The following is a 144,179-nucleotide window of genomic DNA, read 5'->3' on the forward strand; positions in this document are numbered from 1 at the left end:
CCGCTAAACACAGCCTACATCGTTGTCACCATATTAGCTAACATTAGTAACGTCATAGTCGACATAGCTACTAGAACTAACGCCTTAGTAAACCCGCTACACTCATGCAGTACTGTGTACAATCAGCAAGCAGTTTAGCAGTTACACCGGCGGGCCCCGGTGGCAATAAATAAAACCAAAAGCTTACCTTGACTTGGAAGAGTTCCAGTGTTGGATAGCCATAGCCAGCTAGCAACATAGCATCCATCTCTGAGCCAGATGTTTGAGTAGGCTAAAGTAGCTAGCTGCATTTGCTAGCTAAGTCAAAGTGAAAATAAGAAAATACAACTAAATATAGCTATCTCTCTCTCTTCCTCTCTCTCTTGCTTATCCTTCATTTTTAAAGAAGTTATTTTGCTTTAAAGCTGTTCTTCAACTATTGTATTTCTCTCTTTGCTAGCTAGCTGTAGCTTATGCTTTCAGTACTAAATACATTTTCTTTGATTGGGTGGACAACATGTCATTTCATGCTGCAAGAGCCCTGATAGGTTGGAGAACGTCATCCGGAAGTTGTCATAATTACTGTGTAAGTCTATTGGAAGGGGGTGAGAACCATGAGCCTCCTAGGTTTTGTATTGAAGTCAATGTACCCAGAGGAGGGTGGAAACTAGCTTTCCTCCGGCTACACCCTGGTGCTACCCTACAGTGCTGTTGAGGCTACTGTAGACCTTCATTGCTAAACATTGTGTTTTAATCAATTATTTGGTGACGTGAATATATTTAGTATAGTTTTATTTAAAATTCACTGAAGAGCATGGTCCTCCCCTTCATTTTTTACATTTTTACATTTTAGTCATTTTAGCAGACGCTCTTATCCAGAGCGACTTACAGTAGTGAATGCATACATTTCATTTCATGCATTTTTTATAATTTAAAAAAAAATATATATATATCTATATATTTTTTGAAATAAGGTTAATGAAATCAATAACTTGCTAACGTCAGATAACATTCATATACAGTGCCTTCAGAAAGTATTCACAACCCTTGACTTTTTCCACATTTTAAAATGGATGAATTTAAAATGGATTCAATTTAGATTTTGTCACTGGCCTACACACAATACCCCATAATGTCAAAGTGGAATTATGTTTTTAGAAATGTTTTCTAATTAATTAAAAATGAAAAGCTGAAATGTCTTGAGTCAATAAGTATTCAACACCTTTCTTATGGCAAGCCTAAATGCACTGTACACAAATATGAATGCCACATGTAACAATTTCTAAGATTTGAATGACTTACAGTTCATATACACAACCGGTGAAAAGTTTTAGAACACCTACTCATTCAAGGGTTTTTCTTTATTTTTACTATTTTCTACATTGTAGAATAATAGTGAAGACATCAAAACTACAATATAACACATATGGAATCATGTAGTAACCAAAAAAGTGTTAAAGAAATCAAAATATATTTTATATTTGAGATTCTTCAAATAGCCACCCTTTGCCTTGATGACAGCTTTGCGCACTTTAGGCAGTTCAAACCGGGATTCATCCATGAAGAGTACATTTCTCCAGCGTGCCAGTGACCATCGAAGGTGAGCATTTGCCCACTGAAGTCGGTTACAACTGCAGTCAGGTCAAGACCCTGGTGAGGACGACGAGCACGCAGATGAGCTTCCCTGAGACTGTTTCTGACAGTTTGTGCAGAAATTCTTTGGTGGCTGGTCTCAGACGATTTCGCAGGTGAAGAAGTGGGATATGGAGGTCCTGGGCTGGCATGGTTACACGTGGTCTGCGGTTGTGAGGCCGGTTGGATGCACTACCATATTCTCTAAAACGACATTGCTTATGGTAGAGAAATTGGTAGAGAAATTAACATTCAGTTCTCTGGCAACAGCTCTGGTGGACATTCCTGCAGTCACCATGCCAATTGCACGCTCCCGCAAAACTTGAGACATCTGTGGCATTTTGTTGTGTGACAAAACTGCACATTTTAGACTGGCCTTTTATTGTCCCCAGCACAAGGTGCACCTGTGTAATGATCATGCATATCAAGAAGCTGATTAAACAGCCACACCTGTCAGGTGGATGGATTATCTTTGCAAATGAGAAATGCTCACTAACGGATGTAAACAAATTTGTGCACAACATTTTACAGAAATAAGCTTTTTGTGCATATGGAAAATTATTTATTTCAGCTAATAACACATGGGACCAACACTTTGCATGTTGCATTTATATTTATGTTCAGTATAAGATCAGGAGTAAAAATGTGCTTGTCACGACTTCTGCCGAAGTCGATGCCCCTCCTTGTTCGGGTGGTGCTCGGCGGTCGACGTCACCGGTCTTCTAGCCATCATTGATCCATTTTTCATTTTCCATTGGTTTTGTTTTGTCTTCCTACACACCTGGTTCCTATCCCATTAATTACATGCTGTGTATTTAACCCTCTGTTTGCCCTCATGTCCTTGTCGGAGATTGTTTGTGGTTATGTGTTTGTGAATTTTGTATAGGTGTGCGACGGGTATGTTTACCCATGTTTATTTTTTATGTACTTGGAGTTTGTTTTATAATAATTAAACTACTCCAGTTACACCAAGTTGGTTTCTCCTGCGCCTGACTACCCTGCCACCTACACATGACAATGACAGTGCTTAAAAAGTCACATAATAAGTTGCAAGTTACCTCATCTCTGGACCCCACACATACAATTATCTGTAAGGTACCTCAGTCGAGTAGTAAATTTCAAACACAAATTCAACCACAAAGACCAGGGAGGTTTTCTAATGCCTCGCAAAGAAGGGCACCTATTTGTAGATGGGTAAAAATAAAAAAAGCAGACATTGAATATCCTTTTGAGCATGATGTTATTAGTTACACTTTGGATGGTGTATCAATACACCCAGTGACTACAAAGATACAGGTGTCCTTCCTTACTCAGTTGCCGGAGAGGAAGGAAACCGCTCAGGGATTTCACAATGAGGCCAATGGTGACTTTAAAACAGTTACAGAGTTTAATGACCGTGATAGGAGAAAACTGAGGATGGATCAACAACATTGTAGTTACTCTACAATACTAACGTAAATTACAGAGTGAAAACAAGGAAGCCTGTACAGAATGAAAATATTCCAAAACATACATCCTGTTTGCAATAAGTCACTAAAGTAAAACTGCAAAAAATGTAGCAAAGAAATTAACTTTATGTCCTGAATACAAATGTTGTGTTTGGGGCAAATCCAACACAACACATCACTGTTGCGGTATATGTTCAGAGCCATATCCCTGTAATACTTAGAGATGATCTCATGTCAAGTGTTGAAGTGTTGTAGTTGCAAGTTTACCTGCCTCATCTAAAGCCTATGATTTTAGAGTGTTTTATATAGGCCACCAAGTGCTAACAGTCAGTATCTAGATAATGTGTGTAAAATTCTTGATTGTGTGTGTGATGCTAAGAGTGTGTGATGTTAAGAGGTCTATTTTTTGGGTGACCTGAACATTGACTGGTTAGCAACTAACTGTCCTAACTGTCCTCTCATGTCGCAAGGATCTGTACACAATTCCTGGAAGCTGAGAATGGCACAGTTCTTTCATGGCCTGCATGCTCACCAGACATGTCACCCATTGAGCATTTTGGGATGCTCTGGATCAACATGTACGACAGCGTGTTCCAGTTCCCACCAATATCCAGCAACTTTGCAAAGTCATTGAAGAGGAGTGGGACAACATTCCACAGGCCACAATCAACAGCCTGATCAACTCTTTGCGAACGACATGTCACGTTGCATGAGGCAAGTTGTGGTCACACCAGAAACTGACTGGTTTTCTGATCCACGCCCCTACCTTTTTTTAAGGTATCTGTGACCAGCAGATGCATATACATTTACATTTTAGTCATTTAGCAGACGCTCTTATCCAGAGCGACTTACAGTAGTGAATGCATACATTTCATTTAAAAAAAAATCTGTGCTTTTTCTGTGCATATCTGTATTCCAGTCATGTGAAATACATAGAGTAGGGCCTAATGAATGTATTTAAATTGACTGATTTCCTTATATGAACTTTTACTCAGTAAAATATTTGAAATTGTTGCATGTTGTTTTTATATTTTTGTTCAGTATATAATCCATCCAATTTATAAAGCCCCAAAACTAGACTCCGGGTTTAGCTAAATATAAATTGTAAGAGGAGAGAGCTCTGCTTGTCAATTAAAGTGTCAACTCGAGTGATGGCATTGTAATAGCTAATTTCCTTGAGAACCAAACTGCACCTGTTAATAAACTGGGCATGGAGAAGCGCGGTCCCGAGTGAAATCTGTGGGCGCGCTCTTTATGGCACGTCGCAAAAGAGGGGGAGCAAACTGTCACGAGCCTACCGTCGTTGTCAGGGACGGGGTGCATCTGTGGAAAAAAAGATAGGACATAACAATAGCATCATCCAGTTTCGGTGTACATTGATCCAGGGTGCGTCATAGGAAACGAACACGAACATGGCGCTCCTTTATATAACATAATGTACACGACACATGGAATGGCCAATATATTTTTTTGTTTGCTGGACTACGAAGAAGAGTGTACAATAAAATGGAGTGGTAGGGGGGCAAAGGCGCGCTGTCTCCATCACAGGGAGGCGCGTCCACCTGCTGATACAGGGAGTCCGGGCTTGGGAAAAACATGGTGAGGTCGCACTCGCTGCATTGAGGAGAAGATACAGTTTCCATCTGTCAAATAAATAACTGTAAATGGAATGATGGCGACGGGAAAAGCGCAGCCCGTGTGAAAAGAGAGGTAAGTTAAATGTTGTACAATGACGAATATGGTTCTCAGTTCAGGGCAACACTCTTGCATAAAGAATATGCAACGTAAAATAGCCTACAATTTCTTCGGCTGCATTCGAGAGAAAAGGGGGGAGGGTATTTTATGTATCACGTTAAATCAACATTCATCTGTTGTGTTTGTATATTTAAGAATGTATTTAATTGAATACAGTTACTTCACTTTTAAACTGTGCAGAAAAGCAATTGTCATAAAATGCTTCGAAAGACAACATTCCTTATTTAGAAAAAAGTGATACCCTACATTGGAGCATTAGAGGTACCAGCAAACTGCACCCCATATCCCATCCCCCAAAATACACAGACACACAACACACAGGCAATATGAGAATTGTCAGTCCAGATCCTGGACAACCTTTGCAGTATTTGGCAGTGCTTAGTTCAATAAACAAGGTGCTTAAACTTGAACATTTCACTGAATAATGTGCTCCCCTTGGCATGAAATCGACCATTGCTCTGTGCTCCCAGATTCATTTATTTTCAGCATGGAGTTTCCAGCTTTTCTTCTTTCCCTGTGGTTAGATGCTGTGTTCAATTTCCGTTCATATTTGTATGTGACATAAGGTCAGACCTGTCGAACTCGCATAAATACATTCTTAGTGTTTACAAAAAGGACAAGCAAATAAAAATTGTCTCAACATTATTGTTATTACAGTATTATTATCATTGTAAAATGTAATCTCTATCCTACTTCTCACATGGATGGCAATAACATATATGGAGCTCTCTGCCAAATTGCAGGGATAGCTCAACTAAATGATTCACCCTCTTTCCAGAATAATGCCTGGATAAAGCTATCCTTCACAGGTGGTTGTCCCTAAGAGGCAGAGTTTAACTCAACAACATTCCTTTGTGAAAGGGCTGGGGAATTGTTTATCAGGCTTAATTATGCATAAGTGTTCATTTGAAATTGAAGGTCATTTTTTTGGTTTCATGTTTTTGAAAATACAGTAGATAAGAGGACGAAATACACCCTCTTAATTTAGCCCAGAGTGTCCCCAATAATAGGCACTGAATATCCTTTAATTTGATCAGGTCTGTATATCAACTCAAGCAGGGTTCCTGCTAAGAGCTACCCATCCCAGTGCCAGACCTAGTACTTTTCCTTTACTGTCCCAAGGTGTTGTTTGGTTGCCCAGCCCCAGGTCGCTCCATTGATGTTATAAGGCACTAAAGTAGTTTTGAAGAAATATGCAGTTTTATTCCCATCCCATTATGTTTGAAAGTGAATAGGATTAGGCATGTTCAGGGTGAGACAACAACAATCCACTTAATGTAGTCCTCTGTGCCTCCGTTCTATGGGTTTTGTCTTCCATACTTCAGCAGCCCAAGGTTCTCAGAGAGAACTAGAGAGAGAGCAGGTCCTTGAAGGCTGGGCTGCACACAGCACTGCATTGTGTTTATCTGAAAGTAGTGCCAGAGGGGGAGGAGCGAGGCTGCCTGGGAGGTTGGGTGAAAGGTTGTACCAATACCTGGGCAGACGTCTCACTGATTAACACATTTCAGTCTTCTATATAGGAGCCGGTATGTATGGTATCAACCGGTATTTCCCACCAGTTAAAATGACCATACAGAACATGAAAAGACAAGTTTTCATACGATTTAACCTGTTGAATAGTGGGCAAATGTTATTGTGCCTGGTTGTCAGTCATTCATTAATTCACTCAGAGATAACCCCCTCCCTGCCTCAGTACTGCATTGTTGCGGTGACTGTGGCGCTGCTCGGCATCGGAGGGAGTTGAGGTAGCATGCTGTAATTAACAGAAAGATAACGACCCTGTGAGATGGGTGGCTCAGCCCTTTTTGATTACTTTCATGACTGCAGGGAAAGAGTCTGAACTGAGCTTCATTGTCACGCCCTAACCGTAGAGAGCCCTTGGTTCTCTATGGTGTAGTAGGTCACGGCGTGACTAAGGGGTGATCTAGTATGTCTATTTCTATGTTGGTGCTAATATGGTTCCCAATTAGAGGCAGCTGTTTATCGTTGCCTCTGATTGGGGATCATATTTAGGTAGTTATTTCCCCACCTGTGTTTTGTGGGATATTGATTGATTGTTAGTGTGTTTGGGCACTACATCCTCACGGTATTTGTAAGTTTTGTTATTTTGTTTTGTTAGTTTCAGTTAAATAAATATGTGGAACTATACTCATGCTGCGCCTTGGTCCGCTCATTTCCAAGAACGTGACAGAATATCCCACCAAACCAGGACCAAGCAGCGTGTGTGTTCACCAGGTAAAGGAGTTTTGGACATGGGAAGAAGTGATGGGTGAATGCGAAACCCTTCCTTGGTGGCAGACGGAAGGTAATAATGGAGGACAGCGACGACGCCAGGGTTCGCAGCCACAGAAGCTTTTTTGGGGGCTGGGAGGGGCACAAGGGGTGGCCGGTCGAGCCGAGGAGAGTGCCAGAGCCTGAATGGCAAACTCTGGAGAAGCGTGTCGTCAGACCACGGCCACAGAAACCCCAAGATTTTTTTTTGGGGGGGGGCACATGGAGCTGGCGGCTGAGCCGCGGGAAGAGCCAGAGACTGTCAGCGAGGCAATGGAGAAGTTGGGAGAGAGAGAGATGAGAGAGATGTTGTGCAAGTGTGTTCTGCTCAACATTCGACCAGAAGATCCGGTTAGCAGTCTGGTGAAACCTGTGTCGGCTCCACGCATCTGGCCTCCAGTGCACCTCCCCAGTCCGGTACGTCCTGTGCCTGCCCCTCGCACTCGCCCTGAAGTGCGTGTCCCCAGTCCGGTACGTCCTGTGCCTGCTCCTCGCAATCGCCCTGAAGTGCGTGTCCCCAGTCCGGTGCCACCTGTGCTGGCTCCACGCATCAGGCCTCCAGTGCGCCTCCCCAGTCCGGTACGTCCTGTGCCTGCTCCTCGCACTCGTCCTGAAGTGCGTGTCCCCAGTCCGGTACGTCCTGTGCCTGCTCCTCGCACTCGCCCTGAAGTGCGTGTCACCAGTCCGGTGCCACCTGTACCAGCTTCACGCATCAGGCCTCCAGTGCGCATTCACAGTCCAGAGTTTCCTGCGACGGTCCACAGTCCGGAACTTCCTGCGACGGTCCACGGTCCGGAACCTCCTGCGACGGTCAACGGTCCGGGAACCTCCAGCGACGGTCCACGGTCCGGGAACCTCCAGCGACGTTCCACGTTCCGGAACCTCCAGCGACGGTCCACGGTCCGGAACCTCCAGCGACGGTCAACGGTCCGGAACCTACAGACCGTCAACGGTCCGCAGCTTCCAGGCAAGGCGTCCAGTCCAGCTCCAAGGCCGGAGCCTTCTTCTGCGCCAGTGCCCAGTCCAGGCACGGCGTCCAGTCCAGCTCCAGGGTGGGAGCCTTCCTCTGCGCCGGTGGCCAGGCCAGGCACGGCGTTCAGTCCCGCTCCATGGCGGGAGCCTTCCTCTGTGCCAATGCCCAGTCCAGGCACGGCGTCCAATACTGCTCCATGGCCGGAGCCTTCTTCTGCGCCGGTGCCCAGTCCAGGCACGGCGTCCAACCCAGCTCCATGGCCGGAGCCCTCCTTTGCGCTGGTGCCCAGTCCAGGCACGGCGTCCAACCCAGCTCCATAGCCGGAGTCCTCCTTTGTGCCGATGCCCAGTCCAGGCACGGCGTTCAGCCTGGCGGTGCAGGCTACGACCTGCACCGGAGCCGCCACCGACACTAATCACTCCCCCCCCACCTTCACCATTTGGTTTTCAGGTTTTGCGGCCGAAGTCCGCACCTTTGGGGGGGTACTGTCATGCCCTGACCATAGAAATCCCTTGGCGTGACTAGGGGGTGATCTAGTATGTCTATTTCTATGTTGGTGCTAATATGGTTCCCAATTATCGTTGCCTCTGATTGGGGATCATATTTAGGTAGTTATTTCCCCACCTGTGTTTTGTGGGATATTGATTGATTGTTAGTGTGTTTGGGCACTACGTCCTCACGGTCTTTGTAAGTTTTGTTATTTTGTTTTGTTAGTTTCACTTAAATAAATATGTGGAACTATACTCATGCTGCGCCTTGGTCCGCTCATTTCCAAGAACGTGACATTCCTCTCTAGTGGGACAGACATTAGAGCAGAGCAGAGTGCTGAGATCTTTAGCTGCCCATGCTGGGCCTGTAACATTCACAATGCTTCTAATCTCTATCCTCCTCACTGGCAGGCAGATACAAACACCAACCCCACTGCTGTGGTCCTGGATGACTCTTGTCTGTTTCTCTATGTCAAATTATGAAGGAATCACTTGCTGTATTTCTTTATTGAAAAATATATTCTGTGACTTTTGCATATGGTATTATACACTGAGTATACAAAACATGAAGAGCACCTGCACTTTCCATGACAGATTTGACCAGGTGAATCCAGGTAAAAGCTATGAGCCCTTATTTATGTCACTTGTTAAATCCACTTCAATTAGTGTAGATGAAGGGGATCTAGACGTTCCGCTAGCGGAACACCTGCTCCAATATCCAATGATAGGGCGTGGCGCGAATTACAAATTCCTCAAAAATACAAAAACTTCAATTTTTCAAACATATGACTATTTCACAGCATTTTAAAGATAAGACTCTCCTTTATCTAACCACACTGTCCGATTTCAAAAAGGCTTTACAACGAAAGCAAAACATTAGATTATGTCAGCAGAGTACCAAGCCAGAAATAATCAGACACCCATTTTTCAAGCTAGCATATAATGTCACAAAAACCCAGATGACAGCTAAATGCAGCACGAACCTTTGATGATCTTCATCAGATGACAACCCTAGGACATTATGTTATACAATACATGCATGTTTTGTTCAATCAAGTTCATATTTATATCAAAAACCAGCTTTTTACATTAGCATGTGACGTTCAGAACTAGCATACCCCCGCAAACTTCCGGCGAATTCACTAACAATTTACTAAATTACTCACGATAAACGTTCACAAAAAGCATAACAATTATTTTAAGAATTATAGATACAGAACTCCTCTATGCACTCGATATGTCCGATTTTAAAATAGCTTTTTGGTGAAAGCACATTTTGCAATATTCTAAGTACATAGCCCAGGCATCACGGGCTAGCTATTTAGACACCCGGCAAGTTTAGCACTCACCAATATCAGGTTTACTATTATAAAAGTTTGATTACCTTTTGTTGTCTTCGTCAGAATGCACTCCCAGGACTGCTACTTCAATAACAAATGTTGGTTTGGTCCAAAATAATCCATCGTTATATCCGAATAGCGGCGTTTTGTTCGTGCGTCCCAGACACTATCTGAAATGGTAAATCAGGGTCGTGCGCATGGCGCAATTCGTGACAAAAAAAATCTAAATATTCCATTACCGTACTTCGAAGCATGTCAACCGCTGTTTAAAATCCATTTTTATGCCATTTTTCTCGTAAAAAAGCGATAATATTCCGACCGGGAATCTCCTTTTAGCTAAACAGAGGAATGAAAACAAACCTTTCGGTCGACGCGGGCACGAGCCTGAGTCTCACAGTACTGTAACCAGCCACTACCCAAACGCGCTACTTTTTTTCAGCCAGAGCCTGCAAAGCCACGATTCAGCTTTTTACCGCCTTCTGAGACCCTATGGCAGCCGTAGGAAGTGTCACGGGACAGCTAAGATCCTCACTCTTCAATAAACAGAGACAAGAAGAACGACACCTTGTCAGACAGGCCACTTCCTGCCTGAAACCTTGTCAGGTTTTTGCCTGCCAAATGAGTTCTGTTATACTCACAGACACCATTCAAACAGTTTTAGAAACTTTAGGGTGTTTTCTATCCATATGTAATAAGTATATGCATATTCTAGTTACTGGGTAGGAGTGGTAACCAGATTAAATCGGGTACGTTTTTTATCCAGCCGTGAAAATACTGCCCCCTAGCCATAACAGGTTAAAGAATGATTTTTAAGCCTCGAGACATGGGTTGTGTATATGTGCCATTCAGAGGGTGAATGGGAAAGACAAGATTTAAGTGCCTTTGAACAATGTATGCTAGTAGGTGCCAGGGGCAGCAGTTTGTGTCAAGAACTGCAACGGGTTTTTGTCACAGTTTCCTGTGTGTATCAAGAATGGTCCACCACCCAAAGAACATCCAGCCAACTTGACACAACTGTGGGAAGCATTGGAGTTAACCAATGGCAATTTTAGCACATCAATCTTGGTGGGGCAAACAAATTATAATGTGGGATGCATGCCAGCAAAGCCACTACACAACACAACGCTAAACAATACATTAATTGTACTTTAACGGTGACAAATGGTGCCCACAAACTGTTAGGACCTACCTAAAGCTGTCCCAACAGCAGTCTCAACACCTTACCACTGCAACACCTGGCTATCAGCAGAGCCTTGTCTGGCAGCGAAACAGTTAATTCAGCCTCCATTTACTGCCTTTCAGTCTCATTTACTGCCTTACTTAAACAAATGTGGTTTTTACTGACAATTGAGATGTACAAAATATGGTGTAAGGGCGGATAAGATGCAATCCGTAATTTCGATTAAGACATTAATGAGCAAGCTTGGACGTACGTCGTCAGTATAACTATTTGTTCAGCACTTTTGAAATGTACAGCGACAGAATTCAGAACATGGGCCGTTCTTACAGTGTTCTCCCTGTACACCAAGTCAGAACCGTAGGATAAATAAAGGGGGCATATAAGCAGACAATGAAAGCTCTTACAATATTTGATGATTACATTTCTCAAAAACAGGTTATAGGCTACATGTGCACCACCAAGTCAGAACAGTAGGCGAAATTAAGAGGTGAAAATAGACCAAATTATTAGGGTGAGGCACATGGGCTACTAACAGCTTACTACACAACATACACTTAGTATTACTTTCTTAGCTACAGTATACATATCTCCCTGGCATATTACATCATTTATGCAGCAGCATACAAAACATTTTTGGACTCACCTTGTTGTGCTGTGCTCACTTGAACAGGAAGGTGGCGCAGCGGTCCTTCGTGGGCAAATTTTGTCATCGAACTTTGTCATCAAAGTCTGGCATTCTCTGGATTTATGGTGCTTTCAAGACAACTGGGAACTCAAAAAAAAGTTGAATCATGATGACATCATTGATCTTCAGGTCGTAGCTCTAGAAAGAGGCCCGAGATCCCGATTTACAATTCCGAGTTGGATCAAAGTTCAAAACGTATTTTCCCAGTTGTAGCTCGTTTTTCCCGAGTTCCCAGTTGTCTTGAACTCACTGAAGTCAGATTTTGTAGTTCTGAGTTAACAGTTGTTTTGAGCGGGGCACATGCTTCATTGACAGCATGGCCAATGTTGAATGTATATAATTTTCAACTAGGAAAAGAGACCATTAAACTTAGACTTGGGACCACACGGCCACTCCACTGAATTGCAGGCTAATGATTGCTTTGCAATGCTTGCAGTTATCCACTGATTCCTTCCAAACCACTCATTGTTGAATTTGCGATTTCCAACTTGTTGTGTAATGTTTATGTCCAATGGCCGATGAGCACCGATACGTTTTACCTATAATTATTTATCTTCATATGACAAGGATTAAAAAGGATTTGCCAGTAGATTGTCGAATTGATTCATGATGATGAAGATTTTGAAAGTATGATGTTGATAGTCCAATCAAAGCTACTGTAGATATAACGTGATTTGACTTAATTTTATCTGTGGCCAATGACCTTGAGCCTTCTTGGATGGGCACTTCTAATGTAACTCTATGGCAGCACCCAAGGGGCTTGAATTTTCGAATTCTACCGTTAGACTTGGTGGTGACGTAGTGTTCCCATGAGTGAAAGAACACTGAGCCAATCACGGGGCAACGCTCCGTATTTTCTGCTGGGTTGCCCCACCACCACAGAAAGCACTGAGCTAGGCTGAAACACCTGCATTTTGGAGCTGCCTTATTAGGGTTGCACACTTTGGGGAATATTCAGAGGTGGAAACCTTCTGTGAGAATTAACAGGAATATATTGGAATTAACGGGTATATATGTGAATTAATGGAAATATATGCAAAGTAATATTAATACCATTTAAATGTAGATGTTTTTTGCATTGCATATATTTACCATATCATATGGAGACAGAAACATAGACATAATTGCAAATTATTAAATCCTTCCAATATAAATTTTTAAAACAATTTAGTTTTTACAACTTAAGAATTGAACGTTAATTAAATGAGTTGACTCTTTGCATGGGATGATTTCACTGAACAACAAAGAAAGGGAATATTGAATGATCCCAATGATCCATTGCATCTCCCAAAAACGTTTTCAACAAACATCAGTGAAATGATAGTCTAGAAACTAAAGCTTTGGTTGTCTTCCACTCAGGCTTCCATGTCTTCTCCCTGGACCTCCTCAATGCCCACCTCTTGAACATCAGACTCTGAGGCCTCATCTTCACTGTCACTTTCCAACCTGTTGAGATTGGCTCGTTGTCATCCTCAACAAGTACCCGCAAAACACCAGTCTCAACATCAACAGTGAAGAGGAGACTCCAGGATGCTGACCTTCTAGGCAGAGATGCAAAGAAAAAGCCATATCTCAGACTGGCCAATAAAAATAAAAGATTAAGATGGGCAAAAGAACACAGACACTGGACAGAGGAACTCTGCATAGAAGGCCAGCATCCCAGATTTGCCTGTTCACTGTTGACGTTGAGACTGGTGTTTTGCGGGTACTGTTTAATGAAGCTGCCAGTTGAGGACTTGTGAGGCGTCTGTTTCTCAAACTAGACACTCTAAAGTACTTGTCCTCTTGCTCAGTTGTGCACCGGGGTCTCCCATTCCTTTTTCTATTGTGGTTAGAGCCAGTTTGCTCTGTTCTGTGAAGGGACTAGTACACAGCATTGAACGAGATCTTCAGTTTCTTGGCAATTTCTCGCATGGAATAGCCTTCATTTCTCAGAACAAGAATAGACTGATGAGTTTCAGAAGAAAGTGCTTTGTTTCTGGTCATTTTGAGCCTGTAATCGAACCCACAAATGCTGATGCTCCAGATACTCAACTAGTCTAAAGAAGGCCAGTTTTATTGCTTCTTTAATCAGTACAACAGTTTTCAGCTGTGCTAACATAATTGCAAAAGAGTTTTCTAATGATCAATTAGCCTTTTAAAATGATAAACTTGGATTAGCTAACACAACGTGCCATTGGAATACAGGAGTGATGGTTGCTGATAATGGGCCTCTGTACGCCTATGTAGATATTCCATAAAGAATCTGCCGTTTCCAGCTACAATAGTCATTTACAACATTGACAATGTCTACACTGTATTTCTGATCAATCTTATGTTATTTTAATGGACAGAAAATGTGCTTTTCTTTAAAAAATAGGACATTTCTAAGTGACCCCAAACTTTTGAACAGTAGTGTATATATATTTTTACATTGTTTGCAAACTGATATGTAGCACGTATTAATGCCAAAATAACATGTAAAACAGGCAAGCCCCCCCCCCCAAAAAAAAATAAATAAATGCAGGTCTCAAAACAGGTTGACAGAATGCCAAGAGTGCAAAGCTGTCATCAGGGCAAAGGGTGGCTACTTTGAAGAATCTCAAATATCTCAAAACACTTTTTGGTTGCTACATGATTCCATGTGTTATTTCATAGTTTTGATGTCTTCACTATTATTCTTCAATGTAGAAAATAGTACAAATAAAGAAAAACCCATGAATGAGTGGGCGTGTCCAAACTCTTGACTGGTACTGTACATAAATATATTTTTTCTTTATTATTTACCCCTAACCCTGCCACCTCTCCCCTAATTGAACTAAACGAATGGACAACAACACTTAGGCTTCTACTTCCAGCTTATACATACTATATACATTTTACGGACACAGTATATTTTACATTAGTTATCTTTTGTTTGTTTTTAGTCCTTCAGCTACACTCAACCCCTCCCATCTATCTCTGAAGACCATCCAGTTTCTATTTGCCATATATTTTTCAACTTGCTGCTGGGACTTGCTTCCATTCAGCCACAAGAGTATTAGTGAGGTCGGGCACTGATGTTGGGCGATTAGGACTGGCTCGCAATCGGCTTTCCAATTTATCCCAAAGGTGTTCGATGGGTTTGAGGTCAGGGCTCTGTGCAGGCCAGTCAAGTTCTTCCACACCGATCTCGACAAACCATTTTTGTATGGACCTCACTTTGTGTACATGGGCATTGTCATGCTGAAACAGGAAAGGGCCTTCCCCAAACTGTTGCCACAAAGTTGGAAGCACAGAATAGCCTAGAATGCCATTGTAAGCTGTAGCATTAAGATTTTCCTTCACTGGAACTAAGACCATTTTTCCTCCTCCATCAAACTTTACAGTTGGCACTATGCATTGGGGCAAGTAGTGTTCTCCTGGCATCCGCCAAACCCAGATTCGTCTGTCGGACTGCCAGATGGTGAAGCGTGATTCATCACTCCAGAGAACTCGTTTCCACTGCTCCAGAGTCCAATGGCGGCGAGGTTTACACCACTCCAGCCGACGCTTGGCATTGTGCATGGTGATCTCTTAGGATTGTGTGCGGCTGCTCAGCCATGGAAACCCATTTCATGAAGCTGAAGACGAACAGTTCTTGTGTTGACGTTTCTTCCAGAGGCAGATTGAAACTTGGTAGTGAGTGTTGCAACCGAAGATAGACGATTTTTACACTCGGCAGTCCCACTCTGTCAAATCAAATGTTATTGGTCACATACACGTGTTTAGCAGATGTTATTGCGGGTGTAGCAAAGTGCTTGTGTTTCTAGCTCCAACAGTGCAGTAATATCTAACAAGTAATATATAACAATTTCACAACAATACACATAAATCTAAAGTACAGGAATGGAATTAAGAATATATAAATATTTGGATAAGCAATGTCGGAGCGGCATAGACTAAGATACAGTAGAATAAAATAGAATACAGTATATACATATGAGATGAGTAATGCAAAATATGTAAACATTATTAAAGTGACTAGTGTTCCATTATTAAAGTGGGCAGTGATTTCAAGTCTATGTATATAGGGCAGCAGCTTCTAAGGTGCTAGTGATGGCTATTTAACAGTCTGATGGCCTTGAGATAGATGCTGTTTTTCAGTCTCTCTGTCCCAGCTTTGCACCTGTACTGACCTCGCCTTCTGGATGATAGTGGAGTGAACAGGCAGTAGCTTGGGTGGTTGTTGTCCTTGAATATCTTTTTGGCCTTCCTGTGACATCGGGTGCTGTAGGTGTCCTGGAGGGCAGGCAGTTTGCCCCCGGTGATGCATTGGGCAGACCGCACCACCCTCTGGAGAGCCCTGCAGTTGCGGGCAGTGCAGTTGCCGTGCCAGGCGGTGATACAGCCCGACAGGATGCTCTCAATTGTGCACCTGTAAAAGTTTGTGAGGGTTTTAAGTGCCAAGACAAATTTTTTCAGCCTCCTGATGTTGAATACACTGTCTGCGTGGGTGGACCATTTCAGTTTGTCAGTGATGTGTACGCCGAGGAACTTGAAGCTTTCCACCTTCTCCACTGTGGTCCTGTCGATGTGGACAGGGGGGCGCTCCCTCTGATGTTTCCTGAAGTCCACGATCAGCTCCTTGTTTTGTTGACATTGAGTGAGAGGTTGTTTTCCTGTCACCACACTCCCAGGGCCCTCACTTCCTCCCTGTAGGCTGTTTCGTCGTTGTTTGTAATCTGGCCTACTACTATTGTGGCGTCTGCAAACTTGATGATTGAGTTGGAGGCATGCGTGGCCACGCAGTCATGGGTGAACAGGGAGTATAGGAGGGGGCTGAGCATGCACCCTTGTGGGGTCACTGTGTTGAGGATCATCGAAGTGGAGGTGTTGTTTTCTACCTTCACCACCTGGGGGCGGCCCGTCAGGAAGTCCAGGACCTAGTTGCACAGAGCGGGGTTCAGAACATAGGGCCCTGGGCTTAATGATGAGCTTGGAGGGTACTATGGTGTTAAATGCTGAGCTATAGTCAATGAACAGCATTCTTACATAGGTATTCCTCTTGTCCAGATGGCAGTGTGCAGTATGATGACGATTGCATCGTCTGTGGATCTATTGGGGCGGTAAGCAAATTGACTGTGAGCTTGTGTGGCCTACTACTTCGCGGCAGAGCTGTTGTTGCTCCTAGACGTTTCCACTTCACAATAACAGCACTTACAGTTGACCAGGGCAGAAATTTGACGGACTAACTCATTGGAAAGATGGCATCCTATGACGGTGACACTTTGAAAGTCACTGAGCTCTTCAATAAGGCCATTCTACTGCCAATGTTTGTCTATGGAGATTGCATGGCTGTGCTAGATTTTATACACCTGTCAGCCGTGGGTTTGGCTGAAATTGCCGAATCCACTAATTTGAAGGGGGATCCACATACTTTTGTACATATAGTGGGAACTCTGAAAAAAAACGAGGTCAAATCATGACGTTGGTGTTATTCAGTTTGAAAAGTCTGCCCTCTAGAAAGATGCCTGATTGTCCGACTTGGAATTCCGAGTTGGATGACCGTTCAAATCTATTATTCCCAGTTGGATCTCGTTTTTATTTCCGATTTCCCAGTTGCCTTGAACGCACTGAAGTCGGATATTTAGGAGTTCCCAGTTGTTTTGAACACAGCATTAGTCTCAGTGGAGGGAGGAAGAGAGCAGCAGAGGATCCGTCTCTCACGGTCCCTGTTCTCTCCTTCTTTTCCTCCGGTGAGACTGACCAGTTTTTGCACCTACTGTTGGCCCCTTTATCGTTGGCTTTTCTCCAGAAGTGTTTGGTGGTTGACTAGGAATGGCTGGAAGATCGACCAGTCAATCGACCAGTTGGCGACCACTGACTTAGAAGTTAAATCATGGAGATTTTTTTTACCCGCTGGCAGAACATAGGCTTTCACCAAATCGACTGGAGGTTCATGATTTTTATTTCTGGGGGTGGATTATCCCTTTTAATGTTTTGTATACTCAGTGTATATTAATAAGGCATAAATATGGCACACACACTCTAAAAAGAACTAACATTTTGTAGATTCCCTAAGGCCTCCAGGCATTAGAGAGTTAGAAGCAGTGAAGACAGTTGTTACATCTGTACCTTATATTTTTCTCTCAGCTCCACCCTTATTTGCTAAATAACCTATTACCAATGTCTCTTAGCTGAGGACTCTTGCACGTTTCTATTATTAACAAATATGTGACTATTGGCTTTGATTCACAATGATATTTAGGGAGAAGGTGTTGCTATTGTAGGCTGAGTGCATGTTGGCATTCTGGGCTGTTGCAGAATGTCAGGCTGTCCGTCAGAGGTCTTTCTGTAAAGAGGCCCTAGTGCTGTTGTCGTAGGGGCATGCACTCAGAGAGGATTGGCAGGAGGCTTTTGTGTGTGTGTGTCCCCCCTTGAAAATGGAGCCTCCAGTTTAATGCACTAGAGCTGTGAAGGGGAGGGAGTCGTTCTGCCAGCTATTAATGACTTGCGTCATCAGAAAAGTACCTCCTTGCATTCAGACAAAAAAAACAGCAATGTTTTACGTTTCTATTTTGATAGGGCCCAAGTTTTCAGAGATACGGCTGTTGTTATGTCCTGTCTCTCACAATCAGATACCTCAACATTTTGGTTAACCTCGCAGGTCAACCTCTCAGTAAATGACCATACTCTCCAGTCTCTCAGAGTCAGTGTTTCCTCAATTACATGTTGTATTGATACAGTGCATTCGGAAAGTATTCAGACCCCTTGACTTTTTCCAGATTTTGTTCACATAAGTATTCACACCCCTGAGTCAATACATGTTAGAATCACCTTTGGCAGCGATAACAGCTGTGAGTCTTTCTGGGTAAGTCTCTAAGAGCTTTGCACACCTGGATTGTACAATATTTGCACATTATTATTTTAAAAAATGATTTCAAGCCGATTTAAGTCAAAACTGTAACTAAGCCACTCAGGAACATTCAATGTTGTCTTAGTAAGCAACTCCAGTGTATATTTGGCCTTGTGTTTTAAGTTATTGTCGTGCTGACTGGTGAGTTTGTCTCCCAGTGTCTGTTGGAAAACATACTGCACCAGCTTTTCCTTTAGGTTTTTGCCTGTGCTTAGATCTATTCCATTTCTTTTTATCCTAAAAAACTTCCCATCCTTGCTGATGACAAGTATACCCATAACATGATGCAGCCACCTCCATGCTTGAAAATATCAAGAGTGGTACTCAGTGATGTGTTGTGTTGGATTTGCCTCAAACATAACGCATTGTATAAAGGTAATTTCTTTTATTTTAGTGCCTTATTGCAAAATGTTTATTCTGTCCAGGCTTCCTTCTTTTCACTCTGTCTATTAGGTTAGTATTCTGGAGTAACTACACAATCCATCCTCAGTTTTCTCCTATCACAGCCATTAACCAGTTAAATGTAACAAAATGTAATCGGAAATGTAATCTACTTAATCCCCCAAAGTAATGATTTATTATGAGAGGGCCATAAACAATAACTAGTAATGCTGCATACTCCAAGAAAGGTTAATATCTCACCTTTCTGGTAAAAGTAGTTATAAATTGCTGAGGTGTAGTCAATTTTGAGGACACAAGCTCAAGTATCCAGTACAAAGATGATAAAAATATGAAAATATGAAATCCTATTCTACAAAACTGTATGACTAAGGCTTGAAATGACTTATATGCTTTCTAAATATAGTATAATGAAATTATAAATTGAATAACTATAAGATTTCACCTTCCTTATAACTGTAAAATACATATTTGTATGTCTAGTGTTAGAGAAAATGTGCATATTTTCTAAAGGTCTCTCTTGATCAAAACGCCTGCCCCCATTGCTGTGAACTTTTCACAGAGCTCTAGTGTGGCTTCATGAACTCATTAGGAACTCACCTTTCATCTCATATTAATCGTGGCTCATATTAGATTACTGGCTCTAAATCGATCTCTGAATGTGCTACAGCGACAAAACCGCTCACTCCTGCTGCGCTACGATGTAAGGAGTCAAGGCTTATGCATTGTTTGTGGCTGTGATGTAGGGTTCAGCCAGGAGTTGATGGAAAGTCTGAAGAGCCAATGAAATGGAAGGAGGGACATCACAGATTCTAGTGGTGACAGATTTCACATCCTGCTCCACACAGGCAAAAGAGACTGAGAATCAGGGCTAACGCTCAAAGCAAGCCATTTCGATCTATGGTGTCCACAGATCGATTAATAAGTGAAAATGTTGGTTGGAACCAGTACCAGAACCAAGCAGTTCCCCAAAACAGGGGACATTAAAACATCTTAGTTGTGGACTCTGTAACTGTTTTAAAGTCACCATTGGCCTCATGGTGAAATCCCTGAGTGGTTTCCTTCCTCTCCGACAACTGAGTTAGGAAGGACGTCTGTATCTTTGTAGTGACTGGGTATATTGATACACCATCCAAAGTGTAATTAATAACTTCACCATTCTCAAAGGGATATTCAATGTCTGCTTTTTTTTACCCATCTACCAATAAAGTAGGTGCCCTTCTTTGCGAGGCATTGGAAAACCTCCCTGGTCTTTGTGGTTGAATCTGTATTTGAAATTCACTGCTCAACTCAGGGACCTTACAGATAATTGTATGTGTGGGGTCGAGAGATGAGGTAGTCATTCAAAAATCATGTTAAACACTATTATTGCACACAGAGTGAGTCCATGCAACTTATGTGACTTGTTGAACAAATGTTTACTCCTATTTAGGCTTACCATAACAAATGGATTGAATACGTATTGACTTAAGACATTTCAGCTTTTCATTTTTAATTCATTTGTAAAAATTGATAAAATCATAATTCCACTTTGACATGATGGCATGTTGTGTGTAGGCCAATGACACAAAATATCAATTGAATCCATTAAATTCAGGCTGTAACACAACAAAATATGGAAAAAGTCAAGGGGTTTGAATACTTTCTGAAGGCGCTGTAGGTCAAAGTTCAGTGGTGCATAGGTCAGAGGTTTGATTAACCTTTAAGCGGTGTAGGGATAAAAAGTTGTACTCAATGTTGTTCTGCTACTCCTTTTTTATTTTATTTAACTAGGCAAGTCAAATTCTTATTTACAATGACGGCCTTCCTCGGCCAAATCCTCCCCTAACCCGGATGATGCTTTGCCAGTTGTGTGCTGCCCTTTGGGACTCCTGATCACGGCTGGTTGTGATACAGCCCGGGATCGAACCAGGGTCTGTAGTGACGCCTTTAGCACTGAGATGCCAGCACTGAGATGCAGTGCCTTAGACAGCTGCGCCACTCGGGAGCAAAAGGGCTAGAAACGTATCATCTTTTCAACCCTACATCGAGCATATGATAAACAAAATGCAAATACTACCTCCCACAAAGAAATTGACAGCATAGACATTTACCTTTATGTACTGTAATTCTGTCAGGACCTTTGCATAACGCTTTTATTGAGGATTAACAAATATTCCTAAAATTCCTTTCTCCAGCCTTGTGGACATACAGTACAATCAAACCATGGTACGCAATACATCATTATTCAGATAAATCTTCAAGGCTTGAAAAAGAATAATGACTTTCAGCTGGTTTTCCCTTCTTCCATAACTCCTTGTCTGGGGGGGACTGTCTAGTCCATCTAGTTTCAGTCTTATGGATGGCTCTAATGCTGGATAAATATTAATCAAATTTTTTTTAAAGGAGTTTGCTGAAGGAGCTGCTGTCAGGCCCGTCCATCAGTAGAAGTGGAGGCACCTCCTCGGAGAGAGGACTGGCCCTGGCCCTGCTCAAATCAATGGCTGTTTACTAGGCTTTGTACTGCCCTGCCCTTGGGCTGCCAGCGTTATTTATATTGCCCACTCTTTATTCGGCTCCTTCATTTTTGTTTGGGGCGAAGACGAGAGAAATCAAACAAAGACCTTCCACAAAACTGTGCGGAGGGAATTAGAGGAGCTATAATATTGAACAACAGTTATTGTTGTCCCCAGTCTGAGCCTCAGGTACAGTACTATTATGGGAGTCTTTACCAATCCAATGTACTGATGGTTCTGTAGATGCCAAATGCTTGTCATCTTCTCCTCTCACTATGCTACTGACTAATTATGTCAGCACGTCATCACACCAAATATAAGTTTAAAAAAAAGGTTCTGTAGCATTTTGAGCCTCTTTGTTCATCAGCATTTTGGTCTCTAGCACTGAGCAGTAATAGATTACAGCGCTCCAAGATCTTCTGAGGATAGGTGGTTTGATAGGATATGAAAATGGAACTGAAAAGAAATTCAGTTAGATGGCAAACCTAAAGCTCTAGCTTCACACATTCTGTTCCTTCCTCTCTGCATCCTCGGAGCTTTTGACCCACAGCATCTCTCTTGCTCTCTCTCTCTCTCTCTTTCTCTCTCTCTCTCTCTCTCTCTCTCTCTCTCTCTCTCTCTCTCTCGGGCTCTCTCTCTCTCGTGCACTCTCTCTCGCTCTCTCTCTCTCTCGCTCTCTCTCTCTCTCTCTCTCTCTCTCTCTCTCTCTCTCTCGCTCTCTCTCTCTCGCGCTCTCTCTCACACACACCCTCATACTCATACACACACCAGCTCACTGGCATTTGGGCTGAGTGACAGAGCAGCCCATCGGTACAGTAATTGGTATTCAGAAGGGCAGCTGGGATGCACGCCTCACAGACAGAGGGGGAATTTAGTCAATACACTGCTTCATTAGAGCTGTGAGTCACCACGCCATGCTTCATTTGTTTGTATTTGTCCAGTACTCTATCAGGAGAAATCAACACCTCCTCCCATGCAACATGCCTAACCCCATGCTAACCTCTGATTGGTGGTTAACTGGTCCCCTGCTCATTATTTACCCAGGAAGATATTTACTGTGGTACAGTGATTGAGAGGTGGTGTCAATATGCTCACAGTTACACATCCACACCAGAGCTGTACTGTATGTCCTTTGTACTGTATTGGTCAGAAGGGCAGTTTATCTCAGGATACATCTCATCCTGAGGCAGAGGCCTTAAACCCTTGAGTCTAGGATTTTATTTAATCTCTTACAACAAATATGTTTAATTCATCACAATATTTTCCTATTTTAACATAATCCAGGCTACTGGGTGCTGAATATGTTACAATATGATTATATCAGAAGATAAAGTGGGAGTATTCGGCTCCAGGAAAGAAATTGAAATGTATGAATGAAGGGGGACCTAACCACCTTATTGTAGGTTTTTTTCAGCATACTTATATCTTTGGTTATTCAACAATGATAATCAAACCAAAGTACTGTCAACCAGTAGTGAATTGTTCACAACACTATCTGAAATATTAGTGTTTCATTTACGTTAAGCGTGAGCAAGCCAGATGGCTTATTATGATTTTAGTGCTTTATTTTTTTTCAGTTAAACATAATTATTAAACAAAATTAACAAAGTAAACAGGTTTTAAGATCTATCGAAAAGTACAGTATCACAGAATAATTGTGTATGTGCAATGTAATTTGTGTGTTTGTGTATTAGTGCGTGCGTGCATGTGTATTCCTCCCATTTACTCAAAATATTTCCCTTATGAGTCCTTTGTTTAATTTCTAACCCCCATTTTAACCCCCATAAATGGAGAGGCAACACAATGCAACACGATGTCTCAAGTTTTGAGAGAGCAAGCAATTGGCATGCTGACTGCAGGAATGTCCACCAAAGCTGTTGCCAGATGATTGAATGTTCATTTCTCTACCATAAGCCGCATGCAACGTCATTTTAGAGAGTTTGGCAGTATGTTCAACCGGCCTCACAACCGCAGACCACCTGTATGGCGTCGTGTGGGCGAGCGGTTTGCTGATGTGAACATTGTGAACAGAGTGCCCCATGGTGGTGATGGGTTATGGTATAGGCAGACATGATCTATGGACAACGAACACAATTCCATTTTATCGATGTCAATTTGAATGCACAGAGATACCCTGACAAGATCCTGAGGCCCATTGTTGTGCCATTCATCTGCTTTCATCACCTCATATTTGAGCATGATAATGCACAGCCCTATGTCGCAAGAATCTGTACACAATTCCTGGAAGCTGAAAATGTCCCAGTTCTTCCATGGCCTGCATACTCACCAGACATGTCACAGATTGAGCATGTTTGGGATGCGCTGGACCGACATGTACGACAGCGTGTTCCAGTTCCCGCCAATATCCAGCAACTTCCCACATCCATTGAAGAGGAGTGGGACATTCCACAGGCCACAATCAACAGCCCGATCAACTCTATGCGAAGGAGATGTGCCACGCTGCATGAGGATAATGGTGGTCACACCAGATACTGACTGGTTTTCTGATCCACACCCCTACCTTTTTTTAAGCTATCTGTGACCAACAGATACAGATCTGTATTCCCAGGCATGTGAAATCCATAGATTAGGGCATAATGAGTTTATTTCAATTGACTGATTTCTTAATATGAACTGTAACCCAGTAAAATCTTTGAAATTGTTGCATGTTCTGTTTATATTTTTGTTCAGTATATTAGTCCTTTTCACAATGCCCTCCTGAAAACATGTGTTGAAAACTCTAGATACTAAAGATACACTCTAAACTGGATGAAGTGGCGAGTGCATTTGTGACAGACATGTCTCACTCTGTGGAGTTGTTTTTATTTCCGCCGTTTGTGGCATCAGGCACCCTAGAATGAAGTCTTTGTGCTTTATAATGGAAAAGTTATCACATTTGTGACTGTAAAAGGAAAAACTAATTTCAAAAGCCCTGGGATGAGGGCCGTTTGCATGTTAATGAGCATATTGAGCTTTTGCTCCTTTGTTACAGTCACCATGTTTTTCCTTCTTGTGTCCTCTGGTTTGATCTGAAATAAAATGATAATCATACGCATGATGACAAATAAGTTGTGACAACGGAGCACAAAGGGATATGCAGTCACCAGCAATTCTGTTTTTGCTTGTTTTTTTTCTTGCACTGGAAATGTGGGAAGAATATAATTCATTTCTTCAATGATGTACAAAATGTACACAATACATGAAGGCCTAAATTATATACTCTATTAGATTATACTCTAATAATCTATTGCATACAGTATGTTTCATAAGAGGTTAACCTAATTTGTCTTTTAATTTTGACGGGCTGTCTAATGATTTGGAGTGAAACATAAGAGGAGGCTGATGTATGGGAGAATGAAAGGGCAGGTCAGCCAGCAATGTTGACAGTTGTCTTCAATACAAAATCTAACACCCGAAACTGGTCAGAGTGATAACGAATGGCACTCTTCCACTATGTGTGTATTAGGTTTGTTTGTGTGCTGGAGGTGTTATTGACTGTAATAAGGAAGAGCTCCTCCTGTTTACTGCAGAGGCTCCTCTTATCATGTAGTTGTACTCCTTCCCAGTTCCCACCTGAAGGAAGAGGGAGAAAACATGCTCAGCCATCACATCTCCAGTTCTACCCAGGACATCTCCTATATGGGCTGTATTGTGCAATCGGCATTCAACCCCTCAACTCCTCTGTTCTTTTGCCCCCTTTCTGTCACACACCCCTCCCCCCACTCCCCTTCCTTAGCCCCACTCCACCCACCTCCTTACCAGCCCCACTCTGTTTGAGATGTGGCCTGCCTGTGTAACTGGAGTGGGTTAGTGGAGGGGGTTGTATGGGTACAGAGATGAGAGTCTGAATCTCAATTAGCTTGAGTTTTTGCCTCTCAATACAGCAGCACAAATGGGCCAAAGAGTCTTGAACTAAAAGAGACGTCAGACAGGAAAAACAGGAGCAGAAAATGTCACATATTGTGGATTCGTTGTTTGAACGTATTTGTTATTTAATCTAAAATAAAATCTATTTAGCGTCCTTGAATAACCTTTATTGCTCCATTTGTTTTCTCTCTAAATGAATATCTAAAAGGCAGAAATAATATAGATACGAGAGAAATCCAGAATCATGAGTCATGCCTCAAACTGTAGCCATTCTTATTGCTTATTGAACCAGATGAGAGCCGAGGCTTTTAAAGTCTTGACTTTACAGCACAGTTAACCTGTTGGGGGTAGGGGGCAGTATTGACACGGCCAGATAAAAAACGTACCCGATTTAATCTGGTTACTACTCCTGCCCAGTAACTAGAATATGCATATAATTATTGGCTTTGGATAGAAAACAGCCTAAAGTTTCTAAAACTGTTTGAATGGTGTCTGTGAGTATAACAGAACTCATATGGCAGGCAAAAACCTGAGAAGATTCCTTACAGGAAGTGCCCTCTCTGACAAGATCTTGTTCTTCTTGTCTCTGTTTATTGAAGACTGAGGATCTTTGCTGTAACGTGACACTTCCTACGGCTCCCATAGGCTATCAGAGCCCGGGAAAAAGCTGAATGATATCGAGGCAGCCCCAGGCTGAAACACATTTGCGCTTTTGGCAAGTGGCCGATCAGAGGACAATGGGCTTAGGCGCGTGCACGAGTCGACCCCGTGCTTTATTTTCTTTCGTCTTTTTACCTAAACGCAGATTCCCGGTCGGAATATTATCGCTTTTTTACGAGAAAAATGGCATAAAAATTGATTTTAAACAGTGGTTGACATGCTTCGAAGTACGGTAATGGAATATTTAGAAATGTTTTGTCACGAAATGCGTCGTGCTCGTCACCCTTCTGATATAAATATGAACTTGATTGAACAAAACATGCATGTATTGTATAACATAATGTCCTAGGGTTGTCATCTGATGAAGATCATCAAAGGTTAGTGCTGCATTTAGCTGTCTTCTGGGTTTTTGTGACATTATATGCTAGCTTGAAAAATGGGTGTCTGATTATTTCTGGCTGGGTACTCTGCTGACATAATCTAATGTTTTGCTTTCATTGTAAAGCCTTTTTGAAATCGGACAGTGTGGTTAGATTAAAGAGAGTCTTGTCTTTAAAATGGTGTAAAATAGTCATATGTTTGAGAAATTGAAGTAATAGCATTTCTAAGGTATTTGAATAACGCGCCACAGGATTCCACTGGCTGTTACGTAGGTGGGACGATTTCGTCCCGCCGACCCTAGAGAGGTTAAATATGTCACCTTTGCTTCGTTATGTTTTATGGAGAAAAATGAATGGCTGAAACAAAACTGTTTAATTTACACGATTGTTGCTATAATCTTTGGCCCCTCTTTTGGGTTCTGTCAAGGACTAGGCCTACATCACATTGACACCCTGTTGGCTCTTTTTCTGGTTAAACTTTCCATGCGTTCTTCAGCAGAAATCCTTTCTCAATACTTGAATGAATTATCCCCTTATGGGAGAACACCCTGTATAGAGTCATTTTCAAGATTTATACAAATATGTCCATTCAATAGAACATTCAGTCAGAAAAGCAATAGTACAAACCCTGTGTCTCTACCATATAAGGTTCAAAAGTTACATACGATTTACTCTGGGAATTTAGCATGTTTAGAGTGATTGGAATGTCTTCACAGGCAGGATCAATAAGTGGTCACTGCTCAATAGAACTCTGTGGTGCTGCTCTGCGGCAGAACGTCGCTAACTTTGAACGTCAACTGACAACTGCAGGTTCGTGAGTGAAAACATCAACTTTTTCTAAATGAATGATTTTCTTCTCAAATATCTTACATGAATTAACCTCTCTAGGGCCAGTGGGACGATTTCGTCCCACCTACGTAACAGCCAGTGGAATCCCGTGGCGCGTTATTCAAATACCTTAGAAATGCTATTACTTCAATTTCTCAAACATATGACTATTTTACACCATTTTAAAGACAAGACTCTCGTTAATCTAACCACACTGTCCGATTTCAAAAAGGCTTTACAACGAAAGCAAAACATTAAATTATGTCAGCAGAGTACCCAGCCAGAAATAATCAGACACCCATTTTTCAAGCTAGCATATAATGTCACATAAACCCAAACCACAGCTAAATGCAGCACTAACCTTTGATGATCTTCATCAGATGACAATCTTAGGACATTATGTTATACAATACATGCATGTTTTGTTCAATCAAGTTCATATTTATATCAAAAAACTGCTTTTTACATTAGCATGTGACGTTCAGAACTAGCATACCCCCCGCAAACTTCCGGTGAATTTACTAAATTACTCACGATAAACGTTCACAAAAAACATAACAATTATTTTAAGAATTATAGATACAGAACTCCTCTATGCACTCGCTATGTCCGATTTTAAAATAGCTTTTCGGTGAAAGCACATTTTGCAATATTCTGAGTAGATAGCCCGGCATCACAGGGCTAGCTATTTAGACACCCACCAAGTTTAGCCCTCACCAAAGTCAGATTTACTATAAGAAAAATGTTATTACCTTTGCTGTTCTTCGTCAGAATGCACTCCCAGGACTTCTACTTCAATAACAAATGTTGGTTTGGTTCAAAATAATCCATTGTTATATCCAAATAGCGGCGTTTTGTTCGTGCGTTCAAGACACTATCCGAAAGGGTAAAGAAGGGTGACGCAATCAATTTTTATGCCATTTTTCTCGTAAAAAAGCGATAATATTCCGACCGGGAAACCGTGTTTTAGTACAAAGAGAGAGAAAATAAAAACATGGGGTCGCCTCGTGCACGCGCCTCAGTCTCATTGTCCTCTGATAGACCACTTACCAAAGGCGCTAATGTTTTTCAGCCAGGGGCTGCAAAGACGTCATTCAGCTTTTTCCCGGGTTCTGAGAGCCTATGGGAGCCGTAGGAAGTGTCACGTTACAGCAAAGATCCTAAGTTTTCAATAAAAAGAGTCAAGAAGCCCAAGGAATGGTCAGAGAGGGCACTTCCTGTACAGAATCTTCTCAGGTTTTTGCCTGCCATATGAGTTCTGTTATACTCACAGACACCATTCAAACAGTTTTAGAAACTTTAGGGTGTTTTCTATCCAAAGCCAATAATTCTATGCATAATCTAGTTTCTGGGCAGTAGTAATAATCAGATTAAATCGGGTACGTTTTTTATCCGTCCGTGCAAATACTGCCCCCTACCCTCAACAGGTTAAACATGTTCAATTGCTGTATGTTACACAAGGGTGTACGTTACACCACTGTACGTTACACAAGGGTGTAACGTACAGTGGTTCTTCCTTTAAAAGTTGTGTCGTACTGCAGCACAGCTTGCGGGCAGCCGCAAAATTCTATGGCACGTTATTTAAGTGACACGTTATTTAACCTTTCTAGGGTATGTGGGACGAAATCGTCCCACCTACTCAACAGCCAGTGGAATCCCGTGGCGCGATATTCAAATACCTTAGAAATGCTATTACTTCAATTTCTCAAACATATGACTATTTTACACCATTTTAAAGACAAGACTCTCGTTAATCTAACCACACTGTCCGATTTCAAAAAGGCTTTATAACGAAAGCAAAACATTAGATTATGTCAGCAGAGTACCCAGCCAGAAATAATCAGACACCCATTTTTCAAGCTAGCATATAATGTCACAAAAACCAAAACCACTGTACAACGTGTTCCTATTTCAAGAAACCGAATGTGCATTTGTTACTGTAGCTGTTTTAGCGTAACTTACTTATTGGCATAAAGGCCTACTTTATTACACAGTACATCAAGCAATCACTCATTAATTTGTGCATGTCATCACACATACAAGTCATCCATGTCTTTAAATATAGTCAAGCATTTTAGTTATAAAACTATGGGAGCCTTGATTCATTTTACTATCATGGCTAAAGCGATTTAACTAAAGGTTTCAGTTAGGAAAATATGGCGCTGTACAACGTGACCGGTCAGGAGTAGGCCTAGGCTACAAAGTGACTGCGAGTGAAGAGCAAAATAATCCTTACATTTCCACATAAACATCTGATTGATTTATAAAGACCAGTCCCCATGCTCTGTCCTTTATATCCCAAAAAAGTCAGTTTAGTTGGCGTGCTTGACTCAGTAATCCACCGGTTTCCCTCAATCAAAATGCATACAAATGAATCCCGTAATTTACCAATAAACTTCTTCCAAACAAGTCAAACGTTTCTAATCAATCCTCAGGTACCCTAATATGTAAATAAATGATCAAATTTAAGACGGAGAATAGTATATTCATTACCGGAGATAAATAACGAAGTGCGTGCCCTCAGCAGAACGCACTACAAACACTACAGCCAAAATGGGAGCCACATTCAAAAACTACAAATTCTAGCTCATTTTTCAAAAAACAAGCCTGAAACACTAAAGACTTGACATCTAGTGGAAACTCTAGGAACTGCAATCTGGGAGGTATTCCTTTTATATTCCCATTGCCAGCCATTGTAATCAGTGGTGAGCTGGGGGAAAAAAATTCTGGATGGATTGTCCTCGGATTTTCACCTGCCATATCAGTTCTGTTATACTCAGAGACATTATTTTAATAGTTTTGGAAACTTTAGAGTGTTTTCTAAACAATAGTACCTATATGCATATCCTAGCTTTTGGGCCTGAGTAACGGGCAGTTTACTTTGGGCACCTCATTCAGCCAAACTTCCAAATACTGCCCCCTATCCCAAAGGGACGTTTGCGTCCCACCCTAGTCAACAGCCAGTGAAATTGAGTGGCACGAAATACAAATACCTCAAAAATGCTATAACTTAAATTTCTCAAACATATGACTATTTTACACCATTTTAAAGACAAGACTCTCGTTAATCTAACCACATTGTCCCATTTCAAAAAGGCTTTACAGCGAAAGTAAAACATTAGATTATGTCAGGAGAGTACCCTGCCAAAAATAATCACACAGCCATTTTCAAAGCAAGCATATTGGTCACAAAAACCAAAACCACAGCTAAATGCAGCACTAACCTTTGATGATCTTCATCAGATGACACTCCTAGGACATTATGTTATACAATACATGCATGTTTTGTTCAATCAAGTTCATATTTATATCAAAAAACAGCTTTTTACATTAGCATGTGATGTTCAGAACTAGCATACCCACCGAAAACCTCCGGTGAATTTACTAAATTACTCATGATAAACGTTGACAAAATACATAACAATTATTTTAAGAATTATAGATACAGAACTCCTTTATGCAATCGCGGTGTCAAATTTTAAAATATCTTTTCGGCGAAAGCACATTTTGCAATATTCTGAGTACATAGCTCGGCCATCACGGCTAGCTATTTTGACACCCACCAAGTTTGGGGCTCACTAAACTCAGAATTACTATTAGAAAAATTGGATTACCTTTGCTGTTCTTCGTCAGAATGCACTCCCAGGACTTCTACTTCAACAACAAATGTTGTTTTGGTTCCAAATAATCCATAGTTATATTCAAATAGCTCCGTTTTGTTCGTGCGTTCAGGTCACTATCCGAAGGGTGACGCGCGAGCGCATCTCGTGACAAAGAAATTCAAACTATTCCATTACCGTACTTAGAAGCATGTCAAACGCTGTTTAAAATCAATTTTTATGCTATTTTTCTCGTAAAATACCGATAATATTTCAACCGGGCAACGTTGTATTCATTCAAAGGCTGAAAGAAAAAAATGGAGTAGTCTCGTGAATGCGCGTCTCAGTCTCACTGTCCCCAGGCTGACCACTTACAAATTCTGCTGCTGTTCTTTGCCCAGAGACAGCAGACACCCCATTCCACTTTCTGGCGGCTTTAGAGAGCCAATGGAAGCCTTAGAAAATGTCACGTTACAGCACAGATGCTGTATTTTGAATAGAGATGCAACAGAAGGACAACAAATTGTCAGACAGGGCACTTCCTGTATGGACTTTTCTCAGGTTTTGGCCTGCCATATGAGTTCTGTTATACTCACAGACACCATTCAAACAGTTTTAGAAACGTTAGAGTGTTTTCTATCCAAATCGAGTAGTAACCAGTTTAAATCGGGTACGTTTTTTATCCGGCTGTGCAAATACCGCCCCCTAGCCCCAACAGGTTAAGAAGACATTTCTTCTTAAGAAGGTTTTGTTAATCCGCGCCCTGGGCCCTGGAGGTGAAAATTATGAAGGTATCAAGTTGATTTTGATTGGTCCAACCAGCAGAAACACCTCCAAATGGTACCACCAAATATAGAAGAGATACAACCAAGAGCAGCGCAGTCTAAACTAGCAACTGTCACAGCAAATTAACGTTCTTATTTCATCAACACTGTCAAAGACAAGTTTATTAAGGTTATACTATTGTAGAGAACAATCAAATTATTCATTCTGTGTAATTTATTATGACATAAGGAAAATAAAACTATGTTTCGACATTCATTTTGTAACACCCTCTTGAATTGCCCTGTTTTTCTCTACACTGTACAGCAGTGGCAGTGACTGAACACCCTACTGTATATGAGGTAGAGTCATGTATTTCAGGGCTTGGCCTCTGAATGACTGCAGGGTTTACGTTGACCTTTTTTACAAGAAGCATGTGTTCGCCTAATTTGAAAAATTTAGGCGCACACAAAGAAATGTAGGGAATGCAAATATTGATATAATAACCATCATATCGAAGTAGATCCTCCCACTACGACTCGGGAAATAATGCTGTTTATTAGGCTACAGATGGAATAAGTTATGATGAACTTCACAAGGTGGTGAAAGTGCATGCAGTGATTGAGACATGATGATCGATGCTTAGCTGCCTTTTGACAAATTAAAATGATCTTGCTCTTTTGTCCATAATAATTTCATCATATAGGCTATCCTACTCACACTGCGAGCTGTTGGCTCGAGCGCACGTGCCTAGACCAGAGTGGGCACATTCGAAATATAACAGAAACATTTTTTGTTGACAAAACCATCAATAGAGTTGAAAATGCGATGTAAACCCATTTAACTTGTATTCTTTATTCTGTACATGGAAATTGAACCACAAAAGTTGTATTTATATGCACTAAGTCATCACGCACAGCCTTTTATCCGCAACAGGTCAATTTGATGGAAACACATCTCTGGTGGCAAAATGCGTAAATTGTTTTTATTCGGATTTTAGGATATTTGCCTGAAAATCTGTCACCAATTGGATGGAAACCTAGCTACTGACAGTGTTACATTTAACACTGGTCCAGTGTCTATATGGATCCACACTTTTCAGTATTAAATTAATACACTGCTTAGTGTAAAGGCTTATTTTCAAATTTCCCAGAGTACCTTGCATTTCTGGTGAATTGTAGAGTTACCCCCATGACTGTATTTGTTAGTGACAGAGACATGGTCGTTGCAGTCTCTTTTTTTTGTCCTTTGGCTTTCACCAAGTGAGATCCTAAGCAAAAATGTCATCATTAAAATGTAATTATTCAACACAAAATTATTTAATAAGGCATTATTTTGAGGGCCTGAAACTGATGGTTTTCAGGCCTGCAAGTCACATTATACTGGCTTGCAAAGTGAAGTGTAATTCCTCTTGGAATCCAGCCAGAGTGGGGAAGTCTTAAGATATGAGACTACCTAAACCATCTTAACTGGAACAATTTGTTTAGAAAAATGTATGTTTTTTATATTTGAGTAGCATAAGATTAATGAATCCAGGGTTTCCCAAACTTGGTTCTTGGGCAAGTTTTTCGCGGTAGCACTACACAGCTGATTCAAATAATCGAAGCTTGATGATAAGTTGTTTATTTGAATCAGCTGTGTAGTGCTAAGACAAAAACCAAAACGTGCACCAAAATTAACACCAACACTTGGGTTCTTTTACACCAATGAGTGTTCATTTGACACTTACATAGTTAATTTAACACTTGAATCAACACTACAAATGTTACACTGAAAATTCTAAACTAGGTAACACTGGCCAACTTGCTATGTGGCTTAAATAAAATGATAGTTACAGATTTCAATATTTTAACATGTGTAGGGCCCTATAAAATCTGTTGTATTCTTTGCCTGATTCTGTTTAGTTTTCCCCAAATTCTGTTTCCGTTTTCCCACCAGTTTTTTAAGGTGTTCGCTTTTAAAATCACACTTTTTTAAGAGAAAAACAACTAAATTGGATGTTGTAAGTCCACAACAATGCTTAAACCGCATCAGGAGACCACTTTTGAGGTCTGAGAAAAATATAAGAAATTTGGAATTTGGGTGTAGTTACCCTTTAATGCAAGTGCAAACAATGCACCAATTTGTAAGTCGCTCTGGATAAGAGCGTCTGCTAAATGACTTAAATGTAAATGTAAATGCAAACAAGCAAGAGACCGTTGTTTGGTTTGCAATTTTTCTGTAGCACTCATGTGAATGCAGAGTTTGCAAAACAAATGGCCACTGGATTGCCGCAAATAATCATGATTTCATTCTGCCAGGTACGCATAGGCTACTTTGTAGTTAACATTTAATTTAGACCGTTTTTGGGAAAGCCTTTCCATCTCTACCAGAAGGAGGTTATAATTAGCATCATCGTAGCCATATGTGTGCACCGCACACACAGACAAGGGCATTCCTGTGCCTTTTCAGAAAGTTGCAAGAAAATAAGAATAGCTGATTCATTTTGATTATGTCTTATGACTAACTTGGGAAAATTAATGTATTTTCGAATAAGTTCAATACAATAGTTGATTTCCTACTAAGTTTAACACATTTTCTAATATTGTTAAATTCCGTTTTAATGTCTGGATTCTGTGATTCCGTCCACGTTTTCTGCAATGCGGATTTTATGGGACCCTACATGTCAGCCCTACATTTATCTTATCTTGGCCAATCCATCCAATCATCATTGCACATGCTTCTATGCTTTTAGCCAAACCTATGTTAGCTAGTTCATTTGGCTTGCTTTATCATGCGCAAATGCCTTGTGTTCATTCTCCTAAAGTGAGATGCATGTGAACCACCATCCAAGTGCTTTCTGATATACTGAGATGTTTTTAGATGCGGTCCCTCTCTTTTGTTCTCTCTGACTGTGCTCTGTTCTGGACCAGTCGGCCATGTGGATTTCCCGATCTGTCACTTAGGGTCCCATATGCAGTGAGTCTGCCACAGCAGTCTTTGTCAGACATGAGGAACGTTTTGGATGGATACAGTGCTGTCTGGTCATACAGGGGATGGGTAGTTGAAATAGCCTATGTAGGTGTCGGATCATAATTTGACCCATTTTTTCGCAGGTGTAAAATAATCCTGCAGCAGGAGGATTTTTTAAAATTAAGTAAATATAATTTCTAATGGGAAATTAGTTTTTATAGGCTACACTATAGGCTATAGTTTACGTGTGAAATGTAGTGAGAGAGAAATAACTGCGGGTTTTCAGTTCATTTAAATCACAAGGTTCATTTAAATTTCCTGTTGCGCAGGACAATTCTCTGCGACAACAGAGTGATCAAATTAAGATACAACATCTGTACATGAGGTATTCTTGGATCTAGAATTGAGACTAAAAGTCCAACCGTATTGTGATGAGTATAACTTTGGAGTATAACTTCAGCAAGTGTTTTCCCTGTGCTGTGTTTTCCTTCCAAAAGTCAGTTGGTGAATTGACAGTTGAGGGTGGATGCATTTGACTGCGCTGTTAAGACCTGATTTCTTTTTTTGTGTTGCTTTGTTTATGCAGGGCAGGCAATTGGCAGGCGTTCCAAGTCTAGTACACCATGCTTGGAGGGGGCGGGGGTGTCTATTGGAGCGCCAACTATTTGCTTCCAACAAAAGACACTGGGCAAAATATAGTCTGTCAGGATTTAAATGTGCTTCAATCATCACCAAAACATATCAACTAGCCTACAACCTTTTTTTCTCTGCTTTATTTTCTGACATCTTTCAGGATATTTTATCCAGTATTTATTTGAGGGCTCTAAAATTATTTAATGTCTCAGAATTAGCTCTTCAATTATATGAAGTTTGAATCCAGTGACTCTCTCAGTCAGTCTTATTCAATGACAACATGGTTGGAGTCAGAAGGCTAAGTAGCCAGCGCATTACTAGACTATTTCAGCTTGCCTGCATGTGTAACAGTGTAGGTTCCGTCCCTCTCTTCGCCCCAACCCGGGCTCGAACCAGGGACCCTTGCACACATCAACAACTGACACCCACCGAAGCATCGTTACCCATCGCGCCACAAAAGCCGTGGCCCTTGCAACGCAAGGGGAAACCCTACTTCCAGTCTCAGAGCGAGTGACGTCACTGACTGAAACGCTATTAGCGCGCACCACCGCTAACTAACTAGCCATTTCACATCGGTTACACTCACCCCCCTTTTGACCTCCTCCTTTTCCGCAGTTACCAATGATCCAGGTCACGGCACCAATGTAACAGTGTAGGTTCTGTCCCTCTCTTCGCCCCAACCCGGGCTCGAACCAGGGACCCTCTGCACACATCAACAACTGACACCCCACGAAGCATCGTTACCCATCGCGCCACAAAAGCTGCGGCCCTTGCAACGCAAGGGGAAACCCTACTTCAAGTCTCAGAGTGAGTGACGTCACTGACTGAAACGCTATTAGCGTGCACCACCGCTAACTAACTAGCCATTTCACATCGGTTACACATGCATAAACAGCCCCACATCAGAAAGGGAAAGCAGTTGCAGCTTTGGTATTTCCCCAGGAGAATGCATAAGTGTAATTTTATATTTTTCACTCTCTCCAGCCATACCCCCATCCCAATGAGCAGGATCACTAAGAAAATATGCTGTGTATGTATGAGTACAACAGCAATTTTCTCTCTCTCTCTGTCTTTTGGTCGTTCTCTGGGCAAGATCATTTTGCAATTAAAGACAGTTCGAAATTTACTGGGGTGGGGGGGCTGGTCCAAAATAGGGAGTGTTATAACAATTTTTTGGGCTTTGGGGTAGGCTTGTGTGATTTTTTTTTATTGGTTACAGGGGAGAGTAGTGCGTTTTTTTGGTGATTTACATTCCCCATTTTACAGATTTTACTACATCATTGCTTTCATATAGCCAAATTCCCTCTTGTACTTGCATGCGCCTCCCTTATCAAGGTGTTTTGGGACTTCCCTTATGCACTATGCTTTTCTGCAAACTATACAGTCAACTCTATCTTGCCCTCTATCCATAGTGACAATAGTGGTAAGTGGATCGTTTGTCCAGATCTGCAATAGGTTAACTAGCAATCATTCCCAGGGCTGTTGTGGTGACTGTATTACCGCCACACCGGCGGTCCCCGGTCATGAAGGCAGTCAAATTCCACGTGATCGTTTAGTCACGGTAATTAGGCTTCTCCAAGTTCTGATGCTGCTGCTGGTCGTTAGTAGCCTACCTAACTTACTAACTGCCTGGTACTCAGCACTATATTGTCCCTCTAATCACTCTGACATCAATGCAATTGTTATTGAAAATCTAATCAAACACTTCATGAGAGCCCATGAGCTCATGTTCCGCAACATTTCAATAGGCAGAGTGATGGCCTCCATTAAAAAGAAGAGGATATGCCTCAAACCATCCAGGATCTTTTTTTTTTGAGGTGACAGTGTTTTCAATGGGGGTTCTATGTGGATCTAGACTTCCAGGGCACTTGCTTGCAGTTCCTATCACTTTCACTGGATGTCAACAGTCTTTAGAAATTGGTTGATGTTTTTCTTTTGAGTAATGAAGAAGTATGGCTGTTCAGAACGAGGGTCGAGTCTAGTGTACTGTTGTGGTTGGGGCGCGCGACCTGAAAGCTCGCTCCACTTTGATTTCCTCCGGTATTGAACACAGTTTATCCCGTCTTAAATGTTATCGATTATTTACAGAGATATAACGACGGAATTTATCGAACAAAAGGACCATTTATGATGTTTATGGGACATATTGGAGTACCAAAAGAAAATCTTCAAAGGTAAGGCATGAATTATATCGTTATTTCTGAGTTTTGTGTCGTACCTGGCGGGTTGAATTATGATTGTCATGTGTTTGTTTGATGGGGTGCTGTCCTCAGATAATAGCATGGTTTGCTTTCGCCGTAAAGCCTTTTTGAAATCTGACACGGTGGCTAGATTAACTTCTCTAGGGCCAGTGGGACGATTTCGTCCCACCTACGTAACAGCCAGTGGAATCCCGTGGCGCGTTATTCAAATACCTTAGAAATGCTATTACTTCAATTTCTCAAACATATGACTATTTTACACCATTTTAAAGACAAGACTCTCGTTAATCTAACCACACTGTCCGATTTCAAAAAGGCTTTACAACGAAAGCAAAACATTAAATTATGTCAGCAGAGTACCCAGCCAGAAATAATCAGACACCCATTTTTCAAGCTAGCATATAATGTCACATAAACCCAAACCACAGCTAAATGCAGCACTAACCTTTGATGATCTTCATCAGATGACAATCTTAGGATATTATGTTATACAATACATGCATGTTTTGTTCAATCAAGTTCATATTTATATCAAAAAACAGCTTTTTACATTAGCATGTGACGTTCAGAACTAGCAAACTTCCGGTGAATTTACTAAATTACTCACGATAAAGGTTCACAAAAAACATAACAATTATTTAAAGAATTATAGATACAGAACTCCTCTATGCACTCGCTATGTCCGATTTTAAAATAGCTTTTCGGTGAAAGCACATTTTGCAATATTCTAAGTAGATAGCCCGGCATCACAGGGCTAGCTATTTAGACACCCACCAAGTTTAGCCCTCACCAAAGTCAGATTTACTATAAGAAAAATGTTATTACCTTTGCTGTTCTTCGTCAGAATGCACTCCCAGGACTTCTACTTCAATAACAAATGTTGGTTTGGTTCAAAATAATCCATAGTTATATCCAAATAGTGGCGTTTTGTTCGTGCGTTCAAGACACTATGCGAAAGGGTAAAGAAGGGTGACGCGCCCGACGCATTTCGTGACAAAAAAATTCTAAATATTCCATTACCGTACTTCGAAGCATGTCAAGCGCTGTTTAAAATCAATTTTTATGCCATTTTTCTCGTAAAAAAGCGATAATATTCCGACCGGGAATCTGTGTTTTAGTACAAAGAGAGAGAAAATAAAAACATGGGGTCACCTCGTGCACACGCCTCTGTCTCATTGTCCTCTGATAGACCACTTACCAAAGGCGCTAATGTTTTTCAGCCATGGGCTGGAATTACATCATTCAGCTTTTTCCCGGGTTCTGAGAGCCTATGGGAGCCGTAGGAAGTGTCACGTTACAGCAAAGATCCTCAGTTTTCAATAAAGAGAGTCAAGAAGAACAAGAACTTGTCAGACAGGCCACTTCCTGTAAGGAATCTTCTCAGGTTTTTGCCTGCCATATGAGTTCTGTTATACTCACAGACACCATTCAAACAGTTTTAGAAACTTTAGGGTGTTTTCTATCCAAAGCCAATAATTATATGCATATTCTAGTTTCTGGGCAGTAGTAATAACCAGATTAAATCGGGTACGTTTTTTATCCGGCCGTGTAAATACTGCCCCCTATCCATAACAAGTTAATACATTTTAGAATAGGGCTGTAATGTAACAAAATGTGGGAAAAGTAAAGGGGTCTGAATACTTTCCGAATACACTGTACTTTAATTAGATTTGGACATAATATTTATGGGACATTGCAACGGCTCTATCAGCTCTATAAAATCTGTGATGCATGCTGAAACAGTCATTTTCAACATTTTACCTCCAAAATCAACCCAATTAAATGTTGATTGCAAAGTAGGCCTACCTGACATAATGATACCATCATGATTTGTATCAGTCAGGTGTACATTTGTTTTGCATACTCTGCCATCACATGTGCAGTACAGAAACCTGACAGAAGCACTGTTAGCCTAAGACAAATGTTCTGTAACTAAAACCCAGCTGCGACATGCTTTCAATAGTGCTCTCCAACACCTGACACCAATATAGTGGATTAGGTGGGTACTCTGACTGGGACTCAAACCCTAGTCCCTGTGACTGTCATTCCTGAAAATTACATTGTCACAATATGAGCCATGATGGGGGTGTCAGGTAGCCTAGCGGTTAATTGCGTTGGGCCAGTAACTGAAGGTTCTCCCAAATGACATATTTAAAATGTAATGATACTATTCCTACTAAGTGGGTTAACCCTTCCCCGTCCTCCCGATTGCTACATTGGTGTCAGAAGTAGGATGGCGGCCGTGCAGCCTTCAGAACGCAAAAGCAACCTCACCAAAATCTCTTGGTGAGGTTGCTAGGTGTTTTACAAAGGTCGTTTAGTATTATTACAAGGGGTACAACTTGTCATTTATTTTTTAATAACTTTTTTTTTTTTTGCTGGCTTGCTTCACTTTTCAAAAATATAAATCTGTTACACAGTTAAATACATTTGTATGGCCTAACATTATCCTACCTAGACTAGCCTACAACACCACAATGCAATGAATATTTGCATTATTGTTTTCAAGTGAGTACAATTCTACTCTAGGCTGTAAACTTCAGTGAAAATGTCATTTGAATAATGGCGCAAAAGCCCTGTTATTTGAATGTTTCATTGCATTTGGACCAATTGTGGGTCTAATCTCAGCAGATTATAGAAAGGCATAGTACAGGACAGACTGGCTGTATTTTTACTTCTGATACTGATCGCTTTCTGTTGCAGATCATCATTCTCCCAAGTCGTCCTGTAGTCACATAGGCCTATGCTCCCAGCAGGCCCAGTTATTCAAGAAAGCTTAACTCGCATTCTGCCTCCTTTACAATCGGAGCTGCTATTCCTTTACCTGGAACCAAGAACACTTCAGTATAGGCTAAATATATGTCATTTAACTTTTAAAATGTATTACCTTTTATGTGTGGCATAAACACAACCAGTCACAATGTTTTAATCAGATTAGGCTACTTCAAAAGCCTGCTGTAAACGACCTGCGCACGTTCATCCACGCCACTCTTAATATAATTCCAGCAAACTGCGCACCGGCCATTCAATGAATGGAAAGAGACATCTGTTAACCTCTATGGGCTAGGTGGGACGCTTGCGTCCCACCTACTCAACAGCCAGTGTAATCCCGTGGCGCGTTATTCAAATAACCTCAAAAATGCAAAAACTTCAATTTTTCAAACATATGACTATTTTACACCATTTTAAAGACAAGACTCTCGTTAATCTAACCACACTGTCCGATTTCAAAAAGGCTTTACAACGAAAGCAAAACATTAGATTATGTCAGCAGAGTACCCAGCCAGAAATAATCAGACACCCATTTTTCAAGCTAGCATATAATGTCACATAAACCCAAACCATAGCTAAATGTAGCACTAACCCATCATCAGATGACAACCCTAGGACATTATGTTATACAATACATGCATGTTTTGTTCAATCAAGTTCATATTTATATCAAAAACCAGCTTTTTACATTAGCATGTGACTAGCATGTGACTAGCATTCCCACCGAACACTGCCGGTGAATTTACTAAATTACTCACGATAAACGTTCACAAAAAGCATAACAATTATTTTAAGAATTATAGATACAGAACTGCTCTATGCACTCGATATGTCCGATTTTAAAATAGCTTTTCGGTGAAAGCACATTTTGCAATATTCTGAGTAGATAGCCCGGCATCACAGGGCTAGCTATTTAGACACCCAGCAAGTTTAGCACTCACCAAAGTCAGATTTACTATAAGAAAAATGTTATTACCTTTGCTGTCTTCGTCAGAATGCACTCCCAGAACTTCTACTTCAATAACAAATGTTGGTTTGGTCCCAAATAATCCATTGTTATATCCAAATAGCAGCGTTTTGTTCGTGCGTTCAAGACACTATCCGAAAGGGTAAATAAGGGTGACGAGCATGGCGCAATTCGTGACAAAACATTTCTAAATATTCCATTACCGTACTTCAAAGCATGTCAACCGCTGTTTAAAATCAATTTTTATGCCATTTTTCTCGTAAAAAAGCGATAATATTCCGACCGGGAATCTGCGTTTAGGTAAACAGACGAAAGAAAATAAAGCATGGGGTCGACTCGGGCACGCGCCTAAGCCCATAGTACTCTGATCGGCCACTTGCCAAAAGCGATAATGTGTTTCAGCCAGAGGCTGCCTCGATATCGTTCAGCTTTTTCCCGGGCTCTGAGAGCCTATGGGAGCCGTAGGAAGTGTCACGTTATAGCAAAGATCCTCAGTCTTCAATAAAAAGAGCCAAGATGAAACACAACTTGTCAGACAGGCCACTTCCTGCATGGAATCTTCTCAGGTTTTGGCCTGCCATATGAGTTCTGTTATACTCACAGACACCATTCAAACAGTTTTAGAAACTTTAGGATGTTTTGTATCCAAAGCCAATAATTATATGCATATTCTAATTACTGGGCAGGAGTAGTAACCAGATTAAATCGGGTACGTTTTTTATCCGGCCGTGTCAATACTGCCCCCTAGCCCTAACAGGTTAAAAAACACAAAAGTTTAATGACATTTGGAGTTTGTCAAGCCAAGCCTTCAATACTGAGTAGGGAAGGATGTATTTTCTGTTTGTCGAGATTGACATACTCTATTTGATGGTGGCATTTAAAACGCAAACCATGATGAAGCGCTCAAAGTCGATAATTGGTTTGCAGTTATGCCTTGCTTACTGGTTGTGTGTGGTGCGTTGGCACAGAAACCTGTTGGTGGAAAATCATTGCAAATATTTTATATAATTAAGCAATAAGGCATGAGGAGGTGTGGTATATGGACAATATACCACGGCTAAGGGCTGTTCTTAGGCACGACGCATCGCGGAGATGCATTATTGCTATTATAAACTGGTTACCAACGTAATTAGAGCAGTAAAAATAAATGTTTTGTCATACCCGTGGTATACGGTCTGATATACCATGGCTGTCAGCCAATCAGCATTCAGGGATCGAACCACCCAGTTTATAATTAGAAATATAGCATAAAAATGTTGAAAATATGATTTCCCTCTATCTGATCATTGTCTGCAGCCGGCTCTGATTGTAGTGTAATGAAACAGGCAGGGAGAGTGAGCTCGTCCATGGTGGTCGGCAAATCCTCAACCTCCTGCGTGGCATCGACTATGCCACAAAACCATGCTAAAGTTGTCAGGTCGATATCCACATTTATAAACACAGAGTCGCTACAGTTATTGTTATTTGTGGTAGTAATACCATTATTTTGTACATTTTATGAGTGGGCAGTGTGTCCAATTTATTTTACAGTACAAGGGGAGGGAAAAGATTGGGGAGGGGGATTTTTTTTTTTGTGACACCTTCAGTTGGACCAGCTCCCCCCCAGTAAATATCTGACTGTCCCTTAGGGCTGGGCGATATATACAATTAATTAGAATGTATGTTTTAAGGGCAATGTTCCAAAGGCCTGTATCGCAAAATGTTTCATAGAATTTTTTATGAGCGTCCTGGTTTCGCTATATTCAAGGTTTGGTCCAACAGAATCGGTCATATGGACACCGAAACGCTTAAACATTATTTTACTGTAATAGACGAGAACTTAACCTTTCTAACGGTATCCTTTTTATGTTTCTACTCCAAAAATGTAGTACAGAGCAGACCCTAATAAAACGAGAGTATCAATTAACATGATTGTGGAAAATGTATGCTCACTTTCTGTCGCGCGCAGCATTGTGGTCCCACGCACTGCTAGCAGCATTTTAGCCACAGACTGTCATATGTTAGCTGTTTAGTCTGTGTTTTATAAATGTGCAATGAGCATTAAAAGACGCATTCAGATTTGGCATGAGTCCTCAGATCCTCAAAAGATTTTACAGCTGCACAATCGAGAGCATCCTGATGGGTTGCATCACTGCCTGGTATGGCAACTGCTTGGCCTCCGACCGCAATGCACTATAGAGGGTAGTGCGTATGGCCCAATACATCACCGGGGCCAAGCTTCCTGCCATCCAGGACCTTTATACCAGGCGGTGTCAGAGGAAGGCCCTAAAAATTGTCAAAGACTCCAGCAACCCTAGTCATAGACTGTTCTCTCTGCTACTGCACGGCAAGCGGTACCAGAGGGCCAAGTCTAGATCCAAGAGGCTTCTAAACAGCTTCTACCCCCAAGCCATAAGACTCCTGAACAGCTAATCAAATGCTACCCAGACTAATTGCATTGACTATTTACACCGGTGCCCCTGCACATTGACTCTGTACCGACACCCCCTGTATATAGCCCCGCTATTGTTATTTACTGCTGCTCTTTAATTATTTCTTATTCTTATCGCTTACTTTTTTAAAATTAATTATTTTGGTATTTACTTAAAACTACATTGTTGGTTAAGGGCTCGTAAGTAAGCATTTCACTGTAAGGTCTAAACCTGTTGTATTCGGTGCATGTGACAAATAAAATGTGATTTGATTTGATTTATATCAGGAATTGGCAACCTGTTCTCATTCTGAGAAATAAGCATCCTAAAACTAGAACCGCTTGGCCTTTCAGCCTACAAGTACCCGCTAGAGAATGTTGCTGGGCGTCGCCTTTAGCATATCAACCCACAAGGTGCGCAAACATAAGCACCAACGCTTGATAAATAGTGCATGAACTATTGAAAAGGATTAATTGCATGAAGAAATATTAATGGAAATACAAATCATATCAAAGTGCAAATCAATCCCAGAACAACAGCAAAGGACCTTGTGAATGTGCTGGAGGAAACAGGTACAAGAGTATCTATATCCACAGTAAAACGAGTCCTATATCGACAAAACCTGAAAGGCCGCTCAGCAAGGAAGAAGCCACTGCTCCAAAACCGCCATAAAAAAGCCAGACTATGGTTTGCAACTGCACATAGGGACAAAGATCGTACTTTTTGGAGAAATGTCCTCTGGTCTGATGAAACAAAAATAGAACTGTGTGGCCATAATGACCATCGTTATGTTTGGAGGAAAAGGGGGAGGCTTACAAGCCCAAGAACACCATCACAACCGTGAAGCACTGGGGTGGCTGCATCATGTTGTGGGGGTGCTTTACTGCAGGAGAGACTGGTGCACTTCACAAAATAGATGGCATCATGAGGTAGGAAAATTATGTGGATATATTGAAGCAACATATTAAGACATCAGTCAGGAAGTTAACCCTTAAACACGTACCATCACACGGGTGTGATCGTTCTATAGTGGTCCTTGAAGTGTACAATCACACCCTTGTGATTAGAATGCTTATTTTGAACGGCCAGTTTCGAATGACGCAACAATCAGCATTTGAGCTGGCCATACTTTTTTCAGAAACTATTTACACAAACACAGTTCTTACAGAGTTATGTCCAGAATGTGAGCATTTTATTTTTTGATGCAATGTTCAGATATTCACAGAAGTATCTATAGCATAAAACAATCATCCAAACTGGAAAAATGTAGGCTATATTTGTCGTAGCGCTAACTGAGGAAAGATTGACGCAACACAAGCGGTCATATTTTATGATTCTGACATAAACTACAATATGAATTAGCTAATAGAAATTACTATTTATAATTAATCACATCACGGGTGAGCTCACCATTGATCGAAATAATTGAGGAAAACACTTTCTATAAATCGAAAGTAATCCGACAATGATTAGTTTCAGCGCGCCACCATGCTTTTTTTCCTCACAGAAACCAAAGATAAGAGAAGACAAGATGAGTTTGGTCTGTTAATAGTATGCATGTTGAAGGGGTGTGTCGTCTACCATCGTTCACATCCCACCATTCACTTCCTGAAGTTCAAAAAAAATTTGTGAACCCTTACTCACCTCATTTTGTAACATCATCTTTGGTCCGACAGACGATTACGTGAAACCCAGTATGTCAACAAACATGGCTCCACACATAGCTGGAATTAGCTTAGCTCATCATAATCAGTACAACCTTCAAAAAATTATTTTACACACATAATATGTGCCCATTACAATCTATGCAAGAATCAGAATTCATGAGTTTTCACCGGTACTTGATAAACATGTGAATAAAACAGTAAATATATCAATAATTACCACACAAAACATTTTCTCATAGTGATTTATTGATACAAATGGCGCGTGCAGGCAGTCAATCACGTAACCTCTCACTCCCACTCGGAGCCATTCAGTGTTGTTGTTTATGTATGTAGCTAGTGAGCTAAGCTGTAGCATTAGCAATGTCTTTCAAAAGGAGACAACTCACAAATGCAGAAATTCTGGAGATTTTTTACAATTCTGACAATGAGTCTGAAAATCAGGAATCAGATTCTGACAGTGACAGTGAGGAGCTGCCCCTCAGCCAATGAGAACCCTGAATCTGAGGAACCCTTGTCCACTGACAAAGTCCCAGTTCCCTTTGAAGATGCTGGTGGTGATGGAGGCAGACCAACAGTGGATGAAGTACAGGAGTTCTATGGTAGCTGGAAGGCTGCCAGCCATTTCACCCCTCCTGGCCCTGCTGTTTGCTTTGATGAGTCCCAGTCTGGAGTGCAACACCCCTTGCCATTTCCATCTGAGGCAGAGTGCTTCAAGTTGTTTCTGACAGAGGAGCTGGTGGGAGACATAGCAGAGACCAATCGCTATGCCTTGGAGCTACAGGAGAAGAGCGAGCCAGGGACAATCACAATTAGTGAAATGGATACCTTCCTGGTGACAGTCCTTCTCATGGGATAGTAAAGAATAACTCCCTAAGAGAATACTGGAGCACAGATCCAATGTTTGCAACTCCCTTCTTTGCCACCCTCTTTTCCCAAGACTGCTTCCTAGTTCTGCTGCGATGACTGCATTTCATCAACAATGCTACTGCCATCCTAAATGACCCGTTATACAAAATAAGATATGTCAACAGCTGGCAGTAAAGTGGCATGACAAATGAGACATCCATGTCCTCTCCACTGTCCATACAGCAACCATGTCGGCCACAGGGAAGGTGGACCACCTGACGGGAGAGAGAAAAATCTAACCAGACTGCGTGCTTGACTATGACCTCAAAATGGGGGCAGTGGATAAGGCAGACATGATAAACAGCTTTGTGGAATGCACTCAGAAAACGACCAAGTGGTGTAAGAAGATATTTTTCCATCTGATCAACGCAGCCCTCACCTCCAACTAACAAGTGAGATGATTACTGAACAAGGGATTTTTTGTAATTGGACATACAGTTCACATGCAAATCACATACAGAAACTATTAACGTAATAAGGCACTTACTTTGATAGAAACGCAGTCTGGATTTGAACCTGGGTGTCTGTAGTGACGCCTCTAGAACTGAGATGCCGTGCCTTAGACAGCTGCACCACTTGGGAGTCGTAAGGCCAGGGTAGCTTCAAAACACAACACATGCTAATACTTCTCTGACGCAATTAGCATTGTTTTCCAGAGCTAATAGCAGAATGTAGCTAGCTACCTAAGCATTGGGTATAACACCATAAAGGTTATGAAATGAGAAACGTTACCTCGCGTGTCTGCGGTTATAAGGAATATACACAAAAATATTATGCAACAGTAGAAACGACATAACACGACATGCAGAAACAATTATAACATAATAAGGCACTTACTTTGATAGAAACGCACACATTTCCAAAGTTATTATTGGTAACGAAAACTACTATGATTGCGATGCAGGCGAAAGACGGAAAATGTGAACACGTGTCTGCAGGACGGGAGATGAGCAAATGTCTGCAGACTTGAACTGCACAAACAATTGGGACACACCTCAATTCAAACTGTTCTTATAAAATAAAAAACTTGTTACTTAGAAATTGACAAGTTGAAACAGCCTATAAATAAAAACAGGCTCAGTGCCTTGGTTTGAGGGCAGCGCGGATTAAATGTACTCTTGTGTAACAATCACATTCTGGAATGGAGAGAACGCTCTAACATCACGTGCATAAAAAAACTCACGCTGGTGCGACCGTAAGAGATATTTGGAACTCACACATGAAAGGGTTAAAGCTTGGTCGCAAATGGGTCTTCCAAATGGACAATGACCCCAAGCATACGTCCAAAGTTGTGGCAAAATGGCTTAAGGAAAACAAAGTAAAGGTATTGGAGTAGCCATCACAAAGCCCTGACTTCAATCCCATAGAAAATTTGTGGACAGAACTGAAAAGGCTTGTGTGAGCAAGGAGGCCTACAAACCTGACCCAGTTACACCAGCTCTGTCAGGAGGAATGGGCCAAAATTCACCCAACTTATTGTGGGAAGCTTGTGGAAGGCTACCCGAAACGTTTGACCCAAGTTAAATAATTTATAGGCAATGCTACCAAATACTAATTGAGTGTATGTAAACGTCTGACCCACTGGGGATGTGATGAAAGAAATAAAAGCTGAAATAAATAATCCTCTCTTCTATTATTCTGACATTTCATTCTTAAAATATAGTGGTGATCCTAACAGACAGGGAATTTTTACTAGGATTAAATATCAGGAATTGTGAAAATCTGAGTCTAAATGTATTTGGCTAAATTGTATGTAAACGTACGACTTCAACTTTATACATAAGTATGTGGACACAGCTTCAAATTAGTGGATCCGGCTATTTCAGCCACAGCAGTTGCTGACAAGTGTATAAAATCGAGCACACCGCCATGCAATCTCCATAGACAAACATTGGCAGTAGAATATCCTTACTGAAGAGCTCAGTGACTTTAGACGTGGCATCGTCATAGGATGCCACCTTTCCAACAAGTCAGTTCATCAAATTTCTGCCCCGCTAGAGCTGCCCTGGTCAACTTTAAGTGCTGTTATTGTAAAGTGGAAGCGTCTAGGAGCAATAACGCCTAGCCGCAAAGTGGTAGGCCACACAAACTCACAGAACGGGACAGGCGAGTGCTGAAGCGCGTAGCGCTTCTGTCCTCAGCCGCAACACTCACTACTGAGTTCCAAAATGCCTCTGGAAGCAACGTCAGCACAAGAACTGTTCCTCAGGAGGTTCATGAAATAGGTTTCCATGGCCAAGCTGCCGCACAAAAGCCTAAATTCACCATGCGCAATGCCAAGCATCTGCTGGAGTGGTGTTAATCTCGTCTCCATTGGATTCTAGAGCAGTGGAAATGCGTTCTCTGGAGTGATGAATCACGCTTCACTATCTGGTAGTCCGACGGACCAATTTAGGTTTGGCGGATGCCAGGAGAATGCTACCTGCCCCAATTTGTAGTGCCAACTGTAAAGTTTGGTGGAGGAGGAATAATGGTCTGGGGCTGTTTTTCATGATTTGGGCTGGGCCCCATAATTCGGGCTGGGTTCCAGTGAAGGGAAATCTTAACGCTACAGAATACAATTACATTCTACACAATTCTGTGCTTCCACATTTGTGGCAACAGTTTGAGGAAGGCCCTTTCCTGTTTCAGCATGACAATGCCCCCGTGCACAAAGCGAGGTCCATACAGAAATGGTTTGTCGAGATCGCTGTGGAAGAACTTGACTGGCCTGCATAGAGCCCTTACCTCAACCCCATTGGTTTTAAATATACTTAAGTGTCAAAAGTAAATGGAATTGCTAAAATATCCTTAAGTATCAAAAGTAAAAGTATTAATTATTTCAAATTCCTTATATTATGCAAAGCAGACAGAACAATTTGTATATATTTTTTTATTTACAGATAGCCAGGGGCACACTCCAACACCCAGACATTAATTTATAAATGAAGCATTTGTGTTCTCTTGATAAGTGTGTGAATTGGACAATATTCCTGTCAAATTGTAAAAAGTATTTTTGGGCATCAGGGAAAATGTATGGTGTAAAAAGTACATTGTTTTCTTTAGGAATGTAGTAAAGTAGAAGTTAATATACTGCTCAAAAAAATAAAGGGAACACTTAAACAACACATCTTAGATCTGAATGAAAGAAATAATCTTATTAAATACTTTTTTCATTACATAGTTGAATGTGCTGACAACAAAATCACACAAAAATAATCTATGGAAATCCAATTTATCAACCCATGGCGGTCTGGATTTGGAGTCACACTCAAAATTAAAGTGGAAAACCACACTACAGGCTGATCCAACTTTGATGTAATGTCCTTAAAACAAGTCAAAATGAGGCTCAGTAGTGTGTGTGGCCTCCACGTGCCTGTATGACCTCCCTACAACGCCTGGGCATGCTCCTGATGAGGTGGCGGATGGTCTCCTGAGGGATCTCCTCCCAGACCTGGACTAAAGCATCCACCAACTCCAGGACAGTCTGTGGTGCAACGTGGCGTTGGTGGATGGAGCGAGACATGATGTCCCAGATGTGCTCAATTGGATTCAGGTCTGGGGAATGGGCGGGCCAGTCCATAGCATCAATGCCTTCCTCTTGCAGGAACTGCTGACACACTCCAGCCACATGAGATCTAGCATTGTCTTGCATTAGGAGGAACCCAAGGCAAACTGCACCAGCATATGGCATCACAAGGGGTCTGAGGATCTCATCTCGGTACCTAATGGCAGTCAGGCTACCTCTGGCGAGCACACGGAGGGCTGTGCGGCCCCCCAAAGAAATGCCACCCCACACCATGACTGACCCACCACCAAACCGGTCATGCTGGAGGATGTTGCAGGCAGCAGAACGTTCTCCACGGCGTCTCCAGAGTCTGTCACGTCTGTCACGTGCTCAGTGTGAACCTGCTTTCATCTGTGAAGAGCACAGGGCGCCAGTGGCGAATTTGCCCATCTTGGTGTTCTCTGGCAAATGCCAAACGTCCTCCATGGTGTTGGGCTGTAAGCACAACCCCCAACTGTGGACGTCGGGCCCTCATACCACCCTCATGGAGTCTGTTTCTGGCCGTTTGAGCAGACACATGCACATTTGTGGCCTGCTGGAGGTCATTTTGCAGGGCTCTGGCAGTGCTTCTCCTGCTCCTCCTTGCACAAAGGCGGAGGTAGCGGTCCTGCTGCTGGGTTGTTGCCCACCTACGGCCTCCTCCACGTCTCCTGATGTACTGGCCTGTCTCCTGGTAGCGCCTCCATGCTCTGGACACTACGCTGACAGACACAGCAAACCTTCTTGCCACAGCTCGCATTGATGTGCCATCCTGGATGAGCTGCACTACCTGAGCCACTTGTGTGGGTTGTAGACTCCGTCTCATGCTACCACTAGAGTGAAAGCACCGCCAGCATTCAAAAGTGACCAAACATCAGCTAGGAAGCATAGGAACTGAGAAGTGGTCTGTGGTCCCCACCTGCAGACCACTCCTTTATTGGGGGTGTCTTGCTAATTGCCTATAATTTCCACCTGTTGTCTATTCCATTTGCACAACAGCATGTGAAATTTATTGTCAATCAGTGTTGCTTCCTAAGTGGACAGTTTGATTTCACAGAAGTGTGATTGACTTGGAGTTACATTGTGTTGTTTAAGTGTTCCCTTTATTTTATTGAGCAGTGTATAAATAGTAAAGTACAGATACCCAAAAAAACTACTTAAGTTGTGCTTTAAAGTATTTTTACTTAAGTACCTTACACCACTGCCTATAGCCTATTTTATTTTCCCTTAAAATAAGAACTCTACAGTGTAATCCATTTGATCAACTTCATTTGTAGATTCGATTACTAATTGAGTTACAGTAATTAATAAAGTCCAGTTACAGCTTCTTTAGACAAAGTAGAAACGAAAAAGGTACTAATAATATAACCAGCCAGGTGCACAGGTGAAATAATTTGCCATATTCCTAAACAAAAGCACCAGTGCATGAACAATTGTAAAGGATGAATTGCATAAATAAATATTAATGGATATATATTCATGACAAGATATAAAAACAGTAATTTGTTGATTGTATCAGACACTGTGTTGTGCCCTTATACGTGTGCCTTTACACATGAATCAATCTCGTCTTCTCTTTAAGCTTCGGCTCCACAGTCGGCATACAGCTTCGGGGCTTTGTGTGAGCAAGCCCCACAAACAAATCGGTTGCCCTGCACACAGTTTTCATGGGCCTTGTTTCATGTGCACCTGCCGCAGGTGTCTCATAATCTCTGAAGCGGTTGCGTGGCATGGTCTCTCGGAAAGAGTCCACCCCATACCTATCAGACCAAAAAGACTCCACTTCCATGCTCTTTCTGCTGTATGCCCCACGGATATATAAGAGTGCAATAAATGCTTTGAGTTCATCCATAGACATGTCCTAGGTCCTAAAATCTGATGTGCTGCAACATCTGCGTGTCACATAAACTCGTCACTCTTTTCTACCCAAACCATGCCTCCCTCCCAGACTCCTGTCTCATCGTGGCAGTTGGGATCACCTTCTCAGTTGGCTCTGTTCTGTGTTTTCTGCGGCGAGGCTCAGGCATTGGAGGCGGAGGCTCGAAGTCAACATCAGAATCAGATGAAGACTCTTCATCATCAACGTTGATTTTAAGTTCGATATCTGATCCGACTACAACTCAACTCATTTGCAATGCTGTCAGTGCATCCATTCTATTGGTTTGGCTTGCCATTGTGAACTACACACATTGAATGTTGTAACTCCGAGGGGTAATTCTATACCATGTTCAGCCTTTCATAATAAAATAATTAGACTGCCCACAATTCTTCATCATCATTACACTATTGTTCTAAATTCAATCACCCTCATCACCCTCCTCACCATTCAGTTCATGCAACACGTCACATGCACCTTTATCAGTTTCTAGCTGGATCTATTGCCCATTCATCCAATGACGACAGAATAGCATTGTTTCATTTTAAGTGTATTATGTTACTAGTTTTTGCTTAGTTGCCAGAGCAATGCTGCCTCGCGAATGGTCATGTGCTGAATGCATGGACAGCACGGATATTCTTGGGAAAAGTGATTTTTTTGTTATTTGACAAACGTAAGTGTCATAGAAACTGCAGAATATGCTCTTTCTGATAATATACTGAACCAAAATATAAACGCACTATGTAAAGTGTTGGTCCCATGTTTCATGAGCAAAAATAAAAGATCCCAACATTTTCAAGAGCGTGCAAAACTTTCATCAAGGCAAAGGGTAGCTACTACTAGCTACTTTGAAGAATCAAAAATGAAAGTTTGTTTAACACTTTTTTGGTTACTACATGATTCCATATGTGTTATTCTACAATGTAGAAAATAGTACAAATAAAGAAAAACCCTTGAATGAGTAGCTGTGTTCAGACCTTTGACTGGTACTGTAGAAATCAACGTTTCACCTGCATGTGACTCTGAAGGAGGATTTGATAAAGTGATTGTCCTTTCCATGCGTCTGTCAATTACATGATGCACCCTTCACTTCATGTACAATTTGACAACAGATAAGCCTAATATTGTCACTCATCAGATTATTGTCAATTGAATCTTGTCTATAGCAGTAGCGGTCAGTGCCGTTTATGATGATTGAGGACAATTTTATTTTTCATGAGCATGGCCTTATTTCTATTACAGCATGTTGGATGATTGTCATTAATACTCCATTCACCCAGTTCAATGTAACACTGTAGTTTAGGCTACTACATGGTACATGAATTTTCCCTATACCCATCATGTGGTTGCTACAACCTAGCCTATGAATGAAAGTTTACAACGTAGGTGCACACAGGTCGATTTTCTTTTGAGATGACAGACAGTGACACATTCAATACCGCCTTGCACAATCTTGCCTGCATCTAGCTTATCTAGGATCATTAGATCATTAGTCAAACAGTCCTTGTTTCGTTTGCTTCCATTTAAGTAACATTTTTCAACAGAATCGTCGGAATGACTACACCCCTGATCATAGCAGCCACGTTATATTCATTCTAGCTTCTATGCACTCTCCTCCTCTCACCTTTTCCCTTCATTTGTGGACTTCAATGAACAACACATCAGCTGTATGTGACCAGGCGAAAAAACTTTTCCAAGCCAAACCATATCATAACCGCTACACACAGCCTAGATCGTTGTCCCCAAATTAGCTAAAGTAACATCCTAGTCAACATACAGTTGAAGTCAGAAGTTTACATACACCTTAGCCAAATACATTTAAACTCAATTTTTCACAATTCCTGACATTTAATCCTCGTAAAAAAATTCCTGTTTTAGGATCACCACTTTATTTTAAGAATGTGAAATGTCAGAATAATAGAAGAGAGAATGATTTATTTCAGCTTTTATTTCTTTCATCACATTCCCAGTGGGTCAGAAGTTTACATACACTCAATTAGTATTTGGTAGCATTGCCTTTAAATTGTTGAACTTGAGTCAAACATTTTGGGTAGCCTTCCACAAGCTTCCCACATTAAGTTGGGTGAATGTTGGCCCATTCCTCCTGATAGAGCTGGTGCCTCCTTGATCGCACACGCTTTATTAGTTCTGCCCACAGATTTTCTATGGGATTGAGGTCAGGGCTTTGTGATGGCCACTCCAATACCTTGACTTTGTTGTCCTTAAGCCATTTTGCCACAACTTTGGATGTATGCTTGGGGTCATTGTCCATTTGGAAGACCCATTTGCGACCAAGCTTTAACTTCCTGACTGATGTCTTGAGATGTTGCTTCAATATATCGACATCATTTTCCTCCCTCATGGTGCCATTTATTTTGTGAAGTCCACCCACCTGCAGCAAAGCACCCCCACAACATGATGCTACCTGTCATGACTTCCTCCGAAGTCGGTCCCTCTCCTTGTTCGGGCGACGTTCGGCGGTCGACGTCACCGGTCTTCTAGCCATCGCCGATCCACCTTTCATTTTCCATTTGTTTTGTCTTGTCTTCCCACACACCTGGTTTCAATTCCATCATTACATGTTGTGTATTTAACCCTCTGTTCCCCCCATGTCCTTGTCCGGAATTGTTTGTTGTAAGTGCTTGTGCACGTTATGCTGGTGGTTGACGGGTTTTATACCCATTTGATTTATTGTTCTGTTAATGGTGGTTTTTACTGTTAAACTGCGCCGTTGTATATCATTTTTTGCTCTCCTGCGCCTGACTTCTCTACCGCCAGTATGCTGCCCTTACACTACCACCCCCGTGCTTCACGGTTGTGATGGTGTTCTTCGTCTGAATCCCCCTTTTTTGCTCCAAACATAGCGATGGTCATTATGGCCAAACAATTCTATTTTTGTTTCATCAGACCAGAGGACATTTCTCCAAAAAGTATGATCTTTGTCCCCATGTGCAGTTGCAAACCGTAGTCTGGCTTTTTTATGGCAGTTTTGGAGCAGTGGCTTCTTTCTTGCTGAGCGGCCTTTCAGGTTATGTCGATATAGGACTCGTTTTACTGTGGATATAGATACTTTTGTACCTGTTTCCTCCAGCATCTTCACAAGGTCCTTTGCTGTTGTTCTGGGATTGATTTACACTTTTCGCACCAAAGTACGTTCATCTCTAGGAGACAGAACTCGTCTCCTTCCTGAGTGGTATGACGGATGCATGGTCCCATAGTGTTTATACTTGCGTACTATTGTTTGAACAGATGAACGTGGTACCTTCAAGCGTTTGGAAATTGCTCCCAAGGATGAACCAGACTTGTGGAGGTCTACCATTTTTTTCTGAGGTCTTGGCTGATTTCTTTTGATTTTCCCATGATGTCAAGCAAAGAGGCACTGAGTTTGAAGGTAGGCCTTGAAATACATCCACAGGTACACCTCCAATTGACTCAAATTATGTCAATTAGCCTATCAGAAGCTTCTAAAGCCATGACATCGTTTTCTGGAATTTTCCAAGCTGTTTAAAGGCACAGTCAACTTAGTGTATGTAAACTTCTGACCCACTGGAGTTGTGATACAGTGAATTATAGGTGAAATAATCTGTCTGTAAACAACTGTTGGAAAAATTGCTTGTGTCATGCACAAAGTAGATGTCCAAACCGACTTGCCAGAACTATAGTTTGTTAACTTCACTAGGGTACGACGCTAGCGGCCCACCTGGCCAACATCCAGTGAAATGGCAGGGCACCGAATTCAAAAACAGAAATACTGATAAAAATTCTGAAAACATACAAGTGTTATACATAGGTTTAAAGTTTAACTTCTTGTGAATCCAACCACTGTGTCAGATTTCAAAAAGGCTTTACGGCGAAAGCATACCATGCAATTATTTGAGATCATTGCCCAGCAGACAAATCATTACAAACAGTAACCAGCCAAGTAGAAGAGTTACACCAGTCAGAAATAGAGATAAAATGAATCACTTACCTTTGATGATCTTCATATGGTTGCACTCAGAAGACATTCATTTACTCAATAAATGTTTTTTTGTTCGATAAAGTCTCTCTTTATATCCAAAAACCTCAGTTTTGTTTGCACGTTTTCTTCAGTAATCCACTGGCTCAAACGCAGTCACAACAGGCAGACAAAAAAAACAAAATTGTATCCGTAAAGTTCATAGAAACATGTCAAACGATGTTTATATTCAATCCTCAGGTTGTTTTTAGCCTAAATAATCGATAATATTTCAATCGGACAATAACGTCGTCAATATAAAAGGTAAACAAGAAAGGCTGCCCCCTACCCTAGTGAAGTTAACCAGAAATTTGTGGAGTGGTTGATAAACGAGTTTTAATGACTCCAACCTATGTGTATGTAAACTTCTGACTTCAACTGTAGCTAATAGAACTAATACGTTAGTAAACCCACTACAATCATGCAGTAACGTTACAGGGTATAGTCAGTAAGCAGTTACACCGAAGGGCCCCGGGGTGTAACTTACTAGCATGTGGGCTTGTGCTTGAGAGACTGTTTGAGACCAGTGTTCATTTTCTATAATGCCTGCTACAAGAAGTTGGTCATTATTAGTGGATGTGCATTGTGCATGGTTCTGATTTGTAACAACATTTTTATACGCTGAAAATACGCTGCACCGGCAAGATAGAACAGCACACTCCGGTCAGGGGGGGGGGGTCTGTGCATATTTGTAAACAACAGCTGGTGCACGAAATCTAAGGAAGTCTCTAGATTTTGCTCGCCTGAAGTAGAGTATATTGTGATAAATTGCAGGCCTAGAGAGTTTTCAGCTATACTTTCGTGGCTGTTTGTTTACCACCACAGACAGATGCTGGCACTAAGACCGCACTCAGTCAGGTGAATAAGGAAATAAGCAAACCAGAAACCACTCACCCAGAAGCGGCACTCCTAGTGGCCGGAGACTTTAATGCAGCGAAACTTAAATCAGTTCTACCAAATTTCTATCAACATGTTAAATGTGCAACCAGGGGGAAAAGAATTCTAGATCACCTGTACTCCACACACAGAGACGCGTACAAAGCTCTCCCTTGCCCTCCATTTGGTAAATCCCACCACAACTCTATCCTCCTGATTCCTGCTTACAAGCAAAAACTAAAGCAGGAAGAACCAGTGACTCGCTCAATACGGAAGCGGTCAGATGAAGCAGATGCTAAACTACAGGACTGTTTTGCTATCACAGACTGGAACATGTTCTGGGATTGTTCCAATGGCATTGAGGAGTACACCACATCAGTCACTGGCTTTATCAATAAGTGCATCGAGGATGTGATCCCCACAGTGACTGTACGTACATACCCCAACCAGAAGCCATGGATTACAGGCAACATTCACACTGAGCTAAAGGGTAGAGCTGCCACTTTCAAGTTGTGGGACTCTAACCCGGAAGCTTACAAGAAATCCTGCTATGCCCTGCGACGAACCATCAAACAGGCAAAGCGTCAATACATGGCTAAGATTGAATCATACTACACCGGCTCCGACGCTCGTCTTATGTGGCAGGGCTTGCAAACTATTATAGACTACAAAGGGAAGCACAGCCGCGAGCTGCCCAGTGACACAAGCCTACCAGACGAGCTAAATCACTTCTATGCTCGCATCGAGGCAAGCAACAGGCATGCATGAGAGCATCAGCTGTTCCGGACGACTGTGTGATCACGCTCTCCGTAGCCAACGTGAGTAAGACCTTTAAACAGGTCAACATACACAAGGCTGCGGGGCCAGGTGGATTACCAGGACGTGTGCTTCGGGCATGTGCTGACCAACTGGCAGGTGTCTTCACTGACATTTTCAACATGTCCCTGATTGAGTCTGTAATACCAACATGTTTCAAGCAGACCACCATAGTCCCTGTGCCCAAGAACACAAAGGCAACCTGCCTAAATGACTATAGACCCGTAGCACTCACGTCCGTAGCCATGAAGTGCTTGGAAAGGTTGGTAATGTCTCACATCAACACCATTATCCCAGAAACCCTAGACCCACTCCAATTTGCATACCGCCCAAACAGATCCACAGATGATGCAATCTCCATTGCACTCCACACTGCCCTTTCCCACCTGGACAAAAGGAACACTTATGTGAGAATGCTATTCATTGTCTACAGCTCAGCGTTCAACACCATAGTACCCTCAAAGCTCATCACTAAGCTAACAATGCTGGGACTAAACACCTCCCTCTGCAACTGGATCCTGGACTTCCTGACGGGCCGCCCCCAGGTGGTGAGGGTAGGTAGCAACACATCTGCCACGCTGATCCTCAACACTGGTGCTCCCCAAGGGTGCGTGCTCAGTCCCCTCCTGTACTCCCTGTTCACCCACGACTGCATGGCCAGGCACGACTCCAACACCATCATTAAGTTTGCAGACGACACAACAGTGGTAGGCCTGATCACCGACAACGACGAGACAGCCTATAGGGAGGAGGTCAGAGACCTGGCTGGGTGGTACCAGAATAACAACCTATCCCTCAACGTAACCAAGACTAAGGAGATGATTGTGGACTACAGGAAAAGGAGGACCGAGCACGTCCCCATTCTCATCAACGGGGCTGTAGTGGAGCAGGTTGAGAGCTTCCTTGGTGTCCACATCAACAACAAACTAGAATGGTCCAAACACACCAAGACAGTCGTGAAGAGGGCACGACAAAGCCTATTCCCCCTGAGGAAACAAAAAAGATTTGGCATGGGGCCTGAGATCCTCAAAAGGTTCTACATTTGCAACATCGAGAGCATCCTGACTGGTTGCATCACTGCCTGGTACGGCAATTGTTCGGCCTCTGACCGCAAGGCACTACAGTGCGTGCGGCCCAGTACATCACTGGGGCTAAGCTGCCTGCCATTCAAGACCTCTACACCAGGCGGTGTCAGAGGAAGGCCCTAAAAATTGTCAAAGACCCCAGACACCCCAGTCATAGACTGTTCTCTCTACTACCGCAGGCAAGCGGTACCGGAGTGCCAAGTCTAGGACAAAAAGGCTGCTCAACAGTTTTTAACCCCAAGCTATAAGACTCCTGAACAGGTAATCAAATGGCTTCCCGGACTATTTGCATTGTGTGCCCCCCCAACCCCTCTTTTACGCTGATGCTACTCTCTGTTTATCATATATGCATAGTCACTTTAACTATACATTCATGTACATACTACCTCAATTGGGCCGACCAACCAGTGCTCCCGCACATTGGCTAACCGGGCTATCTGCATTGTGTCCGCCACCCACCACCCGCCAACCCCTCTTTTACGCTACTGCTACTCTCTGTTCATCATATAGCATAGTCACTTTAACCCTATCTACATGTACATACTACCTCAATCAGCCTGACTAACTGGTGTCTGTATGTAGCCTCGCTACTTTTATAGCCTCGCTACTGTATATAGCCTGTCTTCTTACTGTTGTTTTATTTCTTTACTTACCTATTGTTCACCTAATACCTTTTTTGCACTATTGGTTAGAGCCTGTAAGTAAGCATTTCACTGTAAGGTCTACACCTGTTGTATTCGGCGCACGTGTCAAATAAACTTTGATTTGATTTGATTAAGCGATGGGTAGCTGTAGGAACAGGGTTGGGGAGCACATTGCTTACAGACTTTGGGCGGAATATCACCTGTCGTGCAGCGAGAGCCTGCTCCTCAAACAGTGTTTGATGCATGGAGTGAATTAAGTGTTGTTATATTTATTTCTCAGCTGCTCATATTAAGTACATGCTCTGCTATGAAACCAAAGTAGCCTACCCAGCATCATTGAAAAACGGACTGGCTGGAAAGCGCGAGGCCTCCATTCACTATTCCAGTGCATACAGATGACATCTTTTTTCCCCTGCCCCTGTTCCTGCCCATTTGATAATGGCTTTCTAAATCTAAACTAATTGTACATATTAGTTAACACAAGATTACATTGAGAATAGCCTCATGGGTGAAAATATGATCATTTGATGAGAGAACAGCTGTGCAGCCTGAGGCAAGGAACAGAGCGCAAGTTTCTTTTGCAATTTTCTAAAATCATCAATAAGACATTCTAAAGTTCGTATCATTCACAACTAAAGTTAACAAATAACTCTAAATCTAGTGTATAGGACTTACTTCAAATGATCACTTTTACACTCAATATAGCCACTTCATATACTCATTCCAGGAATGGGGAAAATATCCTTTCTATTTTATTCAGCCAAGTTCAATTCTATTCTTCTTGCTATAAAATCATATAATATAACATAATGGCACAGGATTTATAAGCATATCCTGTCTGCTAAATGAACAAGCGTGCTTATGGTCATCTAAGCATGCCTATGGCATGGCACATAGCCAGAGAACATACAGTAGGCCAACTCATATTCTGTTCTTCTGAAATACATTTTCTTCATATCATAATGTTTCTTTAGACCTGACTAAAATAAATCATTGCTTTACTGTGAAGGTCTATATTAAATTGATTTATTCAACTTTTTTTAAATGTAGATGTTCCAAAGGCACGCATCAGACTCTTGCAGTTTGTATGTGTGGAGGCCTGGAAATGCTAAACATGTTTATGTTAATTAGCAGTAAATTACAGTGAGATCGGTAGTCTTTTGCATGACAATAACCGTCTGACAAAATGTCATGACCACAACGTCCCTATAATCTGAGTGAGACTGACTAACAAAATCAATGGGGGCCCCCTGGCCAGTAATTCGACCATGATTACTACGTTTAGATAGCTGGCCCTAGACTAACTTACCAATCAAAAAAATGTGAGCTGACATTGGCTAATTGAGTGACTATCAGTGACTGACATAACAAGATAAAATTGCATCTTGTGTATTCTACTATTGCAACAGTAAATTGAGACCCCGACTGAGTTTAAAAATAATAAACATATTTTAAATTGATCTGACTGCCGCATGAGCCGCCAGTTGCCAATCCCTGATCTAAACAAAGTGAACAGGCTATGTTGTTCAAACCGTTGGAGACAGACAGGAGGGTGTATTCATCACAGTTCAACTGTTCTACATGTTAGTTAACCAATAAACAAATAAACTATGATTTGATTTGTTGACTAGATTTTAAATACAATCAGGTCCATAAATATTTGGACATTGACCAAGTTATTATTATTTTAGCTGTCTACATATTGTCAGCATATTGGAGTTGAAATTAAATAATGAATATGAGTGCAGACTTTCAGTTTTAATTTGAGGGTATTTACATCCATATCGTGTGAACTGTGTAGGAATTACAGCACTTTTTTATATGTGGTCCCCCCTTTTTTTAAGGGACCAAAAGTAATTGGATAATTGGCTGCTCAGCTGTTCCATGGCCAGGTGTGTGTTGTTTCCTCATTAGTTCATTTAAACATAAGTAGATAAAAGGTCTAGAGTTGATTTGAGGTGTGGAATTTGCATTTGGAATCTGTTGTTGTTAACCCTCAATATGAAGTCCAAAGAGCTGTCACTGCCAGTGAAGCAAGCTGTGATTAGGCTGAAAAATCTAAACAAACCCATCAAAGAGATAGCAAAAACATTTGGTGTGGCCAAATCAAATATTTGGTACATTCTTAAAAAGAAAGAACGCACTGTTGAGCTCAGGAACACCAAAAAGCCCGGAAGTCCACGGAAAACAACTGTGGTGTATGACCGAATAATTATTTCCCTGGTGAAGAAAAACCCCTTCACAACTGTTGGCCAGATCAATAACACCCTCCATAAGGTAGGCATATCTGTGTCAAAGTCAACAATCAAGAGAAGATTTCACCAGAGTAAATACAGAGGGTTTACCACAAGATGTAAACCATTGGTCAGCCTCAAAAACAGGAAGACCAGATCAGAGTTTGCCACAAAAACATTTTAAAAAAAGCCTGTCCAGTTCTGGAACAACATCCTATGGACAGATGAGACAAAGATCAACTTGTACCAGAATGATGGGAAGAGAAGAGTATGGTGAAGGGAAGAAACTGCTCATGATCCGAAGCATACCACCTCATCTGTGAAGCATGGTGGAGGTAGTGTTATGGCGTGGGCATGTATTGCTGCCAATGGAACTGGTTCCCTTGTATTTATTGATGATGTGACTGCTGACAAAAGCAGCAGGATGAATTCTGAACCCCAGCATCTGGTGATGTCTATGGGTTCCAGACTTCCTTCAGTCATTGACTGCAAAGGATTTGCAACCAAGTATTAAAACTCACAATTTAATTTATGATTATGTTAGTTTGTCCAATTACTTTTGAGCCGCTAAAATTGGGGGGCTATGTATAAAAATGGTTGTAATTCCTACCATTCCTATAATTTTGACAAAAAAACTTCTACACTTAAAGCACATCTTGATTGTTTCCTTTCAAATCCATTTTCGTGGTGTACAGAGCCAAAATTATGCAAATTGTGTCACTGTCTAAGTACTGATGGACCTGACTGTAGAAAGATTAGCTGGCTACACACTAGCATGTGGGCTTGTGCTTGAGATATTGTTATTGAACTGTGTTAATTATCTATAATGCCTGCTACAAGGAGTTGATCATTATTAGTGGATGTGCATGGTTCTGGTTAAATTTGTAAGAAAAATTGCATTTTCATAGACAGATTTAAAAGCCAGTCAAAAAAAAGCAGGTTAAACTATTTTGATAAAAGAATGAAATTATTAGTGGGTCTTATGGTTGTGAAAGGCTTATATTTAGCATAGGTATAATTTCACAAGTATTCCAGACAGTTTGAAATGCAGTGGATTGACCTTTAATTGTGCAACAAAGCTTATTTAGTGAAGAAAAAAATATATACATATATTATAATATATAAATATAATATATACCGTGAATCGTCCAAAAGTTTAAAAAAATTGAGGTGTGATTTTTAGGCCACATCGCCCAACCCTATTTGCAATGCCAATGTGATGTCAAACTGTGCATACATTAGCTGGCAGACAGAGAAAGTATGGTCATTTACTAAGTGCCTCCGGCTTTAAAATGTGGTTTTACGTGAAATGTAACAGCTAGAAATTGGTTGTATATTATCTAGCTACTGTTCCTTAGTAATTCACACAAATTGGAAGGGAAGGTAAGGGCAATGATTATTCTGAACACTGGGAATTCTTTCTCTGTAAAATATGTATCACAATCATCCGTTGTCAGCTCCTATATTGAGAGGCTGGTGTTTCAGGATATGACAGATAGAAAACAATGGTTGTGTCCCAGTGTTTCTAGTCAGCAAAAAGAGGGATCATACTAGACAGTAATAAAATAGCTGAAATGTTGTGTTTGTAGTACTCAAGTGTATTCAGCCAGAAAAGTCTTGGTCGGTCGGTATGTGGGTGGTATGGATGAAATATCTTTTTAAAAAATCAACCAAGTTTCAATACCGGTAATAATTCATATATATCCAGAGAGTCCCAGGATATACCGCAAAAATCGGAAATGCCCATTTAAGGTGTTTAAAACAAACATATGGTCACTATGCCAGGGTTCTCCCTAAATAAGAGGGGCACTGCACCACCTTGTCGTCTTGGCAATAAACAAATGAAACTGATATTTAGTAATGATAGAGTAACTATCTTTGTTCACCAGTGCAGTAGGCTATGTCGACACAGAGTGTCCTCAGGAGCTCACTTTGTGCGTTGTCGAATCATTCTAACTTTGTAACAGCAGTCAAACATAAGTCAAATGACCTAAGTTGCTATACTTGCTAGATAACCTCCTTCAATGAATGACAGAATATCTCCTATATTTAGAAAAATCTATTTTTGTAAAACATTTTTTACTAGGCACGTCAGTTAAGAACAAATTCTTATTTACCTTGCCAAACCCATCTCTAACCCAGACGACGCTGGGCCAATTGGGAACAACCCGTTGGGACTCCGGATCATGATACAGCCCGGGATCGAACCCGGGTCTGTAGTGACACCTCTAGCACTGCAATGCAGTACCTTAGACCGCTGCGCCACTCAGGATCCCTTGGTGATTATAGAGATAGCAGATCAGCTCAAGAACAACAGGGAGATGAATATGGAGATAACAGATCAGCTCAAGAATAACCGGGAGATGAATATGGAGATAACAGATCAGCTCAAGAATAACAGGGAGATGAAGTTGAAATTTCAAGGAATCTTAACGGGGACCAACACTGTTTAAAAAAAATATCCATATCTACTCTCATACTGTTTGTTGATTACACATTCTCTACCGAAGGTCTCATATGGGCAGCACGTATGAGACAGCGCAGAGAAGCTGGGGAAATGTTCTAGCAGTATTTTTGTATGCATAGGAGAGAGACGTGCTTTGATAATGCAACCTATGGATTACAGAATAAAGTTAGGAGTTTTCATGGGACACAGGAGTCAGGATTTTGAGTATCAGTGGGATTAGGACTGGACAAAAAAATAGCCTAGGCTATAGGACAGGAGATATCATTTTCCCTCATGCCTCTGAATTGTTAACAGACTTCATGTCTGTGACAGAGATGCCTATGTAGTGAATTGTGCATAGGCCTATGAAATGTGTGACTAAAGACTCACAATGACAGCTCAAAGAGGCACGTGTTCTTTTCCAGACTATACTGTAGAGCTTTCCTGTAGGGTTTATCAGCTGCCTTCAGTTTACGTGTGCAGTCCGGCAGTGTCAATTATGCGTGCACTTTGAATTATGGCGATTTTGTGTGAAGTAAATACGCTAGGCTAAAGGCTTCCATGCAACAACCTGTTTGGATAATGTGCTATATTTTATTTTTTTGATAATCTGATACGGCGCATGTTGTGTATTTTGTGGAATTGCATTAATGCCGACATTGGGGAAATTATTTGTAATTTCCTGGGTCTTGTCCTTTCTTTTTTTCTGGAAATATGAAGTGTTCCTGAGGATCCCGGTTACCCAGGCTAATCCCTAGTGGGTGGTGCTTCCTCCTCTCCAGCCCTGTGGAGTTTTGTTTCATTTTATTTTGTTTTATTTTTTTCTGTGTTTATGCCTCAGTAGTGGAATCACTTGGGAAGTCTTTCATATCCCCACTCTGTGCTGTCCTGATGGCTGTCAGTGTAATAGTATGTGAGGTGGATTGTGGGGTTATTTCCCTGGAGTGAAAATACGATTGTTGCATCAGTCAGTCAGTCAGTGCCTTCCCAGCCTGCATCTTAACACTTTGGAGTTAAACTTAGTCAGGATGCCCTCCTGCACCGGAATTCTGAATCACTTCTACCCACCACCTACAGCTATTGTATATGTGCTATACAGCAGCGATTCCCTAACTTTTCCAAACCTGAGACCACCAAATCACAGCCAAATTTGGAGTCAGTTTTATCAGTGAATGCAACAATAATTTTGTTATTATTATTGTAAACCATTTGCATTGTGAAAATTAATGTAAAATTGCTTACACTGTGTGCACAATTATTAGGCAAGTTGTATGTTTGAGGATTCATTTTATTATTGAACAACTACAGCGCTCTCGGTCAATCCAAAATGTTAATAAACCTCAAACCTGAATATTTAAGAAAGTAAAAGTGAGGTTTTGGCTTTCTTTGGAGAATATCTATGTGTGCACAATTATTGGGCAACTATTAGTGTGCAGAATTATTATGTAACTAAATGAAAAACGAAAAGTTCCCCATCTCACTTGTTTATTTTCATCTGTTAAAGTGAGAATAATAAACAAACAACTCAAAATGTATAAATAAACATTTCTGACATTTCAAAAAAAAAACAGTGACCAATATAGCCACCCTTCTTTTCAATAACAGTCATAAGCCTTCCATCCATGGAGTCTGTCAGTTTCTTGATCTGTTGACGATCAACTTTTTGTGCAGCAGCAACCACAGCCTCCCAGACACTGGTCAGAGAGGTGTACTGTTTTCCTTCACCGTAAATCCTCCGTTTAACAAGGGACCACAAGTTCTCAATAGGGTTTAGGTCAGGTGAGGAAGGGGGCCATGTCATTATTTTTTCATCTTTAAGGCCTTTACTGGCTAGCCACGCAGTGGAGTACTTCGATGCATGCGATGGAGCATTGTCCTGCATAAAAATCATGGTCTTCTTGAAAGATGCAGACTTTTTCCTGTACCACTGCTTGAAGAAAGTGTCTTCTAAAAACTGGCAGTAGATTTGGGAGTTGAGTTTGAGTTCATCTTCAACCTGAAAAGGTCCAACTAGCCCATCTTTAATAATACCACCCCATACCAGTACCCCACCTCCACCTTGCTGGCGTCTGAGTCGAAGTGGAGCTCCGTGTCCGTTACTGATCCAGCCACGGGGTCATCCATCTGGTCCGTCAAGAGTCACTCTCATCTCATCAGTGCATAAAACCTTTGAAAATCTCTCTTCAGATATTTCTTGGCCCAGTCTTGACGTTTCAACTTATGTGTCTTGTTCAGTGGTGGTTGGGTTTCAGCCTTCCTTACCTTGGCCATGTCTCTGAGCACTGAACACCTTGTACTTCTGGGCACTCCAGGTAGGTTGCAGTTCTGGAATATGACAGCACTGGAGGATAATGGGTTTCTGGTAGCTTCACGTTTGATTCTTCTCAAATCTTTGGCAGTTAATTTGCGTCTTTTTTTCTCAACACGGTTCTTGCGACCTTGTTGACTATTTGCAACAAAACGTTTGATGGCTCTGTGATCACACCCCAATATCTTAGCAATTTCAAGAGTGCTGCATTCCTCTGAAATACTTTTTATAATTTTTGACTTTTCAGAGTCAGTTAAATCTCTTTTTTGGCCCATTTTGCCTGAGGAAAAGAAGCTGCCTAATAATTATACACACCTTGATATAGGGTGTTGATCTCCTTAAGCCACACCCTCCCTCATTACACAAATACACATCACCTGATATGCTTAAATCCACTAAGCATTCCAGTTTATACAGTTGGAGTTGGGAAATATGCATAATAGTGATGATATGGTCAAAATACTGACGTATTTTTATTTAACCTTTATTTAACTAGGCAAGTCAGTTAAGAACACATTCTTATTTTCAATGACGGCCTAGGAACGGTGGGTTAACTGCCTTGTTCAGGGGCAGAACGACGTATTTTTACCTTGTCAGCTCAGGGATTCAATCTTGCAACCTTACGGTTAACTAGTCCAACGCTCTAACCACTTGCTTTACATTGCACTCCACGAGGAGCCTGCCTGTTACGCGAATGCAGTAAGAAGCCAAGGTAAGTTGCTAGCTAGCAATAAACTTATCTTGTAAAAAACAATCAATCAATCATAATCACTAGTTAACTACACATGGTTGATGATATTACTAGTTTATCTAGCCTGTCCTGCGTTGCATATAATCGCTTAGGTGCACGTTGCTCCAAATATAAACATCAATGCCTTTCTTAAAATCAATACACAAGTATATATTTTTAAACCTGCATATTTAGTTAATATTGCCTGCTAACATGAATTTATTTTAACTAGGGAAAATGTGTTACTTCTCTTGCAAACAGAGTCAGGGTATATGCAGCAGTTTGGGCCGCCTGGCTCGTTGCGAACAGTGAAGACTATTTCTTCCTAACAAAGACAGCCGACTTCGCCAAACTGGGGTTGATTTAACAAAAGCACATTTGCGAAAAAAGCACAATCGTTGCACGACTGTACCTAACCATAAACATCAATGCCTTTTTTAAAATCAATACACAGAAGTATATATTTTTAAACCTGCATATTTAGCTAAAAGAAATCCAGGTTAGCAGGCAATATTAACCAGGTGAAATTGTGTCATTTTGCGTTCATTGCACGCAGAGTCAGGGTATATGCAACAGTTTGGGCCGCCTGGCTCGTTGCGAACTAATTTGCCAGAATTTTACGTAATTATGACATAACATTGAAGGTTGTGCAATGTAACAGGAATAACATTTTGTTTTCGAGATGATAGTTTCCGAATTCGACCATATTAATGACCTAAGGCTCGTATTTCTGTGTGTTATTATGTTATAATTAAGTCTATGATTTGATAGAGCAGTCTGACTGAGCGATGGTAGGCAGCAGCAGGCTCATAAGCATTCATTCAAACAGCCCTTCATGATGCATTGCACTGTTTATGACTTCAAGCCTGTCAACTCCCAAGATTAGGCTGGTGTAACCGATGTGAAATGGCTAGCTAGTTAGCGGGTCCGCACTAATAGCGTTTCAAACGTCACTCGCTCTGAGACTTGGAGTAGTTGTTCCCCTTCCTCTACATGGGTAACGCTGCTTCGAGGGTGGCTGTTGTCAATGTGTTCCTGGTTCGAGCCCAGGTAGGAGCGAGGAGAGGGACGGAAGTTACACTGGCAATACTAAAGTGCCTATAAGAACATCCAATAGTCAAAGGTATATGAAATACAAATCGTATAGAGAGAAATAGTCCTATAATTCCTATAATAACTACAACCTAAAACATCTTACCTGGGAATATTGAAGACTCATGTTAAAAGGAACCACCAGCTTTCATATGTTCTCATGTTATGAGCAATGAACGTAAACGTTAGCTTTTTTACATGGCACATATTGCACTTTTACTTTCTTCTCCAACACTTTGTTTTTGGATTATTTAAACCAAATTGAACATGTTTCATTATTTATTTGAGGCTAAATTGATTTTATTGATGTATTATATTAAGTTAAAATAAGTGTTAATTCAGTATTGTTGTAATTGTCATTATTACAAATAAATAAATGTAAAAAAATCGGCCGATTTAATCGGTATCGACCCTTTTTTGGCCCTCCAATAATCGGTATCGGTATCGGCGTTGAAAAATCATAATCGGTCGACCTCTAGAGGAAACCAAGTCTAGATTTAACTTTAGCCTGCAGCTTTGATATATGCTGAGAGAAGGACAGTGTACCATCTAGCCATACTCCCAAGTACTTGTATGAGGTGACTACCTTAAGCTCTAAACCCTCAGAGGTAGTAATCACACCTGTGGGGAGAGGGGCATTCTTTTTACCAAACCACATGACCTTTGTTGTGGAGGTGTTAAGAACAAGGTTAAGGGTAGAGAAAGCTTGTTGGACACTAAGAAAGCTTTGTTGTAGAACATTTACCACAAAATCCGGGGAGGGGCCAGCTGAGTATAAGACTGTATCATCTGCATATAAATGGATGAGAGAGCTTCCTAATGCCTGAGCTATGTTGTTGTAAATGTAAATTGAGAAGACCGTGGGGCCTAGGATTGAGCCTTGGGGTACTCCCTTGGTGATAGGCAGTGGCTGAGACAGCAGATTTTATGACTTTATACACTGCACTCTTTGAGAGAGGTAGTTAGCAAACCAGGCCAAAGACCCCTCAGAGACACCAATGATAGGGGCAGCAACCTTAAAGACGAATCTGACCCAGATGGTTTTTTAGGGTCAAGTTTAAGGAGCTCCTTTAGCACCTCAGACTCAGTGACTGCCTGCAGGAAGAAACTTTGTAGCAGGGCAGGGGAAAAAGAAGGAGAAGCATCGGGGATAGTTGCATTAAAAGGGGTGGGAGATGAGGAAATGTTGGACGGGCAAGGAGGCATGACTGAGTCAAATAGGAATCCTGACTTAATGAAGTGGTGATTAAAGAGTTTAGCCATGTGCTTCTTGTCAATAACAACCACATCATCAACTTTAAGGGACATGGGCAGCTGTGAGGAGGAGGGTTTACTCTCCAGGTCTTTAACAGTTTTCCAGAACTTCTTGGGGTTAGACCCACAGAGAGAGAACTGCTCCTTAAAGTAACTAACTTTGGCCTTTCCGGATAGCCTGAGTGCACTTATTTATCATTCTCAGCCCGAGTATGCGTGTGCCGAGCCTTTTGCCAAATGCAATTCTTGTGGTGGAGTAACTCAGCAAGATCACGGTCGAACCAAATGAAAATATCAAAAAAGAAGGTCCAAGCTTCTTTGACAGAGGGGATCAAGCTGATTCTCATTAAAGTTAATTCGAGTTTTTTAGCAAGCGTCTATGACAAATCAGGACAGGTCGTTTCACTGAGCAGCCATTACGAAAACAGGCTGTAAAACAGTGATCACTAAGTTCATTACAGAAAACACCAGACTGATACCTATCAGTGTTATTTGTGAGGATAACGTCAAGAAGAGTAGCCTTTTCTGGGTGTTTGGAGTCATACCTTGTGGGATTGGTAATAATCTGAGAAAGATTTAGGGAGTCCCATTGCTTTAGGACTTGGTAAGGTAGTTTAAGCATGTTCCAGTTTAGGTCACCTAGCAGGACAAATTCAGACTTAGTGTAAGGGGCCAGGAGAGAGCTTAGGGCAGGTAGGGTACAGGCCGGTGCTGATGGAGGACAATAGCACCCAGCAACAGTCAACAAAGAGCTATTTGAAAGTTTAATACTCAACCAGCAAATCAAATTGTTTGGGGAAAGACTTGGAGGAGACAACCGAGCACTGAAGGTGATCCTTGGTAAAGATTGCCACTCCCCCACCTTTGGAAGATCTGTCTTGCCGAAAAAGGTTATAACCAGAAAGGGAGAAGCTTTTATTTCTGGAGACAGATTTCTTGTATCTATTTTTTAAAAACATGCTGAAAATGTGGGAGCTCATCTGCTCATTATCTCTCTCTCCCTCTCTCCCTCTCCATCTCCATCTCTGCTTATAATACTGGTAATACTCCCAACTGTTATTATTTTTGGAAGAAAACATTTTTTTTTTTAAATAAGGCTCGACCACCTGCAGTACCCCAGGTTGAAAACCAGACACACTCTCGCACACAAAATGTGTGTATATACAGTTAGTACGCTAAGTGTGACTGTCAATTTGAGTCTGCACGGGTAGTCCATCCATCACGCAAATAGATTCAATTAATCATGATATGATGCAAGACAGAAGGGACACGCCAGATATAGTCGTCTGTATGCTCAAAGTAATGGTATAGGTTGGGGTAATAAATATCCAATAAAAAGCATAAAACATATTTTCCTCCTCAGTACCTCCAGTTTTCCACTGCAGGTTTTCCACCTCTGCAACCTACCTGTCTACTCTGTATTTACAGTACAAGGTTGCCCCTCGCCCAGATGGCCTTTGAAATCCTGTAGTACACCTGTTCAATAAAAATGTATGCTGCCCTTCTAAGTTGCTTGTGGAAGTCACAATAAAGTGCTATTATGGATTTACGGATTAGAGCTATGCTTCTCTTATCAGAATTTATATTAGCTGCTTTGATATGGAAAAAAGCAGCTCCTCCTTGGCCTTGATAATCCTCCTGATATGTATGGAAGGTTTGATTATCACAGTTTTAAAAATTGCAATAAATCCCCAGTCCTGTTTTCTTTTTAAATGTTTTCCCCCTTTATACTGCAATCTGCTGTAAATCTAACGGGTGAAACATTTTCTGTGTTAATTACAGAAATTAGATGAATACGCCAAGTTACGCCAACATTACTATGAATTAAAACACTGCACTATTGGAATGGCTTCTAAATTCAAGTAATGGACAACGATGGTATCATTGGTGCTGCTGGTTGTTTTATTTGTGTTCAATTTCAAGTGTTTACATTTACATCTTATCCAGAGCGACTTACAGTTAGTTAGTGTATTCATCTTAAGATAGCTAGGTGGGACAACCACATATCACAGTCATAGTAAGTACATTTTTTCGTCAATAAAGTAGCTATCAGCAAAGTCAGAGCTAGTAAGGCGGGGGCTAGCCACAAGTACAGTGCCTTCGGAAAGTACTCAGACCTCTTGACTTTTTCCACATTTTGTTACGTTACAGCCTTATTCTAAAATGGATAAAAAATATTTAAATCCTCGGCAATCTACACATAATACCCAATAATGACAAAGTGAAAACAGGGTTTTAGAAAATTAGGCAAATGTATTAAAAAATAAACTGAATACCTTATTTACATAAGTATTCAGACCCATTGCTAATAGACTCGAAATTGAGCTCAGGTGCATCCTGTTTCCATTGAACATCCTTGAGATGTTTCTACAACTTGATTGGAGTCCATCTGTGGTAAATTCAATTGATTGGACATGATTTGGAAAGGCATACACCTGAATATATAAGGTCCCACTGTCGACAGTGCATGTCAGAGCAAAAACCAAGCCATGAGGTCGAAGGAATTGTCCGTAGAGCTCCGAGACAGGATTGTGTTGAGGCACAGATCTGGGCAAGAGTACCAAAACATTTCTGAAGCATTGAAGGTCCCCAAGAACACATTGGCCTCCATCATTCTTAAATGGAAGAAGTTTGGAACCACCAAGACTCTTCCTAGATCTGGCCACCTGGCCAAACTTAGCAATCAGGGGAGAAGGGCCTTGGTCAGGGAGGTGACTCTGACAGAACTCTAGAGTTCCTCTCTGGAAATGGGAGAACCTTCCAGAAGGACAACCATCTCTGCAGCACTCCACCAATCAGGACGTTATGGTAGAGTGGCCAGACGGAAGCCACTCCTCAGTAAAAGTTTGCTAAAAGGCACCTAAAGACTCTCAGACCATGATAAACAAGATTCTCTGGTCTGATGAAACTGAGATTGAACTACTTGGCCTGAATACCAAGCGTTACGTCTGAAGGAAACCTGGCACCATCTCTACAGTGAAGCATGGTGTTGGCAGCATCGTGCTGTGGAGATGTTTTAAAATGACAGGGACTGTGAGACTAGTCAGGATCGAGGTAAAGATGAACAGAGCAAAGTACAGAGAGCTCCTTGATGAAAACCTGCTCCAGAGCACTCCGGACCTTAGACTGGGGGCGAAGGTTCACCCTCCAACAGGCCACCGACCTTAAGCACACAGCCAAGACAACACAGGAGTGCCTTCGGGGAAGTCTCTGAATGTCCTTGGGTGACCCAGCCAGAGCCCAGACTTGAACCCGATCGAACAGCTCTGGAGAGACCTGAAAATAGCTGTGCAGCAACGCTCCCCATCCAACCTGACAGAGCTTGAGAGGATCTGCAGAGAAGAATGGGAGAAACTCCCCAAATTCAGGTGTGCCAAGCTTGTAGCGTCATACGCAAGAAGACTCGATGCTGTAATCGCTGCCAAAGGGGCTTCAACAAAGTACCGAGTAAAGGGTCTGAATACTTATGTAAATGTGATATTTAATTTTTTATATATTTTATAAATTAGAAAAAAAAATTGCTTTGTCATTTTGGGTTAGGAAAAAAAACAATTTAATCAATTTTAGAATAAGGCTGTAACGTAACAAAATGTGGAAAAAGTGAAGGGGTTTGAATACTTTCCGAAGGAACTGTAGGTAACATTCATGTCCTGGGAGATGAACATTCCATTGTTATTTTACCTGACATGCATATGGTCCTCTTTTTAGCTGGTTCTTTGTAGAATTTTACCTGGAGTTTTACATAATCTTGTTTCTCTTCTTGGACAATTAATCCACAGATAAAAAGGGAAACCTATTTAGTTTTTAGTTAGTTATATTTGATTAATCTATCCTCGTGGGTTTGTATCTTCGTGATATTCAGCAAGGAGGGGACTTGCAGCACGTGAAGCATCTCTACTAGATCCAAGTTTTATTTTAGAACTGGCTGGCTACGCATTAACGCGCGCAAGCAGTTTGGATGAAATTATTGAATAACATGTATGTGTACATTCATTTTGCTACGCTTGTGCACGCAATGTGGCCGGTCTAGTAAGGGTGTTACTGTACTGTATGCGGCCTCAAGCAAATGATCCAATAATCAACATTTCAGGAGATGTGTTTTTATTCACTTGCTTAGCAGCTAAGTAAGAACACACTGTTTTTACAATTTTTTCTCAATATGGCTTCAAGCAAAGGAATGAGTGTTTGTAGGGTGCAGTATAATGTTCACTACCGTTCAAAAGTTTGGGGTCACTTAGAAATGTCCTTGTTTTTTAAAGAAAAGCACATTTGTAGTCCATTAAAATAACATCAAATTGATCAGAAATACAGTGTAGACATTGTTAATGTTGTAAATGACTATTGTAGCTGGAAACGGCTGATTTTTAATGGAATATCTACATAGGCGTACAAAGTTCCATTATCAGCAACTCATCACTCCATCACTCCTTTTAGAAACAGACGCCTCACAAGTCCTCAACTGGCAGCTTCATTACATAGTACCCGCAAAACACCAGTCCCAACGTCAACAGTGAAGAGGCGACTCCGGGATGCTGGCCTTCTAGGCAGAGTTCCCCTGTCCAGTGTCTGTGTTCTTATGCCCATCTTAATCTTTTATTTTTATTGGCCAGTCTGAGATATGGCATTTTCTTAGCAACTCTGCCTAGAAGGCCGGCATCCCGGAGTCACCTCTTTACTGTTGACGTTGAGACTGGTGTTTTGCGGGTACTATTTAATGAAGTTGCCAGTTGAGGACTTGTGAGGCATCTGTTTCTCAAACTAGACACTCTAATGTACTTGTCCTCTTGCTCAGTTGTGCACCGGGGCCTCCCACTCCTCTTTCTATTCTGGTTAGAGGCAGTTTGCGCTGTTCTGTGAAAGCAGTAGTACACAGCGTTGTACGAGATCTTCAGTTTCTTGACAATGTCTCGCATGGAAAAGCCTTCATTTCTCAGAACAAGAATAGACTGACGAGTTTCAAAAGAAAGTTCTTTGTTTCTGGCCATTTTAAGCCTGTAATCGAACCCACAAATGCTGATGCTCCAGATACTCAACTAGTCTAAAGATGGCCAGTTTTATTGCTTCTTTAATCAGGGCAACAGTTTTCAGTTGTATCTTGCAAACAGAACTTTGTATAATTTTTAAAGTTGAATGTTGATGACTTACAATTTGCTATAACATCACCATACTCCTGTAATGGGATACTGCTATGCCCTACTACAAATCCATAGCATTTCATTATTTTAAGTGAAACAGGTCAACCATACGTTATGTTGGCTATGTTGTAGTCTAGCACCACCATATGGCATGTCTTTCAGAAAGTCTTCTGTAGTTAAAACATAGTACAAAGAGTAACCATTTCAAATTTCAAGAAAATCTGATATCTGGTTCATATGAAATTCAGTGTTTTATTTGGGAAGTCAGTTGTTCCTCCTGAGAAGAAAGGCACAGAGTAGTGTCAGTGTGTGTCACAGATCCTCCCATTTAGAGCCCTGATTGCAGCAGATGGATCAGGTGATGTGGACGTAATTGTGGACTTGTACAAGTGAAGGTGATTCTCCTGCATTAGCAGTTATCCTTTCTGTTTAACAGTGACCCCTTCTGAGTAGAGAGAGAGCTATGATAACCTGGGCCTTCATTTCAGATGATAGGACCTGTTTTCCTTTTCTCTGCATACATACATTTAAAAAAAAATAATAAATTGAATGTGCCTCACAAGGGTTTGATAACCACAGATCCTACTCCATGCCAGTAATAGATTCAAGTCTGGCAGTTATACTTTCACGCATTTGTCATCTTGGGCCTGTCAAGTGTTGTTTTTAGTTGTAAAAAGATGCTGAGCATCTCCCGCTGAAGATAATGTTTCATATCTCTGCAAACTCTCTCCCTGTACTACTCTGTTTTCCAGTGGTCTCTCTCTACGCAGTGCTGAGATAAGACAATTCTGCGGCTAAGATTTTAATATAGCTTCCCAATGACTCATAGTGATAACTTAAGAGTAGACCAGAGTCTTTTCAGTAAAATTAGTGCACAGTGGTAGACAGAGTGGCCAGGGTAAAACAGAGACCCCTTGCCACAATAAAACAGACAGAGACCCATGGCCAGGTTAACACAGAGACCCATGGCCAGGTTAACACAGAGACCCATGGCCAGGTTAACACAGAGACCCTTGGCCAGGTTAAAACCTCTACAGGATCGGTGTCCCCCCTGTGGAATTATGTTTTTCTAGAAGGAAGCCTGGACAAAATGTAAAAAATTCCAAAACATGCATCCTGTTTGCTAAAAGGCACTAAAGTAATACTTAAAAAAATGTGGCAAAGCAGTTAAGTTTTTGTCCTGAAAGCAAAGTGTTATGTTTGGGGCAAATCCAATACAACACATTACTGAGTGCCACTCTCCATATTTGTATTCATAGTGTTGGCTGCATCATGTTATGGGTATGCTTGTAATCGTTAAGGACTGGGAAGTTTTTCAGGATAAAAAATGTACAGAATGGAGCTAAACACAGGCAAAATCCTAGAGGAAAACCTGGTTCAGTCTGCTTTCCACTAGACACTGGGAGATGAATTCACCTTTCAGCAGGACAATAACCTAAAACACAAGGCCAAATCTACACTGGAATTGCTTACCAAGAGGACAGTGAATGTTCCTAAGTGGCCGAGTTACAGTTTTGACTTAAATCTGCTTGAAAATCTATGGCAAGACCTAAAAATGGTTGTCTAGCAATGATCAACAACCAATTTGACAGAGGTGGAAGAATTCTGAAAATAATAATGGGCAAATGTTGCACAATCCAGGTGTGGAAATCTCTTAGAGACTTACCCAGAAAGACTCACAGCTGTAATCACTGCCAAAGGTGATTCTAACATGTATTGACTCAAGGGGTTGAATACTTATCTAATCAAAATATATTAGTGTTTTATACTTCATAAATGTTTTACAAATGTTAGAATTTTTCTTCCACATTGATATTATAGTATTTTGTGAGGATCGTTGACAAAAAATGACAATTAAATCCATTTTAATCCCACTTTGTGAGGCAACAAAATTTGGAAAAAATCAAGCAGTGTGAATACTTTCTGAAGGAATATGTGTACAGTACCTGTTAGATATTGGGGGCATCTTGGGATGTGCTTTTGTATGTTATTTCTGTAAGAGCGAGTTAGCTAGCATGCTCAAGATGGTAATGGTCACATTAGTCCCTGCTAAATCATAGTTATTTCCATGCTAACAGACAAACCATGAAACTACAGCCATCAACATACTGTTGTCCTGCACATCTAATGTGATTCCTTGTGTCTATCATCAGGTACTTACATGTATTGTATTTTGTACTATTTTTGTCATGGTTATGTTTGATTACAAAATACGCATTCTGATATTGACATTCAAGCGATGGATCACGAATCTACAGCCATCAACATACTGTTGTCCTGCACATCTAATGGGCAACCCTTGTGTCTATCCTCAGAACAAACACCAATCAACTTGGCCCGCTGGCTGGGTATTCCTTTCTTTAAAATCACAACGCAAGAGAGTTACGATATACGATCACATCTATTACACTTGTGCCGGGACCAGTCTTTTTGTCTACACTGGACATCTGTTACACCAGGTTAACACTGAGACCCATGGTCAGGTTAACACAGAGACCCATGGTCAGGTTAACACAGAGACCCATGGTCAGGTTAACACAGAGACCCATGGTCAGGTTAACACAGAGAACCATGGTCAGGTTAACACAGAGACCCATGGTCAGGTTAACACAGAGACCCATGGTCAGGTTAACACTGAGACCCATGGTCAGGTTAACACTGAGACCCATGGCCAGGTTAACACAGAGACCCATGGTCAGGTTAACACAGAGAACCATGGCCAGGTTAACACAGAGAGAGAATCATGACCAGGTTAACATAGAGACCCATGGCTGGCCAGGTTAACACAGAGACCCATGGTCAGGTTAACACAGAGACCCATGGTCAGGTTAACACAGAGACCTAGGTTAATTACACAGAGACAGAGACCCAGTCCAGGTTACCAGCACTGTTCCAGCTGGCAGTGAGTCAGCACTGCACTGGCAGAAAGTCTTGTTTCATGCGGCTCACAAACCTTTGTCGCAAATGGCCTCCAGGAGATGAAACAACATGGCTTAATAAGGTGTTAAATTGGACATGATCGTTAGGCAGAAGGCTAATTTTATGCAACCTCTTATTGCTTCTTCTCCATCTTCATTAATCTGGCCATTTGTTTTTGCTCCTTGGTTGCAAGAAAATGGGTGGGGGATGAGGACGGGGAATGGGAAAGAGTGAACAGGAGAGTTAGAGAGCTAAGAAAATTGAATATGGTACAGAAATCGGATCTTGTTGGTGTGATTTTATACTATTGTTACTTCTGACATTTGCTTAGAGCAATTCTCATAAAGCAAGCAAGTTATTGAGGAGTTTTGAGACCTGAGAAATGCTTGATTAAAGCAATATACAAAAGGCCAGGAGGATTTGCCTGCAATTTGCATACAGCCTGAGGCACAGGTGTTGAAACGCCTACTAGATACAATATATGTCAGTCTCCTATATTGGTGCCCAATATCCCTTGATAGCCCGTAGATTGGGACAGATATTTTAGGGGAACAAAGAATAGAATCTTGGGCAAAAAGCCATGGTATTGAGGAGAAATATAGTTTAAAAAAAAACATTTTCATACATAAAATCTCCATTCCCTAGGCTCTTTTGAAGCCTTTCATACATTGTAGTTGACAAAGACGAGGGTCAACAAAGCTGTATGTGACAGTGTATATTGTTATGATGCCATAATAAGCCTTCTCCCTTTGTCAGCTCCAGTGTTTTTATTTTTTCCTGTGTCTGTTTCTCTGTGTTTTTGCAGGTTGGATAGTGGCAATAGTGTAAGGGACAACTAGAACCAAGCTAAATTGATGGATGTTTTTCAAGAAGCCAACTTTTCTGTGCTGGCTCCAAACCTGGAACAGATCAACAAACAGGATGAGAATGGTAAAGACATTTGTATGTTGCTTTGCTAAAAACACTTTACTTGAATCAAAAAAATGATGGACACACCAAGTTGTAATTCCTCACCACAGGTGTATATCAACACTTCATACTGTATGTTTTAGCATTTTAAAATGTTTCTATTAAGGAACAGAGGGAATACTGTTACATTATCACAGTACATTATGTCCTGCTGGTTACAAGGAGGCACAGAGTTCTTATATGGAACAAGATGCTATGCATTGTTTTCACCTCCTCTGCTATTGAGTTTGCCTGTTACCTTCACAGAACTGAAAGGCAAGAAGCCCCAGCCTTGATATTTAGTGACCTTAACCTTTGCTGCATCTGAATGGATGAGCAATGTTTCAGTGCTCAGAGACGGTCCAATGTGTGGAATGTTTTCCTCCATTTTGTACTTCTGAAAGTACTTATCATCCTTTCCTACCCCTAACGATCCTGAATGACAAAGAGCAGGGGAAAGGTTACTAACTTTGTCATTCCTTCCATGTATCCTACAAATACATGAACCAGAGTAATAGAAGAGGCAGAGCAGAGGCCTTATTTAAGAGTGAAAAATAGGCTAATGGCATATTTCCACTATAATTGTCCCATTACTTTCTATTGGGTATTTTATTCTCAATGTATTCTTATCACAAATTATAAAGCACAAGAAACACAATGATGAGAAAATGATGAGCATTTCATTTTCCTCAATAAAAAGCAGAATTCACCTTTTCAGCTTGAATTAGCTGTCTTTGTACAAAAGGATTACTTTGTGCAGCCTGTTTAAAAAAACACGACCTGTGCATTTTATCGACTGTAAGAGAGGCTAGGAACATACATTGAGCTGAAAATAAAAAATAATTAAAGATAGGAAATAGTAGGGTATGTCCTCTCATATAGGACAGTATATTAAAGTACTCTCACATTGTCCATCAGTGAGTTCACTGGTGAATCAGTTATTATCTGATATCATTTCTCTGTTCTGCTCTACAGAATCACACATCCAGGATAGTAATCTGCAGCCAGACAGCACCGCCATCTCACCTACAGCCAATCAACCAAAAGGAGGCCATGAGAGTGAGAGGACCTCACTGAACCCATTCTCACCCCTCAGCCCAACAGAGTCCTCTGAGCCCAGCATCACCACCACTACCACTGATGACTCCTCTTCCATCCATGCCATCTCCCTCACCTCCTCTTGCACAACAAAAGAGGTGAGTCCCTGGGCTCTTCCAGAGGACTGTAGTAACAAAGCAGCTTTCACAATAATGGAGATAGGGAGTGTATCAGCCCTGTCTGGAGGAGACTGCCTCATGCCACAAAGCCGCACATGCCTGGGCTGTTTCATCGAGACCAAGGACGCTACAGAGCCTGAGCCAGGGCTGGACCTGGGCCGGGACTATGACCCCTGTCCTGTCTCCTGTCCTGACATGGCCATGCAGTGCATGAGTTCTGGGGATGGTATCCGCTACGGGGATCAGCTGCTCTCAGACCAGCTCCTCAGCTACCCAGAGCACAAGATCAGGGCAGAGGAGAAGACAGATGATGAGAAGTCAGCAGAGGACAGCGACTCGGAGGACGCCACGTCGAAGAGTATCTACGAAGGCCTGCTCCTGGACAAGTGCAATGGTGAGGAGGCTCTACTGGCCAACTCCAGCCAGGACTGGGGCTGCTTTGAGTCCTTTATCAGCGAGAGTAAGATCGAGCTGCTGGACCTCTGCTCTAAGAACGAGCTCTCTGTCAACCTCTTCTCAGAAGAGGATGTAGACAACTACATGTTTGATGATGAGGACGAGGACTCCACCCTGGGCAGTGACGTGTGCTCGCTGAAGATCCGCTACGAGTCCTTCCAGGACAACGTCCGAGAAAAGACCAACCCCATTCAGGAGGAAACCCAGTTCAACTTCTTCCCAAGTGTCGTGGCCAAAAAGGAGGGTGAGGGAGCAGTGAAGAAGGGAGCTGAAGGGGCACAGGTGAAGGGAGAGATAGTTGAAGTCTGGGCGGCTGGAGAAAAGGTTGACAAAAACAACAGCAGCAGCTTTGCTGAGGTGACGCCGAATGTCAGTCCAGAGAGCAGCTACCTGTTTGACTTCAACAATTCCACAGTGGACTCTGGAGAGTACAGCGATGACAGCTCCTGTACTGGATCCTCCCTGGACACCTGCCAGACCAAACAGAAACACTGCTTCCTCTCCAGGGAGAACTCCAGCTCCTCCAGCCAGCTGAGCTATGGGCTGAGGTCCAAGAGAAAAGTCAGATACAGCGACGACTATCTGTACGACGTGGATTCTATCGAGAGCGAGAGGAACACAGAGAAAAAAGACAAGCAGACGGTGGGTCCAAAAAAAGAGGAGGATGATGACTGGTGTCCAAAGAAGAGGAGAAAATCCTCACGAAAAGAGCCTCCAGTGATAATCAAATACATCATCATAAACCGATTTAAAGGGGAGAAGCACATGTTATTAAAGCTTGGCAAAATTGACACATCAGAGACAACAGTAAGCTTAAGTAAGGACTTAGTTCATAAGTACCAGAGAATGGCTCCTCTGAAAGACTACTGGCAAAAGAGGCGCCAGGAAATGCAGGAGCAGCGCATGCTGGCTGCTGGTGATAAAAGAACATTTCCAAATGGCTGCAGGCGTTCCCTTAATTCGAGCCTGACAAAACGAAAATACAGGATTGCAAATAGAGTCCGGATTCAAAGAATTCACGCTGTAAAGCTCTCGCCAAACCACACCGATCACAAGCAAGAGGTGGGCGCAGCTGAGGATGAAGCTGCCTGTACAGATATGGAATCTATAACAACAACGACCTCTGACTGTGCTGCTAGATTAGACCAAGGCAGTGTGACAGGAAAAAGCAGATCGCTAGAGAGGGAGGGGAAAAGACTTGGGAATAAGACTGTGCAAATAAGGAAATTTAAAAGCGAGGCCAGACTGAGGTTGAAAAGAATGAACGAGGCTCAGCAGGAGGATGGTCAAACTGTGATACAGCTACAAGAGGTTGGCCCACTATCCCCAAATCAGCACCCTGACATAGTTTACTCCACTGCAGGCAGCCCCCAGATTTGTGATGACTCCACTGTCAGTGTCGACCCCAATGAAAAGTCCACTTTTATATCAGCCCCCTGCTCCCCTTCCAGTACAATGACCCATCCTGTAAATGTGAATAGTGGTCTACATGTCATCCCTGGAGGCTACCTGCAGACATTACTAGAGGCCTCTGACTCATCCAGTAACACTGGGCTGACATATTACTCCCAGCAGCATCAGCAGCATCCCCGACAGCAGTTTCCTCATGGCCTCTCCCAGGAGGAGAATCCATTCACTAACCTACAGCTGGCCCAGAGCTGTGTTCTATCCCCACCCTCAGAGTCTGAGCTCCAACAATCCCCCTCTAACTGCTCCAATCAGATGGAGCCAAACTTCACTCACACATCATGGCAGTCTGAAGGTAAACATTTATCATTTACACCTGATATTAAACCTGAACCTTCTGGCTTTTCCAGCACCATTTCTTTGCCAATGACAAACAACTTGCCGTTGTCAGGATATAGTCAAGTCAATGTAGATGGCAACAGACTGCTGTATGATAAGGCATATTTGCCTGAGGAGCCACCAGGACTAGACTCAGGCCTACAAGTCAGCCAGTCAGCTAAAGAGGAACAAGTGCAGTTCCATAGAGTCACTCTAAACACAGAGAACGGCAGGCTGGCCAGCTATGACTCTATGAGTTCACTGTCTGCCACCTCCAGCAACTACAGCTCTATGAGTCTCAATTCCTGTGAGAAGGAGAGTGAAGAGGATGTGAACGAGAACTTCTTGGCCCACTGCAGTCCCAAACTGGTGATCCAGCGAAGTACCGATGAAATCACTCCCCTCAGGGAGTCTACAGACCTACTGGACATCTCCAACTTCACCCCCGATAAGTTCAGGCACTCGCCGTTGTCAGAGATGTCACCACCTGACACACCAAATCTCTCCCCACAGGTGATGGGGACAGAAATGATGGAAAGCCTAGGAAAGGCCAGGGAGTTTCAGGGAGAGACAGGAGACATGACTCTCTCAGCTACACCTGATGGGACTAAGTGGGACTGTAATGTCCTGCCAACACAAAACCATGATGGCAGAGCGATAAACAATCATCAGTTCCAGTTCCATACTTTCAATGACAATGACGGCACAGGTAAGATTGATGGCCCCAACGTCTTTGATGAGCAGCCCGAATCCATCGGAGGTCGAACTAAAGGTCCCAAGTCAAAAAGGAAAGCAACCAGTAAACAGAAAAGCAAGGCTCCAAGGGCCCCCAAGACAGAGAAGAACAAAGCCCCTAGACAGAATTCTAGTTCATCCAAAAAGCTAAAAGCCCTGCTTGATGCAAAGGCAAATGCAAAAGGTGAAGAAAGTGAAGGCCTTGCTGGACTATCAGAAGACTGGCCTTTACTGGAGGAGCATGGTGGGGGCTGGGCAGACGGCAACAACAACAGTCCTATGGATGACGACCAGCGAGAGTTTGAAGAGCCCTCCAACATCCTGTCCAACATAGCCTCTGGGATGGCAGAGGTCCAGAGGTTTATGAAGGTGTCAATCGAGCCACTGTGGGACCCCATGTCTGGACTCTGTCAGCCTCCAGATGCCAACAGCCTTAAAACTAAGACACTTAAAATCCTGGCGGGAACAACAGCTAACGTCAGGAAAAAGGGTGGTTATACCACCTCCCCTGTGGCAGGAAGGGGCAGGAAGGCAACTGGCATGGGAGCCAAAAACCAAGCCAAGTTAATTCCTTCAAACCCCTTCTTCCCCCCTCTCATGCTGGACTGCAACATGTTCAACAAGTCCAGCCTCGGTATACCTGGCATCTGTGGGCCCGCACACAAAAAAATGTACCGTCACAAAACCGGTGCAAAATTTGCTCGAGATGAAAACAATACAGGGAAGCGGGACTCGAGCAAGAACGTAGCTCTGATGGCCTCTTATGAGAAACTGAGGTAATATTTTGTACCAGTGGCTGCAAAATATGTCCCACTCACTCTATTTCCTCCTGCCCCTTGCTCAGTTCCCTGGGTTCCCTTACTGCTCTCCCTTTTTGACTTAAATCCAAGTGTTGCATGACAAAGACTTTAATCTTGACTACCCCACCTGCTTATTTTACCCTAAATAGAGCCGAAATAACTTGCATGTAAGATTTTATTTGTTCCTGAGAAACTACCTATTGAGTGATTGATTGTCTTCAGCTTGACTGGGTTTTCAAACTACCGTGGCTACATTTTGTTTCTGACTGCTGCTTGATTCACCTTTCTTGGTCTTTAGATTGTTTTGTTTTTTGTTACTTTAGGTTTGACTTTTGTATAATAAGAAATATTGCCTTGAAACTGTTTTGAAAGAATTTTTGTGATACTTAGTGGTTTGCTTTGTTTTTTTCCATTTCTCCATTTCAGCAGAACAGCTTTCCCCACCTTAATAATGTCAAAATTCCGTCTGTTGCTCTCCACAAAATAAAATCACAGTTCAAAAGTTGTCCGTCCTTACATTCAGACAGTGGTTTCCTTCAGTGTAAGAAGAGAGAGTGGAGTGAGTCATAAGTGAACAGTTACACTAGGCCTATCCTATCATTACTGATATCACCCTGCCATTCCAGTTATGGATGTTTCAGTGGTGTTGGAGAACTGTATCGTTGTTCTGCTGGGAACCAGACTTCATAATTAAAAAAGGGACTCTTTTTGTATTAACAATAAGACAAATTTATCAAACTGTCCTAATTGTATTAATATCTTTAAATGGTATTATTTGTCATTGGCTTATTGCCATGGTTTGGGGAGAGTTGGTGGGAGGGTAAGTGGAGTAAGTACCCAGAATTGGAATTTGTTAATGCTATTGTACAGAGACATATGCACTATTTGCAGAATATGACAATAATTATAATGTTAAAAATGGAATTAATGTGCCAAACGTTGATCAAGTACCTGTATAAACATTTTCTATCTGTATGTATATTGGCTGTTTCATGTTCTTTTTGTTACGGTTGTGCGGTGGGGGTTCTGGACTATGGTGGCCGGTCGACATTCCAGAGATCTTACACTTGGGATCTATTCCGTTTGCCAAGCACCTGCAGCTGACAGTGATACACCTTTTACCAAAATGCAAATGACTGTCTTTTCTTTCATACATTCTTCTGAAATGATTGCCATCTGAACTCCAAATCAACAGCCAGCATGGAGATACAGAGAAAGGGATTAATTATGATCTAACAGGTTAATTACATCGAGATCATCGGACTACAAGGTTCTATCTGCATTTTTGTCAAAATGTAGTTATTGGCATAGCCTTGATCTGTTCAATGTTCTCTACCTATATGGTACTGTAAATACACCAATTCATGTTGTTAAGTTCAAAAGAATACAAGATAAAAATTGCTGACACCATTGAAACCAATGAGGGTTCGGAACTTTAAAGCCAATTATCTCAGAATCATATTTTTGCAGATAGAACCTTATAGACCCAAGCGCTCAAAATCTTGAGGTTTGCATTTGTATTATACTCAAGATGAGCACACAGATGAATGTAATGTCATGCATTCACCTACCACTGCACCAACATGGAGCTCTATATTAGATTTCTACAATTTATTTCAATTGACATAAATTGATACTATCCATCAGAGATCAATATTTATTGTGAAGACCTTTGTCTCTCGCAACCTCGCTTCCCCTCCATTTTCTCCAAGTTGCCAGGCTAGCCATTTAGATGTGGGATCAGGACAAGTGTCACCACCAGGTGGTGTGGAGCAAACTGCCTTATATCATCCCTGCCCATTGTCAATTGAATGTACTGTACTTCCTCTCCAACAAGAGTTGTATATGATGTACCACTGTTGAGCTGCCTCGGAAAGGTGCTTGAAAGCAAATTAATTTACAGGTAATTGAAAAAAGGATGAAGAAATCCTCTGTGCCCTATTTATGAATGTATTAGATACTGTTATGTTTGATGTAGCCTAATTCTGCCATGATTTTGACATTAATTGAAATTATGTTTTGCCTTTTTTGTTGAAAAGAATATTGAGCTTTATAAATATTGTCAGAGTTGTTGCCAGAGGGATTCCAAAAGAACTCTTGACGTCCTCGATGAATCTTGTATATTTTTCAGTGTGCCGATTTGTAAAATATTTTCTAAGTGTATATTTTTCTTAGAAAGTGCTGTGAAGTATTTGTGAGTGTGGATACTCTTTTTTCACCTTTACAGGCAGTGAAAGGGATGCATAATGACATGCCTCTGGTTTTAAAAACCAAAATAACAAACATGACAAAATAACTCCAAAAAAGGAGAGGGTAAAACACTGGAAAAAAAGCTGTAACATTTTGTTGGAAGTTTTGTAATCAGACCAATCTTGTTGTGGGAGTGTAGTGCTACTGTGTAAAAAGTATGATAAAACAAAAAGAAAAACTGAAATAAAGACATGTTTGTGATTTTATTGCTGTTTTATAGATTTTCATGTAAATCATTCTAGTATTATTTTGTTTTGTTGTAACTGTTGCAAAGGTTTAAATATTTGTGGACAAGCCTGTATGGTGACAATGTAATATTGGTAACTTGCTGAGTTTTGTAATAATGTTTATGGAATAAATATAAAATAAAAATGAGCTTTTGATTGCCGCTTTCAGATGAGGTCTCCATTTTCTTCTCTGTAGGGATTGTATTGACCTCTTTCTGAAAATGTATACAGTCCTTATGTTGCATGCATCTTGAAGATTTCAAGAAGTGTTAAAATATTTATTGTAGTCTGTGCATGTGTTTGCATGTCTGAAAATAGATTAATTCCCAGGACTCCACATAATGCTAAACATGTTACTTCATATAATTTTTATTTTCAGATATTTGCTTTGATGAATAGGCACATGTTTAGAGAGACTACAATCTATCTATTCCAGTGGCGTATATTCATGGATCGCTTCCCCGCAAAATTGACAAAAACACATAAAATAATGTATATTTTATCTCTCTTGTGTTTCATTATTTTCCTTCAATTCACAAGAGGTTGAATGTAATCTCACTGGAGAAAGCATCTGAGCGTGCAAAACAGCTCCCCTCTGTCTCTGTATGTGTAGCCCATCTAGCTGAGGATGTCTGGTCATTGAATGCAAGGGAAGCAAGCGAGAATTTGGCCTCCCTTGATAATTTTTTTTATAAAATAATAGCCAATCAACGAACTGAGTGAGCTCAATTGTGAATGGTCCTGGTGCACCAAAAAAAAGTGTCATGGGAAGCCAGTTTGGATTTGGCTTCACACCAATCACATCACATCAATAACCAAAAGTCATAGAAAGAAAAAACTTGAATTGTTGCGTTTTGTGTAGTTGTCCTCTGGTGACTAGCTAGCTAGCTAAAATTGACCCTGTCCTAAATTAGAAATTAGCCCTGAATGGAGATAGGGATTTTGACTTGTGGTTTTACTTAATTCTCCGTACTGGCCAATGATTACAATGGCGATTCTGATCCATGAAAGAGAGGAGGATGGCATTGGCATTAGGGTGAGTCAACATGTTTTTTCTACTTACATACATAAACACACACACACACACACACACACACACACACACACACACAGAAATCAGTACCATGGAAAGCCACGTGATATTTAGCTTATGTTGATTGGATTTCGTTGTTTTTGGAATCTTTTAGTTGTCACTGAATTAGATTAAGCATAGGTGATTTGATGATGTTGAAATGTTGAAGTTGAAATGGTCCTGGAATAGTGGAGGCAGCTCCTGATTTCTTGGCGACTTGCAGCAACTCCAGTGTTCTAAATCAGTAGTCGTTTAGTAATGCTGGAAACATGAACTTCATTGACCAACTGTTTATTACACGCGACATGCTTTGTGGACTCCACCGGACAGATGTTGATCTCTGGTTTTGTGATGAAACAAAGGTGGGGTTGAATTTATTCTGCCGCTGTGTCTTCTTATTGTCTCGGCCTTAGACCTATATATCACGGTGGCAACAAGGTATAAGAATTAACGGGTTATAGAGCAAACAACGTAATTATCACAACACTTATGTTGTAATATGGCTTTTTTTCCTGGTGATTTTACCCACGCACCGATCTACTCTAGATTCAAGAAGTCTTGCATGGACCAGTCAAACTAGTGGCCTAATTATCATCAAGTTTTAGTGAAAACTGTTTGGTTTGAATTATCTGGATAAATTAGTAGACCAGATCATTTTAAAATCCTTTATAGCTAAACTATTCCTATGTTATGTTTAGTGGTTTGGCACAAGGAAGCACAACTGATAGAGCTCTTAGTCCAGCAGATGGCACCATTCAATCGTTTTCTCTTTATGAGAAATAGTTCAGACTATCCTGGTGTATTGTCTTGTAACACATGATTTGCATGGATTATACATTGCACAATAGGTATATTCATATACTTTTCTCATCCACTGCTGCACACATTTTAATTAAATAACAGAGAAATAGGAATATGTGTGAATGTTGAATGTAACAACAATATTCCAACCAAATTAAAAATATTATGTTGTGTATCTATTGTTTATGGTAACAGCATAACCCAAGGTCAGCATGCTCAGTAATTGAGTGAGAGGAGTAAGAATGTCTACCACTGAGAGGAAGACAACTGAATATTTATTAAATGTAACCTGGGGAGGAGGTGAGACGAAACACAGCTATGGAAATACACATGGTGCATTCTACAACTCTAGTTGTATCCTCCCTTTTTCCTCAAGGTAAGGAGGGGTGGACCAGTCACAAAGGAAAAGAGAGACTTACACATAGAGAACGTTTCCACTAGGAGGCATGGCTGGAGGAGATATAATATATGCAAACAAGGGTTTTCAAATCAAATCAAATTGTATTTGTCACATGCGCTGAATACAACAGGTGCAGACCTTTACAGTGAAAAGCTTACTTACAAGCCCTTAACCAACAATGCAGTTTTAAGAAAATACCTAAAAAAGTAAGAGATAAGAATAACAAATGATTAAAGAGCAGCAGTAAATAACAATAGCGGGGCTATATATTGGGGGTACGGGTGTTGAGGTAATTGAGGTAATATGTACATGTAGGTAGAGCTTTTAAAGTGACTATGCATAGATAATAATAAATTATCATTTCACTTGGAATCTAGTGATTAGACAGCTTCTGGCGACAGCATTTTGGCCTATGCAGATCAATACATTTCTAAGCCAAGGGCTTCACTTTGAGAGGGGTTTTCTATCTCCTTATCTTCCGTGGAATGAGTTTGACACGTGGTCTAGTTGCATACCAGCTGCTCCAGTAGACTTCCAGTCATTGCACTAACACTAGTTAGCTGGCAAGCAAGCAAGACACAGACAGACCAAACGTGTTTTTGCGTGGATTCCGCGAGTGCTAGCTGGCTGTACTACAGACACCTGTCGTCGTCGTGGGAAAGACTCATTGTTATCTTTTCGTAAAACAACTGATTGCAGTAAAGAGCCAACCTGGATACTAAGGAGATCCTGAGGGAAATCGACGAGTACCAACAGCTTTACTCTATGGAGGAACAACATACTCCATCATGGAAAGATCCGACTACCTCACAAAATAACTTTAACCTGACAAAAAAAAGAAAAACAGATTTATCTGCAAACACAGACGATTTACTTACTATTGAAGTAGAGGCTAGTGCTCTGGCTGGAATCTATGCAACACTGGAAAAGTTGTGTGAGGAGGTAACAGGGCTGAGGAGAAGTTTGGAGTTTAGCCAGAGTGAAATTCTCACACTCCAAGGAGAGAACAAGGCACACACAGCAAAGGTTAAAACCCACGATTCTACTCAGGGAAAACAGGGTGATGAAGGAGTCGCTACTAGACATACAAAGTCGTAGCATGTGTGAAAATTTTTTTTTGGCTGGGATTCCTGAGGATGCATCCAATAATCCAGATGGTGCGATCAGAGAATTCATGCAATCCTCTTTGAAACTTCCTACTGAGACTGTAAACAAGGTGGCTTTCCACCGAGTACACAGACTTGGAGCTCGGAGCGACAAGACCTGGGATCCTCGACCGATCATCGCAAAATTTGAACACTAACATCAAAAGGAGCTGATCAAAAGCAGAGGAAGGGAGCTTAAATGGACCAAATTCAGTCTCAATGACCAATTTCCAAGGGAGATAAACAAACGTCCTAAGAGACTGTATCCGGTACAGAGGCAACAGAGGGAGAAGGGTAAGCGTGCCTTTCTCATTGTGGACAAACTCTTTATAGATGGACAGCTATTTCGAGACAGCTCCATAACACCATGGCTGTACTAAATTCTACAGGGACTTCAGGTTATGAAAAAAAGAAAGTATGGGAACTGTAAAAATATCTGAACACTATGAAGTGGATATGAACACACACGTACTCAATTACATGCTCGCTTACACATGCGGACTTATACATACATACACACACCTAATCTCGCTCTCTTCTCTCGCTCCCTCGTTCTCTCTTCTCTTCTCTTCTCTCCCTCTCTCACCTCTCTCTCTATTGCCGAGAACTGTTTAATAATTTATTTCTATGTAATATGTTTCTTGTTTGTCTATCTTTGTTATGTATTTGTCTACAAGTTTATATATGTTTACAACAAGCAAGGGGAAGATATCAGAATAGAGGCATTGGGGAATAATAACAGATTGTACGGAATACATTTGTACTGTAGTGAAGCTGTCTCCATAGTAATGCAAGGTCTCTTTCATGATCATGTGAAACGTTAATTGCTATGGAAATGCTGGGATGTGTTTTTCAATGATGTTAAAGGTAATTATGATGCAACTATGACGGTGATACAATATGGATTACAATTATCATCATGAATTTGAAGGCTATACGCACTACGTGTTACACACATCGACCATGCAAATTGGCAGAGTTATTATTTATTGGACAGCAAACATTATAGTCTTATTCTTATACAGACATCGTACACACTCCCACTAAATCACATCCAATATCATGCACATCAACCTACTTAAATTTACTACACATATAATATCTTGTCTCAATTTCTAACATCTGCGGCATTGGCTCACAGGCAAACAGGCAAGGGAATAAAACAAATATTGCTTGAACCTATTTCTTGAATTTTAAATATCAGCCATTTGAAAGCTCTAATTTTGACCGTCATAATACCTCTGATGGCAGTAACTTTACAAGCACTAATTATGATCAGTTTAGAGACTGAGAATAGTATCTAGTTATGGTAAGGGGTGAAATAAGTATAGCCAGTTATAATTGTAACGGTTTAGCAGATTATAAAAAAAGATTAGTCTTTACGTGGCTAAAAGAAAAGGAATATAACATATACTGTTTACAGGAAACTCACTCTACATCCTTAGATGAAGTTGTGTGGAAAATGGAATAGGGTGGTGAGATAATTTTCTGTCATGGACACAGGAACTCAAAAGATGTGATGTGCAAATAGTCAGGAATCGCAAGGAAGGTGGATCTTTTTGAATATGAAAGTGGACAAAAAAGAGATTTGGCTCATTAATCTATATGGTCCAAATCAGGATGATCCATACTTCTTCGAACATATTTATACCAATTTATTGAACTTACAGGCAACAAATGATCAAATCATTATGGTAGGAGACTATAACACAGTGTTAAGTACCTCAATGGACCATAAAGGAAATCACTCTCCAAACTATCATCACCGAGGAAATCACATGAATTATGGACACATTAGAAACAGTGGATAATTGGAAACTAAAAAACCCTGACCAAGTGAGATATACATGGAGGAGACTTAATTAAGGTAGTCGTCTTGACTACTTTCTTGTCTCTTTCTCTCTTGCATCAAAGGTTACAATTTTTTATAGGAGACAGAATGCGATCGGATCATCATCTAATTGTCCTTCACATAACTCTTATAGAATTTCCACGTGGATGGGGATATTGGAAATTGAATCAAATTTTACTGGAGGACAACTTATTTTTAACTAAGACAAAATAATTCATCACAGATTTTTTCCAGTATAATATAAATTCAGCAAATCCCCTTATTGTTTGAGATACGTTTAAATGTGTCACGCCCTGACCATAGAGAGCCTTTTAGTCTCTATGTTGGTTAGGTCGGGATGTGACTAGGGTGGGTAATCTAGGGTGTTTTATTTCTATGTTGGCCTGGTATGGTTCCCAATCAGAGGCAGCCGTTTATCGTTGTCTCTGATTGGGGGTCATATTTAGGCAGCCATTTCCCCACTGTGTTTTGTGGGATCTTGTTTTGTTTTTGTGTAGTTGCCTGTGAGCACTCCAGAATGTCACGTTTCGTTTGTTCTTTATTGTTTTTTTGTGCAGTTCACTTCAAATAAAATGTCGAAGCGATTTCATGCTGCGCTTTGGTCTGAATGTTCTTACGACGATCGTGACAGAAGATCCCACCACAACAGGACCAAGTAGCGTGCCCAGGAGGAGAGAGTATCCTAGACTTGGGAGAAGATTTTGGATGGGAAGGGATCCTGGACTTGGGAGGAAATCCTGGCAGGACAGGATCGCCTTCCTTGGCGGCAGACGCAAGGAGAGAATGGAGGACAGTGACGATGCCGGGGTTCGCGGCCACAAGGAAAGGCCAAAGGACAGCCCAAAAAATAAATTGGGGGGGGGCACACGGGGTGGTAGGTGGATCCGAGGAGCGAACCAGAGCCAATCTGGGAGAAGAGGGAGAAATTGGAGGAGAGTGAACGGAGAGAGTCAGAGACCGTCAGTGAGTTGATGGAGAAATTGGAGGAGAGAGAAATGAGAGAGTTGTTGTGTTGGTGTATGATGCACGACATTCGCCCTAAGGAGCGTATTATCTGTTTGATGCCACCTGAGTCAGCTCTCTGTACTCGTCCTGAGGAGCGTGCTAGCAGTCTGGTAAAAACTGTGCCGGCTCAACGCACCAGGTCTCCAGTACGCCTCCACAGCCCTGTACGTCCTTTACCAGCTCTCCGCACTACCCTTGAGGAGCATATAATTTGTCCGGCACCATGTGTGCCGGCTCCACGCACCAGGTCTCCAGTGCGCCTCCACAGCCCAGTACGTCCTGTGCCAGCTCCCCGCACTCGCCGTGCGAAGTGTGTCATCGTTCCGGTACAATTTGTGCCGGCTCTACGCACCAGGTCTCCAGTGCGCCTCCACAGCCCAGTACGTCCTGTGCCAGCTCCTCGCACTCGCCCTGAAGAGCGTGTCACCAGTCCGGTGCAACCTGTGCCGGTCCCACGCATCAGGCCTCCAGTGCGCCTCCCCAGTCCGGCATGTCCTGTGCCTGCTCCCCGCACTTGCCCTGAAGTGCATGTCACCAGTCCGGTGCAACCTGTGCCGGTCCCACGCATCAGGCCTCCAGTGCGCCTCCCCAGTCCGGCATGTCCTGTGCCTGCTCCCCGCACTCGCCCTGAAGTGCGTGTCACCAGTCTGGTGCCACCTGTACCGGCTCCACGCACTAGGCCTCCAGTGCGCATCAACAGTTCAGAGCTTCTGGCAATGGTCCCCAGTCCAGAGCTTCCGGCGATGGTCCCCAGTCCAGAGTTTCCTGCGACGGTCCCCAGTCCAGAGTTTCCTGCGACGGTTCACAGTCCAGAGCTTCCGGCGACGATTCACAGTCCAGAGCTTCCGGCGACGGTTCACAGTCCAGAGCTTCCGGCGACGGTTCACAGTCCGGAACCTCCTACGACGGTTCACAGTCCGGAACCTCCTACGACGGTCCACAGTCCGGAACCTCCTACGACGGTCCACAGTCCGGAACCTCCTGTGACGGTCCACAGTCCGGGAATCTCCTACGACGGTCCACAGTCCGGAACCTCCTACGGCGGTCCACAGGCCAGAGCCCTCCTTTGCGCCGGTGCCCAGTCCAGGCACGGCGCCCAGTCCTGCTCCATGGCAGGAGCCTCCCATCGCGCCGGTGCCCAGTCCAGGCACGGCGTCCAGTCCCGCTCCAAAGCCGGAGCCTTCCTTTGCGCCGGTTGCCCAGTCCAGGCACAGCGGCCAATTCAGCTCCATGGTTGGAGCCTTCCTCGGCACCGGTGCCCAGTCCGGGTGTGGCGTTCAACCCAACTCCATGGCCGGGGCCCTCCTCTGCGCTGAGGCCCAGTCCGGGCACGGCGTTCTACCCGGCTCCATGGCCAGACCCGTGGTCTAGGCAGGGGGAAAGTCCAGCACCAGAGCCGCCACCGATGCTGGCGGATCCGCGAGCGGAGTGGGTACTTCGCTGCCACCGACGCAAGATGCCCACCCGGACCCTCCCCTATAGAGTCAGGTTTTGCGGCCGGAGTCCGCACCTTTGGGGTGAGGGTACTGTCACGCCCTGACCATAGAGAGCCTTTTATTCTCTATGTTGGTTAGGTCGGGGTGTGACTAGGGTGGGTAATCTAGGTTGTTTTATTTTTACGTTGGCCTGGTATGGTTCCCAATCAGAGGCAGCCGTTTATCATTGTCTCTGATTGGGGATCATATTTAGGCAGCCATTTCCCCACTGTGTTTTGTGGGATCTTCTTTTGTTTTTGTGTAGTTGCCTGTGAGCACTCCAGAATGTCACGTTTCGTTTGTTCTTTATTGTTTTTTTGTGCAGTTCACTTCAAACAAAATGTCGAAGCGATTTCACGCTGTGCTTTGGTCTGAATGTTCTTACGACGATCGTGACAAAATGTACCTTCAGAGGTCATTCAATTCAATATTCATCAATAATAAAAAAGCTAGCCAGCCAGACAATTTTAGAGGAATGATTCCATAAATGTTTCTAATTAACTGTCAATATGCCAACATTCCATTGAAATAATGTAGTCAATTTACAGCCATAAACTGGCTGAAATCAGTTGATGATAAGACGTAGACAAGTTTTAAATGCAACAAGTACTGATATTTTAACATACAATACCAGTCACAGCTTTCCAAGAAAACCCAATTTAGACATTTATGGTCTGTTTACATTTATTTTAGAGGCTATTTCTACAGAAAATTGGTATAAAACCTGTATAAACTTTACTTCTATTTATATGAAATTATTTTAGGTTGACAATAATTCTATTACACAATTTCTGATATATCACATGCCTTACTTTTATTTTCCTGCATAAGTAAAATCAGGATTATGCCTCTACTGCCATTCATTCCAATGGTGAAGGTGCATAAAGATGTCAGAATTCAGATATGAAGTCATGGTTTTACTACAGACACAAAGGGTTAGTTATAAATATTTTTGGTTTTACTAGTCCGAGTACCAGTCTCTTTAGCTAAAATTCTACTCCTGACTCATGAGTCATTAAAACTTGTTTTTCAAACACTCCACAAATTTCTTTTTAACAACTATAGTTTTGGAAAGTCGGTTAGGGCATCTACTTTGTGCATGACTCAAGTAATTCTTCCAACAATTGTTGACAGACAGATTATTTCACTTATCATTCACTGTATCATAATTCCATTGGGTCAGAAGTTTACATGCACTAAGTTGACTGTGCCTTTAAACAGCTTGGGAAATTCCAGAAAATTATGTCATGGCTTTAGAAGTTTCCGATAGGCTAATTGACATCATTTGAGTCAATTGGAGGTGTACCTGTGGATGTATTTCAAGGTCTACCTTCAAACTCAGTGCCTCTTTGCTTAACATCATGGGAAAATCAAATGAAATCAGCCAAGACCTCAGAAAAAATGGTATACCTCCACAAGTCTGGTTTATCCTTGGGAGCAATTTCCAAATGCCTGAAGGTACCATGTTCATCTGTACAAACAATAGTACGCAAGTATGAACACCATGGGACCACACAGCCGTCATACCGCTCAGGCATCCTCTACTGAAGGGATGAGGTCAATATCCTTCCAGGATACCCGGGCCAGGTCGATTAGAAAGGCCTGCTCGCTGAAGTGTTTCAGGGAGCGTTTGACAGTGATGAGTGGAGGTCGTTTGACCGCTGACCCATTACGGATGCAGGCAATGAGGCAGTGATCGCTGAGATCTTGGTTGAAAACAACAGAGGTGTATTTAGCTGGCTAGCTGGCTAGCTCCGGAATAATTGATGTTAGCTCCGAGACCGACGTTAGCCAATAGTCACTCGGATAGCAGCTAGCTAGCTGCAAGATCCAGGTGTAAATGTCCAGAGCTTGCGGTAGAAATCCGGGGCATATGGAGAGAAAATAGGTCCAGTATGCTCTGGTCTGAGTCGCGTTGTACAAAACTGGTGATAGCTTTTCGAGCTAAGGGATAGCTGATGACCGCCAACCGTGGTTAGCTGAATTCTAACGTTAGCTAGTGAACTGTCTAACTTCTAGCTAACTTCTGGCTAGCTTCTGTTGTGGATTTCAGATTTGAGGTAAATAATACTTTTTTTTAAATTGGTGAGGCGGGTTGCAGGAGAGTGTTTTGAAGTTGAGTTTTTAGAACAAAAATATAAAAAGATATGCGAAGAAAAGATGTAAATATATATATATACACGGGACACGACAAGATGAGGACAAAGGACGTCTGACTGCTATGCCATCTTAGATTGGAATGGGTGTAGACAAAGAGGAGCTCTCCAGTTGGTACCAAAACATTCAAAAGCCATTTTCTCAAAAGTGAGGTTACAAGTTTATCAACTTTCAAAGCAGAATTACTTTCCCATTGTTCCTCAAATGCAGTGTATGAAATACAATTTTGTAGCTCTGTGCCTCTGCTTTTATCCAACATAAAAAACATAATTTCGAATTTTGCTACATAACCCTGAATCAAGGCGGTTGGACTATTGTCACATTTACTTTTGATGCTTAAGTATATTTAAAACCAAATACTTTTAGACTTTTACTCAAGTAGTATTTTACAAGGTGACTTTCACTTTTACTTGAGTAATGTTTGATGAAGGTATCTTTACTTTTACACAAGTATGACAATTTAATACTTTTTACACCACTGCGTATCGCTGCAGAATTCTGTGGTATCCATGCTGGTGTGTGCCTTGAATTCTAAATAAATCACTGACCGTGTCACCAGCAAAGCACCCCCACACCATCACACCTCTTCCTCCATGCTTCATGGTAGGAACCACACATGTGGAGATCATGCGTTCACCTACTCTGTGTCTCACAAAGACACAGCGGTTGGAACCAAAAATCTCCAATTTGGACTCCAGACCAAAGGAAAGATTTCCACCGGTCTAATGTCCACTGCTCGTGTTTCTTGGCCCAAGCAAGTCTCTTCTTATTATTGGTGTCCTTAAGTAGTGGTTTCTTTGCAGCAATTCAACCATGAAGACCTTTCAAAGGTCTTGAAATTTTCCATATTGACTGACCTTCATGTCTTAAAGAAATTATAGACTGTCATTTCTCTTTGCTTATTTGAGCTGTTCTTGCCATAATATGGACTTGGTCTTTTACCAAATAGGGCTATCTTCTGTATACCACCCTTACCTTGTCACAACACAACTGATTGGATCAAACACATTAAGAAGGAAATGAATTCCATAAATTAACTTTTAACAAGGCACACCTGTTAATTTAAATGCATTCCAGGTGACTACCTCATGAAGCTGGTTGAGAGAATGCCAAGCGTGTGCAAAGCTGTCATCAAGGCACTGGGTGGCTACATTTAAGAATCTCAAATATAAAATATATTTTGATTTATTTAGCACTTTTTTGGTTACTACACGATTTCATATGTGCTATTTCATAGTTTTGATGTCTTCACTATTATTCTACAATGTAGAAAATAGAAAAATAAAGAAAAATCCTTGAATGGCTAGGTGTGTCCAACTTTTGACTGGTACATCCAAAAATGGATGTAGCGACTACAGATTGCCTGTTTTTAAGTTTGAGCATGTGTCCATTAGGCCTATGGATATATATATTTTTTTTATCAGAATGAATTACATTGAGCAACAAAAGTCCCACTTCCATAGGCTGGGATCCGAACAATGCAGCTGTTGCAAGAGCGAATTTATTTAAAATCATTTTTTGTCTTTTTTATTTTTTTTACTGGCTGTCCACTGGTTTAAAAAACAATGATTGATAGGCAGCTTAAACTTCTTGAATTCAACCATTATTGGGTTCAAATACACATTTAGATTTGTGAACAGCCATCCACAACAACTACAATGCGTAAGGCACAAATAGCTAAATCAAATCAAATTTTATTGGTCACATACACATGATTAGCAGATGTTAATGCGAGGTGTAGCGAAATGCTTGTGCTTCTAGTTCTGACCGTGCAGTAATATCTAACAAGTAATCAAAAAATTTCACAACAACTACCTTATACACACAAGTGTAAAGGAATGAATAAGAATATGTACATATAAATATATGGATGAGCGATGGCCGTGCGGCATTGGCAAGATTCAGTAAATGGTAGAGAGTACAGTATATACATATGAGATGAGTAATGTAGGGTATGTAAACATTATATAAAGTGGTATTGTTTAAGTGACTAGTGATACATTTTAATTATTAAAGTGGCAAGAGATTTGAGACAGTATGTTGGCAGCAGCCACTCAATGTTAGTGATGGCTGTTTAACAGTCTGATGGCCTTGAGATAGAAGCGGTTTTTCAGTCTCTCGAAGTAATCATCAAGTTTTTCAAAAGTATCTGTAATCTGATTACAATATTTTTGCTGGTGTCACGGCTCCTCCTCTGCAGTGCAGGGGTGGTTCCCCCTGCAGGCAGAGGAGGGTCGTTAGTGATTGCAGCTGGTGTGATTGGAGCCACCTGGGCTCAGGGTATTTAACCAACTGCTCCACTAACCTCTTGCTGGTCTGTCTGGTCTGGCTCCTCGTTGAGCTTCTGGCTCGCTGGGCTTGCTCTCGCTTTCGCCCTGCTCCTCCAGTTATGATCTGGTTTTGTTTGTTCATTTGTAGATGTATTTAGTTTCCACTCAGTCATGTTTACACATACATATTCACGCATCCATGCACCTTACATACACCTTACATTATGACATTTCCACACCTCATTCCTTTTTCTTTGTTTATAGTTAATAGTTTTTATTTATAATAAAGAACGTTTTGAATTGGCCAATACCAGTTGTCGATGTCCTCTCATTTTTGCCACAGGCTATGAGCCGGCCTGTGACAAGTGGGGGCTCATCCGCAAGTTGTGACAAGTGGGGGCTCATCCGCAAGTTAAGGTTAGTTGTAGTTATAGTTGGGTTAGTTTAGTTCAGATTGCCAAGTTTTTGTTTGAGGGATGTTTTGGTTTGGCCAATATTGTTGGAGAGAGCATTGAGCCATGTGTTCTTTTGGTTCAGTTAGCTTGGTAGCTAAATTTTATTAACAATTCACTCTGGGTTTTTCTGGGTTTTTGTTCAAGTGGGAGTCCTCTCATGTTCAGGCTTATCAGCGAGTGTCAATAGGAGGCTTGTGGTGTTTTTGTTTTAGGTGGCAGTGAACGTGGGTAGAGCTTCCCTTTTCTTTTCCCCTACATCGGCTCGGGAGCATCTCCGTGGTTATGGGGGGGCCGCCAGTTTCTGGTTGTCTTTTCCACTCCGCTGGTTTTGTGTGCATAAAACCCCACCACATGTGACTGCACGAAGACTAGGGCCAGTTGTTTTTGGAGGATAGTGGGGTGTGGCTCCTGTTCTTGAACCCAGACTGACAGCAGGTGAGTTGTGTTTTTTTGTTGAGCATTTATAATAGTTGTATTGGTTGAGGAAAATGTCTTCCATTCTGAGTGGTTTTGTTCAAGCTCCTTCAGAGGTAGCTTTAGAGTTGTGTACTAAGGAGCAGTTAATTGAAATTGCTGAACATTATCAGATTGAGGTTGTTGATAATTTTTTTTGACTATTAACCTGTTGGGGGTAGGGGGCAGTATTTACACGGCCGGATAAAAAAACGTACCCGATTTAATCTGGTTATTACTACTGCCCAGAAACTAGAATATGCATATAATTATTGGCTTTGGATAGAAAACACCCTAAAGTTTCTAAAACTGTTTGAATGGTGTCTGTGTATAACAGAACTCATATGGCAGGCAAAAACCTGAGAAGATTCTGTACAGGAAGTGGCCTGTCTGACCATTCCTTGAGCTTTGCTGTAACGTGACACTTCCTACGGCTCCCATAGGCTCTCAGAAGGCGGGAAAAAGCTGAATGATGTAATTCCAGCCCCAGGCTGAAACACATTGGCGCTTTTGGCAAGTGGCCGATCAGAGGACAATGGGCTTAGGCGCGTGCACGAGTCGACCCCATGCTTTTATTTTCTTTTGTCTTTTTACCTAAACGCAGATTCCCGGTCGGAATATTATTGCTTTTTTACGAGAAAAATGGCCTAAAAATTGTTTTTAAACAGCGGTTGACATGCTTCGAAGTACGGTAATGGAATATTTAGAATTCTTTGTCACGAAATGCGTTGTGCTCGTCACCCTTTACCCTTTCGGATAGTGTCTTGAACGCACAAACAAAACACCGCTGTTTGGATATAACTATGGATTATTTGGGACCAAACCAACATTTGTTATTGAAGTGGAAGTCCTGGGAGTGATTTCTGACGAAGAACAGCAAAGGTAATAACATTTTTCTTATAGTAAATCTGACTTTGGTGAGTGCTCAACTTGCTGGGTGTCTAAATAGCTAGCCATGTGATGCCGGGCTATCTACTTAGAATATTGCAAAATGTGCTTTCACCGAAAAGCTATTTTAAAATCGGACATATCGAGTGCATAGAGGAGTTCTAGTCAATGAACTAATCACTGATCATAATCTTGATGTGATTGGCCTGACTGAAACATGGCTTAAGCCTGATGAATTTACTGTGTTAAATGAGGCCTCACCCCCTGGTTACCCTAGTGACCATAACCCCAGTGCATCCGGCAAAGGCGGAGGTGTTGCTAACATTTACGATAGCAAATTTCAATTTACAAAAAAAAAAAAAAATGACGTTTTCGTCTTTTGCGCTTCTAGTCATGAAATCTATGCAGCCTACCAATCACTTTTTATAGCTACTGTTTACAGGCCTCCTGGGCCATATGCAGTGTTCCTCACTGAGTTCCCTGAATTCCTATCGGATCTTGTAGTCATAGCAGATAATATTCACATTTTTGGTGACTTTTTAACATTCACATGGAAAAGTCCACAGACCCACTCCAAAAGGCTTTCGGAGCCATCATCGACTCAGTGGGTTTTGTCCAACATGTCTCTGGACCTACTCACTGCCACAGTCATACTCTGGACCTAGTTTTGTCCCATGGAATAAATGTTGTGGATCTAAATGTTTTTCCTCATAATCCTGGATTATCGGACCACCATTTTATTGCGTTTGCAATTGCAACAATAATCTGCTCAGACCCCAACCAAGGAGCATTAAAAGTCGTGCTATAAATTCTCAGACAACCCAAAGATTCCTTGATGCCCTTCCAGACTCCCTCTGCCTACCCAAGGATGTCAGAGGACAAAAATCAGTTAACCACCTAACCGAGGAACTCAATTTAACCTTGCGCAATACCCTAGATGCAGTTGCACCCCTAAAAACATCTGTCATAAGAAACTAGCTCCCTGGTATACAGAAAATACACGAGCTCTGAAGCAAGCTTCCAGAAAATTGGAACGGAAATGGCGCCACACCAAACTGGAAGTCTTCCGACTAGCTTGGAAAGACAGTACCGTGCAGTATCGAAGAGCCCTCACTGTTGCTCGATCATCCTATTTTTCCAACTTAATTGAGGAAAATATGAACAATCCGAAATTTATTTTTGATACTGTCGCAAAGCTAACTAAAAAGCAGCATTCGCAAATGGAGGATGGCTTTCACTTCAGCAGTAATAAATGTATGAACTTCTTTGAGGAAAAGATCATGATCATTAGAAAGCAAATTATGGACTCCTCTCTAAATCTGGGTATTCCTCCAAAGCTCCATTGTCCTGAGTCTACACAACTCTGCCAGGACCTAGGATCAAGGGAGATACTAAAGTGTTTTAGTACTATATCTCTTGACACAATGATGAAAAGAATCATGGCCTCTAAACCCTCAAGCTGCATACTGGACCCTATTCCAACTAAACTACTGAAAGAGCTGCTTCCTGTGCTTGGCCCTCCTATGTTGAACATAATAAATGGCTCTCTATCCACCGGATGTGTACCAAGCTCACTAAAAGTGGCAGTAATAAAGCCTCTCTTGAAAAAGCCGAATCTTGACCCAGAAATTATAAAAAAAACTAACGGCCTATATCGAATATTCCATTCCTCTCAAATTTTAGAAAAAGCTGTTGCGCAGCAACTCACTGCCTTCCTGAAGACAAACAATGTATACGAAACGCTTCAGTCAGGTTTTAGACCCCATCATAGCACTGAGACTGCACTTGTGAAGGTGGTAAATGACCTTTTAATGACGTCAGACCGAGGCTCTGCATCTGTCCTCGTGCTCCTAGATCTTAGTGCCGCTTTTGATACCATCGATCACCACATTCTTTTGGAGAGATTGGAAACCCAAATTGGTCTACATGGACAAGTTCTGGCCTGGTTTAGATCCTATCTGTCGGAAAGATATCAGTTTCTCTGTGAATGGTTTGTCATCTGACAAATCAATTGTACATTTCGGTGTTCCTCAAGGTTCCGTTTTAGGACCACTATTGTTTTCACTATATATTTTACCTCTTGGGGATGTCATTCGAAAACATAATGTTAAATATCACTGCTATGTGGACGACACACAGCTGTACATTTCAATGAAACATGGTGAAGCCCCGAAATTGCCCTAGCTAGAAGCCTGTGTTTCAGACATAAAGAAGTGGATGGCTGCAAACTTTCTACTTTTAACCTGTTAGGGCTAGGGGGCAGTATTTGCACGGCTGGATAAAAAAATGTACCGATTTTAATCTGGTTACTAATCCTACCCAGTAACTAGAATATGCATATACTTATTATATATGGATAGAAAACACCCTAAAGTTTCTAAAACTGTTTGAATGGTGTCTGTGAGTATAACAGAACTAATTTGGCAGGCAAAACCCTGAGACAGATTCTGACAGGAAGTGGATATCTGATGTGTTGTATTACCTTTAAACCTATGCCATTGAAAAACACAGGGGCTGAGGAATATTTTGGCACTTCCTATTGCTTCCACTAGATGTCACCAGCCTTTACAAAGTGTTTTGAGTCTTCTGGAGGGAGATCTGACCGAACAAGAGCCATGGAACGATGATGGCCCATTAGACACCTGGCGCGCGAGTTCATGTTGGGTACCCTCGTTCCGATACGTTATAAAAGAATGCATTCGTCCACCTTGAATATTATTCATGTTCTGGTTAAAAAAGGCCCTAATGATTTATGCTATACAACGTTTGACATGTTTGAACGAACGTAAATATATTTTTTCCCCTCGTTCATGAAGTGAAGTCCGGCGGGCTTAGATCATGTGCTAACAAGACGGAGATTTTTGGACATAAATGATGAGCTTTTTTGAACAAAACTACATTCGTTATGGACCTGTGATACCTGGAAGTGACATCTGATGAAGAGAATCAAAGGTAATGGATTATTTACATAGTATTTTCGATTTTAGATCTCCCCAACATGGCAGCTAGTCTGTATCGCAACGCCGTATTTTTCTGGGCGCAGTGCTCAGATTATTGCAAAGTGTGATTTCCCAGTAAGGTTATTTTTAAATCTGGCAAGTTGATTGCGTTCAAGAGATGTAAATCTATAATTCTTTAAATGACAATATAATATTTTACCAATGTTTTCTAATTTTAATTATTTAATTTGTGGTGCTGACTTGAATGCCGGTTATTGGAGGGAAACGATTTCCTGAACATCAACGCCACAGTAAAACGCTGTTTTTGGATATAAATATGAACTTGATAGAACTAAAAATGCATGCATTGTCTAACACAATGTCCTAGGAGTGTCATCTGTTGGAGATTGTAAAAGGTTAGTGCATCATTTTAGCTGATTTTATGGTTTTGGTGACCCTGTCTTTGACTTGACAAAACATTACACACAACTCTTGTAAATGTACTGTCCTAACATACTCTAAATTTATGCTTTCGCCGTAAAACCTTTTTGAAATCATAAAACGTGGTTAGATTAAGGAGATGTTTATCTTTCAAAGGGTGTAAAATAGTTGTATGTTTGAAAAATTTGAATTTTGACATTTATTTGGATTCAAATTTGCCGCTCTTGAAATGCACCTGCTGTTGATGGAGTGCACCACGGGTGGCCCATAGAGGTTAAACTCGGACAAAACAGATGCTTGTTCTAGGTCCCAAGAAACAAATATCTTTTGTTGAATCTGACAATTAATCTGGATGGTTGTACAGTCGTCTCAAATAAAACTGTGAAGGACCTCGGCGTTACTCTGGACTCTGATCTCTCTTTTGAAGAACATATCAAGACTGTTTCAAGGACAGCTTTTTTTCCATCTACGTAATATTGCAAAAATCAAACTTTCTGTCTAAAAATGACGCAGAAAAATTAATCCATGCTTTTGTTACTTCTAGGCTGGACTACTGCAATGCTCTACTTTCTGGCTACCCGGATAAAGCACTAAACAAACTTCAGTTAGTGCTAAATACGGCTGCTAGAATCCTGAATTGAACCAAAAAATTTGATCATATTGCTCCAGTGCTAGCCTCCCTATACTGGCTTCCTGTTAAGGCAAGTGCTGATTTCAAGGTTTTACTGCTAACCTACAAAGCATTACATGGGCTTGCTCCTACCAATCTTTCCGATTTGGTCCTGCCGTACATACCTACACGTACGCTACGGTCACAAGACTCGGGCCTCCTAATTGTCCCTAGAATTTCTAAGCAAACGGCTGGAGGTAGGGCTTTCTCCTATAGAGCTCAATTTTTATGGAATGGTCTGCCTACCAACGTGAGACGCAGACTCAGTCTCAACCTTTAAGTCTTTACTGAAGACTTCTCTTCAGTAGGTCCTATGATTAAGTATAGTCTAGCCCAGGAGTGTGAAGGTGAACGGAAAGGCTGGAGCAACGAACTGCCCTTGCTGTCTCTGCCTTGCCGGTTCCCGTCTTTCCACTGGGATTCTCTGCCTCTAACCCTATTACAGGGGCTGAGTCACTGGCTTACTGGTGTTCTTCCATGCCGTCCATGCGAGGGGTGCGTCACTTGAGTGGGTTGAGTCACTGATGTGGTCTTCCTGTCTGGGTTGGCGCCCCCCCTTGGGTTGTGCCGTGGTGGAGATCTTTGTGGGCTATACTCGGCCTTGTCTTAGGACGGTAAGTTGGTGGTTGGAGACATCCCTCTAGTGGTGTGGGGGCTGTGCTTTGGCAAAGTGGGTGGGGTTATATCCTGCCTGTTTGGCCCTGTCCGGGGGTATCATCGGATGGGGCCACAGTGTCTTCTGATCCCTCCTGTCTCAGCCTCCAGTATTTATGCTGCAGTAGTTTATGTGTTGGGGGGCTAGGGTCAGTCTGTTACATCTGGAGTATTTCTCTTGTCTTATCCGTTGTCCTGTGTGAATTTAAATATGCTCTCTTTAATTCTCTCTTTCTGTCTTTCTCTCGGAGGACCTGAGCCCTAGGACCATGCCTCAGGACTACCTGGTATGATGACTCCTTGCTGTCCCCAGTCCACCTGGCCGTGCTGCTGCTCCAGTTTCAACTGTTCTGCCTGCGGCTATGGAACCCTGACCTGTTCACCGGACGTGCTTGTTGCACCCTCGACAACTACTATGATTATTATTATTTGACCATGCTGGTCATTTATTAACATTTTAACATCTTGACCATGTTCTGTTATAATATCCACCCTGCACAGCCAGAAGAGGACTGGCCACCCCTCATAGCCTGGTTCCTCTCTAGGTTTCTTCCTAGGTTTTTGGCCTTCCTAGGGAGTTTTTCCTAGGGAGTTTTTCCTAGCCACCGTCCTTCTTTCACATGCATTGCTTGCTGTTTGGGGTTTTAGGCTGGGTTTCTGTACAGCACTTTGAGATATCAGCTGATGTACGAAGGGCTATATAAATAAATTTGAATTGAGTTCTGTATCTATAATTCTTAAAATAATTTATGCTTTTTGTGAAAGTTTATCGTGAGTAATTTAGTAAATTTTTTGTAAATTCACCGGAAGTTTGCGGTGTTCTGAACGGCTAGTTCTGAACGTCACATGCTAATGTAAAAAGCTGTTTTTTGATATAAATATGAACTTGATTGATCAAAACATGCATGTATTATATAACAATGTCCTAGGTGTGTCATCTGATGAAGATCATCAAAGGTTAGTGCTGTGGTTTGGGTTTATGTGACATATGCTAGCTTGAAAAATGGGTGTCTGATTATTTCTGGCTGGGTACTCTGCTGACATGATCTAATGTTTTGCTTTCGTTGTAAAGCCTTTTTGAAATCGGACAGTGTGGTTAGATTAACGACAGTCTTGTCTTTAAAATGGTGTAAAATAGTCATATGTTTGAGAAATTGAAGTAATAGCATTTCTAATGTATTTGAATAACGCGCCACAGTATTCCCCTGGCTGTTACGTAGGTGGGATGATTTCGTCCCACTGGCCCTAGAGAAGTTAAAGCTAAATTAAAGCTGGGTCTTATGGAAATCGGTGTATTTTCGGGTCAATCTGCTAGTAGTGAAGGTACAAGTTCAGTATAATACTTCATTAACTTTTGAGCAGCTGCGGGAGCTGTTGCGAATGCAGTTGGAGATAGCATGTCGCAATCGCTCTAATAGACCAGAAGGACTACCACAGTTTGTTGCACAGGATCTTTGTTTGTTGCCTAAATTTGAGTCAGATCCAGATACATACTTTATTTGAGCGTATTGCGGAAGCTAGAGCTTGGTTAGATTTGAACATGACTATGTTGTTGCAATGTGTACTTACAGGTAAAGCACGTGAGGCTTTTGCAGCACTGAGTGTAGCTGACAGTAAATTGTATGCTAAAGTTAAATCAGCAGTTCTGAAGGTTTACGAACTTGTGCCAGAAGCATATCGTCAACGTTTTCGTTACAGGAAAAAGCTAGATTCACAAACCTTTTCTGAGTTTGTTCGTGATTTGACTTCTGCATTTAATCGTTGGTGTACAGCTTCAGAAGTTCGTACTTTTGAGGATCTGTCTAATTTGATTGTGTTAGAACAGTTAAAAAATTCTGTCTGACCAGGTTGCTACATATATGACTGAACGTAAAGTTAAGTCTCCAAGTGATGCAGCAGTCCTTGCAGATGAGTACAGGCTAACACATAAAAGCCATTTTGAGTCAAACAGTGACAGGTACCGTAAAAATAACTTTACTTCCAGGAATAGTAGGTCAATTTGAGGTCCTTTCCAAAAGCCTCAACAGAAGTTTGGTTCTGGAGGACTTAAAGCACCGGTGAATGCTAATACCTGTCGCCACTGTTTAGTTGAAGGACATTGGAAGAAAGATTGTCCTCTACTTAAATCAAAGACGGGTCAAGTTAAACCTGCTGTGATGGCAACTCCTGTTTCAGCTTCTGACCACCAGGGTGAGTTTTTTTTTCAGCCACTAGTTGAGTTTGATTCTCAGTCTTCCCACTGATTTTTCAGCCTTTATTTCAGATGGTGTAGTGTCCCTGAAAGATGGCAACCAAATGTTTCGATCAAGATCTTAGACACTGGAGCTTTAGATTATTTTATTCTGGAATCTGTTTTGCCATTCTCTAAGGAGTCTGATACTGGCATATGTGTAATGGTACGTGGTATGGGTTTAGTTCCATTCTCTTCTCCTTTACATGAAGTTACCTTAAAATGTGGTCTGGTAGAGGGTGATGTAGATGTTGGGGTTAGACCCCAGTTGCCAGTAGAGGGAGTCCACATGATTTTGGGGAATGATTTAGCAGGTAGTAAGGTGTGGGCAGATGGAAAAGTAAACATCTTCACGAAGCAACCTTTAGTGTCCCCAGCAAGGGTATTTCCAGAAGGCAACTGTATCTCCTGAGATATTTCCAGTTTGTGCTGTTACCTGCACTGCCACTCATAAGGTAGAGAGTAAGCCTGAAAGTCTTGAGTTGCCAGTCAAACTCCAGACAGAACAGTTGACTAGTTCTAGAGATTCATTGATGGCTGAGCAAAAGGCTGATACTACTTTGGAAGATCTGTTTGAGAAAGTTGTTCCTGATTCAGTGGTGAGGAATAGTGCTCAGTGTTACTTTCTTCTTGACGGACTGTTGGTTAGGAAATGGGTTCCACACTAATCAGGGTCTAGGTGAACCAGTCTTTCAAATAGTTGTACCTACTACTTTGCGAAATAAAGTGTTGCAAACTTCACATGGTGATGTGGCAGGTCATATGGGTGTTTGTAAAACTTATGATCGTATACTCCGATATTTTTTTTCTGGCCACGTTTAAAGCGGGATGTATCTCAGTTTATTGAAACTTGTGACACGTGTCAGCGCACAAGCAAGCCGAACCAGGTGGTAAAGCCAGCGCCTTTGTATCCAATACCAGCCGTAGGGCAACCTTTTGAGCATCTTATCGATTGTGTTGGGCCTTTACCACGGTCCAAGTCAGGTCATAGCTACTTATTAACTGTTATGTGTCAAGCAACTAGATATCCGGCAGCTTTTCCCTTGCGTACCATAACTTCAAAATCAGTAGTTAAAGCGTTAACTCAATTTTCTTCAACATTTGGGATTCCAAAAATCATCCAGTCAGATCAGGGATCTAACTTTACCTTCCATTTATTTGCTCAGGTTTTCAAACAGCTTAAAGTTAAACACAGTAAGTCTACTGCGTACCATGCTCAGAGTCAGGGAGCTTTGGAACGTTTTCATCAAACTTTAAAATCCTTGCTTCGTGCATACTCTACAGAACTGACTGCAGATTGGGAGGATGGGTTACCTTGGCTGTTACTAGCTGCTCGTGAAGTAGTGCAGGAAAGCACTGGGTTTAGCCCAAATGACTTAGTGTTTGGTCATAAGGTGCGTGGGCCTTTAGCAGTGCTGCAGGATGGTTGTTTGCCTGAGGAACCACCTCAGAACCTTATTGACTAGGTTCAAGTTGTATAGGGCTGGTGAACTGGTGAAAGACTAAAATGTTCTCAACAGAAAATGAAAGAGAAATATGATGGACAGGCTGAGCTGCGTGAGTTTTGTCCCGGTGATCGTGTACTTGCTCTTTTGCCTCTTGTAAGTTCACCTTTTCAGGCAAAATACTGTGGTCCTTTCACTGTTGCGCAAAGTGTCAGATTTGAACTCTTATTGAAACCCCTGGTCATAGGAAGTCCTCTAAATTATGCCATGTGAACCTGTTAAAATGTTATCACTCCCGTGATCTAAGCAAAGTGGAAGTCACTCCAGCAGTGAGGTCAGCGTTGACTGCTGCTCCAGTCACTGAATCTTGTGGCTTTAACTTTGGAGGGGGGAGAAGAGGTAGTTAGGGTTTCGGATGAGGTCTTACAAGGTCGGTTGAAAAACTCCCAGACTCTGAGAAAAGTGATGATTTGGTAGCTCTTATTAGAAGCTACCCTGTTTTGTTTTCTGACACTATCGAAAACCCACTTAATTGAGCATGACATAAACATCAGAGATGCTAAGCCTATTAAACAGATTTTATTGTATCTGAGGAGAAAAGACTGCAATTGGACGACTCCTGGGAGGAGTATGTCTAGAGTGCGAGCCCTGTTAGAAAGACTGGTGTGGGCCAGGTTGACTCAATTTGGCCAAGTGTGAGTTTGCCAAAGCTACAGTCACATACCTAGGCAAGGTTGTTGGTCAGGGTGTTGTCTGTCCTGTGGAAGCCAAGGTTCAGGCTGTGAAGCAGTTCCCACAGCCCTCCACAAAGAAAGAACTGATGCGCTTCCTGGGAATGGCGGGGTACTACCGTGCTTTTAAACTTTTCGGTAGTAGTGTCCCCCCTGACAATCTGCTGAAGGCCAATGCTGAATTTCTCTGGTCCACCCAGTGTCAAGAGGCTGATGCAGTTAAAGCTCTTGTGTTTGTCACCTGTGTTGGTAGCACCAAATTTTTAGAAACTTGCAGGTAGACGCCAGTTAAATCGGTGCTGGGGCTGTGCTTCTCCAGGAAAATGATGACCATATTGAGTGTCCAGTCAGTTTCTTTTCCCGGAAATTTAAGAAGTATCAGAATTTTCTTCTGTAATTGAAAAGGAGGCTTTAGGTCTCATTTGGGCTTTACAGCACTTCGAGGTCTATGTCGGTTCTGGTTTAACCCCTTTAACCTCTTGGGGCTAGGTGGGACGCTAGCGTGCCACCCGTGGTGCACTCCATCAACAGCAGGTGCATTTCAAGAGCGGCAAATTTGAATCCAAATAAATGTCAAAATTCAAATTTTTCAAAAATACAACTATGTTACACCATTTGAAAGATAAACATCTCCTTAATCTAACCACGTTTTACGATTTCAAAAAGGTTTTACGGCGAAAGCATAAATTTAGAGTATGTTAGGACAGTACATTTACAAGAGTTGTGTGTAATGTTTTGTCAAGTCAAAGACAGGGTCACCAAAACCATAAAACCAGCTAAAATGATGCACTAACCTTTTACAATCTCCATCAGATGACACTCCTAGGACATTATGTTAGACAATGCATGCATTTTTAGTTCTATCAAGTTCATATTTATATCCAAAAACAGCGTTTTACTATGGCATTGATGTTGAGGAAATCGTTTCCCTCCAATAACCGGCAGTCAAGTCAGCGTCACAAATTAAATAATTAAAATTAGAAAACATTGGTAAAATATTATATTGTCATTTAAAGAATTATAGATTTACATCTTTTGAACGCAATCAACTTGCCAGATTTAAAAATAACCTTACTGGGAAATCACACTTTGCAATAATCTGAGCACTGCGCCCAGAAAAATACGCGTTGCGATACAGACTAGACGTCATGTTGGGGAGATCTAAAATCGAAAATACTATGTAAATAATCCATTACCTTTGATTCTCTTCATCAGATGTCACTTCCAGGTATCACAGGTCCATAACGAATGTAGTTTTGTTCAAAAAAGCTCATCATTTATGTCCAAAAATCTCCGTCTCGTTAGCACATGATGTAAGCCAGCCGGACTTCTCGTCATGAACGAGGGGAAAAAATATATTTCCGTTCGTTCAAACATGTCAAACGTTGTATAGCATAAATCATTAGGGCCTTTTTTAACCAGAACATGAATAATATTCAAGGTGGACGAATGCATACTCTTTTATAACGTATTGGAACGAGGGTACCCAACATCAACTCGCGCGCAAGGTGTCTAATGGGCCATCATCGTTCCATGGCTCTTGTTCGGTCAGATCTCCCTCCAGAAGACTCAAAACACTTTGTAAAGGCTGGTGACATCTAGTGGAAGCAATAGGAAGTGCCAAAATATTCCTAAACCCCTGTGTTTTTCAATGGGATAGGTTTAAAGGTAATACAACACATCAGGTATCCACTTCCTGTCAGAAAATGTCTCAGGGTTTTGCCTGCCAAATGAGTTCTGTTATACTCACAGACACCATTCAAACAGTTTTGGAAACTTTAGAGTTTTCTATCCATATATAATAAGTATATGCATATTCTAGTTACTGGGTAGGATTAGTAACCAGATTAAATCGGTACATTTTTTTTATCCAGACGTGCAAATGCTGCCCCCTAGACCCAACAGGTTAACTGTGTTCACGGACCACAACCCACTTTTCTGAAGTCCCTGCAAAATCCCAACCAGCGCCTGATGCGTTGGGCTTTGTTCTTGCAACCATTCAACCTGGATATTAGACACATTAGGGGTAAGGATAATATTATTGCTGATGCTCTGTCCCGTGCTCCTTTAACCTAGTTTGTATTTTCTCTCTGAACCCTGCGGGCTGTCTGCGCCTTCTTTTCTCTTAATTTGCTCCCCAGGTACCAGGGCTGCTGAGTTGAGGACGGACAGTCAGCTAGGGGACACGGGGCTACTACTAGGAGCCGGGACTGGTATCTGTTTTTTTTGTTTGTTTTGAAGAATTTGGATTATGTGTTATGTTGGGTCATAATTTGAATTGACGGTGGGACCCTCTTAAGGGGGGGGTGTCACGGCTCCTCTGCAGTGCAGGGGTGGTTCCCCCTGCAGGCAGAGGAGAGTCGTTAGTGATTGCAGCTGGTGTGATTGGAGCCACCTGGGCTCAGGGTATTTAACCAACTGCTCCACTAACCTCTCGCTGGTCTGGCTCCTCGTTGAGCTTCTGGCTCGCTGGGCTTGCTCTCGCTTTCGCCCTGCTCCTCCAGGTATGATCCGGTTTTGTTTGTTCCTTTGTAGATGTATTTAGTTTCCACTGTCATGTTTACACATACATATTCACGCATCCATGCACCTTACATACACCTTACATTATGACATTTCCACACCTCATTCATAGTTAGTTTTTTTTTATAATAAAGACCGTTTTGAATTGGCCTATACCAGTTGTCGATGTCCTCTCATTTTTGCCACAGGCTATGAGCCGGCCTGTGACACTGGTAACATATACTATTTTTTTATAATCCCTTACATGTAATAGATTACATGTAATCTGTTACTCCCCAACCCTGACTGCGACGTTATTTGCCTATTTGTGGCCCGTCTGTTAGCTTGCACGATTCTTGCCATTCTCCTTCGACCTCTCATCAACATGCTGTTTTTACTGACCGCTGACTGGATGTGTTTTTTTGTGTTGCACCAATCTCTGTAATCCCTAGACACTGTCATGCGTAAAAAGCCCAGGAGGCTGGCAGTTTGAGATACTGGAACCGACGAGATTGCCTGGCACCGACGATCATACCACGCTCAAAGTCGCTTAGTCGTTTTTCCCATTCTAATGTTCAATCGAGCAGTAACTGAATGCTTCGATGCCTTATATAGCTTGCCACGACTCACTGGCTGTTGGAGTTTAACATTTTTGTGAACGGATGGTGTACCTAATAAACTGAGTGTATTTGTGATTGTACATTTATTTCAGCACTCAAACCCGCCAGAGCCAGAAACCATGACATTGAAGATGACACCCAAGTACCTCTTTTGACACGCTTATCACGTCCCATGACAGACTTTGCTTGCGTTCCAGGCCATCAACATAACATAGATGTTGAATTACATCAACCAATGGACTTGTGTGCCACATCATCGACTGCACAGTCAGGCGCCAGACTACTAAATCATATGTTAGCTGATATGTTAAATACCTATCCAAATGTTGTATATCTGTCTGGTGTCTCAGCCAGGAACGTGACCTGCCTGACCAATCCTAACTACTCCAACAAACATGTAGGACTTCCACCCTCAATTCTTAATTTAGAGATGGGCCTGATCCAGGACCAACCCCTAGTCCAGCTATTAAATCTGCCCATTGCCCTCAAGTACTTGGATGCAGGTTTTCTGCTTATACAAGTTTTCTACCTGAGTGTAAAGATTCACTGATTGGCCAGTCCACCCACCTGCTATCCAATTTTCCTGATTAAGAGAGAACGAGAGCCAGCAGTACTTTGGTCCTCAATGGCCTCAGTGTCTGGCATCATTTGTGATGGTGATACTGATGACCCTCTCCTAGACCCTGAAGGAATACCAGACACACCATCTGATGGTAAGTCAAGCTTTATTTTCGCTACCATATTCAGACATGGACCACTAAATATTTTTTGACAATAAATATAATATATATAACAAAACGTAATCTTCACAGATGTGCCTGACCCCTCAGCCCCAGGCCTACCAGAAGGGTGTCCTCTTTGGCGAGCGCTTCAGTTGCACCGTATGTTTTGACGTAGTCCTGAAACAACAAGCGATCAACACATCAATTCTTGGACTCAAACAGCAGCTGGAGGATGTATGTAACAGCCTGAGAGAAATCATTAATTGAAAGAACTTGTTGATTGTGTCAAACATGTGAGACATTAATTTCTGGTGCAATGTAAATGGTTTTTCCTTGTCGATTTGATTACAATATTTGGAAGAACAGATACCTAAAACCGTTGCATGATATTGACTTCTTCTCAGTGCCAGAGCTATGGGTGGATGGAAACACTACGTCAGGCATGGGCTCATCAGGTCAGCGGAATGCCATTTTTATTGCAATGTCGTGGAGCACACTGCAAGCCTTGACAATGTAGCAAACCTAAAAAGGAATTTGCACATTGTATTACATTCACGTAATGCAATTTGAAGGAATGTCATTTCAGAGGAAAACCTTGCTAGGCTAGTATTGCAGTGTGCCTCCTGTCCCAGACAAGCACAGCCAATGCCCTTTCAGCAGGCCTATGGTGTGCTCCATTGTTCTTGTGCATGCGAGGGCTTGGTTGTACCTTGCCTCTTGTTGGTTTGTAAGGGGAGTCATAAACCATGTTTTTAATGGGTAGCCCTGGTCTCCTGCAGCTATGAACACAACATTCACATTGTTTCCCAGTAGAGGTCTAACATGGCAAATAAACCTTGCAAATAAAACATAAGTCACTTACCAATAAGCCATCCCTCCTCAACAGCTCCTTCCTGGAGGTTAAGGCCGACTGAACTGTTCTGCACAATGAATGAATAATGTGTCCAACCTGGACATTTGGCCACTACATTCAGCAAAGCCAAATGTGAATCACAGATGACCTGCACATTGACAGAATGGAAACCTTTTCTGTTGACGAAGTTTAATTTGTTCAATGATGGTGCTTTTATTGCGATGTGGATGCAGTCAATTGCTGCAATGACATTGGGAAATCCAGCTATGGTATGGAAATCCCTTTTCACTCTGGCCTGTTGCATGGCAGTGTACGGAAACTATGTATTGTGGGGTCAATGAAATAATGCCATGAAGGACTGCAGGCAATATTCGACTCATGGTTGGTTGTGAAATGCCAGACCAATCCGCAATCTCCCGTTGGAATGTTCCAGTAGCCAAAAATCCCAGGGTGTCGGACTTAGGTATGCATTGGGATGGCATTTGTGAGTTTCGTTTCCCTTTCTAATACTGGAGAGAGTTGGTTGCAGAGAGACAATTAAATATCAAATCAAATTTATTTTTATATAGCCCTTCGTACATCAGCTGATATCTCAAAGTGCTGTACAGAAACCCAGCCTAAAACCCCAAACAGCAAGCAAAGCATGTGAAAGAAGCACGGTGGCTAGGAAAAACTCCCTAGGAAAAACTCCCTAGAAAGGCCAAAAACCTAGGAAGAAACCTAGAGAGGAACCAGGCTATGAGGGGTGGCCAGTCCTCTTCTGGCTGTGCAGGGTGGATATTATAACAGAACATGGTCAAGATGTTAAAATGTTCATAAATGACCAGCATGGTCAAATAATAATAATCATAGTAGTTGTCGAGGGTGCAACAAGCACGTCCGGTGAACAGGTCAGGGTTCCATAGCCACAGGCAGAACAGTTGAAACTGGAGCAGCAGCACGGCCAGGTGGACTGGGGACAGCAAGGAGTCATCATACCAGGTAGTCCTGAGGCATGGTCCTAGGGCTCAGGTCCTCCGAGAGAAAGAGAGAATTAGAGAGAGCATATTTAAATACACACAGGACACCGAATAAGACAAGAGAAATACTCCAGATGTAACAGACTGACCCTAGCCCCCCGACACATAAACTACTGCAGCATAAATACTGGAGGCTGAGACAGGAGGGATCAGAAGACACTGTGGCCCCATCCGATGATACCCCCAGACAGGGCCAAACAGGCAGGATATAACCCCACCCACTTTGCCAAAGCACAGCCCCCACACCACTAGAGGGATGTCTCCAACCACCAACTTACCGTCCTAAGACAAGGCCGAGTATAGCCCACAACGATCTCCGCCATGGCACAACCCAAGGGGGGCGCCAACCCAGACAGGAAGACCACGTCAGTGACTCAACCCACTCAAGTGACGCACCCCTCCCATGGACGGCATGGAAGAACACCAGTAGGCCAGTGACTCAGCCCCTGTAATAGGGTTAGAGGCAGAGAATCCCAGTGGAAAGAGGGGAACCGGCAAGGCAGAGACAGCAAGGGCGGTTCGTTGCTCCAGCCTTTCCGTTCACCTTCACACTCCTGGGCCAGACTATACTTAATCATAGGACCTACTGAAGAGATAAGTCTTCAGTAAAGACTTAAAGGTTGAGACTGAGTCTGCGTCTCTCACATTGGTAGGCAGACCATTCCATAAAAATGGAGCTCTATAGGAGAAAGCCCTACCTCCAGCTGTTTGCTTAGAAATTCTAGGGACAATTAGGAGGCCTGCGTCTTGTGACCGTAGCGTACGTGTAGGTATGTATGGCAGGACCAAGTCGGAAAGATAGGTAGGAGCAAGCCCATGTAATGCTTTGTAGGTTAGCAGTAAAACCTTGAAATCAGCCCTTGCCTTAACAGGAAGCCAGTGTAGAGAGGCTAGCACTGGAGTAATATGATCAAATTTTTTTGGTTCTAGTCAGGATTCTAGCAGCCGTATTTAGCACTAACTGAAGTTTATTTAGTGCTTTATCCGGGTAGCCGGAAAGTAGAGCATTGCCGTAGTCCAGCCTAGAAGTAACAAAAGCATGGATTAATTTTTCTGTGTCATTTTTGGACAGAAAATTTCTGATTTTTGCAATGTTACGTAGATGGAAAAAAGCTGTCCTTGAAACAGTCTTGATATGTTCTTCAAAAAAGAGATCAGGGTCCAGAGTAACACCGAGGTCCTTCACAGTTTTATTTGAGACGACTGTACAACCATCCAGATTAATTGTCAGATTCAACAGAAGATCTCTTTGTTTCTTGGGACCTAGAACGAGCATCTCTGTTTTGTCCGAGTTTAAAAGTAGAAAGTTTGCAGCCATCCACTTCTTTATGTCTGAAACACAGGCTTTTAGCGAGGGCAATTTTGAGGCTTCACCATGTTTCATTGAAATGTACAGCTGTGTGTCGTCCGCATAGCAGTGAAATTTAACATTATGTTTTCGAATGACATCCCCAAGAGGTAAAATATATAGTGAAAACAATAGTGGTCCTAAAACGGAACCTTGAGGAACACCGAAATTTACAATTGATTTGTCAGAGGACAAACCATTCACAGAGACAAACTGATATCTTTCCGACAGATAAGATCTAAACCAGGCCAGAACTTGTCCATGTAGACCAATTTGGGTTTCCAATCTCTCCAAAAGAATGTGGTGATCGATGGTATCAAAAGCGGCACTAAGATCTAGGAGCACGAGGACAGATGCAGAGCCTCGGTCTGACGTCATTAAAAGGTCATTTACCACCTTCACAAGTGCAGTCTCAGTGCTATGATGGGGTCTAAAACTAGACTGAAGCGTTTCGTATACATTGTTTGTCTTCAGGAAGGCAGTGAGTTGCTGTGCAACAGCTTTTTCAAAAATTTGAGAGGAATGGAAGATTCGATATAGGCCGATAGTTTTTTATAATTTCTGGATCAAGATTCGGCTTTTTCAAGAGCGACTTTATTACTGCCACTTTTAGTGAGCTTGGTACACATCCGGTGGATAGAGAGCCGTTTATTATGTTCAACATAGGAGGGCCAAGCACAGGAAGCAGCTCTTTCAGTAGTTTAGTTGGAATAGGGTCCAGTATGCAGCTTGAGGGTTTGGAGGCCATGATTATTTTCATCATTGCGTCAAGAGATATAATACTAAAACACTTTAGTATCTCCCTTGATCCTAGGTCCTGGCAGAGTTGTGTAGACTCAGGACAATGGAGCTTTGGAGGAATACCCAGATTTAAAGAGGAGTCTGTAATTTGCTTTCTAATGATCATGATCTTTTCCTCAAAGAAGTTCATAAATTTATTACTGCTGAAGTGAAAGCCATCCTCCATTTGCGAAGGCTGCTTTTTAGTTAGCTTTGCGACAGTATCAAAAAGAAATTTCGGATTGTTCTTATTTTCCTCAATTAAGTTGGAAAAATAGGATGATCGAGCGGCAGTAAGGGCTCTTCGATACTGCACGGTACTGTCTTTCCAAGCTAGTCGGAAGACTTCCAGTTTGGTGTGGCGCCATTTCCGTTCCAATTTTCTGGAAGCTTGCTTCAGAGCTCGTGTATTTTCTGTATACCAGGGAGCTAGTTTCTTATGACAGATGTTTTAAGTTTTTAGGGGTGCAACTGCATCTAGGGTATTGCTCAAGGTTAAATTGAGTTCCTCGGTTAGGTGGTTAACTGATTTTTGTCCTCTGATGTCCTTGGGTAGGCAGAGGCAGTCTGGAAGGGCATCAAGGAATCTTTGGGTTGTCTGAGAATTTATAGCACGACTTTTAATGCTCCTTGGTTGGGGTCTGAGCAGACTATTTGTTGCAATTGCAAACGTAATAAAATGGTGGTCCGATAGTCCAGGATTATGAGGAAAAACATTTAGATCCACAACATTTATTCCATGGGACAAAACTAGGTCCAGAGTATGACTGTGGCAGTGAGTAGGTCCAGAGACATGTTGGACAAAACCCACTGAGTCGATGATGGCTCCGAAAGCCTTTTGGAGTGGGTCTGTGGACTTTTCCATGTGAATGTTAAAGTCACCAAAAATTATAATATTATCTGCTATGACTACAAGATCCGATAAGAATTCAGGGAACTCAGTGAGGAACACTGCATATGGCCCAGGAGGCCTGTAAACAGTAGCTATAAAAAGTGATTGGGTAGGCTGCATAGATTTCATGACTAGAAGCTCAAAAGACGAAAACGTCATTGTTTTTTTTTTTGTAAATTGAAATTTGCTATCGTAAATGTTAGCAACACCTCCGCCTTTGCCGGATGCATGGGGGGTATGGTCACTAGTGTAACCAGGGGGTGAGGCCTCATTTAACACAGTAAATTCATCAGGCTTAAGCCATGTTTCAGTCAGGCCAATCACATCAAGATTATTATCAGTGATTAGTTCATTGACTATAACTGCCTTGTAAGTGAGGGATCTAACATTAAGTAACCCAATTTTGAGATGTGAGGTATCACAATCTCTTTCAATAATGGCAGGAATGGAGGAGGTCTTTATACTAGTGAGATTGCTAAAGCGAACACCGCCATTTTTAATTTTGCCCAACCTAGATCGAGGCACAGACACGGTCTCAATGGGGAAAGCTGAGCTGACTACGCTGACTGTGCTAGTGGCAGACTCCACTAAGCTGGCAGGCTGGCTAACAGCCTGCTGCCTGGCCTGCACCCTATTTCATTGTGGAGCTAGAGGAGTTAGAGCCCTGTCTATGTTCGTAGATAAGATGAGAGCACCCCTCCAGCTAGGATGGAGTCCGTCACTCCTCAACAGGCCAGGCTTGGTCCTGTTTGTGGGTGAGTCCCAGAAAGAGGGCCAATTATCTACAAATTCTATCTTTTGGGAGGGGCAGAAAACAGTTTTCAACCAGCGATTGAGTTGTGAGACTCTGCTGTAGAGCTCATCACTCCCCCTAACTGGGAGGGGGCCAGAGACAATTAATCGATGCCGACACATCTTTCTAGCTGATTTACACGCTGAAGCTATGTTGCGCTTGGTGACCTCTGACTGTTTCATCCTAACATCGTTGGTGCCGACGTGGATAACAATATCTCTATACTCTCTACACTCGCCAGTTTTAGCTTTAGCCAGCACCGTCTTTAGATTAGCCTTAATGTCGGTAGCCCTGCCCCCTGGTAAACAGTGTATGATCGCTGGATGATTAGTTTTAAGTCTAATACTGCGGGTAATGGAGTCGCCAATGACTAGGGTTTTCAATTTGTCAGAGCTAATGGTGGGAGCGTCTCAGACCCCACAACGGGAGGAGTAGAGACCAGAGAAGTCTCGGCCTCCGACTCGCTTAATGGGGAGAACCGGTTGACAGTTTCTGTCGGCGAATAAGCGACACCGGTTGAGCATTCCTACAGCGTTTCCCTCCAGAAGCCATGAGAAAGATGTCCGGCTGCGGGGACCGTGCGAGGGGGTTTATACTAACGTTACTATCTGTACTTACTGGTGGCACAGACGCTGTTTCATCCTTTCCTACACTGAAATTACCCTTGCCTAACGATCACGTCTGAAGCTGGGCCAAGTGTTGCTCTCAGCAAATAAATCTGCAAGCTCATTTAAAAACACGCTCCCTGAGTAATGCAGCTTGTGCCAGATCCTCCAGCAATGCAAGATTTGCCATTTTGGACAAGTCACAATGCCTGTGTTGCCTTTTATATTGTTTAACTGGTTTAACTAAATTGCCTCAACTTGCATTCCACTCTCTTTCTAATTGACTTTATTATTCAATTAGGCTTAAATGGTTTCATGTTTATGCATTCGATAACACCCTGAGAAAACTATTAATAGTTTGTCTAAAAGAAAAACATGAATTAACGATTAATGTATTATCTTTTTTCTTCATAGTTTATGATTTGGTCCAGTATGTATCCTTTCTCCATTTGGTGGATGGTATTTCATTAGCAGTTTGACTTTTCTACCACAAGGTGCTGTGTGTACGTATGATCAGAGGTGTTATTAAATGTACACACATTCTCAAGTACAAATGGATAAATCCCACACTTTGCTTAGAAATGATCGCACGCATGGTTTACGAACATTTCTGTTGGTACGCAACATTGATAAATGAGGGCCCTCTTTATAAAAGTTTGAGCAGAAATGTTTTGGTTGTGCAAACCTACAGTTTCATCAGCTGTCCGAGTGGCTGGTCTCAGACGATCCCGCAGGTGAAGAAGCCAGATGTGGAGGTCCTGGGTTGGCATGGTTACACATGGTCTGCTGTTGTGAGGCCGGTTGGACGTACAGCCAAATTCTCTAAAACAATGTTGGAGGCGGCTTATCATAGAGGAATGAACATTCAATTATCTGGCAATAGCTCTGGTGGACATTCCTGCTGTCAGTATGCCAATTGCATGCTCCCTCAACATTTTGTGACGAAACTGCACATTTTAGAGTGGCCTTTTATTGTCCCCAGCACAAGGTGCACCTGTTTAATGATAATGCTGTTTAATCAGCTTCTTGATATGCCACACCTGTCAGGTGGATGGAATATCTTGGCAAAGGAGAAATGCTCGCTAACAGGGATGTACAAAACATTTGAGAGGAATACGGTTTTTGTGCATACGGAACATTTCTGGGATATTTTATTTCAGCTCATGAAACCTGGGACACTTTACATGTTGCGTTTATAGTTTTGTTCAGTGTATATTAAAACCAGGAAAATCTGGAGAGTTCCCTGGTAGATTACAGACCCATAAATGTAATACATTGTGACAAAATAACTCATAAGCAACAGAATGGCAAAAGTCTCATCAGACTTGATACATGTTTATTAAAAATAGACACTTACAAACCAATACAAGAACATGTTTCAGTATTGTTGGTGCTGACATCTTCAGGACCGGAATACCGGTTTACTTAACGGAGGAATAAACACACATGTTCATCATTGGTGTTTTAACCAGAACGGGGGAAAATGCACTTTATTTATTTTCGCACATGCGCAGTCATACATCTCTCATAGGGCATGACTGTACCAGTGTAAGAACACAACTCAACAACATATTAGTCCACATGCCAACAAGTATAATACAATATGCTAAAAAACAAGATGTAGATTTATCAATAATGGATGTTGATGCCAAAAACTCTTGACCATCTTGAATGGCCTTTTCTATTCAAAACTTTGGAAGCTTCAACTTGCCAGCTGAAATAATACATTTCATAGAAATATATAAATATCCTAAAGCAAACATGTAAACAAATAATACATTATCTGATTAAATTGCTTTAGAAAGGGGGACGAGACAGGGACGTTCTGTCTGCCCCTCCTGTTTGCAATGGCAATTGAACCACTTGCAGAAAGAATAAGACAGGAGCCAAGTGTAACAGGTATCAGTATTGGCTATAAACTAAACTTATTTGCCAACGATCTCTTGATATACCTGACTAATATTGAAAACTCAATGCCCCACTTGTTAAAAATATTTTCAGAATACTCTACAATCTCAGGATATAAAATGAAAGTGGAAAAAACTTAATGGCAACAGGAAAAATAATAACTCATGATCTACAGTAATCCTTTAAATGGACTTCATTAAATAGTACCCGCAAAACACCAGTCTCAACGTCAACAGTGAAGAGGCGACTCCGGGATGCTGGCCTTCTAGGCAGAGTTGCAATGAAAAAGCCATATCTCAGACTGGCCAATAAAAATAAAAGAAAGATGGGCAAAAGAACACAGACACTGGACAGAGGAACTCTGCATAGGTCAGCATCCCAGAGTCGCCTCTTCACTGTTGACATTGAGACTGGTGTTTTGCGGGTACTATTTAATGAAGCTGCCAGTTGAGGACTTGTGAGGCATCTGTTTCTCAAAGTAGACACTAATGTACTTGTCCTCTTGCTCAGTTGTGCACCGGGGCCTCCCACTCCTTTTTCTATTCTGGTTCGAGCCAGTTTGCTCTGTTCTGTGAAGGGTGTAGTACACAGTGTTGTACGAGAGCTTCAGTTTCTTGACAATTTCTTGCATGGAATTGCCTTCATTTCTCAGAACAAGAATAGACTGAGTTTCAGAAGAAAGTTCTTTGTTTCTGGCCATTTTGAGCCTGTATAACTTCGCAGATCTTCATTGTAAAGGGTTTAAACACTGTTTCCCATGCTTGTTCAATGAACCATAAACAATTAATGAACATGCACCTGTGGAACGGTCGTTAAGACACTAACAGCTTACAGACGGTAGGCAATTAAGGTCACAGTTATGAAAACTTAGGCCACTAAAGAGGCCTTTCCACTGACTCTGAAAAACACCAAAAGAAAGATGCCCAGGGTCCCTGTTCATCTGCGTGAACGTGCCTTAGGCATGCTGCAAGGAGGCATGAGGACTGCAGATGTGGCCAGGGCAATAAATTGCAATGTCCGTACTGTGAGACACCTAAGACAGCGCTACAGGATGGACAGCTGATCGTCCTAGCAGTGGCAGACCACGTGTAACAACACCTGCACAGGATCGGTACATCCGAACATCACACCTGCGGGACAGGTACAGGACGGCAACAACAACTACCCGAGTTACACCAGGAACGTACAATCCCTCCATCAGTGCTCAGACTGTCTGCAATAGGCTGAGAGAGGCTGGACTGAGGGTTTGTAGGCCTGTTGTAAGGCAGGTCCTCACCAGACATCACCGGCAACAACGTCGCCTGTGGGCACAAACCCACCGTCGCTGGACCAGACAGGACTGGCAAAGTGCTCTTCACTGATGAGTCGCATTTTTGTCTCACCAGGTAGGGGATGGTTAACTTCATTGAAGTTATGAGCGTTACACCGAGGCCTGTTCTCTGGAGCGGGATCAATTTGAAGGTGGAGGGTCCGTCATGGACTAGGGCGGTGTGTCACAGCATCATCGGACTGAGCTTGTTGTCATTGCAGGAAATCTCAACGCTGTGCGTTACAGGGAAGACATCCTCCTCCATCATGTGGTACCCTTCCTGTAGGCTCATCCTGACATGACCCTCCAGCATGACAATGCCACCAGCCATACTGCTCGTTCTGTGCATGATTTCCTGCAAGACAGGAATGTCGGTGTTCTTCCATGGCCAGCGACGAGCCCAGATCTCAATCCCATTGAGAACTTCTGGGACCTGTTGGATCGGAGGGTGAGGGCTAGGGCCATTCCCCCCAGAAATGTCCGGGAACTTGCGGGTGCTTTCGTGGAAGAGTGGGGTAACATCTCACAGCAAGAACTGGGAAATCTGGTGCAGTCCATGAGGAGGAGATGCACTGTAGTACTTAATGCAGCTGGTGACCACACCAGATACTGACTGTTACTTTTGATTTTGACCCCCCCCCCTTTGTTCAGGGACACATTATTCAATTTCTGCTAGTCACATGTCTGCGGAACTTGTTCAGTATATGTCTGTTGTTGAATCATGTTATGTTCATACAAATAAACGCAGTTGACAGTGAGAGGACGCTTCTTTTTTTGTTGAGTTTGTACATCCTTGTTAGTGAGCATTTCTCCTTTGGCAAGATAATCCATCCACCTGACAGGAATGGCATATCAAGAAGCTGATTAAACAGCATAATCATTATACAGGAGCACCTTGTGCTGGGGACAATAAAAGGCCATTCTAAAATGTGTAGTTTTGTCACAACACAATGCCACAGATGTCTCAAGTTGAGGGAGCATGCAATTGGCATGCTGACTACAGGAATGTCAACCAGAGCTGTTGCCAGAGAATTTAATATTAATTTCTCTACCATAAGCCGCCTCCAACATTGTTATAGAGAATTTGGCAGTATGTCCAATGTGCCTCTCCCCCAATTGCTCAGTTTGGCCAGGCGACCAGCTCTTGGAAGACTCTTGGTGGTTCCAAACTTCTTCCATTTAAGAATGATGGAGGCCACTGTGATCTTGGGGACCTTCAACGCTGCAGAAATGTTTTGTTACCCTTCCCCAGATCTGTGCCTCGAAACAATCCTGTCTCGGATCTCTACGGACAATTCCTTTGATCATGGCTTGGTTTTTGCTGACATTCACTGTCAAGTGTGGGACCTTATATCGACAAGTGTGTACATTTCCAAATCATGTCCAATCAATTGAATTTACCACAAGTGTCCTCAAAGTTGTAGAAATTGCTCATTGATGATCAATGGAAACAGGATGCACCTGAGCTAAATTTCGAGTCTCATAGCAAAGGTCTGAATGCTTATGTAAAATTGTATATATATTTCTAAAAACCTGTTTTTGCTTTGCCATTATGGGGTATTGTGTGCAGATTGATGGAAGATGTATTTAATCCATTTTAGAATATGGCTGTAAAGTAACATGTGGAAAAAGGGAAGGGATCTGAATGCACTATATATATATATATATATATATTTTTTTTTGTAAATTGTTTTACATTATTTTTGTACATAGTTAAAAAAATGTGTCAGATTTTTAACATGTTTAAACAGTTAACAAAATACGAATCAGGTGTCACAACTAGGACAAACATTAAAAAAACTAAAAGGGGGGCATATGGGAACATATGGTTAAAGCAGTGGTTCTCAATCCTGGTCCTGGGGACCCAAAGTGGTGCACATTTTAGTTTTTGCCTTAGCACTACACACCTGATTCAAATGATCAAAGCTTAAAGCTTGATGATGAGTTGATCATTTGAATCAGCTGTGAAGTACTAAGGCAAAAACTAAAATGTGCACCACTTTGGGTCCCCAGGACCAGGATTGAGAACCGCTGGGTAAGAACTATCATAAATTACAAGAACCACATAGTCGGGGGTCTAATCACACATTAAAAGTATAGTTCTAAATTATATGTTAGTGATTACAAATTACAAAAGTATGTTTGCGACAACATACACTATTGTTAACATTCATATGATTTATACCAGTACTCTCCAACCCTGTTCCTGGAAAGCTAGTCCTGTAGGTTTTAGGTCCAACACTAATCTAGCGCACCTGATTCTAATAATTAGCTGATTGATAAGATTAATCAGGTTAGTCACAACAGTTTTTCCAAATACCTTCCTGCATTTGGCTCCTGGGTGGTGCAGTGGTCTAAGGCACTGCATCTCAGTGCAAGAGGTGTCACTGCAGTCCCTGGTTCAAATCCAGGCTGCATTACATCTGGCTGTGATTGGGAGTCCCATAGGGTGGTGCACAATTGTCTGGGCTAGGCCATCATTGTAAATAAGAGTTGTTCTTAACTGACTTGCCTAGTTAAATAAAAATATTTAGGTTGTATTTTGAGTAGAACATCCCCTCAACAAAGCGATCACCTGGTTATAGTGAAAGGCACAGAGCTCAGTTTAGGCAAGGAGGTAGAACATAAAAAGTGACTGCCGCAGATCGTAGTGGATCTAATTTTGAACACATCAGCAATGGCAATGATGGTGTCTGGTCAGTCTCTTCAGCCTGGAGGAGAACAGATAAGCTGTAACAACAGTGTACATTAGGCCCTACAATACAAACAAATAATAGTATCAGTGGAAATAGCAGTGAATAGTTGTCTTAACTACACCATAAAGCATAAATTATTGGCTGAAATTGACTGAATAGTTAGATCAAAATGTGTGTAGTAAGTACAGTAGAAAAAAATCCTTCCAGAAAAGGAACTGCTCCCTCTTTCCCTTCCGTCTGCATTTTTTAAGGTGACCCTTTTCTGCATCATGGCTTTGATGTACTCAACCACCACTCTGCGATGGGCCTTGCTGGTCATCTCCTCAACGCAACACGTAAATATAAGATCCAACACATCACTCCGCCTCATACACAAGATCCAGAAAGACTTAATCCAGTAAGAAACTGTCATGTCTTTTGCTACACCACTCAGGGTTTCTATGGAGTGGGCTCTGTGGATTTAGAGTACTTCCTTTTGATAGACTCCCTATGAGCAGATGTGTGGTTATACATTAGCCACATTTGGTCAGAGAATATATGAATTAACATATCTACAGTGAAAATACCAGTGGGACTCACTTGAATGTCTGACAGTTGTTGATGGCAATCATGTACTGGACATAGCACTGAGGGAGTTGCCAATCAAGGGGTCTTCTTTGTAGGCGATTGCCTCGTCTCTGTACCTGAACATCCAATATTTGACAATTGTAAACAAAATGTACAGCAGGGTTGGGCTCAATTTGAATCGAATGCAGTCAATTCACGAAGTTAACTGAAATTTCAATTAGTGATTGAAAAGGTCGCTGGTTCGAATGCCTGAGCTGACTTGGTACAAAATCTGTCTGTGCCATTGAGCAAGGCACTTAACCCTAATGGCAAACAAAGAACATTTATTTTAATATTTTTGCTTCTTTGTTGTTGTAATTGCATGCGCAATAGAACAGCAGAATATGTACTGCCTGGCGCTCCTCTCCTCTGTTTTTGTTTTTCTGTTTGAACAAAGGCACTGGGTGAACAGTGGCGCTGTTTCCCCAAATGCTGATTTGATCTTTAAGACACACTTGATGCAATTCATTCATTTTAGACCATTTTAAACCTGCCAGGAACATAAATGTGTCTCGTCACTAGAGCCCAGAGGATCATGGAGACAAGAAAGATACCATACCACTACAAGGTACCAGCTCCAGAAGATTTAGAAAAATGTAATTCCACAAACACTGCTGTCCTGGGATGTTGAGCTCTCCACAAGTTGACTGGCAGGGGTGGGTTAGCTCTCCACAGGTGGACTGGCAGGGGTGGGTTAGCTCTCCACAGGTGGACTGGCAGGGGTGGGTTAGCTCTCCACAGGTGGACTGGCAGGGGTGGGTTAGCTCTCCACAGGTGGACTGGCAGGGGTGGGTTAGCTCTCCACAGGTGGACTGTCCTGGGGAGGGGATGTCGCCTGTCGGGTCTCAAGCCTAGAAGAAACTGTTTCATCACAAACTGGGAGATATTAGTTACAGTACATGACTGAGTGAACAAGGTAATCACCTTTGTTATTTTGTTGAATAAAATGTAGGGTAATTGATTTAAGGGCCGGTGGTTATTCACATACCAGTAAATCATCAACCTCTAGTCCAGGGGTATTCAACTCTTACCCTATGAGGCCCGGAGCCTGCTGGTTTTCTGTTCTACCTGATAATTAATTGCACACACCTGTTGTCCCAGGTCTATATCAGTCCCTGATTAGAGTCGAACAATGAAAAACTGCAGTGGAACTGGCTTCGAGGTCCAGAGTTGAGTTTGAGGGCTCTAGTCCTTATTAACCAATAATTGTACAGTGGGGGGAAAAAAGTATTTAGTCAGCCACCAATTGTGCAAGTTCTCCCTCATAAATCCTACAATGTGATTTTCTGGATTTATTTTCTCATTTTGTCTGTCATCGTTGAAGTGTACCTATGATGAAAAAGATGAGAGAGGCCTGTAATTTTCATCATAGGTACACTTCAACGATGACAGACAAAATGAGAAAATAAATCCAGAAAATCACATTGTAGGATTTATGAATTTATTTGCAAATTATGGTGGAAAATAAGTATTTGGTCAATAACAAAAGTCTCTCAATACTTTTATATACCCTTTGTTGGCAATGACACAGGTCAAACGTTTTCTGTAAGTCTTCACAAGGTTTTCACACACTGTTGCTGGTATTTTGGCCCATTCCGCCATGCAGATCTCCTCTAGAGCAGTGATGTTTTGGGGCTGTCGCTGGGCAACACTGACTTTCAACTCCCTCCAAAGATTTTCTATGGGGTTGAGATCTGGAGACTGGCTAGGCCACTCCAGGACCTTAATGCTTCTTACGAAGCCACTCCTTTGTTGCCCGGGCGGTGTGTTTGGGATCATTGTCATGCTGAAAGACCCAGCCATGTTTCATCTTCAATGCCCTTGCTGATGGAAGGAGGTTTTCACTCAAAATCTCACGATACATGGCCCCACTCATTCTTTCCTTTACACGGATCAGTCGTCCTGGTCCCTTTGCAGAAAAACAGCCACAAAGCATGATGTTTCCACCCCCATGCTTCACAGTAGGTATGGTGTTCTTTGGATGCAACTCAGCATTCTTTGTCCTCCAAACACGACGAGTTGAGTTTTTACCAAAAAGTTATATTTTGGTTTCATCTGACCATATGACATTCTCCCAATCCTCTTCTGGATCATCCAAATGCTCTCTAGCAAACTTCAGACGGGCCTGGACATGTACTGGCTTAAGCAGGGGGACACGTCTGGCACTGCAGGATTTGAGTCCCTGGCGGCGTAGTGTGTTACTGATGGTAGGCTTTGTTACTTTGGTCCCAGCTCTCTGCAGGTCATTCACTAGGTCCCCCCGTGTGGTTCTGGGATTTTTGCTCACCGTTCTTGTGATAATTTTGACCCCTCGGGGTGAGATCTTTCGTGGAGCCCCAGATCGAGGGAGATTATCAGTGGTCTTGTATGTCTTCCATTTCCTAATAATTGCTCCCACAGTTGATTTCTTCAAACCAAGCTGCTTACCTATTGCAGATTCAGTCTTCCCAGCCTGGTGCATGTCTACAATTTTGTTTCTGGTGTCCTTTGACAGCTCTTTGATCTTGGCCATAGTGGAGTTTGGAGTGTGACTGTTTGAGGTTGTGGACAGGTGTCTTTTATATTGATAACAAGTTCAAACAGGTGCCATTAATACAGTTAACGAGTGGAGGACAGAGGAGCCTCTTAAAGAAGTTACAGGTCTGTGAGACCCAGAAATCTTGCTTGTTTGAAGGTGACCAAATACTTATTTTCCACCATAATTTGCAAATAAATTCATTAAAAATCCTACAATGTGATTCTTCTGGATTTTTCTCATTTTGTCTGTCATAGCTGATGTGTACCTATGATGAAAATTACAGGCCTCTCTCATCTTTTTAAGTGGGAGAACTTGCACAATTGGTGGCTGACTAAATACTTTTTTCCCCCCACTGTACTTTTTTTACAACCAGGATGTAAAACTCTGACTTCTTTAAATGCAGTATACAGAGTCTGACTTACCTTTAAGAAGGTACTCATAGAGATATCATTGTCACGCCCAGACCATAGAGAGCCTTTTATGCTCTATGTTGGTTAGGTCAGGGTGTGACTAGGGTGGGTTATCTAGGTTGTTTTATGTCTATGTTGGCCTGGTATGTTTCCCAATCAGAGGCAGCTGTTTATCGTTGTCTCTGATTGGGGATCATATTTAGGCAGCCATTTCCCCACTGTTTTGTGGGATCTTATTTTGAGTTAGTGCATGCTGCACCTCTTATGTTACGATTCGTTGTTTTGGTTCCTTTTTTGTTTTGTAAGTTTCACAAAAAAATAAGATGTGGAACTCTCTCCTCCTCATGCCCAGGAGGAGAGAGTATCCTGGACTTGGGAAGAGATTTTGGATGGGAAGGGATCCTGGACTTGGGAGGAAATCCTGGCAGGACAGGATCGCCTTCCTTTCCAGCAGACTCAAGGAGAGAAGGGAGAACAACAACGACGCCGGGGTTCACGGCCACAAGGAAAGCCCAAAGGACAGCCCCCCCAAACAGGGTGGTTGGCGGAGCCGAGGAGCGAACCAGAGCCAATCTGGGAGAAATTGGAGGAGAGTGAACGGAGAGAGTCAGAGACCGTCATTGAGTTGATGGAGAAATTGGAGGAGAGAGAAATGAGAGTTGTGTTGGTGTATGATGCATGACATTCGCCCTAAGGAGCGTGTTATCTGTTTGATGCCACCTGAGTCAGCTCTCCATACTCGTCCTGAGGAGCGTGCTAGCAGTCTGGTAAAACCTGTGCCGGCTCCACGCACCAGGTCTCCAGTACGCCTCCACAGCCCTGAACGTCCTGTGCCAGCTCTCCGCACTCGCCTTGAGGAGCGTATCATTTGTCCGGTACTATGTGTGCCGGCTCTACACACCAAGTCTCCAGTACGCCTCCACAGCCCAGTACGTCCTGTGCCTGCTCCCCGCACTCGCCCTGAAGAGCGTGTCACCAGTCAGGTGCAGTTCCACGGTCTGGAGCCTCCTGCGACGGTCCACGGTCCGGAACCTCCAGCGAGGGTCAACAGTCCGGAGCTTCCAGGCAAGGTGTCCAGTCCAACTCCTAGGCCGGAGCCTTCCTCAGCACCGGTGGCCAGTCCAGGCACGGCGACCAGCCCAGCTCCAAGGCCAGAGCCTTCCTCTGCGCCGGTGCCCAGTCCGGGCGCGGCGTGCAACCCAGCTCCATGGCCGGAGCCTTCCTCTGGGCCGATTCCCAGTCCAGGCACGGCGTCCAACCCAGCTCCATGGCCGGAGCCCTCTTCTGCGCCAGTGCCAAGTCCAGGCACGACGTTCAGCCCGGCGCCATGGCCGGATCTGTGGTCTGGGCAGGGGTTACGACCTGCACCGGAGCCGCCACCAACGCTAGATGCCCACCCGGACCCTCCCCTATAGAGTCAGGTTTTGCGGCCGGAGTCTGCACCTTTGGGGGGGGGGTACTGTCACGCCCTGACCATAGAGAGCCTTTTATTCTTTGTTGGTTAGGTCGGGGTGGGTAATCTAGGTTGTTCTATTTCTATGTTGGCCTGGTATGGTTCCCAATCAGAGGCAGCTGTTTATCGTTGTCTCTGATTGGGGATCATATTTAGGCAGCCATTTCCCCACTATGTTTTGTGGGATCTTGTTTTGTTTTTGTGTAGTTGCCTGTGAGCACTCCAGAACGTCACGTTTCGTTTGTTCTTTATTGTTTGTTTGTGCTTAAGTTTCACTTTGTAATAAAGATGTGGAACACTACGTACGCTGCACCTTGGTCCAGTTCTTACGACGACCGTGACAATCATCTTCTTTAAAACTTCTTTGTGTGGGCCCACTTGAACAGGGCCCCATGCTGTGAGTCAGCCACACACTGCTCATTACCCTTCCTTGTCTCCTTCTCCATTAGCAGTATGGGTTTATAACCAAGTTCATGCAACTCATGCACCGGAAACACAAACATCAACTGATCCTTACAAAGAACACAAAAGTAAACCAGTGTTTGGATGAATTGGCACTAGAACAGTATGCTCTAGCTGGAGCTGTCCATCCTGTCCTTTGTTAAATTATTTCATATAACTCTGGTGCACTGCACTACTGTATCTGTATTAGATGCTGTATCCTCAGTTTTATCACAACACATCCTGGTAACATCAAATTATAAATATTTTGATAAGAACATATTCAAATACCCCATCTCAAAAACTGCAGAGCCATCAAAACATTTCAGAATGATAGACTACATGTTCTTGAATTTACAGTATTGTGCATGCAGCAAGCATAAATATTATGACACAAAAAATACCTATATGCCTATGGATGTGTAGCTAGCTATGTAGCCGCTCTGTGTACGGACCCTAAAACATTTTGTATACAGATCAGTTCAGTACCTAGCTATGAACCTCAGCTATCATAGCCAGTTGTATCAACTTTAAAACAGTCTGAATGACATTAATGAAGCCTATGGATTGAGTAGAATAAATTATAACTTTGGCAATGATGCAGGTCGTATATATATATATATATATATATATATATATATATATATATATATATATATATATATATATATATTACACACACACACACACACACACACTGGGGGGAAAAAGTATTTGATCCCCTGCTGATTTTGTACGTTTGCCCACTTACAAAGAAATGATCAGTCTATAATTTTAATGGTAGGTTTATATGAACAGTGAAAGACAGAATAACAACAACAAAAATCCAGAAAACACATGTCAAAAATGTTATAAAATGATTTCCATTTTAATGAGGGAAATAAGTATTTTACCCCTCTGCAAAACATGACTTAGTACTTGGTGGCAAAACCCTTGTTGGCAATCACAGAGGTCAGATGTTTCTTGTAGTTGGCCACCAGGTTTGCACACATCTCAGGAGGAATTTTGTCCCACTCCTCTTTGCAGATCTTCTCCAAGTCATTAAGGTTTCGAGGCTGACGTTTGGCAACTCGAACCTTCAGCTCCATCCACAGATTTTCTATGGGATTAAGGTCTGGAGACTGGCTAGGCCACTCCAGGACCTTTATGTGCTTCTTCTTGAGCTACTCCTTTGTTGCCTTGGCTGTGTTTTTTGGGTCATTGTCATGCTGGAATACCCATCCACAACCCATTTTCAATGCCCTGGCTGAGGGAAGGAGGTTCTCACCCAAGATTTGACAGTACATGGCTCCGTCAAATGATGCGGTGAAGTTGTCCTGTCCCCTTAGCAGAAAAACACCCCCAAAGCATAATGTTTCCACCTCCATGTTTGAGGGTGGAGATGGTGTTCTTGGGGTCATAAGCAGCATTCCTCCTCCTCCAAACACGGCGAGTTGAGTTGATGCCAAAGAGCTCCATTTTTTGGTCTCATCTGACCACAACATTTTCACCAGTTGTCCCCTGAATCATTCAGATGTTCATTGGCAAACTTCAGACGGGCATGTATATGTATTCTTGAGCAGGGGGACCTTGCGGGCGCTGCAGGATTTCAGTCCTTCACGGCGTAGTGTGTTACCAATTGTTTTATTGGTGACAATGGTCCCAGCTGCCTTGAGATCATTGACAAGATCCTCCCGTGTAGTTCTGGGCTGATTCCTCACCGTCCCTCATGATCATTGCAACCCCACGAGGTGAGATCTTGCATGGAGCCCCAGGCCGAGGGATATTGACAGTTCTTTTGTGTTTCTTCCATTTGCGAATAATCGCACCAAATGTTGTCACCTTCTCACCAAGCTGCTTGGCGATGGTCTTGTAGCCCATTCCAGCCTTGTGTAGGTCTACAATCTTGTCCCTGACATCCTTGGAGAGCTCTTTGGTCTTGGCCATGGTGGAGAGTTTGGAATCTGATTGATTGCTTCTGTGGACATGTCTTTTTTACAGGTAACAAGCTGCAGTTAGGAGCACTCCCTTTAAGAGTGTGCTCCTAATCTCAGCTCGTTACCTGTATAAAAGACACCTGGGAGCCAGAAATCTTTCTGATTGAGAGGGGGTCAAATACTTATTTCCCTTATTAAAATGCAAATCAATTTATAACATTTTTGACATGCGTTTTTATGGATATTTTTGTTGTTATTCTGTCTCTCACTGTTCAAATAAACCTACCATTAAAATTATAGACTGATCCTTTCTTTATCAGTGGCAAACATACAAAATCAGCAGGGGATCAAATACTTTTTTCCCCCACTGTATGTAGTTATTACCATGCATAAGATCCCCACATTGTAGCCTGTACATTTAATATATTCACTGATCATGTGCTCTACCTTGGCAAATAAAGGTGCAGTTCAGGTTTGAATGTCTTTGAGATTATTTTTCAGTCATATCCAATACCAGGAGTATCAAATTCCAGTCTTTGAATGATGCAGTGTCGTATGTATGTATTACAATTATACATTTCAACAGGGTTTTCCTGGGACATCAATGGTTACACATTGTAACTATGCAATAGACTAGAAACATGATTTAACTAGTTAAAGGCTGATTTGTAATTTATATATACAGAAATAGAATTTGAAAAACATTACACTACACTTCCTATGCATCAGGTAAATACTCTAAAACCGGTTCATCTCAATATCTAATTTGATCTGTTAAACAAAGGATAGGTGTAGTATTTCATCAAATGAGACTTAATTTGAACCAGTAGAGAATGTGAAACGCTTTAGTGAAAGAAGTTCATTATCCAAGTGTTAGAAATACATAATACATGCATTCTAAATATTATAATTGTTATATTGTATTTATAATATTACAATTATAATATTAATAATGCAAGTTCAATCTGTACTTTAATGCACATCTGGTGTGCATTATAAAAACAGAGGAAGAAAGAGGAGGTGGCGAGAGGTGTCAAAGGGAAAGACGTAAGGACAGAGGAGCAGGGAAGACACCATATGAGTAATGAATCACAGTGCTACCCTAATATTCTCTCAATTCATCACAATTACATAATAGTGTCTCTAGTGGTGTCTCCTAACCAGCCTTGGGATCCAGTCGGCACCACGGTTGAGGTGGCGCTGACAGGACTGGGGGTTGGCATCCTCTCTCACATCAAAACATACCTGCAGACGAGAGACAGATGGAGAGTGAGAGCATGTTTAAGCCTTGTGCATTTGACCTCCTGATGACTGACAGTGTTAGAATAAAAAGAAAAACAACTAATCTTGGATCATTAACTCTGGGACTACTACAACTCTGTATTTCAATGTAAAGCATCTCTTTAATAATACTTCCTGTTGACCCAACCAAGTGACCTCTCACCTCTGGTCCTGCTGTGCCCTCTATGTAGCCAGTTCAGATGCAGGAGGGGTTCACCGACACAGCTGATATAACCTAGAGGATTTAGGGAGAAGGGGGAGGGATGAAGTGAAGGAGAGAGACTTATTGAGAAAATAAGGTAGTTAAAGAGACAGTGTTCAACAGGAATCTGTGTGTGTGGCCTCACCTGGTGTCCACACTATGTGGCTGCAGTGTACTTTATACTGGAAACATGCACAGACACACGAGGACAAACAATATTGCATAGTGTCTTACTATTCTCCATGGTTGGCCTTCTTGCCTATTCTTTGAAGGTGGAAGGAGCCACAGTTATACACCTGAGCCTGCTTACTTCACAACACAATCCATCAATCAGATTGATACATGAGTGTTTAGGTGTTGGTTATAGGATGTCTATTGTTTAAAAAAAAAATCAATATGGGTGACTTAAAATAGCCTGTTTTGTTTTTGTACAGACATCACACACTTACCTAAACAGCACCCTCACCTGAAAAGTAGAACTGCATTTGACATAGCAAAGTAAATGGAAGAATTCTCTTATTGCAATGTGGATGGCTCTTAAAAGAGCCTTTGGTTGTGCATAGTGTAGTCTATGGTGTTGCCAAGGAACAGCACCCTCTTCGAAGAAGTAGGAGGTGAAGATCTCCTGCTCACGGATTGCCTTTCTTGCTGCGTTGTTGGACCCCATCCTTGAAACATCCTGCAGAGCAGCCGACTTCTCCTCTGGCACACGGCGGCGAGCTGCAGATCCCCTCCTGGTCCTCGTGTCCATCCTCATGAAGTTATGCAGGACACAGGTAGACTTCACACACCTGAATTCCTCCAGGAGGCAGTCCCAGATGGCCCTACACGGTAACTGTAGGCAATCTTTTTGAAGGAATCTCCAGTTACAGGGTATCTAGGAATATGGGAGATAATGTCATTATTAGACTTACGTCACCAGATCAATGTGGATTACTAAAGCATAATATTCCATATAACAAATCATGATAACATTGGATTGATAAATACATGTGACAATAGCAGGATCATATCAAGGACAGCATCACAAATGATTACATAAATACCAATTGAAGTTTGATGATGAGTTGATCATTTGAATCAGCTGTGTAGTGCTCAGGCAAAAACAAAGTTTGAGTCCCCAGGACTGAGAACCACTGCTCTTCATTGGGACCTCTTCATCTGCAGGCAGCCTTCCACAGCGTTCTGTATCTGAGGACAGAAAACCTCACAAGAACAGACTTCATTATACAGAAATTAGACCGCACTGAATATTATGTTAGTATTATATCTCTCCTCACGTCTAGGAACTACACAAAATTACCTGCCCTTTCCAGAATAGCCTACTCTCTCACTTTGACAGTTGGGGCTGCTTTCCTTTCACCCTCCTCCATGGCTGTTAGCTAGCTACCTACAAATGCATTTGGAGTCTGATTTTTTTACAATGATAAATACACCAAGATAACTAGCTAATATGAAGTTAGGTAGCTGGTGATATTTAATTAACTTAGCTAGCTATCTATACAGTATGTAAAGTTGGCTAGATAGCTAACTAGCTACGTTAGCAGCTTATTTGAGTTAGCCTGCACTGTAGCTCATTAGCTAATAATACAGCGTTTTCTTTTGATTTGAAATACATTTAAAAAATGTAAATGTTATGTCACATGCGCCGAATACCTTAGTGAAATGCTTACTTACAAGCCCTTAACCAACAATGCAGTTTTAAGTAGAAAAAACATAGAAATATAACATAATTAAGGAGCAACAATAAAACAACAGTAGCGAGGCTATATACAGGGGGTTCCGGTACAGAGTCAATGTGCGAAGGCACCAGTTAGTTCATGTAATTTGTACACTACTGTTCAAAAGTTTGGGGTCACTTAGAAATGTCCTTGTTTTCCATGAAAACATACATGAAATGAGTTGCAAAATGAAGAGGAAATATAGTCAAGACGTTGACAAGGTTATAAATAAGGATTTTTAATTGAAATAATAATTGTGTCCTTCAAACTTTGCCTTCGTCAAAGAATCGTCCATTTGCAGCAATTATAGCCTTGCAGACCTTTGGCATTCTACTTGTCAATTTGTTGAGGTAATCTGAAGAGATTTCACCCCATGCTTCCTGAAGCACCTCCCACAAGTTGGATTGGCTTGATGGGCACTTCTTACGTACCATAGAGTCAAGCTGCTCCCACAACAGCTCAATAGGGTTAAGATCTGGTGACTGTGCTGGCCACTCCATTATAGACAGAATACCAGCTGACTGCTTCTTCCCTAAATAGTTATTGCATAGTTTGGAGCTGTGCTTTGAATCATTGTCCTGTTGTAGGAGGAAATTGTCTCCAATTAAGTACCGTCCACAGGGTATAGCATGGCGTTGCAAAATGGAGTGATAGCCTTCCTTCTTAAAGATCCCTTTTACCCTGTACAAATCTCCCACTTTACCACCACCAAAGCACCCCCAGGCCATCACATTGCCTCCACCATGCTTGACAGATGGTGTCAAGCACTCCTCCAGCATCTTTTATTTTTTTCTGCATCTCACGAATGTTCTTCTTTGTGATCTGAACACCTCAAACTTAGATTCGTCTATCCATAACACTTTTTTCCAATCTTCCTCTGTCCAGTGTCTGTGATCTTTTGCCCATCTTACTCTTTTCTTTTTATTGCCGAGTCTGAGATATGGCTTTTTCTTTGCAACTCTGCCTAGAAGGCCAGCATCCCAGAGTCGCCTTTTCACTGTTGATGTTGAGACTGGGGTTTTGCGGGTACTATTTAATGAAGCTGCCAGTTAAGGACTTATGAGGCGTTTGTTTCTCAAACTAGACACTAATGTACTTGTCCTCTTGCTCAGTTGTGCACCGGGGCCTCCCACTCCTCTTTCTTTTCTGGTTAGAGTCTGTTTGCACTGTTCTGCGAAGGGAGTAGTACACAGCGTTGTATGAGATCTTCAGTTTCTTGGCAATTTCTCACATGGAATAGCCTTCATTTCTCAGAACAAGAATAGACTGACGAGTTTCAGAAGAAAGTTCTTTGTGTCTGGCCATTTTGAGCCTATAATCGAACCCACAAACGCTGATGCTCCAGATACTCAACTACTCTAAAGAAGGCCAGTTTTATTGCTTCTTTAATCAGGACAACAGTTTTCAGCCCTGCTAACAGAATTGCAAAAGGGTTTTCTAATGATCAATTAACCTTTTAAAATGATAAACTGGATTAGCTAACACAACGTGCCATTGGGACACAGGAGTGATGGTTGCTGATAATGGGCCTCTGTACGCCTATGTAGATATTCCATTAAAAATCATCCGTTTCCAGCTACAATAGTCATTTACAACATTAACAATGTCTACACTGTATTTCTGATCAATTTGATGTTATTTTAAATGGACAAAAAATGTGCTTTCTTTAAAAAACAAGAACATTTCTGTGTCCCAAAACTTTTGAACGGTAGTGTACATGTAGGTAGAGAAAGTGGCTATGCATGGATAATAAACAGAGAGTAGCAGCAGTGTACACACGGGGGGTGGGACAATGCAAATAGTCCAGGTAGCCATTTGATTAGCTGTTCAAGAGTCTTATGGCTTGGGTGTAGAAGCTGTTAAGAAGCCTTTTTGACCTAGACTTTGCGCTCCGGTACCACTTGCCAGTCTATGACTAGGGTGGCTGTAGTCCTTGCCAATTTTTTGGGCCTTCCTCTGACACTGCCTAGTATAGAGGTCCTGGATGGCAGGAAGCTTTGCCCCAGTGATGTACTCGGCCAAATGCACTACCCTCTGTAGTGCCTTGCGGTCGGAGACTGAGTAGTTGCCATACCAGGCGGTGATGCAACCAGTCAGGATGCTCTCGATGGTGTACCTGAAGAACTTTTTGAGGATCTGAGGACCCATGCCAAATCTTTTCAGTCACCTGAGGGGGAATAGGCGTTGTCATGCCCTCTTCACAACTGTCGTGGTGTGTTTGGACGATGATAGTTGTTGGTGATGTGGACACCAAGGAACTTGAAGCTCTCAACCTGCTCCACTACAGCCCGTCGATGAGAATGGGGGTGTGCTTGGTCCTCCTTTTTCTGTAGTCCACAATTGACTTACTTGAAAAGGTTCTCCCAGCCATGTGGACAATTGGAAACATGGCAGCAAAGTTTTTTTTGTCACCAGAGCGTTTTAGAGCATATTACTATTACCTGTGAATAAATTCATGAAATGTAGAATGGATTTACCCATTTAATGGGTATTTACCCATTTAATAACCAGACTTTCATACAAACTTGCTATGCTGAATTCTTGACGCACAACATGCTGCTATATGCTGCCAGCACCACAAGCGAGCCTCTCTGGGCGGCCTAAGCGGCACTTTACCGCATACTAGTGTACACAAGCCGTGAAGCTGAATGTGAGCAAGAGCATTCTCTGCTGAGTTTATAGAACTGTAAAGAATAGGACGGTAGAGCTGATTTATGTACAATGTTGTCATCAAGATTTGGTTGCTTTTACTCCCGTTCCTATTGGAGAATGCAGCCTTTTGACAGCATGTACTAAAGTCGATTTAGTCGACACTTGCATCAATCCCCTCGTTTGGTGATTGGCATTTAGGGTGTGACAATGAAAAGGCAGCAAACAGACCTACAAGTTTTAGCAGGGGAGTTTGGTAGGGTGACCCGATTTGTAACTATTAAAATAATTTTGTCAAACAGATTGTGAACCCAAAACTGTACGATTGATTCTAGAGGGGGGACAATAAATAGAAAAATGATTTGGTTAGGGTGTGGGGGCAGATTTTATGAAATGTTGTTTTCAGGAGATTTTATTTTCTATTTACTTTATTTAGTCTGATCAGTGGAACAATTCTCATTCTTAAAAATGGGCTGAAATATAGTGTAATTGCTGTGCTAGTTATTACGAACACTTATTTGATTATTCCACTTCACCATTTTGCATTTTTTTCCCAATCTCATATGCCTACATGGGTCTTTGAAAATGAATTACGAGGCTATGTATTTTTGCAGCCATTCATGGACAGTTTTGAATAAGTCATATAAATAAGCATAGGATATTAAATGCTCCAGGAATCAAATATAATTTTAAACATTTTAGTATTGTGCACATGCTAAGCAACTCATAAACGCCTCATATTTTGTCTATGTAAAGTAAGATGGCAACAATCTTCAATTAGTAGGCATAAACCACCTGAATACTGATATTCATTAGATTTTTGAGGGTTTGATGATTTTCAGAAATGAATTGTTATAACAGAAACATTTTCAAACACCCAGCAATTATGAAACATAGAAAAGGGGTGGCCAACCCTCCTTTCTTACAGACCTTTTTTTAAAGCGAGAGTTCACCCAAATTACAAAATGTTTATGTCCTTACCCTGAAAGCAGTCTATGGACAAGCAGACTGCAATCTATGATTTGGTTAACCCCTGGATCAATCCCTGGATCCAACCTTATTTTAGTGTTCCCTTTATTTTTTGGAGCAGTGTATATATATTCAGTCGGGAGAACAAGTATTTGATACACTGCCGATTTTGTAGGTTTTCCTACTTATAAAGCATGTAGAGGGCTGTGCTTTTTATCATAGATACACTTCAACTGTGAGAGACGGAATCTAAAACAAAAATCCAGAAAATCACATTGTATGATTTTTAAGTAATTCATTTGCATTTTATTGCATGACATAAGTATTTGATCACCTACCAACCAGTAGGAATTCCGGCTCTCACAGACCTGTTAGTTTTTCTTTAAGAAGCCCTCCTGTTCTCCACTCATTACCTGTATTAACTGCACCTGTTTGAACTCGTTACCTGTATAAAAGACACCTGTCCACACACTCAATCAAACAGACTCCAACCTCTCCACAATGGCCAAGACCAGAGAGCTGTGTAAGGACATCAGGGATAAAATTGTAGACCTGCACAAGGCTGGGATGGGCTACAGGACAATAGGCAAGCAGCTTGGTGAGAAGGCAACAACTGTTGGCGCAATTATTAGAAAATGGAAGAAGTTCAAGATGACAGTCCATTACCCTCGGTCTGGGGCTCCATGCAAGATCTCACCTCGTGGGGCATCAATGATCATGAGGAAGGTGAGGGATCAGCCAAGAACTACACGGCAGGACCTGGTCAATGACCTGAAGAGAGCTGGGACCACAGTCTCAAAGAAAACCATTAGTAACACACTACTATGGATTAAAATCCTGCAGTGCACGCAAGGTCCCCCTGCTCAAGCCAGCGCATGTCCAGGCCCGTCTGAAGTTTGCCAATGACCATCTGGATGATCCAGAGGAGGAATGGGAGAAGGTCATGTGGTCTGATGAGACAAAAATAGAGCTTTTTGGTCTAAACTCCACTCGCTGTGTTTGGAGGAAGAAGAAGGATGAGTACAAACCCAAGAACACCATCCCAACCGTGAAGCATGGAGGTGGAAACATCATTCTTTGGGGATGCTTTTCTGCAAAGGGGACAGGACGACTGCACCGTATTGAGGGGAGGATGGATGGGGCCATGTATCACGAGATCTTGGCCAACAACCTCCTTCCCTCAGTAAGAGCATTGAAGATGGGTCGTGGCTGGGTCTTCCAGCATGACAACGAACCGAAACACACAGCCAGGGCAACTAAGGAGTGGCTCCGTAAGAAGCATCTCAAGGTCCTGGAGTGGCCTAGCCAGTCTCCAGACCTGAACCCAATAGAAAATCTTTGGAGGGAGCTGAAAGTCCGTATTGCCCAGCGACAGCCCCGAAACCTGAAGGATCTGGAGAAGGTCTGTATGGAGGAGTGGGCCAAAATCCCTGCTGCAGTGTGTGCAAACCTGGTCAAGAACTACAGGAAACGTATGATCTCTGTAATTGCAAACAAAGGTTTCTGTACCTAATATTAAGTTCTGCTTTTCTGATGTATCAAATACTTATGTCATGCAATAAAATGCTAATTAAAAAATCATACAATGTGATTTTCTGGATTTTTGTTTTAGATTCCGTCTCTCACAGTTGAAGTGTACCTATGATAAAAAGTACAGACCTCTACATGCTTTGTAAGTAGGAAAACCTGCAAAATCGGCAGTGTATAAAATACTTGTTCTCCCCAATGTATATATATATTTTTTAATATATATTTTAGTTTATTATTTTCCCCTAACCCTACCATACCTCCCCTAATTAGAGTAAACTAATGGACAACAACAATTGGGCACAAATTTGATTTGATTCACTTCCAGTTTATACATACGATATACATTTTACGGACACAGTATATTTTACAATAGTTAAATTATGTTTGTTTTTAGTCCCGTCCTTCAGCTCCACTCAATCCCTCTCATCTATCTCTGAACCCCATCCAGTTTTGATTTCTATTTGCCATATATTGTTTTCAAGTATGCTGTGATGTTTCACAAAAGTTCTGAACCTTTCTATTCTCATAGATTGTACATATTGTAAATGAAAAATACTTATTTGCTACGAGTATTACTATATTATTGATCGATTGACTACGACTTTTTAAATCATCCAGCAGTGATATTTGCAGAGGGGGACATAACTTGGCAGAGGTCTGGGGCCCTCCCATTTTTGGGGGACATCTTTAGCACATTTCCTGCATTTCTACACAATCTAATATGATCCATGGCCCTTCTAGCAATCTCTATTTAGAACAACATAAAGTAAACAAATGCCCACAGTCATCAAGCTAGTAAGAGATGATTAAATATGTTTAAGTGATTGATAAGACTGAACTAGATCCATGATAATTCAAAAACAATATTGTGCTGCACCTTTAACCAATAGCCTAACAAATGAACAAGTCTTACAAATAAAGTACAGACAACTTTTGATTGGCTTTAAGACATCCTCTACAGTGCCTTCGGAATGTTACGTTACAGCCTTATTCTAAAATGGATTAAATAAAACAATTTCCTCAGCAATCTACACACAATACCCCATAATGACAAAGTGAAAACAGGTTTTCGGAAATTGTTGCACATTGATAGACTTGAAATTGAGCTCCGGTGCATCCTGCTTCCATTGATCATCCTTGATGTTTCTACAACTTGATTAGAGTCCACCTGTGATGAATTCATTTTTTTGGACATGATTTGGAAAGGCACACACCTTTTTCTATATAAAGGTCCCACAGTTGACAGTGCATGTCAGAGCAAAAACCAAGCCATGAGGTCGAAGGAACTTTCCATAGAGCTCCAAGACAGGATTGTGTCCAGTAACAGATCTGGGGAAGGGTACCAAAACATTTCTGCAGCATTGAAGGTCCCCAAGAACACAGTGGCCTTCATCATTCTTAAATGGAAGAGGTTTTGAAACACCAAGACTCTTGCTAGAGCTGGCCGCCCAGCCAAACTGAGCAGTCGTGGGAAAAGGGCCTTGGTCAGAGAGGTGACCAAGAACTCGATGGTCACTCTGTCAGAGCTCTAGAGTTCCTCTGTGGAGATGGGAGAACCTTCCAGGAGGACAACCATCTCTGCAGCACTCAACCAATCAGGCCTTTATGGTAGTGGCCAGACGGAAGTCACTCCTCAGTAAAAGGCACATGACATCCTGCTATGAGTTTGCCAAAAGGCACCTAAAGACTCAACTCATGAGAAACAATATTCTCTGGTATGATGAAACCAAGATTTAACTATTTGGTCTGAATGCTAAGCATCACATCTGGAGAAAACCTGGCACCATCCTTACAGTGAAGCATGTTTTTCCGTGACAGGGACTGGGAGACTAGTCAGGATTGAGGTAAAGATGAACGGTGCAAAGTACATAGAGATCCTTGATGAAAACCTGCTGCAGAGCGCTCAAGACCTCAGACTGGGGTGAACGTTCACCTTTCAACAGGACAACGACCTTAAGGAAACAGTCAAGACAATGCATGAGTGGCTTTGGGACAAGTCTCTGAATGTCCTTGAGTGGCCCAGCCAGAGCCCGGACTTGAACCCGATCGAAAATCTCTGGAGAGACCTGAAAATAGCTGTGCAGTGAAGCTCCCCATCCAACCTGACAGAGCATGAGAGGATCTGCAGAGAAGAATGGGAGAAACTCCATAAAGTAAAGGCTCTGAATACTTATATATTGTGATACATCAGTTTTTTGTATTTTTAATACATTTGCAAAAAAATAGTTATTGCTTTGTCATTATGGGGTATTGTGTGTAGATTGATGAGGGGAAAAAAACATTGAATCAATTTTAGAATAAGCCTGGAACCTACTGTAGCAAAATGTGGAAAAAGTCAAGGGCTCTGAATACTTTCCGAAGGCACTGTATATCAAACTTCAGCAAGACCACCCAGCCAACCCGAGCCGCCTACACGCCCGACCCCCACCAGTCTAGTCAATAACTCAACGCTCTCTCCAACACAACTTCCTTCCCATCTTTTTTTTATGTCTCAAGGGAAAGGTTTGGAAAACAAAAGTAGAATGAACACACACATACACCTACACATTAACACATAGAAACAGTACACCCTCCGTATATTTCATATGATAGGCCTAATAGTACTGTAGAGCTCTTTTTATACTTGCACACAATATAACTGAGTCACTCGGTCCTGCCCTTAGGGGTCCACGGCCTTGTAGTGCCCCAACCCAACATACCCCACTCAGCTTAAGGATCTTAGAGAAACATGAATCTTTGGTTTCAGGTGTGTTAGGCCAAGGCCAGAGTGACAACAGGACTGAGCAGCCCAGCAGCTAGGGATTGCCTAAATCTCCCCTGACGTGGCATGTTTTAAATACAGACTCCTTTTGTCATACAGTATTCCATATAAGGCATCCAGACCTTATGAAAGTTGCACAGTATACCCTTAATCTTAAAACAAATCTAGTGATACTGTACATAACTTCACATTTCTTCCATATATTGTGGGAGGATAACCAACCTTCCAATTATTGGCAATTCATTTATTAGCCACTATAAATGCTAGGTTACACAGATTCTTCTGATAACAGTCTCCAGTATCAACATTTCCAAGCAAACAAAAACAGGTAGAAATGAGAATCTGTAGACATGCTGAGACAAAAGAACATACTCTTTGCCAGAATTCAGCCAGCCTTCACAAGACCACAACATATGCAAATATGTCCCCTTTAGTGTTTTAGACCTACAGCAGAATAATACAATTTCTGAGTGAATGATATTCAGTTTCACTGGCATATAGTACGTTCTATGGATGGTCTTATAATTTATGTCTGAGATTATTTGAACATGACTGGGCATTCTAACATATCTGTATCCATTCCTCACATTTTTGTTTTACATGTTTTGTGTCATGGGAAAAGCCCCTATCAACCCTTGATACAGTTTGGAAATCAACTTGAGGTTTGTCAGACTGCCTTAAAATAGCATATGGCTTGTCCAGTTTGCAGGAATAAAGTGTTGTATTTTCAAAAATTCACCTCACCTGTCAGACTGGTCATCCCTGGCTGCCTGACTCTGAGACCCCTGTCACCATCTGATCCTCCTAAAATGAGACATGACAAATAATTACCTTGGTGTACATTTATACATTATATTATCCAAGAATAGAATCAATGGTTCAATAATTGAAACGACCACTATTCTCAGATCCCAGACTGTTTCATGCTGGGAGCAGGGGTCAGACTGACGACTTTGGGATTACAATATTTTTGTTGTCCCACAGATTATTTTGAAATTGTCCTCTTTCTGCTTTGTATGCGTTAGCCTACCTATTGTATTAAAAACACATATGTTTCGCATTATTCACAATTCGCTGCATCAATTTAAGTAGTCTACCTCTCCTAGTTGGGCGTGAGAGTTCAAGTGCGC

The 144,179-nt window shown here is 41.9% G+C and overlaps 1 protein-coding gene across 1 annotated transcript; it reads left to right on the forward strand.

The window, feature by feature from the left end:
• Positions 1-4,340: 4,340 nt before the first annotated feature.
• Positions 4,341-85,630, forward strand: LOC106567860 (neurite extension and migration factor). Its single transcript, XM_014137688.2, has 3 exons — positions 4,341-4,769; positions 77,850-77,974; positions 78,968-85,630. The coding sequence occupies exons 2-3, from the start codon at positions 77,899-77,901 to the stop codon at positions 82,963-82,965; spliced, it is 4,074 nt and encodes a 1,357-aa protein (XP_013993163.1). The 5' UTR covers positions 4,341-4,769; positions 77,850-77,898; the 3' UTR covers positions 82,966-85,630.
• The last annotated feature ends 58,549 nt before the right edge of the window (positions 85,631-144,179 follow it).

Source organism: Salmo salar, chromosome ssa13 (assembly GCF_905237065.1).
Source record: "Salmo salar chromosome ssa13, Ssal_v3.1, whole genome shotgun sequence".
NCBI lineage: Eukaryota > Metazoa > Chordata > Actinopteri > Salmoniformes > Salmonidae > Salmo > Salmo salar.

Coding starts and splice junctions, on each gene's coding strand:
- LOC106567860 (XM_014137688.2), top strand. CDS start 77,899: ATGGATGTTTTTCAAGAAGCCAACTTTTCTGTGCTGGCTCCAAACCTG. Junction 77,975..78,967: donor CAACAAACAGGATGAGAATG/GTAAAGACATTT, acceptor TCTGCTCTACAG/AATCACACATCCAGGATAGT.